The 144,179-nt window shown below is 39.0% G+C and overlaps 1 protein-coding gene across 2 annotated transcripts; it reads right to left on the bottom strand.

Annotated features, from left to right (window-relative positions):
* Positions 1 to 91,539: 91,539 nt before the first annotated feature.
* On the bottom strand, positions 91,540 to 133,591 carry VRK1 (VRK serine/threonine kinase 1). Of its 2 annotated transcripts, XM_075103871.1 has the most exons (14): positions 133,469 to 133,591; positions 129,410 to 129,441; positions 126,778 to 126,938; positions 125,276 to 125,331; positions 120,889 to 120,958; positions 120,412 to 120,499; positions 118,906 to 119,014; positions 118,677 to 118,769; positions 116,978 to 117,110; positions 115,561 to 115,681; positions 114,446 to 114,504; positions 113,081 to 113,259; positions 104,023 to 104,122; positions 91,540 to 92,874 (listed from the first exon to the last, which is right to left on the bottom strand). In XM_075103871.1, exons 1-14 carry the CDS (start codon positions 133,574 to 133,576, stop codon positions 92,792 to 92,794), a joined length of 1,392 nt encoding a protein of 463 aa, XP_074959972.1. In that variant the 5' UTR covers positions 133,577 to 133,591; the 3' UTR covers positions 91,540 to 92,791. The 2 variants fall into 2 exon arrangements, with proteins under 2 accessions (XP_074959972.1, XP_074959971.1); XM_075103870.1 differs by lacking the exon at positions 129,410 to 129,441 and having other exon boundaries at positions 133,469 to 133,574.
* Between the last annotated feature and the right edge of the window lie 10,588 nt (positions 133,592 to 144,179).

Genomic DNA, 144,179 nt, shown 5'->3' with positions numbered 1-144,179 from the left:
TTCTAAAACAAGTCTCATGTAGCCATTCATGTGAACCTCAATTCCTTAATGGAAGCTTTTCCCCCATCCCAGGCTGATCCTACTGAGAATTAGAGAGTAAACAAACCTGTGAGCTTTCAGGGCTTGAAAAGTACAGAGAAATCACCTATAAAATAAAACTAATTAATTTTCTTTCAGAATATACTGCTCATGCCACTATTGTTAATCTCATTATGTCTCCTACACAGGACAAGTGTGGGCTTTTTCAAACTGCCTCATGATTACCTGCTCCATTTTGTTGTATTTTATCCTGAACCAATGTGTGGCAATATAAGGAGCATGTTTAGCTGATCTCAGAATCAGAAGGCTGGTTTTGCACAGTCTGCATCTCATATGCAGAATGTCAAGGTTTCTTTCATGATTGCTTTCCTTTGCTGTTCATAGCAGATCTAGGGGCCTTGAAAAACACAGCTTTCAGTCAAAAAGTAATTAGTAAGGCAGAGCTGGTGTATAGTCATGCTAAAACTTGCTCATTTTACCTCTTAAATAGACTGTCAATTGCATGTAGTAATTTATCCTTTTAGCCCAACATCACTGCCCATATCCCAGGGACATCGGTTGCTCTGAAATACCAGCTCTACCTACTCGCATTGATACACAAAGCAAATTTATCCATTGCTTGCTACAACTCTGTGAAAGCAAAGCTACACAAGAAATTCCAGTTTAGAGCACTGGCCCTTCTTCACATTTTGAACAAGCTTTCACCTGCTAAAAAGAAGTAAAAAGGTGATCTTAGAAAGTTCTGCTACGGTAGTGCACTGTATTGAGAGCATATCTATTTACAGAAAAAAGGAACTTCAACCCCCTGTTTCACAGCAGGGAGATGAGATCTGTGAAAAAAGTCAGGCTGGAGATTTGTGGTGATGAGGAACAGAGCCCCCATATATGGCATCCTCCTCTTTCCACAAAACAATTCCTATGTTAAGGAAAAACATGTATTCTGCATTTCTAATGGAGTTAGGGTTTTTTATTAAAAAAAAAAACAAAACAAACAACCACCAAGAATTAATTTTTAAAGGATGGGGAGTTTCAGAAAATTCATAGTCAGGAATGGACTCAGTCTGTAGAAACAGAAATTTTCACCTTAAGGGTGTTTAGGATCTGATTGGAAACATGCTGAAAGTTTGAGCTGAGGTTAGAAGAAAGGCACTCTCAAGAGAGAGTTGCATGTCTTCTTTAGAGTTTATTTAAACTTCTCTTATTTCAGAAGTAATTTTACCTCGCACAGAAGATCCTTGATCCACATTAGAGTGCAGATATATTCCTCCTCCACCACCTTTTTGATGAATTTCAAATTCAAATAACTTAACGGCTAACAGCCCGCAATTGTTCTTTATATTAATAGAAATACATGGTGTCTTTTGAAGTTCAGGTAGTAATTCAGCTCTTAAAATTCTTCTGCTGTTTATAAATGATCTGAGCAGGGATGTCATAGCTTTTGATGCATCATTACAACCCATGTTCAGCTACATTCTCTTATTCAACTGGAAGCAACTTTTATATGCTTAGGAATCAAATTAAATGTTGCGCTAACTTGAACCACTGAGTTGTCAATTTCATTTGTCTTGGACCACAGTTCCAGGTATTAATTACATCATGTGTCCACCTCAGGTAATTAGTGAGAGTGATTGTGAGAAAAAAGCTTTTTGACTTAAAAACATTCAGGGAAATTTTTGTGTGTGCTAGAAGATATGAGGCTATTAAGGTAGTTCTTAGCTCTTCAACGCTCTCCAAATTTCAGTTCATTGGAACAGCTGCAACAAATCAGTAGAGTGGGAAATTTTAGTTGGGAAAAAAAAAGAAATCCAAACATAATTTCAAATAATCAAAAATATTACATAGAGGGAAAGTACTTTTGCAATGAGATGCAGTTCTACAAATCATTTGTTGACAGACTACTTCTGACATAAAAGCTCCCTTCCACTACAGATGGAGGTGATGTACTACCATACCTTAGAGTGCCTTGATTCTCCTGCTGTAGTAATAAGGTAAGTCAAAGTGACTTGACTGAAATGCATCACTGTGGCTAGAACTGAAGGGGAAGGGGGATCACTTATTTCATTAGCTAATATTGGGGGAAACTGCAATCTCTGCTTGGGCTGAATGCGAAAATTTCTTAACTCTGTCTGTTTCGTGAGGATGAAAAACTATAGGTTGTTCAGATGCTCCTCTCAACAACCATCTCAGTCATGCAGGCTATGAGGGGCAGCTACCCCATGTCACCGCATCATACAAACAGGGCTGACAAAGATGAGCCAAAACCTGATTCTATTTTTCAGAACAGTTTACAAGAACCCCAGAGAATGAAATATGGTCAACAGGAGGATATTAATAAAGACAGAAAAATAGAGGGAGATGAATTAAGCTGTTCACTAACAATTTGCAAACAAAAAGAGGAGCTAATTTACAAACAGTCATTTTAAACAGTCCATACAACCTAGCTCAGAATAGTGATATTTCTTAAAAACAGCACAGCCACTTGGTAAGGCAAACCCTGTGTTTCTCTGAGGATACTGTTGTGGGTGTGGGCAGGAGGAGAGAGGATAGCAATAATACTTAAAGAATGTTTCTTTCCCTTTGAAGAAGAGAAAATGTCTCCAGTAAAGGAATATCTCTTCATCTTATCAGCTCTCTAGCCATTTCTTGTCACCAGATGAATACTGGAGAGTCTACTCCAAAAGACAAAAAAGAAATATGCATGCTTTAAGTACAATAACTCATTTAAAAAATAGAAAAAGATGCCTAGATTTTTTTTTCTCTAGGATTAAAGGAGTCTACTAGTTTTTAAATCAAAACTGGAAGAGAAGGAAATTAAGAAAAAAAGCCAGAGGGAAAAACCAACAGGATTAATATTGATGCAGCTATGGCAAAAGCAAACAGACAGGCAGGGACAAGATTGCATCCAACCTCCAAAACACATGTAAAGTTGGAGCTAAAATGTCATATGCATATGCAGTTTATGTGCAAAACTCTTTTACATAAAGCTACTAACTGCCAAGTCTTCTTTCACAACTTTTTCGAGGCTTACAGTAACTCTGGGATTTCATATTCTCCCTCCACCACTTTACCAAAGGCACGACTGTCTGTGAAGAACACGGAAACTTTCTTAAGGCCATGGTATTAAATTCTTCCTTACATTGCTGGGCTGGTGGCTCAGCAGGAAGACCTATTTTTTGCTTGTATTCAAGCAACTTCCCTGGCAGTTATTGCCTGCAACAGACTGTAGGGAAGTTGCCAACATTTAGAAGCTCTGATGATGTGAGCCAACCTTAAACTAATAATTTTTTTATCTCAATATAAGTGGAAGAATTACATAAAAATAGATAATTTTTAACAGTATGGTATTCTGTTATGAGAGAAGGCTAAATAACACGGGTGCCATATGAACATCTTTCTCCTATCTACAGCACCTAACTTTAGCATAGTCCATATGTCTATTTGTCTGATAGCTGAACTTATTGAAATAACATGAGGTTACAAAAGAGGGTTCTAAAGCTCGGCACCTCCAAACCTTTTGAAGTTAAACACCTATCAGTCATAAACTTTTTTTTGCATAACCCTCAAAATCAAAACCAAATAGCAAGTGTACTGGAATATTATGTGGGAAACCCATACACAGAGTCCAGAAATCAGGATGAATACTGTAGTCAGACATTTACTACTGTCTTGTGCCTCTATCTTCACACATGAAAAGAGCTTCTGCCATCATCTCTTAAGAATCTGCAGGACAACAGCGTAGGCTGGAGAAACAAGCCCCAGAAAACAGCCTGTACATGCAAGTGAGTCAGTGGCCAGCACTCGCGATGGCATATAGTGGAAGTGGAAACAGTTTAGTTTCCAAATTATTTTAAACTCAGCCAGAGCAGTTTCCTTCAGACAGGAAAGATGGGCAAGCCACCAGGAGACAAGCAGACAATAGTTTTACAAACATTTTGCTTTCACTTCTTGTCTCTGTGGCTATTGTACATTGTCAGACTGTTTAGTGAGCGCACATGAGCATTTCCAGAGCAGAGGCTCTGACATCTCTGCTCCCAGCAAACAGTTTAAATGTTGGCTTTAAATTCCTTAACAGATTCCAGGCCATCATCTTTTTTAATTAAATGCAAAAAAACTATGTTAATGCAACATTAATGTTGAGATTGTCATTGGACAGATGTCAAGAAATTCAAAGTTATGGTTCCCACAGCAACCATAATTTAGCGACCCCCTCCCCCACTTCCACAACCACCCTCCTGAAACATATTGGGCTCAAATTGTACAATAGGCACCGAAGTGAGAGGAGGCTGTGAGTGGCAGAAATTGTCTGTGGGACCTCTTGGAGCTGCTGCAGATGGGGTGGACTTTGCCTCAGTCCTCTCTGGAGGAGAAGGTACTACTAGTGGCAGCACTGGGACAGAACTGTCCCTGCCTAAAGAGAAGCACGGACAGACACTGACTACACTTTTGTGTTGTGGGGGTAAACTGGGAACTGATTTCAGGCCCTTCAGCAGTGCATCCACCAGCATAACCTGACCTAGCACAAACCAGCTGTATGGCGTAGTTACAAAAATGACCTCTCTAGTCCATGGGTGAGTATTAAGCCAAGTGGTGAAAGGAACCAGTCTGCACCACAGCACAGCCAGAAATGCAAACATATCTCTGCAGCCACCACAGTCAATATTGCACAACAGAACTATCCTTTACTTATCTCAGGATGTAGTACACTTCATCACTGTACACTAGAGTGAACAATGAAACACAACATACAAAGGACAGAAACAGTAATTTCGAGTGAGCGAACATTTTTCACAGTACAGCTTTTTAGACCCTGATCTCTCAGACTTTGTATGTAAAGGAAACCTACAAATTACTTCTAAAAAGAAGAGCTTGGAAACTTAAAATATGACCTATTACAGTGCTAAAAATCATAGGCCTGGTAGCAATACAGGTTTTCTGACACTTTATAATTTTTCTTATATGCCAGTCCAACTAACTTCTCAAAATTTAATACATTATAAATTAAAAGTCCATTCAGCCAATAATCTCATCACCTCTCTCCTGCTAATATCTCCCAATGCTCCAGAGGTCCCAACTGCCCTTCTTTCAAATTGTCTAATCGGAGTTAACCTAATTAAGTTAGCCAAACAGTTACCCTCAATATGTACTTTGAAGTTTGCTGCTTAACCTTCAGACATGTAAAAGCACTTACATTCATGAAAGTGTATCTACCTTTTCCAATTTTATCAGTATTCCTACACCTCCCCCTTGGACGTATTTTGGAGGACTATGACAGCTACAACACTGGGGTTGTGTCGTTTTGCACATGCCCTTTTTGAAGATCTGGAGTCTTTGAATGATTCTACATTTAAACCCAAATGCAACGAATTACATCAACCCAGCACTAAAGTGGTTACTACATCCTCCATAGCCAGGTCGTCATCTGAGTGGAAGTGACAAATTCTGATGTATAATACCATGAGGAAAAAAAAACAACTTTTACTACTGATGTGTCCTGACCATATAAGCCAATGCTGGAGTCAAGCAGAATTTGGTTTACATCATTTTGCAAATCAGGACCAATGCTGTTGGTGAACAGGGCAAGGGGACTGACTGCATTAGCCTTTGCATACACATCACTGTCACCCAGGGCTGGCTCAGCTGTGCCCAGCTAAATGTAGACCAACTTTTTTTTTTCACCAGGTTTAAGACTGACATGAAAGATGAAGTATACTTACAAGGGACTGTAATGATTATTTACAGCTACTCTCTATGTGCCTTACACAACTATTTCACTAGTCTGGGCTTTAGGAAGCTTGCTTAGAGCTTTCACAATGGATCCTTTCCCTAAGAAGCACTTGACCTGCATATGGAATTGGAGGAGAAGGTGACAGAGAGAGAGGAGAAGGAAATCGTAACCTGTAGGATGTCCATCAAGTGGTTTAAGTCTATACATATGACTGTAATTTTGCCTTTGAAAGATGAATCAAGTAATGCTGCCGACACTTACTGTTTCCTGTCAGACACTTCTTTTACTCTCAAGCCTGTCGATAGCTTAAAAGTTACATTATATCTTCTCCAGTGTTAGTGCAGCAGTTTCCCATTTGATTTCATATTCAATTCATATTTGTGGAAGCAGGAGGGGCTCTTTACTTTACTTGATAAATGGTAACATCTGGGTTTGTGATGGGCCATCACAAGCATGTTTAAAGAGCTGCTGATGCTTCAGGGAAAACTTGGTAAAACATTTCATTTAGAGGCAATTCTAGATATTTATTCTATTTTCTGTGTTCTTCATCCTCTGTTTTATACTAGGGACATTTGCATCAAAACAGACGGCAGCTCCTGAAAAGTTCATCTTCACGTAATATTTTTTCATCTGAAGTCCTAATCTCTAACCATGTTTGTGTCACAGCAATCATATCCACAGAAACCACTTATGATGTCATCAAAAATGAGTTTCTGGGAAGGGTAATGAATAGGCCATAATGGTATTAAAGGGCCAAACTCCATATTACACTATGGCAGCATAAATTTGTTAGAAGACTGTAGCAGAAAACAGAACTGTGTTATCACTCTTCTATAACCACACACAGGACTTGACCTTTTCTTTTGATTACAGAAATACAATGACCTAAACATTTCTGAAAAACAGAATATTTATATAACTGCTTTAACTTGTCTGTATAGATACCTTTAGCAATTGAAAAAATGAATAGGCAGTTTCAAAATTACATTCCTGCACATTCTCATGGGAGGCTTCTTTCCTTGAAGTAACAGCAGGTCAAATACAGCCAGAGGTGTAGACACTGTACAAACAAGACTTTACAAAAGCCAAAATAAATTTTTGACTCTTACATAGATTCTTTAAGTTTTGTGCAGTTTTTTGCTGAATATTTGTAAGCAAATAAGTATTCCCCACTTCTTAAGCGTGTGTTCAGTGGCTTAGCCATAGCTGGAAATCATAAATAATTAGCAGGAATACAACATGAGGATGGAGATCTGGTCCAAGCTTTAGAATGGTGATTTATTTATTTACCGTGTGTAAATGCTAAAATATTCTTTTTTCATTCATGAAGCAAAATGAAGCAAAGCTCTGGATCTTTATGATGTTAATTCCATACTTAATCCATCAAAAAGGTGTGAAGCACAAATTCTTCTCTTAGGTCACTGCTAGAGAACATCAGTTGCAGGAAGTCCACTTCTGGGGATTGCATTAACATATCGAGGGATACTAGGGCAGGTGAACTAAGGTTCTTCATGGTGGAATAACTAAGTTATGAACTTTTAGGTACTTCCCAGGAACTGCTGTATGGGTAGCAAAGTTGTTAATGAGTCCTGCACTCTGAGCAGTCATTCCTCATCCCATCATTGCACAGGTAACAGAGTCTGTGCAGATTACGGTACGTGCAGTTCTTGCCTGACTTTTATATTCTACAGCCTCACCCAGAGAAAGAAAACACAACTTCAGCCATGGGAGACCACTCTTGTCACCATTTTCCTAGAAGCAAATGCTGCTGCAGCTGAGCTTTGCCTGAAGTTTGATATATACTGGAGCTCTTTTCATCTCTGCTCCCAACTGCACTGTCTGGAAATGCCCATTTATGCATTTATATATGTTATTATAATGTGCAAAAACTTGGAATTGAAAAGAAGGTAAATAGAGTATCTTTATGCTATGTTACATTTTCTAGAAGTGCAATTGAAATATCAATCATTCCATTCTGGCTGCATTGATCGGTAATTTTCATTTTGTAATTTCAAATAAAGCTTCTCTCCACAGCAGCAACGACAGCACTTTCCAGCATATAACTTCAGTTCATTTGAGCTTCATGACTTAAAGATCTTCTCTCCCCATCATTCTTGCACAACTTTTAAGTGGTAATTCCACTTTTCCAATTAGATTACTGGAACATGCCAAGTAAACAGGCACCTTTTCCTAGAGCCACAACATCTAACTAATGAGCAAAGTTAGTGCAAACAACAGCCTGGGCTCTGTCCCTACACTCCCATTGTAGCTCCCACATTGAGAGAGAGAGAGAGAGAGAGAGAGAGAGAGAGAGAGAGAGAGAGAGAGAATATATGTGTGTGTGTGTATATATATAAAAATATATGTATCTATCTAAAGAGAGAGATATCTACGAAAAATAATAGCAAACCTTAAATACACAGTACTAATGAAAGTGGTTGTTCAGTTTACATCCATTTTCAAGAAAAGAGACTTGTGAAAGAATAAAAATGTTAGGGAAATAAGACAAAAAAAAAACCACCAAAACCAAAAAAACCCCAACAACAAACCACCAAGAGAATATTGTATGTGGCTGAAACCAGAAGCCAGGCATGTTCAAATCCTGGTTTACCACATAGCCCCAGGCAAGTCACTTCTCTCTGTCCCTCAGTTTGCTCATCAGTAAAATGGGGGTCATAATTACTTAATTCAACAGGCTGTTGCAATGACATATAAATTCACTGCTCTTTCAAGAGCTGTGAGCTCTCCTAATGAAGGGATCCTTTGAGATACAAGAATTCATAATGGGAAATTATTAAAGTAGGAGTAAGGCTCATTTTGATTAGTTCTGACCAACAGCTTCCTGTGATAGCACGTTCGTTTCAGACATAAAAACAGAAAATTCTTACAAAACTGACTAGAAGACTGACTGAAAGAGAAGGAGCAAGAGTGACATTGTCAGGATCAGTATTCTGCTTTTTAAATTTATTCCAATTGTATTTAAATACCATGTACCAAAATACTTCAGGCACATTAGAAATATTCAAAACAAAGAAGCTTCAGAGAAGCTTTACAAATGACAGTAAAGCTAAATTGAGAAACAAAGACAATATCACCTAAAAGCTCCATGAATCCTGCATAAGAGACCACATTACTAAATTAATTATGATACACATGCAACATTTTACATATTATATATGTCACAGCAGCACTTTGGGATGCAGCTATGATTCAGGCCACGTAAGGCTGGGTGCTATACTTAGCATACAGAGTGAAGAAAACATTGCTGAAGAGGGATGTTTGAGGTGGACAAAGGGAAGGAAGAGGAAAGGCACAGAGGGATTTGGAGTGGCTTGTGACACCATAGCAGAAGCCAGGCATTTTGGTTTTCCAACCCAAATTTGGTTAGTAGGCCATATAAGCACATATGCACACCCTTTAAACAAGTGCTGTGACAATGGTTGCACACCCTCTTAAATTCATTTTTGACAAATATTAACAAAATAAAAGTTCAGTGCTAAAAAACCTACCAAAACCCAAAAAGTTACAAGCTATACATTTGTGGAAAAAATACTCCAAACAGAAATCATCAGCTTACATGTTTTGTACGACCTGAATTAATACATGGACCATAGTGTTTTCACAAAGCAAATCCACATAAACAATGATAAATCTTGTCCTTTGAGGCCAGAGTTCAGCACCTGCTGACAAGGGAGACAATGTACCATCTGGGAGGGTGGCAGCCCAGATTTTACAACAAAGTTTTCCCACTGAGGCAAGGGAACATGGGAACAGAACTCCAGTCCCAACTCTGCCAGCCACCATCCTGGTGAGTTTGGTCACATCACTTCATGATACCACTCCCTCCCCAGCCTTTGAGCCTGTGCAATCTATTCAGGTTATATACTGCATAGGTTATGGGATTACTGGGACTTCCCAGCATCAATCTGATGCCACCACTACCACCATTTGCTACCAGTGCATGAGATGAGGAGCAATGCCAACCAGAGACAGACTCCCAATCATTAATATTTGGATTGGCCTGACTTCCAGTCACATTTGTACAGCCTCAGCCATAGACACACATTTCTCTTTCCAGCCTGCTTCAAGAAGAGATGCCCAGATTATTTTGCCTAGTTAGCAAGAAAGATCGCATACAAACAGCCTTACAATAGAAACTGCAGTGGAATGACGATGAGACTTACAGGGATTATCGCTGCATACATATACACATACACTAAAAAAAGGGTTTGGCCTCATTAATAGTGGCTGAAATAGGAATTTCCAAGTTCCAGGATTCATCTTCCTGCCAGCTTACATGAAAAATGTCTGGTGCATATGTTTGAATAAATGTCAGTTCACTGCCTGGGTCAGTTGTGTCACATCAGGCTGGGGTGGCCAGAACCTCAGCTTACAGGGTCTCTCCTCAGACTGTGCACAGCATCCCTGAAGAGAGAGGTACCACCTGAGGCTGTGACAGCAAAAACATCCCAAATATGTAATTGCATTATGATAAAAGATGACAACAGGATTCTGGTGGTGTAAAACTCTCCACCTCTTCTTCTCCTCAAGGACTTTCCTATACTCAGAAACTCTGATGTGATTTTGCACAGGACCATTTCCTTGGGAACATCAGCCGAGGACAAGGGTGCAAGCCAAACTACATGTCAATCCTCCCATTTTTCTTCATGCATTAGAGGACTTGCTACCCCACAATTCCCTAACAGAATCCAGTGGCTCCCACTGATCTCGATCCCTACCCACTCCCCTCCTCTCCCCAAACTCTTCTACTCCTCTGTTCCTTGCTAAAGGTACTGCTGGGCAGCAATGACAGGAACTGCAGCAGATACACCATGCAAGTCAGGAATGGCCCAGAGGCCAGTGAACGGTGGCAGCCTGGCCTGGGTTCACTGCAGGTAGGATCATAGGTTACAGAGGCAGCAGGGGTCCTGAGCAGGGTTTGTATGCTGCTGGCCAGCCTGAAGGGTCCCTGTGCCACCAGCAGCCCTCAAACATGAGTTTCAAGCTAAAAAACAGCAAGTACAAAACCCCCTGCCTTCCTGTAAGAAGCTGTCACCTGCCATTGAAATTTTCCTCAAAGTAAGGACATGCTACTATTAAGCCACTTTGAAAAGTATGATAATAGAGAAGAGTATGATAACAGACTTAATGAGAGTTTAAATTACTATTTTTATAAGACAACTGGAATAAGGAGGAGGACCTTTACACTGCAGCAGGAGTTTCTTCACCGTCACGTGCATGAGAGGAGGCCAAAACAAGTCATTCAACTCTTTTGAAGACACCTAGAGGAAAATTTTAACTTTAATATTAGTGCTGGCACCTCCTGCCTTACCACCAGTGTGAGGGACAAGGCCTGCAGGGCAGAGGTCCCTTTGCTTTCCCTACAGGGCACAGCAGGGCAGCTGGGGGGTGGGCACGGACAGGAGTGGTGGACGTTTTGTCCCCTGCCATGGCTGAGGCAGCAGCAGCTGACAGGAATGGAGGGGTAGTGACTCAGGCCCGAGCCAATCCTTTGTGCCACTGTTGCCACTGAGAACTGATGTTCAAACGCCCCCCACAGAGCCTACTAGCACTGCAAGCCTAAGAGCCTAAGCATGCAACAACCTGTTCCGGCTGTGCTTGCTGGCTGCTGTGGCACCTGTCTGACTTTTCAGCTGAGGAGCTTCTGCTCCAGGCTCTGTGGTCTGATCACAGCCTCTCAACAGACAACAGCAAATAACTGAAGTAAGACAACAGAAACTTGACCCATTTTATGGGGTTTTCCTATGCACGCTGAACCTAAACGGGTTTGAAAGAAAGCTCAAAACACCTGAGTGAGTAAGGAAAGCACTCTTTCTGCCATCACTCCTGGTCACAGTAGAGTCCAGTCAAGGGCTAAACTCTCCCCACTTCTCCTTCTTCTTTAAAAATTTGGCTTACCCAAAGGTAGACAAATACAAATAGTGGCTTGTACAAACCAGATGGATTCTTTCCTTATTTTGTGCAAAATCTCAGTCAGTTTGGTCATAGCTAGCAGTATCCAAATGATAAAATCTACTGTTTTGCTCAGCTAAAACAAGAATAAATATTTGTTTCCTTAACACATGAAGAAACTAGAAATGTAGAGAAGTTCAGTAGTTTTGCAGACTGCAGCACAATTTTACTGAAAGAACTTAAGAAACAGTTCTTCTGCAACCAAGACTTTTAATGACAAGACTACATACATTCATCAGTTTTTAAACCTAAACTTTGGCATATATGAAATATTGAAATAAACTAAGTGGAGAAACAAACAACAAATATGCCCAGAGCCAAAAATGGGACTTTTTTTGTTTGGTTTTTTTCCTGATATTTTTTCTCCCACTTCTCATCTCTACAGTGTCTGCCTGCAAAGATTAAGTTGACAAATGAAGTTCTGACTACTAATTAGATTGAAAATAGCAGATACACTGCGACAGTGATCTCTCTCCCTCATACATCACCAGTAGCAGTGATTGTGTGTTGCTTTCCCTGCTCTGCTATCTCTAAGCCCAGTGGCATAAAGCACAGCAGCTGACCTACGCCAAGGTGGGAGGGAGTGAGCCAGTGAGTGTCTCCTCTGGCATATCAAGACAGAAAGGAGAATTTAGATGTGTAATTATCCAAGTCTGGAATCGTCACTGTGCTGGTGCAAGTGCAGAGGAGACATCCACTTTAACTTGTCCTGCTTTACCACAGCAGAGGTTGGTTTGCCCTTTAGGACACACCTCGTAGCCCTTGTGACAGGGGTTCCATGTAATGCTGTATACACCTCTATAGGTCTATTTTTCTCATGCCAGCCTCACAAACCTTCTACTGGCCTCCCATGGATTCTAACAGTTCCATATTGGGAAAGAAGTGGTCAGTGCCAGGAGAAGTAATTGCAGGAAACCCACTGGGATAGCAGCATAGGGATCACTTGCCTTTCAAGAGCACAAGGAAGGAAAGATAAGCCTGCGCTGCAGCCATCCCTGCTTCCACCACCTAACCTTTATGGTCCTTTCTAACAATTGTAGCCATTCCTCAGACTCCCTGCTGTCCTAATGATTCTTCTCATTTTGGAATATTTTATTTCTTCTGCCTTGGTGCAGTTCCCTTAATTTACATAAAGAGCAGAAATTTGAAAGCCTCTCTGAATGCTCTAATTTTGAAGAAATTCTTGATGTATATGAGCTCTGAAAATTCTAACCCAAACAACTCTGAAGTTTATGACTTATAGCCAAAGATAAGTTTGTTTAATTGTTCTCACTGTACCGCCTGCTTTATTTGAGTGGTCTACAGATTGTCTTTCAGTATGCTGTGCATGAGATGACTTTCACAGCCAAAAAAAATACAAGTATTCAAAGTAAAAATGTCAGTGTTTGTATTTACCTATGTAGACCGTACACACGTACAAAAATACAAAGATATTTAATGAACGGTAATAATACAATTTGTGTTTCATTTTGGGTCATCTGAGGTTTCCACTTTTTCCTCATTTTGTGTTAGTTCATTTGATTTAATTATTTAAGTACTCTTTTAAAGAATTGTCTTTATAGTTTCCTTCTTAGTCACATTGGGCCACCCATAGACTTCTTTCCTCATGAAACAAAATGCTTCAACAATATTTTCTGGTATTTCTGAAAGGAAGAGAATTATAGCCTGCCCAATCATGCTTTGATGTTAGTAAACTGACAACACCAACAATGACAGAATAAGAAGCTGTTACCAAAAACTCCAGCTATCTCTGTCTGGGTTTAAATTTTGTCTTACAGAATTTCCCTTTGATTTTGGAAAATGTAGGAGTAACAACAATTTATATTTATTTCCAGCAGATCCCATCTAACTGAAGACTTAAGTGAAGCTTTGGAAGTATTTGGGCATTCTTAACAAATCAAAGTGCAGAGTGATTCCTAATCACACTGACTGGAAGCTCTTTGGGTCAACAATTATTTTTTCATTCATTGTTCAACCGAGGCCTCACAACAGGAGCTGTGGTGGGCATCCAAAGCACAACTACAATGGACAACTCAATCCAAGTCCCTTGGGAAAATACCAGCAGAAAGCCAGTTGCTGAACTGTTTGCCTATTTCTCCCCCTTATTTTCAGCCTCACAGGAATGATGGATTCCTTTCACTCCAGATAAACTTTTGGTGATACACAGGATGGAGAGTCGATGAGACAGCCTGACCCACCCATGGAAAGTTAGAGAAGTGACCATACTGTACAATACCCTCAATCTTCCTCACACCTCTTCCTAACCAATTTAGCTTGCCTCACTCCTATGCATAGAAATATACTTTGCCCTTTATTCACCCAATTTCAAGGTTATGCTCAAACACGTACTGGAAGATAAAAGCTTTAAATAATGTACATTCTCTCATTGTCCTTTTCATTGAGATCACAGGTGCATGACCTTGTCCCCCAGCACAAAAAGCTGTTGTCATGGAAACAGCTCAGGATGCCAACTTGACAACAACTGACATTCAAACCAGGAGGGACATCTTGTCTCCTGCCCTCCCCCACCAAAGCAGCGCATTTCAGCAGGGGCCAAATCTGCAGTGTTCCTTCTTTGCCAGGGCTGGGATGCACTCTGCTATGAGGAGGAGGTGCCATTGGCTTCAGCCCCACACACCACATACTGCACCCCAAAAACTGCCTTGGGAAAACAGCATCTGACACTACAGCCTAATCAAGTGAGCTTAGAGTATCCTTTGCTTTCAATGCTTAGCAAGATGTGGTAGGGAAAGAGGAAGCCACCTTTCTTAATGGTTAGGACAGATAATCTCACACCAGGTCTCTCACAGTGCCACTAAATCTTTCTGTTTCTTCCAGAGTGCCAATGGGTCGCTGCTTTCCTGGAAGGAAATCACTTCAGCACTCTGCATTCAGTTTCCTGTCTGTAAAATGTGGATAACTACACCTATGGCAAGCCTCAGATAAAGAGCTGTTAGTAATCAGGATTGTAAACGATTTTTTTTTATTCTATTTCCAGCTGTATCGATACTTTGTGGCAATTATTCACCATCTAGCTCTACTAACTGAATAATAAATAGTCCAGGAAGCAGGCGACAGAGTTTTAAGGAAACAAGTTGAAAATGTGGATGCACATTCCAGGGAGAAATAAATTTGAGGGAAAGGACTCTTATTTATTTACATTTTGTCCCCCAGGAGATTTAATTTGAAAGAACTATAGAGTTAAAACACACTCACACTCCTTGCCTCTTCCATACCTAAGGAATGAAGAATATGTGAAATTGTGATACATGACTTTAAAGGAAAAATTAAATATTTTTGTATATACATATATATCTACACACACACATAAATAAATAAATATATGTATCATTGTGGTTGGGGGAAGGAATCGAAATATGCACAACAGCATTTTCTTTCCTGTAGGCTCGTGCATATACTCGTGGCTGAATGCTGTCTTGTGATCTCTACATAACCTTTGAAACACAAGTGCATATTTCACCCTCGCAGACTAGCACAACCATTTTTTTGTCATTCCAATTTCATTTCCAGTGCGGTGTGGACTGCGGGCTCAGCAGTCACTGGAGTCTGAAGTGACTCTTGGGACCTCCTCACTGTTCTATATGCAAATGGCCCTGCACCTGGGCAGCCGAGCGGGCTTGCCGACAGTTTAGTTATGCAAATCTGATTGATCGAGAGCATATTGCAGAAGAACACACGCAGGCCTGAGACACTGGCAGCTATATTTCACTGGCTAAATTCCCGAAGAAAAAAAAAATTAAATGCCAAGCATTTTGATGCATATTCCTTTCAACCCCTGAAGTGCACTAGCGTTTATTTCAGTCTGTTTTCAACACTTCGCTTAAATGTTCTTAACGTAACTTGTTGTGCTATTGCTGAATTCACGAAAGGGCTTGTTTTCTTTGTTTTAAAAAAAAAAAAAAAAAACAACACACCACCACCAAAACAAAGCCACAAACAAAAACCTGAAACAACAACAAAAAAAAGAGTTACTATGATGTCAGGACATAATAGGTCTGTCAGTTTATTTGAAAGAATTCTCCACACAAATGGAGTAAATGCAGTGTTAAAATATAATTAGGTCCTACAGTACAGAGGAGTGCAAAGAAACTAATGTACTAGCACAAGTTGCCCAGACTTTATTCTTTCTGTAACAAAAGGTAAAACAGTGGGAATGTAGATTACATACTGTCACCCAATGTCAAAAGCACTTCGTTCTATTTACCAAACACTCTGTATAAAAAGGCAGAGAAGGAAAAGAAAAAAGAAGAGAGAAAATAAAAGAATCATCTGGAATAAGGTTAAAATAATAAATTCATTTTCATTTAACAGAAAAAGAAAAACAAAAATAAAAAAGACAACTAATCTACATGTGAGCATGTGGAAACCTCTAATATAGAACACGCTTCAGGCATCAAGTTAATCTCAGTTTATTGCATACAACTGATTTATCTTCATTTATAAATGAGTGGTGAGCCCTGGTTCTAATATTTGCATTTCCTGTAGTTGTGTGTATGTACTTTAATGCCTTGGGGAGCCATTTATGGTGTTGAAATAACATGATTTTTATTTTCTTTTCCTCCAGTTTTTCCAACAGCAGATACAGACTATTTCAATGCTTGGACACTGGTAAAGCCACTGGGAAGAGACATGAAATCAGCCTTTTGAATAACTTATTTTATCTTTTCCAATTCACTTTCGATAGAGGTTTTTAAAAATAACAGTGCTAATCAGTATGGATTCAGGATGTAAATTTTTATTGATTTGAGTTTGGGTTTTTTGTTTGTTTCAGACAAGTTTTGGGGTTGGTATCTCCGTAGCTAAATACTTACAGTTGCACAGATCCCAAAGCAGAGGAGGAGGAAACTGTCTCAGATGGTATACATAAAATGACTAATGCAGCTGAGTCTGATCTCAGTTGGAGCCACAAAGCATTCCATAATACAAATTGTTATAACAGGCCACTAGACAAACACCTATTAGTCTGATCTTACAGAATATGAATTCACAGAAACTCTCACAATAAAATATATTTCCATTGTGAATCAGTGCACAAAGTTCCATACTTGAGAACAAATTCACATAAACAGCAATTAAAATATGTATCATCGGGCTTACCTTGAAAGAAAAAGTATCTGATTTTCAATTTCAGTGTTAAATTTGTCATAATCTCAAGAGGACTGTGCACAGACAAAATTTCTCAGTAACAGAAGATTGTCCAAAAACATTCTTAGAAACCCCCCTGAGAAATACTGTTAAAATTTCTAGAAAGAAGCCCAAGTTATCCAAAGGACTTGAAAAACAAAGCAACCCTGCTATAGCAGTGTTAGAACACAACTTATTGAATAGAAAACATTTCCCTGCACATTAAGTTGTATTGCCTTTGGCACAGGTTCCTCAGCTATAAATTTGTCTAAGGAATGATACAATACAATCAGAAAACATAATGAAGGAAAGAGGTTTAGATGGGCACTCTGCAGCTGACAGGGAGCTGTTATTGAGCCCTGTCTGCTGTATTTAGCAAAAGGAAAAAATAAAAATTAAAAAAACACCAACAAAAAATCACAGGGAGAATATCTTTGTCCCCAACCGCCACTACCCTCTTTTTTAAATAAATAAATAAATAGCCGTCTGACGAGCAAAGCCTAGCCAGAGGGTCAAAAATGAAGATCCTGGGAAAGGTCAAGTTTAATCTCTACCCACGATGCCCTAGTGCATCCCTAACAACAGCTGACTAACAAAAGGGGCTCAGCACTGTGACTGACAGAATTCTTAATTGTATCCACTCATTCATGACAATTTGATTAAAATATTACGCCAAAGTCTCACCCCCTGTTTGCTTCGATCCTCCAAATCTAATTTTGAATTTTCAGAAAGGAGATTACCTCCACAAGCATGACTGGGATGCTATTAACTTCTACTTAATCTTTATTACTGATGTGAATTTAACATATGTATGGCTTCGTCTCGCTCCTGTTGTTTTCTCTCTAAAGTAACGTCTAGGCAATATACAAGTGGCGGACATTAATTTTCACTTTGATATTCTGTCATACCAAAGCTCATACTTTCATATGAAAACTTAAAGATGTGCTGTCTTAATACCATGGCACAATTAGACTACATAAAAAGAAATAAAAACCCCAAACATGCACTAGCTCCCTCCAGCCCCCACCAAAGAACAACACCCTGCTGAAAAGACTTCAAAGTATTATAACTTTTCACTGTTATCTCCAGCGATATCCCCTTCATTATAGGAGCTGCTCCAAGGCCTGACAAGAGCTGGTAAATTCTAGTTAATGTCAACAATGTAATTGTGAAGAAGTCAAGCAGGCAGTTAAAATTTCTAGTCAATTTGGATTATTCCCAAATTTATGAAACTAGTAATTGAATATGGCCATTGTTTCCTGTGCCCTGATTTTCAAAAGACTTGAATAAAAGATGTGATTCCATTTTCAAAGATGCTTACTCCCTCACTCCTTTTCTCCCCACAAGTAACACAGTGAATTAACATACCAGCTGCAATTGTGTTTACAAGAGTATTCACAAATATATTAAACATGAAACCTTACTAGTAAAACAGACTGGGTTGTAAAAAATTCCATTGAAAATTTTATTCTATTTCCCCCCCTCTTCCCCAGAAACTTGCCCAGAGTCTTTTGATTCCTTTTTTGCAAAACCTTTTTCTTTGTTTCTGTCCATGTCTACTAATTGTTATTTTAAGAAGAGATGTAATAAATTAATCTTCCTAAATTCAGACTCAGTGACTTCCTAATTTGCCTGTCTAACTTCTGCTCCTGTCAGCAGGAAAGCATTTGGATTTGGTTCAAACCTGGGGGGGATACCATCTACAGTCGTTTAACATGTATACCAGTTACAAGGAGTTGTAGAACTACCTTAAATCTCTCAAAACCCATACTACTGGGACAATGAATGATAGGCTGATAGTTAGAAGTAATCACTAGAAGAGGCCTCTCAGGATCCTTTTCCATATTTCATACACCATTTTGGTCAAATAAATATTTGCAGTGCTACTCAGAATTTGTTTGTTCCAATCAAGGAAAATAATCTGTATTTCTGTAGTGAAACCTCTCTCATCAGCTCCCCAGGATCCAGATTATACCCACCCTCAAAGTATTTAAGATACTTCTACCACCTCTGTATATGGGAGTATACACATATTTTCTCTAGCCTGTTCTTTCTGTTTCTAGGACTGTAGTGAGGCTCAAGAACCTCAGGTTAGGAAAACAGCAACACAGTAAAGACCTTCCATCTCCTTCAACAACTTTCAAGATTTCCACATTATTCCCTCTGCAGTTGAAGAAGGGCAAAAATTTTCTGAAATTGCATCACAACTGTGATGATAATGTTAATGAACACGAAAAACACGACTCCCGCTGGTCCATCCCAGGTAAATCCCTACTTCAACGAATTTCACCATAGTTTCGTACATAGGTTCATATAGTTCATAGTTTCACCATAGGTTCGTACATAAAGGATCATGTCACAGGAAGCAAAAGAAATACGCAATAGATCTGTCAATGTCATCCTCAGGGAGAACACTCCTCCCTGACTCCAATCTCACAATTTGTTTAACCCTTTAGTATGACAATACAGTATAGTAGATCCCTGAAGACTTCTCAGTACCATTAGGAGTACTGGTGTAACATATCAAGTATGTCAAGATCAGCTCTGTTACCCTCCAGTGACCCAGGAAAGGGTGGATAAAAACTTCAAAAGGTGACAGAGAGCTCTGCTCCTCCTTTGCAAATGAACAGTAGACGAACTTCTGCAGCCCCAGAGCAGGCCAAAAAGCCAGAATTTCTTGTTAGATGTTCAGAAAAGGAAAATGTACATGTGTTTCATTCTCTGAGGACACAGTATTTTCTGGGAGCTCAGAAAAGAGACCAGCAGCTGAGCAACAAAACTGTATTGCAGGGGCGGGCTTTGCAAGATGGCTGTAACAGACAGTAGCTTTGCTTTGTTTAATGTTACATTACTTTGCTTATACACAGATATCACTACAGGTTCCTTTTTCTTTTGCCAGATTTTTAACAATTGCAGAACTCCATCAGTTTTACTAGCTGGCGCTCTCTCAGTTTTCAGTAAATCACTGCTGGAAGATACGTACTAGCTATGCAGGCAGAGGAACACAGGGACCTCTCCTATACCGTGTAAGCAGGGGGACACTCGGCACACTTAATGACACCAACAAATACTCCAGCTTGCTTTGACTCACTCTCTCCAAGAAAATGCATCCCTGGCCTCCCACCTCAGCCTCCTCCACAGCGTGCACAAGTTTTCTACCACACAGAAGTCAACATAGCAGTTCCTCTGTTGCCATGGGATTAAAGTGTCTGGAACTAAGCTCCTAGGTTTGGGCAAATGTGGTTGAACGAGGGCAGGGTGATAAACCCATCAAGCCAGTTTCTGATTCTGTCTCAAGAATTCAGATAGGGGAGAAAAGAAGACCTATTGTCACTAGGAGAAATGAACTCTCACCACACATGGCCCTTGTGGGGCCACAGGGTCTGCCTCAGGACTCCCAGCTGAGATATCCCTCCAATAACAAAATTAAGTCCCTTATAGGGTTTCACTCTAATTTTGACATGGGTGTGGCTATGTCCTTAAGTTAAATCTACACTCAGCTTAAAAATTACTGAGTGGGGAGGAAGGGATGGAGACTAACACCACACCAAACCGCATTTCTCTGACTCTGGTAAATCTCCCTGAAAGGTGGCCACTTTGCAATTAGCTGCCCACACTCCTTGATATCAAACTGGAAGCTACTTCCAACCACTGCAGTCTACTAAATGCCAAATACCTATCCCACATCTGCAACATTTCTCTACAGAGCTGTAGCCAAAGGGTCACAAGATCCGGTTCTTCCCCCATCTCTGACTTCCCTTCATCTCTAAAAACAGAAGGGGGATTTTTCCTAGCTGTAGCCTTTGGAGTTTTATTCCTCATTTTCAAAGTGCAGGGAATATTACCAGACTTGTGGAATTACAGCAACAAAAACCCAGATAAATGCTCAGTCATGCTGAGCCTCACTGCAGCCAGAAACACATTAATACAATGCTTGCTCCAACATGCCCAAGGTCCCACAGGTTTCTACACTGGACAACTAGTGGTGAGAGAAGCAATAGTCAAAAGGCTAATGGGAATATAAATAAATGCATAACGAATAGCAGCTTGAAGAAATTAAGGCCTAAATAAGAAGGTAGAGCACCCTCCTCCTATACAGTCCACAGGAAGAGTGGAAGCTGAATATACCAGGGTTTTAAAGTTTCCATATGAGTGTTTCTAAATAGCCATGCAAGACTTTTGAAAACTAGTTTTCATCACTGTATACACAGAAAAACTGTACTCATTTTCCAGCCTGGAGGGAAACATCACCCCTCCCTTTCCATACCTAGAGGTTACATGCCCCTACAGGAAGACTGTGATGTGTTAACTCAGATGTGGAGTTTACTTGGAACAAGACACTAAAAACCAAACAACCAACCTCCCCCACCCCACACATATCCCTAAATGTCCATTCCCGGTGCAGAGGCAGGGCATTTGTCAGGAGGTTCTGTCTGTTCGAAGCATAATGCTAAGCAGTCATTACTTTTTAAATATAACCGGTATTTTTAAAATTGTTACTCTGGGATCCAGAGAACTGAAATCAAACTGGGAGGAAAGAGAATGGGACAGTGCACAGACAGTCCAAGCCCCAAAACAAATCTGATGGCTGCTTAAGAATTCAACCATCGTTTGAATAAAACCAGCTTGCTTTCTGTTCAGCATATGCCAAATGGTTTATTGTCATTTCCAGTAGGAATTTTTTCCTTTTTTTTTGCCAGTTCACAACTGCCTTCTATTGTCAATGCTGTGAATAGCCAACAACAATTTAAAGTAGTGGGCTCCTATCAGCATTGTTCTCCTGTTCAGAGGCACAGAGAACAAGAATACATCTATGTTTTCCATACAGTGTAGAAAAATGTAATTCTCTGTTTAGTGTCATATCAACAACTCGTGTCCCAATTCACTACCATGGGTGATGAATGACAGACTGAGCTGTCCATCCTGACAATGTGACCAAGTTATCTGTGGTCGAGACTGCTATATCATTTTTCCCCTCCCAAAAAAGATGTTGCCAGAGAAATCTCCTATTTTTACTTCTTTATTTGTTTCTTTATCTACATACAAAGTACAGATAAAAATGAAATTGAGTTCATTAAACAAGCTGCAAATAATGCCTTGATAGCAGAGGAAATGTTACATTCCCTCGCATTGCAGCATGTGCTCTCAATGGAGTACGGATTTCTTTATAATACTAATAAAAAATAGCTGTAGTTCCCTTCTTTCAACAAAGACTTCCCCCTACCCCAGCAATTGGGTAGAATATATCTTATTTTCTAGTATAAAAAGAAGCCTTTTCCTGCTTTATAGGTAGCAGGCACATCACAGTTAACAATATGTAGCTGAAGGGCGATTAACTCCAGGTACCATAGGCCTGGAACTGGCAATAAAGAGGTAGCTTGGAGCTGTGCACTGAAAACAGCATTTATTCAAGGGAAGGGGAGGAATGAAACAAAACTTTGACAATGGTAGAAAAAAGGAAGAAGAATAGGTTAAGGCTGCTATAGCACAGCAATGATTTACATGCCGTTAACATACAGTGGCTGTATGTTGTGTTCAGTACAATATTTAAATAAAAGCAGCATTAGCCTCAGTAGCCTGTGTATTAACACACTGAATTTATGTTGCCTCTGAGGTAAAGTGCATCTTCTTATTGTAACATATAGAGTAATTATGAGTCAGGAGCATTTTTGGTGGTATATTCTACTTTAAGCATAGCTTACTGGATTTGTTTCAGTTTATTTTTATTATGCCATCATTTTTTGAGTGTTTTCATTTGTTCATAATTTGTTGACAATGATAATTTTTTCTTTCTATTGCTTCAGACTTAAAACCTCTCCAGCAGAGGAAAAAAGTCAATTTGAACAGGAGACAAGGGAAAGTGGAGGTTTCAGCTTAACAGACAATTGAAGTTGATGGAGTAGTGTTGTGGTTTAACCCGGCAGGCAGCTAAACACCACACAGCCGTTCACTCACTCCCCCCGCCCAGTGGGATGGGGGAAAAAGTCAGGGAAAAATCCCTAAAATTTGTAGGATGAGATAAAGACAGTTTAATAGGACAGAAAAAGAAGGGAAGTTGAATAAGAATAAGAATAAGAATAAGAATAAGAATAAGAATAAGAATAAGAATAAGAATAAGAATAAGAATAAGAATAAGAATAAGAACAAGAATAAGAACAAGAATAAGAACAAGAATAAGAACAAGAATAAGAACATAAGAATAAGAATATAAGAATAAGAATATAAGAATAAGAAAAAGAAAAAGAATAAGAATAAGAATAAGAATAAGAATAAGAATAAGAATAAGAATAAGAATAAGAATAAGAAAAAAAGAATAAGAATAAGAATAAGAATAAGAATAAGAATAAGAATAAGAATAAGAATAAGAATAAGGGTGGCAAAAGAATATATAATGTAAGTGATGCACAATGCAATTGCTCACCGCCTGCCGACTGAAGTCCAGCCAGTTCCCAAGCAGCGGTCGCCATTCCCCGGCCAACTGCCCCCAGCTTATATACTGAGCATGACGTTATATAGTATGGAATATCCCTTTGGCCAGTTTGGGTCAGCTGTCCTGGCTGTCCCACCTTCTCAGTTCTCACTGACAGGGCATGGGAAGCTGAAAAGCCCTTGACTAATTAAGCACTACTTAGCAACAACTAAAACATCAGTGTGCTATCAACATTATTCTCATACTAAACCCATTACACAGCATAATGCCAGATACTAAGAAGAAAATTAACTCCATCCCAGCTGAAACCAGTATAAGTAAGGGTATTTGGGCTGCAGACTTGTGGTACAAGAGTTTTCCTATCATGCAATGATTAACTTTATATAAGCTGTGGACTGGTGCTGTGGAGAACAGACAACAGTGATGTCTCCAAACAGGCCTTTTGACACTCTGCCAGCATCAGTGTCATCTCTGTCTTGATCCTCCTTTGCTTCTTACATGGCCCTCCCAAAACTATCTGAGCTGCCAGGTAACGGTGGTCATAGGGGGATCTTAGCAGCTGGCTGTTTTGTGACAAATGAGACAGAATCAACAATAGTACATGACCTTTATGGATTCTGGCTGTCTCTTAGAAGTATGTGAAATATTCACAATGAAATACAAAACCTACTTGAAATTCAAGTTGCTCCTCAGACAATTACTATGGAACCAAAAGACCTAACTGCCCTGTGTTGGTAAGATATTTATATTTCTGCTGCCCTCATAAAGTTCTCTGCCTTGTGCATCATTATAGAAAATAACAAGAAGCCTGAGCTTTTTTAAGTACAAGGCCTGTCCTAGATGACTGTCTGAAGTACAGATGAATGACAGTGAAAAAAATAATCCCACTGGTAGCAATATGATCTGGAGGCATAGCCTTGGAGCTGAGGTGTGAAACCCTTCAGACTCAGCCAAAATAAACCACTGCTGCTGGGGATAAAAAGAAGCACGTAGAATTCAGGCATTAGTGTAGAAAAGCAACTGCAGCATTTGCTACAAACTTCTGAACAAAGCATACTGAATCAGCAATATAAGTAAATCATAACATCCTCTTCTGCCTCCCAGAGAAAAAACGCTAATCATGTTAGGTCCCTCTGAACGTCTGTCATCCTCCGCAGTATATGGAAAAGGGTGAGTTTTAGATCAACAGACTCAAGTTCATTGAGATTGAGTATAAGGAAGTCAGTGTTATACTTCAAGGGCCTCTTCTTTCATGTGTCCTGTCCCCTTCCAATTTAACTGAGGGGTAGGTTTCCCTGCACAAATTCCTTATACTATCATTTAACACCACACTCTAAGGATAAAGTTCTGGGCATTAAAAAGCTGTTGCAGGGAAATTAACAATCCCACTGGGTTTAAAACCTCTCCATGCACTTTAATATGTCTGGTAGGATAACAGGGAAGATAACAATAGGACTGAAGTACCATATTTGTCAATTATAATTCCACAAGACTGTACCCTCTTTTATATAACTTGATAATATGCCACTACAGAAAGTGGTGATTACAGGCCTGGGGCAGATGGATTTTTTATTTAAAGACATGATCAGCAGCATGAAAAAGAAAAATTAAAAACTCTAATGGATAGCTGCCTCTGCAAGAGCAGAACAAATGTCTTCTGCATCTCTGATGGCTGGGAAGCAACCTGGACTGCAATACAGGGTTCCACACATTCCCTCACTTCCCCTTCTTCCAGCAATTAGGACAATATCAAAGACTACACCCTTGCCTTCATAGCCAAAAAAAATGTGATTCTACCGCAAGAAAGCTGACGTACTTCAGCAAAATTCTCATGGAGGCATGGGACAAGTTTCTTATTTAATACACTACCTAGGCAAGATCAACACCAAAGCCAGCATCTGTGGTTCCTCTTTCAATAAAATCTTTACTGCTTTGTTTCCAAAATGATTTTGCAGAAGGAATAATAAATGCATAGGTATTATTTTTTTCTAAAATACCTTGCTCTCATTGGCATTAAAAACATAACCTCTGTTTATATTGGCCTGTAAGCTCCAGTACAGGCCTGAGAGCACTTTGGATGCTGTTGCCTCCTCATCACGGCACTGAAATATCAGCAGCTCCTGCCACCACTTAAACATTTACTCCCTCAAAAACAGTAAGGGCTTTCATACCAAATCAGGCTCAGTCCATCTGACAGAGGCTCCTAGGTGCTTGGAGAAGGTATAAAACCTTACACTAGAAGAACAATCTTTTACGACTCAGCACTGACCTCTGAGGTAAAAACTGTTGCTATTTAATTCCTCTCTAACTATATTTTCTTTCTCTGCAAAAGATAGGTTGTTGTTGCCATATGCAGAATGCTGAAAACGTACTGTAGCTGATCATGTTCTATCCACAGGCCTGCTTCTCCTTTTCTAAAAAGGAAAACAGTCCCCCACAACTACTTAGATTTTTTTTCTAAACCAATTCCACAAGGTTAAAAAAAAAAGAAAGCCACAAAATGAAAAAAAAAAAAAAAAAAAAACCGACTGGTGGATCTCTCTGAGAGTTCCTCACACTGTCAGGAAGAGTATTTTTAAAAGAACAGAGTACAGATTTAAAGAATACAAGAAATAGTTCTGGTAACATGTCTTGGCCAGATTTTTAGAAAGTTGGTAGTTTAAAAGGCTCCAGAAAAGAAGCCCCAAAGCCTGGAAAGCCTGTGTTACTGCCAGAGCTGAAAGATGCAGAGTACTGAGTTTAGCAAGGGGAAGGATAACAGAGAGCTTCAGTCAGATTATAGGCGTGCATATAGAGAAAATACTTCTGATAGTGAAAGCACCCTATATCAGAAGACAAAAAAGGAGTCAGATCCAAGGCAGAATGTGTAGCTACCTTGATAAATGCAAAGCAGAAACAAGATACAAATTTTGAAAGTAATTAAATATTTATAATCTTCCCTCAGGGCAGGTTTTCCCATCACCTGTGTTCCTTAAATCAAGATTAACCAGACAGTTTTGCTAAAAGATATTTTTTGGCTCAGGAATCATCCAAGGAAGTTTGGCACCCAGTGCTATGTGTGACCAGTGCTATGTGGGATGTTAGACTAAGTTGTCACAACAGCCCCTCCTAGACTTACATTCTTTAAGGATACAGAATTATCACAGCAATCATCCTCCATCCTCCTCCCTCCACCTGATAGCTATGAAACAATTTCTGTGGGACAACAATATAGCGTACAGTCCTGTGAGCTACTAAAAACTAATGCCAGGTCACAAAAATCTATGAAAAGGAGTGAGGTCAGGAAGAATTTGTGTAGATAAGGAGCCTCTAGAGTGAAACACAAGAGTTAAGGAAAGTATTTTGAGATAAACAGATGCAAGAGCATACAAAGTTAGTACACAAAGTCCATGCTGATTATAATATGATCTGATTTAAAATATTCCTTGAGGCAAGGTTTTAATAATACTTAAAAAGGCCAGACAGCTCCCTGTCATGGAATGCCCATGTTATTAAGTTGTAACGCAACTGTCTTGCTCATAAAACAATCCAAACTGGAAAACACATGGTGGACAAAGCCAAGGACATCAGTGCTGAGCTTTGGTGTCGAGATGTGCCTCCTAAGAACCTGCATTAGCTTTGACAAGTCACATCTTCACAAAATTCATCTTCAACCTGCTGAAACAAGAAGAAATAAATAGCAGGCAAATGGAAGCTAGGCAAGAAGGAAGTAACACTGACAAGAGCATCACTAGGACAAATTTCCGAAGTCACTCCCAGAGCTGAACACCAGAACTGCAGTAAGCGAGAGACAAGATGACGATCTGTGAAAACCTTCTGTCTCTATGTCAGTGAATGCTGCAGGATCATTTCATGCCTGCATTCTAGCCAGTGTTCAGGGTTTTCTCCAACCTCCTCTGAGGCAGATTCTGGATTCTGCAATTGACTTGCTGTCCTCCTCACTCATACATTATTTACATCCCCTCATCTGATCTTAGCCAGCTACTATTCTTCTACTATTTCCCTTCCAGGAACTTCATCATAGTCATGTTTTTTTTCTTTTTTGCAATCTACAATTCAGTTCTCTTTTCTTCTGTTGATTCTGTTGTTTCACACACCTCCCATCTCATTACTATGCTTCCCAGTCTTCTGATTTTCCTCCTTGCACTTGAGCTCTGCATTATATATATAACTGATTTTGCTTTCATTGTCTTTTCTTAGGATCATTATGATGTTTGTTAAATATATTTACTTTTCCAGCTCAGTGTTTTCAAATATCTTACATTATGCAGTCTTGTATTTTCCCCGTCAAACTGGCCAAGCTTCTTAAGATTTTACTAAATTTGGCCCAGCCAGTCAGAACACAAACCTGGTCTTGCTCCTTCTGTTACCTGAGCTAGTTGCTGGTTCACCTGAATGTAAGAGCTTACATAATTCATTTCATTAGTAGTCCATCAATCTGATCCTTTTCTAAAGTTTCTCACACCTATTCTGATGGGTTAGTGTAATGCTTGAGGCCTAGCAATGTGCTTAGCCTTAAAGTTTTCCTTGAAAATACATCTTGTCCACAAATACCATTTGCACCTGCTTTTGGTCACAAGGAGTTTTATAAAAAAACAAATCCTAAAAACATCCATGCACCTTAAGCTTTACCCCATTTTGAAATGTATCACAGATTGCAGAACACACTGACAGACCTCAAGATAGTTTGAATTAGTCCACTCAGCCCTTTATGCTGCTATGCCCAGATTATATAGGACATGTTTAAACTCAATGTGTTGTATAGCCTGAGAGGGGAATCCCCTAACCTGCCCAAAATACGTGAAGAATCATTTCAGGATTCAAAGTGAATGGAGCATATAATTTTCCCCTCATGTTCCCATTACAGTTTTGTCTTTTTTCGTGAAAATTCAGGAAAGTTTCAACCCCCATTGTACTGGCTGCTCCATAGAGATATGGCATGTGACTCCCTCATGTGATTCAAGGACAACTAGAAGGCAGTAGAAGTCCAGAACTTTTTTGAATCCTATATTAAATGAACAAGACAACTTCTGGGTGCTTTGCCACCTGCAGAGCAATAACTTCTCACTGCAGTACAATGTCACGAGTTCCAGGATGCTTTCTCACATATTTTTATTCTCTCCTTCCCAGGTCCCAGGATGGTACAGAGGAAGATGTTGGGTACTGTTGAGAACTAAGGAGGCGGGGGGGAGTCCAGAGGCATATAGTACTTATACTGCCAACGTCTGCCAGTAGTAATGAGACAGAAAAGAGACCTGAGATGATAAAACTTTCTGCACATAGAATAAGTTACTACTTTTAAAGGTCAACAGCAAAAACATTGACACTAAAGGGATAAAACTAAGAAGATGGATATAAGTCTTCAATAACAAGTGGACTGGCATGACCCTGGCAACGTCAAGCTCCCTACAGTAGCTCTTTCTCTATCATCTTGGATATCACTTATTTTAATAACACATTTACTGAAGAGAGTAAAGCTAATGTAGCATGAAGAGAAGGATGGAATAGAAGGCATCTTATTTGTCAATACATTGTCACTGTCACCCAGCTTTGGTAATGAGGTGCAATATAAATGGCAGTCTGATTTTCAAAAACACCATGTGCCAGCATGTCTCTTTGTTTACATCTGGAAGTGTGGGAGATCAGAACTATTGAAAAAAAGTTGTCATTGTTTGTTGCTTTTTTGTCACCTAACTTGCACATTTATGGTCAATAACTTTATTCATACGAGATGAACTTCAGAATCTATTAGAATAAAAGATTTTTGTAGTAATGTATCCAATTCTCATTATTTTACCATATTTACAATGTTGAGTCCTTTACTTACAGTACAGTCCATGCTAATACCTCTGCTTTCATTTTTACGAAACTATAAACTCTCCAATTGTAGAATTTGAAAATAGACCCTTCCCGTAAAGCTTAAACAAAAGAAGACAGATAAGACAATATTTTGCTTCATGTCTTGAGAGAAAAGGGATTTGATTCATGATTTTTGAAAATCTGAGGTCAGAAACAATTTGCAGATTGTTTTACTAAACCATAAAGTAATAATAATAATCAAAATCTTAGACAAAAGATATTCTGTTTCTGCTACTGAAGAGAGATTTACCTCCATTTCCCAGGGATTACCAATTTAATAGTCTTTAATAACCTGCAATTGTCAGACAAGCATGTTTTATTCCTTCTCTTCAACAATAGCCCAAAAGTGCCAAAAACATTTGCATTTATCTTCAGTCAGTGAAGTAGATGGCAAGAGCAGAAGGAGTTTTATCTAACAATAGCTCTGGTGCATTACAATTATCTAAAATATTTCAACAAAGAGACACCTCAGTGTATTTCCCTGGCTACCAATGAGTTGCCAAAGGTCAATAACTTTAGCTTTAAAAACAGACTGATCTCTAAAGCTTTTCTTGCAGTTGAGAGATTAAGGCAGACTCTTATAAACATATTTATGAAATAAGAGCAAGGGACTTCAGCCTGGCAGTTTGGAATGTAACACCATTCTGTATCTATATTATTTTTGGGATTAGAAACCATTAATTCCTAAAATTGTGCTGTGGAGCATAAGTGGCAACAGCTGCAGCTATCTGTTTGCTGTCTTTCCACATGGGCTATTTTCTGTGCAAGATATGCATGAAGAACACAAATAAATGGGGTGCTACCTCTTTAGACAGGGCCTGGCAAATCTAAAATAAAAAACTAAAAAGCATGAACCATGTTTGCCTTAAAATGATGAACTTAGGTGTTAATAAAAATGGCATCTTAAGGCAAGTCCTTACATACTTCCTCTTTCTGTAATCCATTCTTCTTGCATGCACAAACTAATAAAATGCCTCTTCTTATTATGTCACTACTGTACATGAAACATTTCATGCATAAAATATTAATCCCAGACACAGGTCTTTGAGAGAATGATTGTACTGGCAAAAGGAAGAGAGGGAGGTTTCTGAATATAGCTTCAGTAATGCTTTCCAATTCCAAAGCAAAACTGCAACTATATTCAAGCCCATGGCTTTTCAATGGTACAAAAAAGCAAATCTTTGGACAGTTTAATGATATAGACAAGCTGACTGAGAGAATCAGAATGAGACACACCGTGGGTCCCATACATACATTTGCCTATAAAGACAGAAATAAGCCAAACAAACAAACAAAACTCAGTTTCTTAGGTTTTCTTTGTCCTTTACTTTTCATAAAACTTAATTTTTTAAAGAACTTATTTCAAAGTGAATCTGGGAAGCGTAAAAGTTTTGATTCCTGCCCACTAGGGAAAAAAAGAAAAGAAAGGGGAAAAAAATAAAAGAAAAAAATTAACCTGAATGAACTTAGCCATCAGGCCTTCATAAGACTTTTACTGTTGAGAATTGTCACTGCTTATTTCACAAGTTCAGAATACTGCACTTTTAGTAAACCACTCACTCAAATATGTAATGAAATATCTCAATACAGGTATTTTAATTAGGAGAATCAGGAATGTCTGATCTCCATTCCTGCCATCTTCCATTCCTTCTTGATAGCATTATGGACTGCATGTTGACTGTTCCCTACACAAGGGCCCTGTTGTACAGATCAGGAACTTGGCTGGACCGTGCTGCTTTTCTCCTGTGGTCCACATTTCTTTGACAACAGAAGGAAGATACAAAACAGAGCAGGAAAAAAGGTACAATCATTTTTTACTGTGATACTGAGTCAGAACATGGCTGGGGTTTTACAGGAGTTGGACAATTCCAGCTCCTTCAATTTAGTCCTAACCTCAGATCTACTGTTTGGTAAACAGACTCATGGAAGTCTTCTGCCCTCCACAGGAGGACCATCCTCCAGAGTTAATTACACAGGTCTTTGCCCAGCCCACTTCTAAATGTCTTCCCTTCTGGAACCCCATTTTCTTTTCTCACAAGAGTATTTTAGAGTTTAAGAAGCCTGAAAACTCATATAAAGAAAGCTTTTCAAAGAAGTAGTCCATCTGCTGCCAGTGGGATAGCTCACCTGAGTAAAGGGTTATAGCATTAAGCATAATAGAGTTCAACACCAGAAAAATGTTTTTCAATAGGTATAACATTGCCAGCCTGCAATCATTCCTGATAATCCCTCTTTGGAGTATGCCAGGAAATTTTTCTCTTTTCTCATTGCCTACAGTCTCCAAATCCTTCTGGATATTTATTTTACTCTTTCTTCTTTTTAAGTGATTCTCTCCATCTTCCCCCTTCCATCTCTATTATTCTTTACTTACTGACCTCAGAGGTGATACAGTACAGTCCCAGGATGGTTTGTGGTGTAGTAGCTGTGGTCTCACCTCTGGACTGTGAAGTGATGTTTTGCACACACAGGCCACAAAAGACCACATAATAAATAGAAATTAAAGGCTGCTCTGCAATACAAATAAACTTATATTGAGAAGAGGCATGTGCTGCTGGAACAAAAACAACAACTTGTGCATGTGATTTCTTTGGTATTGGGTGGGAACAATGTCCAATTATAGGCTTTTCTTACAAAATAAATTAGAACTTCAATGGGGGTATCAACTAATTATCTCCTAGGAAAAGGGCTTTAATTTGATGTTAATAGGGCTAAAGGAATATTTAGCTCTGTCGTTTATGTATGAAACAGTGCTATAAGCCCTTCAGTATCAAAATGTTAAAAAGTGCTTAAATAGTAGTCATTGTCCCATATAGTAGCCTTGCTACCTTTTCCCACTTCGAATGATGTACGGAAAATTGCCAAAGCTGCACCACAGGATTAATTACAGACTCATCATGGAATTCTAAAACCACACTACTTAGGCAGCTAAGCAAAAACAGCTCTCTAACAGATTTAATCAACTGCTGGGTAAACCCTCAGACTAGTAGGAGACGTGACGTAAAAAGAGAGATCAATGAATTTGAGTCTGCCACAATGCTATTCACCCGGTTTTTTCCTTGAGAAAAACAGGAGGAAAAAAAAAAGCGCTGACCCATTACATGCGTTCTTCAATAATATTGTAAATAAAGAGTTCAAATAGAACTAAAAATAATATTTAAAAGTGACAGAAGTCACCTTACTTTATATTAGAGACTGAAAATAAGTAGTTTCTTAACCTACTAAAGGTGATCTTCCTTGCCAGAAGGACTCCTACCAGGAAATGTAAGGGTAGCTTATCTGAAGGTTTTGCAACTGTTAGATGCTATAAATGTCATTCCCTACTGTCGGCACCAGGCTGCCATTTAGCTCTCAGTACACAGAACAGGGAGTGCCCTTTCCTAAATTTGTTTAAATGTCTAAGGCTATTACCTCGGTCGCTCACATAGTACATTATTTTATAGCAAATACAAACAAGTGCCCTAGCACAGCCAAACTCTCTTAAAACCAATTAAAAATAAATAGCACCTGAACAAACTCGCTATCAGTTAGCAAGTAGTTGGCTGCTTTGATAATAGCATCACAGAAGGTGTATCCACAGAAATTCAATCACTCCAAAAATCAGTAGTATCCCAAAGGCTGGGCAGACGTAGACAAAGCAGTTCTGGAGTACAGGAAGGTTCATTTTCTTCCCCTCCCAACACTCACTCCCCTTCCTCAATAAAGGGAGGTAGAACCAGGCCATTTTCCCCTCTAAAACACTAAAGCTTTCAAATAGCTCCTAGGCATTTTAGAAGCAGTTGTACAGTGTTTGCTTGCCACTTTCAATTAAACATGGTAGAGCAGTCTGGTGTCACTAGGATCTACTAATAGGAATATTTGGTTTAAGAGAGTGTTCAAACTCCAGACAAAGAACTATTCACAGACGTCTGCATTTTCTGTATAAACAGAGGTAGTTTACAGAGACAAGAACATGGAGAGCAATATAAAGCACTACCTCCCTTGTCTTTAAACTCTCCCAACATTTGCTGAATCCAGATAATTTACTGCATATGGCCAAAATGACTCACTTGTGGGATTCTGTAAAATTGCTGCCAGCTTTGTGCATCTCCTTAGAGGCAGTAGGTATCTGCAGATGCAAAACTATTAGATTTGAGCCTCTAGTGATAGAGGTACCATTGCATTTAACCAAGTGCCTTTCTCCATATGGTAGGTTAAATGGAAGTTTTTCTGGCTAGCCACTTTTAACATTGTGGTTTCAACTGTTTCAGTACACAAAGGCCTGAGGAGAACAAAAGTTGAAAAAAACACCTTTTTCTTGGGTCACTCAAAAGGAGGCAGAATGAGAAGCTTTAAGGTGGCAACAAAGATCAGAGCAAAAGTGGCTAAGAGAGGGAAAGAAAGTAAAACATTCAAGGTCTGATTGGGAAACTAGAATGGAAGGAAGGAGATAGCAGAAAGGGAATGGAAAGGCTTGATAACTAGAAAGAAGCAGTGAGGGGAAAGGGTTCTCAAAAGTCTGTGTTTTTTAAACCAAGGGTGCAGTTAACACTATCATGAGAGACCTGAACTCCAGTTACATACAAACACTTTTTAAAATACCTTAAGGTGCTCACTAGACTCAAATATGTGTACTTAAGAGAGTTGTTACTTTAACTAGTTATTTATTGAGTCTATCCGTAAAGTCTGGCCCAGCACCACATACCTTGATCTATTGGACTCTACTGCTTTGACTTGCAAGATGTGTCAGGATTAACTGAACTGCAATGTTATGCAGACCAAACAGCAAAGCACATCTGGAAGATCTCTACATCTTCTTGCTCAGCCCCAGATAAAAGGCCTGATGAGCTCCTTCCTTTTCCAAATACTGCATCCAACAATTTAAAGAATTGGGGCCTAAAATTATTCTGAATTTCACAAATGCATGAGGAGTAGAAAGTATTTACATGAAAAGTGATGAAAAAATAAAGCCTAGTAATCTTATTTATATAAAAATGGAAAAAGATATTGCACTCAGTTGTATTGAAAAGGCATAGGATTATCACAACAAATTAACATCTCCCCATGTACACAGTTTGTTTGCTTTTCGTATATAACTCAGAGACTGAAAGAAGGGGGAATCAATCTCACTTTTATTGATTGTGTCTGCTTCTAATCAGGTTCCCTTCCTGTTTTTCACACATGAAGATACAGCGATGTTTGAACAAAAAACAATGCAGAGAAATGCTGCTTCTTTAAAATTAAGATTCCCCCAGACATTTTTTTATGTCATGGAAGTTTTTCTATTGCTGCTATCTTTTATACATCATCGATTTACAAAACCTCAGGTTTGATATTAGATTGACTTGACAGTGTCTCACAAAATGAGTAAAATTTAAAAAGCAGCAATAGATTATACTCTTGGCACGCAGATCCAAACTTGACTGGAAGCTGGAAAGAGAAAGTGCCTCTCTTCCACAGAATCGTGGCCCCTCAGGATGTTTAACATGTGGTTCTACTCAGAAAAGTCAGTAAGCACACACTACTCTCTGCATGTAGCTACCATAATTTCTGCTTCATGGAAGTAAAAATCCAGTGTCTTCTGCACTGATTTCTTGGTGACACAGCACTTGCATAGAGGCAACTAAAGCCTGCAGAACTTTTAGATTTTGTGAGGACCACAAAATAACTCAGCTTTGGTCTCAGATGCAGGGGGACAGGCCTGCAGTGCTCTGGGCACCAGAAAAGTCATTGAATTTAGGAAAGTGAGTCTATCTGATGAAAGGCTTTGAGAGACAATAGAAAGGCAGAGTCCAAGAACACATTTATAAAATGTTTAATCAGACTGTTTTGGTTTTTTTTAAAGAATTTTGGGGCTCAGCCTACCACCTCTCTTAGATAAAACTCTCATTTCCTAGAAAATTGCTTCCAATTCCACAGACAGTCAAGAATTATATCTCAGTTCTTTCACTAATACTTCCAAACATCAAATTTTAAACTTAAAATTATTCTAATATTTACCCAGATTCATATTTGTTTAAATACTAAGAAATTACATTAATAGATATGTTATGTAAACCTAGACAAAGAGAACTCTGTGTACAGGACTAAACAGACTCAGTGCAAATAGAAAGATGTCAAGAAAAAAGAATAATTAAGAAGTAGTAAAACTTATAACAGCTTTTCCAAAGATATTCATTGACAATAGAAAGTAACATATGGTGGTGCAACTCAGCAAGAAACTGTCTCTAGTTTCAACTCTATCAAATCTGTCAACTCTATTGCATAAAATACAGCTCCCCTAGGAGTGCAACCCCATCCTGTTCTGCCTCCATGAAAGGGACAATTTCCCTAAGGTCCTTGCTGCTTCTATACACAACTAGGACAATCTCAAAAAGTCAAGAGATACAGCCACACACTACAACTGACTGAGTGCATAAGAATCTCAGAACTCTGACTGTAACTGGTATTTTCTGACATTCCCTATATGCAAGTACACAATTTTTGAATAACCAAAATGTTCTTTGAAAATTATTACATTTTATTACTAATGGGTAGATATTTTACCATGATAGAAACAGAAAATAAGATTCAGCTCCTTACCTTGATTACATTTTTCTCAGGTGTTTTGCCCACACGACTTTCCAGTCAAGCCATGCACCAGTTCTGAATTCTGCAAGAAGCTGAAACAGAGTTAGAACTATTTTTTTTCATCCTTCTACAAAAACACTACAGCAAGTGTGCTCAGCCCTGGGCAATAGCATCACAGAAAATTAAGCTCAGCTGTGAACTCAATATATAGAGCTGATTCGGCCATCACACACCCAAACTGGAATTCTAGCAAGAATCAGAGCAGATGCAGTTTAATGGTGAAATAATTGAAAATATTAAAATTAAACACTTTACTAATTGTAAAGACAATGTTTCTGAAAGTTTTATTTCCCCAAAGCATATAATTTTTTTTATTTTTATCCTAATGTGACATTTGTGAGATCAAAACTCAATTTTTGATCATTTTTGATTTCTAGATACCTTCCTATGCTGAACAGCATTCAACAAAATTAAGCTCATATACAGAATAGCTTGTGCGAAAATGTCTTGTTTCCATCAGCTGCATCAGAACATTTGCCCCAGCTTTTACTTTGAGTTTGTATTACTTCTTTTTTGGTTAACTCTCAAGCTTCCTTTTCTCCAAAGATTAACACATCTCCTGTGAAATGATAGTAGTCCAAAGGAGGCAATTTAATTACCTGTAATTCTGGGGGTTTTTTGAGATTTCATTAACAAGCTTTTCTTTTTTACTCACAGCTCCTCCAAACCAAAAGTGTTTAAGTAGGTAGATTTAGTCATGAAGTTTTGATTCCAGAACTGGTTTTGTAGGGAGTGTAGTGGTTCTGATCAGCTGCCTTTCTTTTAGTATTAATTGTAGATACTCTACTGTGAAAAATTCTCACAATTTATCGCAGTTTCTGTCTGCAGCATTTCCCTTTAACCCAAGGATAAATCTTTCTAACTCTGCCAATTGTCAGGAATGCTCCTGTGATACAGGTGATCCTACAATAATAAAAATCAACAGCTAAAAGCAGACTTTATTGTAGATATTCATTATGATACTTATAACCTGTTATAAATTTTCTTCTCATTCGTATTTTACAAAAGCTATATATTACTATCCTCTATATCACTGTGACCAAAACCAGAAGACTACCTTGAATTATGATATGCCATATACATAATCATTTTTACAGTAAAGATAAATGCAGAAGTTATAATATTGAAATCATATCTAAAACAGTGAAATGGGTGCTAATATTTTTATATCATGGCAAGGATTTGTACCACAGCAAAGACAAAAGAAAGTTAAAGTCTTTAATGATACTTAGATCATTAAATACCAGAATACAACAGTCAATGAACTAAATGTTTGTAAAAATAGCCAAGCAGTCTGCAGGACATCTCACCTTTGCCAGAATCAGAGCCATCGTCTTGACACTGTCCCAATAGCCACCACCAGCAGCGCTGTCTTTTCAGTTTCCCAGGTTACTCACAATGACTTTGTTGAAGTAAAGCATTGACAGTTTTCCAAAGTATAAAGTTAGTCTCTTGTCTGGAACATGCTGAACAAAGCTTCAGCACATATAGACATTACAAGATCACGTAGCAGACATAGTGCCACACTTCTCACCTTTACAGTATCTTAGTGCATTTATTTTCTGGTACTGTTTTTGCTGGGCAGAGATATAATTCATTTTTTGTTTCCTGAAAATTACATTAAAATAGCTGCACCAACACGTTTCTTTGAGTTTCCTGCCCCCACCCCCCACCCCCAAACAGACAAACAAAAAGGTCCAAAACTTTCCTTTGGAAAAAGAGTGCACCATTCCCAAACATGTTTCTCAGGACAATCACCAATCATGTCAAGCATTGTCCTGAAAACCAAGCACGAATTACTTGTTATTTTGTTTCCCATTTTACATTCCTTAGAAAACACTGCCTTTGTCTCTGCATCAAGGAAGCTCTTATTTAGAATTGCAGCTTTGTTGATTTCTCTCATGACAATGTCAAGCCGTATTTATACGAGAGGAGTAGCTGAGCCCACTGCTTTGTCACCAATGCACACTTTTTCAAGAACACAGACTATGGAAACAAAGCTTTTCACAGAAAAGCTTTCTTTGATTTTTGTCATCTTTAAGCCAATGCTTAACCGTCACCACATTTTTAGATGTGTCACTGGCTACTTCTGAAGTAAGGAAATCAACTGTGTTCTCCCACTTGTGTCTGCAATGTGTTGACTCCAGTCTGGAAAGACACCCTGCCAGAACAACTCCAAAGGGAGTATGCAAATCCTTTTTAGTAACACTATTCACCATAAAACATCAAAATGCTATCTGAATACATCTGGGAGATGAACAATAATTTTGTTCTGGTCAGTCTAATCTCTAGTCTTTAGTATAAAATCACAACTACACGAGTGAGATGAGAAATAGAATACACAATGAACAAAACGCACTTGAATGAGATCTTTCAGAAGTGTCTATATTCTGCCATTAAAATCACCATTAACAGACACACAGATTACAGGGAAATTTGGTTTCTTTTTTTTCCCCAGAACATTATTTATCAGAAGGCCACAGTTTATATCAATGCTAACTTTAGAAGCATAGGTTTTATGCTGCTTATTTCACAGCAAAAAAAGGGCATGAGGCCACTGATTTCAGAAATCTTCCCACTTCTGGAGTTCCACCAAAAGCTAGAGAAACTGATGATTGCTTAAAGAAACTACTTTTTTTCAAATATTTCGGGTAGAATTTCTTTAGAATCAGAGTAAGATTAAAATTACAAATGTATTTAAGGCTTTAAGTATGTCAAATAACTTTCCAATTAAGACAAATGGACATTGCACAAAACGCACTGACTCTTTTGAGAACTCAGCTACAAGATTTACCTCGTAGCACATATAGCTTAAGCACATTTCAAGGTTTGATTTGTTTTTTCCCCAGAGCTTTGAGTTTGATGGCACCAACAGAGCATCCTGAAATGCTGTTTGCTTTACCAGTCACTTCAACACTACAAATCCCACCAGAAGTATGCTTTCTTACTAGTTATACCATTGTCCCACCCCAAAAAAATATTAACCCTAAGAGCACTTGGAACCTCTTTGCTCTATTGTTCTTGCACCATTTGCCTTCACAGAAGATGTATACACATCTCTTGCATAGTGACAACACATTAGCTCTTCCCTCCTCCCACAGCATACTTGTTATGGATAAAGCAGTTAGACCTTCATCGGTCCCTTCTGATCATTAAGCAGGAAGCCCCTCATGTTGATTCTCTTTATATTCCAAGTACACAAAGTACAGATTCACTCCCATACCAGCACACACTCTCTACCACCTCAGGAAACAGAATCCTATGGCTGCAAAAGGTTCAGTTCCCAGGATGGCAAGCTGCTTTCTGCATGATCACAAGGAATTAACTTGTTCTAAAAAAGGCCAATGACTCTGAAATGTCAAATCTTGTATTTCTTCAGTGTAGTTATTAGAAACCATTAATTTCATTCAGAAATACAGGTAAGGTCTCTAGCATCTGGGCAGGAGAACAGGGGGACAGTTCCTACTGAAGACGAAAGGTAGAAAGTTCTGGGTACCTCAAGCCAGACCCTCCAAAAAGCAGATATTTTGAGGCCTTGAATCTCTGTCATTCTCCTCAGTCTATAAAATGGAGACAAGAACATTTCCCTTCTGCCCAGGGATTGTGTGGATAAATACATTCCTGTTTGTGAGGCACTTAGATAAGATAGCTAAGGGAGCTATGTAAGTTGATAGATTCCTTGATCTTAAGGAACTGTACTCTTGAAAGGAGCAGCTTGACTGAGTTATAAATGTCCATGTTATTCACAATACAAAACCGCCAAAAGATAAAAAACATTCTAATGATATTTGAGAGCAGGAACTTCCCTTCCCCCCCATACTTTGAGAACTCTGTCCATTTGGAGATGGTATGCTTTTCAGTGAGGAGGATTCCCTATTGTTTTCTTCCCTATTCTTTATAATGTAAATGTAACCTAATTTATTTATTTATTTTGTATCTGAGAGGCCTCTTTTCATCTGGCAAGATGGCGGGGAAGAGGGTGGAGGGAAGAGGAGCTGAAGGAGGGAGGCTATTTAATAATGTCCTATTAATCGCAGTGCACTATCAGCAGGCTTTAACACTGTTCCAATTCTTTGATTGCTTTTTAGGGATTAGAACAAACTTCATTGTCATCCATTGCATTGCAAATGGGTAAATTTGAGTGATATGTACACAAAATATAGATAGGCAGATAGTGCATTGATATATGTGCAGAGTATATACATGCATTTATATAGCTTGTACACACACACACACACACACACACACATATAAAAATAAGCTACGTCTCCCTCTATGCCATATGAGAAAAATCGAATCAAGGCACGGAGAAAGTGAAAAAAACCTACATGTATCATTCACCTGATTTCAATTGTGACTCCCTTTGAACCTCGGCCAAATCATTTTGTACATTAAAAATTGGTCAGGGATGATAAGATTCCATTTTCATGGTTGGTAATGCAGAACCGGTGAAAGAATACAATTACAGACCCCTGAGTAAACTCTGCGAATGTCAACTTGATGTAAATGATCAAGTGTCGACAAAGGGCTGGCGGGAGGGGGGGCAGGCAGAGATGGAGGGGAAAGAGAGAAGCAGAGAGAGAAACAGAAAAAGAGGCTTCAGCTTCTTCAGCAGCCTCTCACCCAGTGACGTGCCAGGACCTTCCAAGGCCCAGCCGTTTGGGACCCAACCTTTCTGAGCCAACACGGTGCCCTGAGTCTCCCACAGATGCCACCAGCATTGCCCTGGGCTGGGATCTCTATGCCATGCCAGGGTTGTGAAACAAGTGACCTGCCCCTGCCTCCAGCAGGCCAACAAAAGCAAGCAGCCAGTAAAAGAATTCCTGCAAAACAATAGCAGGCCTTCACATAAATCCTGCAAGAGCCCATCACCCAGGATTTGCATTGAGGGACTGTCAGACCCCGACCCCTGCACAGAACGCTGGGCGACTGCAGGTGCAAAAGCCCCCAGTGTCACCCCTGAGCCCTCCCGGCTGCCTTCCTGCATTGGCCCCACCATTGCCCGGGCCCCAGGCAGACATGCTTGCTCCTCTCTGACTTCCCTTTGAGCACCAAGTTGATGCCATAGCAACATCTTCTCTTTTTATATCGAGCTGACACAGGAGTCTGAGGAAGGGTGCTGTGACCAAGTGGACATACAGAGGTTCAGGGATTGAAAAGGAGGTAGAGGTACTCATCACTCATTAGGGACATCAATGGTTTATAAGCTCCTAGAACATCATCTCTATATTCCTTACACCCCATGATTCCCTAAGGAATCAGATAAATACCTTCTTTTACAGGCAGGTAAACTGAGGCACAGAGCAATGAAGGGACTTAACTATGTTCCCAAAACAAGTCTTGAGCTAAGGACTGAGTGCTGGGTGCCTGTTTTCTCCATCTTTGTGCTGGCCACTAGCTCATGCTGCCTCTTGGTCATAAGGACAGAGTTCATGTCCAGGTCATGGCCAAATCTCATCTGGTCCCACACGGCAGTGAGGAGAACAAGACTACAGTGAAATTCTGGGAGGAGAACACATATCCAAAAGCCTTTTGCCATTTGTGATCTGAAAACAGGAGCAATATTTCCATGTATTTTAGAATTATCACCTGAGCTGATTAAACCCAGTTATCAACTTCAGTTGTTCTTTACATGTTGTTTTTGTTTCACATTTCCAATGTTTTTCCTGTGTGCACCGCATAAATTATTGAAACATTATTTTATTTATCCATCCCCCTGTGACATAAATAGGTTCTCTGAAAGCAGATCTTGCCCTAATCAGTTTTGTTTGTCTTGGTTTCTCTCCTCAATATTGCCACTGCTTCTAGGTTAGTGAACAAGTAACATTAGTTTGCTTTTGTGGAGAACAAAAAGCACTGTGGGCTGATAAAGACAGGGTGCTAAATTAAAGGTTATTCCAAAATACATCATTGGTGGCTAGGAAACAATAGGCTTGTAAAACTCTTCGCAAGCTGGGTGGGAAAAGAAGATAACATGCTGAAGTTAGATAAGATGGGGATTGTCTAGACCCCAGCAGCCCTGCTTCCCATTGAGCCCTAACCTCAGCACGAAACTTGCTTGGTTCACAACTACCTCCAGAATTGGCCATCAAGAATATGAGACAGAGAAATAAGCAAGCCCCAGGGTGCCAATATATGGGCTTAGGTTTATATCTTACATAAAAATGGCATAATAGTATTGTCCGTTCCTAGCCTGTACTCAATTCTTTTTATACACTAATACATCAATAAAAGCCAATCACCATACCAAAGCACTGTTACAGAAGTACCTACTTAAAATGTTGCCATTTTTTCTCCTTTTGAGTGCTGTGCATGCCATCCTAATTATAAGCAAAATAAAATTAGGCGACAGTATGCACACGATATCCTACTAAAAGCAAATAGCATAATCAAGTTTGATGGTAACGTGACACAACTTGCTTGGTTGGTGAGGGGTCTAAACTCTAGCTAACTACCTGTACTTTAAAATTAGCTCTGCTCAAAATATCTCGAGCAATATTATTAAAGAGCCAAGTGACGTTCAGAATGTTAGCAGGACTGTTCTGGTTTTGAAGCACAGTTTCAAATAAAATGAATTTTAAACAGTTCAAAACGTAGCAATTTCTCACCTGCACATATGGCTTATGACAAATTTGAATACTGAGTGTTATCTGAATCTTAAACTCTGAACCAGTATACACAAATACAGTTAGGGGGGTTGGGCACTGCAGTCAAATCTATTTGCTTCTCAGGCTAAAATTATTTGAACAGTTATTATTTTTCTCCCTTTCCCTTCCTTGATTCTACATTCATGGTTCCCTTAAACGACACAAAATTATATATCAAATTTTTCCTCCCATGTTGTAAAAAAATAAACTGGACTGAACCCATTAACTAGGAGAGTTAAGTCAATGTACATCCTTTTGACAAACTTTACTGCGTGTTGCCAGTTTTGCAGATCATTACAGAAATTTAAATATAGTTTGTCTTTACTAAATGTAAGAAAATAAAAGCATTTTTATTATGTTCTACTCATATAATGAGAAAGATCACAGTTACCATGGATTAAATCTACATGACACTCTTATAAAATACAGCACAATCTGAGCAAATGCAGAAATGACCATTTTTATCTAACATTGCTGAAGCATTCTAGATTTGACATAAAAAAGCTGCAGCTCTAATATTAGATTTAAATAGTGCAAATTACAGCACATGTTAAATAACTATTCCCTTGCGTATTTATAGCTTTAGGTTCTGAACTTGCTGTCTTGCATATTTTTCACAGTATTTTTAAAAACTTTTCAGACCCTTCACTGATGTTTTATTATTAATAAAGATTAACATACAGTTATTGTCACACTGAAGATGATTTACAAATATTTTTTGTTAATAAACATGGTGGAAGGTTTTGTTCTGTTAAAACACTCTTATGGCAAATATTTTTTCAACTACATGGTTTCTTTTTGCATTTCAAATCCAGATTTTTCCTTTTTTAGGTTTTTCAAAATACATACGCTGAATTTGGAAAGCAAAAAAGTAAATTAAAACTCACTGCATCAAAATGAGGAAAGATATCTTCACAATCTGATTTGCCAATTACACCTTACCACAAGTTTGTAAGCAGTTGAAATTCCTTTTATTTGAACAATTCTGAGACATGTTTTTTTAGGGAATACTAATATTTAATGGAGATAAATGGTACACCTAGCAGCACAAACATGCAGCAGCACAAAGTAGTAGCCAGTACTTCCAAAGCTAAGCCAGGGAAATTTATCCAAGTCCACATAAAAAAGGGTAGCCTACCTTACACGAATTATAGTCTCTTGTTTGCAAGGTGGATATAGCTCCAGACCCAACAGTTGGCCACCACTGGCATAGGCAGCAGAGGAGAGCAGAGGGAAACCCCATTGCAGATGTTGTGTCTAAGCCCTGGCTGGCTGGGCTTAGCAACCTTCTCCAGTTCACCTTCAGATATCACTTTACAGACTTGGTAGTGATTTTTCAGAGATGTTTTTGTTTGTCCTTTACATATTCTAAACCACAAAGATACAAAGGCACTTTTAAAGAAAAGAAAAGAAAAAAAAAAACAAACCAAAAAAAACCACAACACAAGGTTTCAGTTTAGCCTATTTCTGCGCATTGAGCAAACTGATTGATCTAATTACCGAAGCCCTAGAGAATGATCTCTTGGGAAAGTCTGCATATCCATTTGCTGGCATATAGTACCTCATGGTCACTGCTGAAAAGGAAATAAGGAGTTCTGGAATCACATGAAGTGCTTTCACACTCTTCCATGTGTATTTGCCCAAGTTTGCCTACTGTTGCAGAAGGAGGGAAATTATGTGTGCTGACCCTGCAAGGGAGCTGTGCACCTACTATAGCTAGCAGAACAGCAAGTAAAACCAGTGAATGACAGTTGCATGTGCAAGAGAAAGTAACACGCAGTTCCTCCGGGTTACAGTTTTAAAGATATGGCAATACCTGGGAAATCATGTACAAAGTTTTGTTTCTTTGGGCAAAGACTGTCTGAAATGTCACTGGCTTGTGGGTATTCTGACTTCAGGAAGGGTATAATAAATTTGAGATTGTCTACAGCAATGAAAAAGCCTTTTTTTCCCCTCATCCACATTTCCGTTTGAGAAAGAGCTTTTAAAATCTAAATTAATTAATTAGTAATTATAAAATAGTTTAAAAATTGTCCTAAAGAAGTAGTATTGTTGTAGTTATAGAAGTGCCTTTGTGCATCAAGTTTTCAGTAGTTTATTTCCATATCCTGCAGTAGTGAATACATGATCTTCTACTTTTCATATTGTAGGGACAAGTTTCTCTAGCTGGTTGTAGTAGGGGAGCAATATTTATACGCACACCACTGGAGGTGAATACAGGAGCAATATAATGAAGACTGAATGGATGGGTTACACATCCTGCTGACCTTTTTTATTAGCAATTCTGGAGTTAGAGTCAGTTTTAACTGCAAAATCATTCTACATCTTTTTATACATGAATGGTGTACAGATATATTTTTTCCCACGGTAAAATATTCACTGCTATTAAGAAAACTTAGCAGATAAGTAGCAGATGAGCTGCATGAAAGGATACACAAAGACCCTTTCTAGCTGCTCACAAGCCAGCAGCCCTGGTGTCCCGGAGTTTGTATTCTCTCTAGTATGAACCCCTCAAAAGTACCGCACTTCTGAAGTGCAATACAAAATCTTGAAGGAAGAAACACTACCAGAAAAATCTCTGTCACCTCTCAAATAAAGGGAATGTATAAAGGGAACATAATGTATTTAACTTTTACAAAAAGGCTGGCTTATTTGGAACACCTACAGTAAGCCACACAGTGAAGCATTTGTAATACTCAAACACAGAGGCTTAAGGTGTTGGGAAAGGAAATGGTCCATGAAAGAGTGGTCTACAAAGTTAAGTCCTTAAACTAGGTTCACCTTGCAGCCAATTTTGAAAACAGATTTCAGGTCAGGAAATAGTAGGCAATGAGTTTAAGTGAATGTCAAACCCGCTAACCCTTCTCCACAAGAGGAGAAAAAGTAATTCATTAAATCAGCAAAGGATTAAGGCAACTCGGGTACCTCTGAACAGCTAAAGAAAAGCAGGTCAGAGTGTGCCCCTGGGCACTGGATCCACAATAGTCCACAGTGCTTGATGATTATCTCACCTTAGGATTTCATTTTAGACCTTCAGCTCACTTTCCCCAGAACCATGGCCAGGCTCTGAGGATAACCCCCTAGATGGACCACTCCCAAAGGCTGATATGTATGAGGCTATCCCAGGTTCGGCATTCCCTATCCTACAAAGTCCTCCAGAACCATTCCACCAAGCTTCATGCCTCAAAAGCCTCTTCATATGGTTATTCCTACTATTCCTCCTCCTCCACAAGCACATGGAGACCTCTCCTTGCCAGTCCACCACTCTCTTCTGAAGGCACTCAAGTGAAAAGAAATCATGACCCCTCTCACTAAGGCTAGAGGTCACTCCATATGTGTGCAGGTGCCTCCTCTGCAGACCAGAATATCCCAGGCCTTTCCGAGTCTCCCCGGGTTAACCTCTACTGCAGCTGCTGAAACAACCAAGCACTGCAGTTAACAGTGGAAGTTCATTACTTCCACCCTGTGACACAGGACAGATACACAGTCCCCATTAGAAAGTTTCTACTCTCCAAATGAAGAAGGTGAACGAGGCTGCCTTTAAATTGCTATGCTGTCTTAAAAGGCCATTTCTTCTAAGGTTATGTCTTCAGTCAAGTATTAAAACTTTTAAAATTGTAATTATTTTTCTTGAGTCACCCACGCTCACCCACCAGCACTGCCATACTGCAACGTTACAGCCAAGTTCATTTATGCACTAGTTCAACAGACAAGTGCTATTGCTACTTTTTCCTTATGAAATCAGTACAGGTCTTAAAAGGGAAAGGGTATTTCCCAGATAGGATCTGCACCTTCAAATAGACTTGATTTTTGGTTCAAAACAGCCTTCAGGTGTCAGTGAAAAACCAGTCTTTTCTGTATAGCTCATTGGCAAAAGATGAGCAAAGATGTGGTTGGAAGGAACTCTGGTGGTGATTTGTTAGTGATTTTGATTAAATTTAGTGTAGTCACATGGTTGCTGTTGCATTTTTATCCATGGATAATTATGGAGTCTGCTCATTTTATGAGATGTATTTTTAAGAGTTTATCAGCGGCTTGGGATGAGTGCTCTTTTGTTTAGTAATGTATAAATTTGAATAATAATAAATAACAAAGTGAAGGAGAACGAGGGAAGGGAGGAGTCTGAAGCCTGGGAAGACGTCTCACTACGTATGTCTGCTGCATTTGATCACAGCATAGATGATACAGCAGTGGGCATTATAGAAAGCCCTAATATAAATCAGATTAGATAAATATTAATTGCCACGTACCAACTGTGCACTTTACTGTGGTGTATTGATGCTTTCAGTCAAAGGCTCATGTTATTAGCGTACACTTAGTGATCAGTCTCTTCCCTTTAAGCGGTTCTGTTTTGTTGCACAGACACCAGAAAACAAGACTGTGACGGTGTACCATGATGTGGCATTACAGCAACATACAGGTTCACTTCAGCTCTCCACAGTGTTGCACTGTGTTAGCCTCGCACTGTGGGGCACCACTGTGCTTCTCTATGTGACACCCCAAGCTACAGACACCCTTCAGAGTGACACTTCCCAGGCAAAGAGTATGGGGGGGGTCTCATTATTGCAGATGTACCAAATCATCTCAGTAACATCACAGCAGCAACCCATTAGGCATCCTGTCCTTGCTGCACTAATTGTGGTGTTGAGGAACTTTATGACTTTTTTGGATTACTGGTAGCATCACCTAGGCACTTGCAGGGTTTTGCACTTGCCTTCACAAACAGACAGAGACAGGGCTTCCTCTCTTGCATATTAAAAAAGGTATTCATAAAAAATTGTTCCTATTCAGAATCAAACAACTGCCTTCGCCACAAAGTTAAATTAGGGGGGAAATTTGAGGTTAACCATCATTATTAAAATAACATTGACTTGATTATTAAAATAACATTAACTTGGACAATTTTTACGTATTAAAAAACTACTTAATCATACAAAAATTCAAAGCAAAGAAGGCATGCAAAAATAAAAAAAGACTAAATGGAGTAGTTAACATTTAAGAAAGCACAAAGAACCAAAGAACCTCCCCCTTTCTGTCAAAATGTCATTAAACCAAGACATTCCTATGGAAAGCCTGATTTTGACAAAGGTGCATTTTCCACTGGTAAAATATCATGTAGGGAGGTTTTCTCGTAATTAATATAAAGCAGTAACAAGGTGGTCTCTTTTAGGTTACTGTGGTACATTTGAGATAAGTTTTATTTCTTTTATGACAGTATGCGGCAAAATGTATTGCGACTGTGCTGTAGTATCACTCAGCACAATTAAATTGTGCAGTAATGAGTGCATATGTCAGGCATTCATTCATGTTTTATTATGGACTTGTGCTGCGGGTCCGTGTTTTGTACCAGAGGAGCACAAGCTGTGTATCGGTGGTGTTGCCTGCGTTTCAGTGTGGTAGTTTGGCTGTAGGTGCTCATGTCTGGTCTGGGGTGGGCGTACAGCTGTGGCGAGCGGCACCAGCACTGCACCGTCTGTGCAGCTGAGTCCAGCCTGCTTCCACTTTTGTGTATAAACATGCAACATGCCACCACACTTTTTGGCTGTGCTGAATGGCTTTAATATATGTTATGACAATGCTGTATTGTGCTCAGTATTATTGCTGCTTGCTCCGTACTGTAGGCATGAATTTAGCTGTGTGATTATGCTATAATATCACTGCGCTCCGCTTTGCCCAGTTGTGCCAGGCTTACATTGTGTGCTGTGTATTATAATAATGTTGACAGCGCTGAATGGCAGCATTCGGCACTTTGTGGTTCTGCTGTATTCATGTAAGGTGGTGTCAGGGCTTTGTGCGGTGCATTGCCAGTCTGGGCAAGGGTAGCAAGGGTAGTGTGGAAGGCTCCTCGCTTGCCTTACGGGGATGTGCAGAATTAATGTTATGTAATCTGCAGTTTGTGGTTGGTTTGCATTAGTGCTCTGTGCTCTCTGCTGCTTGATTGTGGGGTATTAATGTCAAAATCCTCCATGATCTACTGCCATGTGGTTGTGGTGTAGCCTCCTATAAAATCATGGCTTGGTTTCTTAATAATGCAGAATTTTAAGAGACAACACAATGTATAAGAATTCTTCTATATTAAAAATGCAGCATAATTGTATAATTACAGTATTTGCATCATGCTAAACAGATTGGCTGGGTTATTTCAGATTCTTTAAAGTCGGGATGGCATCAGGCCTACAGTATTTCTAAACTGTTTTGCCCGTCTGCAGTGGTGTAATGAAACACCACAAATTTTACCCAGCAATACTTGTGCTTTCTAAGTGCTGCATTATGAGCATAAAATTACCAAATGTACTGAACACACTTACCAACACTGAACTAAAATCCCTTATCTCTCACCCACAAATTAAGTCTCCACAGATCCTTTTTTACAATGCTGAAGTAATAAATACATATATATTTATTTCTACAACCATTTTAAGAAATTAGAAGGAAACCCACACAGTAGTTTAGCAGTTAATTTACAACTGCACAGCCTCTCGAGTAAGTATGTAAAACAAACACACATCATTTATTTCCCTCATTTGAAATCCCTGCTTCCCGACACACAGACAGACAGACTCATACACACAGATCACTACAGCCCAAATTGGACATCAGAGAAGAAACTAGGACTTCTTTGCCATCATCCGTGATTGCCCTGAGGGTTGAGGAGTGGCCAATTTACAGCACGAATATAGTCTGGGGATACATGAATCACGAATCATGTTTGATGTATGGAAAGGCACAGTCATTCTGAAAGGCTGCAAATGCAGTCATCTGCTTTTTAAGTTAAAAAAAAAAAATGCTTGCAAAACAACAACAACAACAAAAACGGAGAGATGCAATACCTGGGAAATATTATTTAAAAGACACCATCTTTGCTTTTTTTTTTTTTTTAATTGGGTTGGAAGGGGTTACTTCATTATGCAGCAAATTAGAAAATTCATAATTTATCATTGCACCCAGTCGAAATGCCACCCAACTGAGTCGCACCCCTGTGAAAACCATCACATAGTAACAAACTGTCAAAGCCTGCTGCAGCCGACGGGCAAAATTAATATGCAAATGTATGCAAGAAATTAAAAAGCAGAATTACCCAGGCAAATGAGGTAGCTATACTTGAATTGTTAGAATTATGAATAATTACTGCGAATTTTCTGCTCCTAATATAACTTGTTTTTTGATAAACAAAGACTTAATTATCGAGATGCGCTGGAGAATTTCCGTGGCGCTCATTAATCTTGCAAAAAAAACAAGTCCCTGGTGCCCAAACCGTAATGAAGAGCGCGTGCCCTGAATCTTCAGAAAGATCAGAGGCACCAGGGTGCCAGGGCTGGAGAAAAAAAATGACAGTGCCAATGTCCCCTCCTGTACCCTGGAGTGTCATAACGTCTTCCACTAACTATCAAAGGGACTTATTTATGCCAGCAGCTGAGCTATAAGTCCAATTTACGATGCCTTAAGCAGTGGTGAAATGATCTGTTGATGTGCTATGGAAATGCCATCTTGCAGTAGCTCGATTTCGTCCCAGTGATACCAACACTATGAGGACCCTCCGCTCCTCTGCTAATGGATGCAGCATGACAGACCATAATACACAAGAGGGACAATCTTTTAGGACCAGTCTCAATGGTCCTCCATTAATCTTGGTTCTGCAGCTCTGTGGTGTCCATGGGAACAAGGGCATTATCATAAGCACTGGTTTTAAATGTTCCCATTAGGGATTGCAATACAGAGGAGAGATGCATGGGGTGAGAGGGTTAGGAGAGACAGTCCACTATCAGCTTACATTTTTTTTTATGACCTGGATTCGAACCATAATGGGTGGCTCGGAGAATTTTCTCTTCCTAAATAACATAAAGAAAACAACAAAAGAGGAAACAGCTAAGTGTAAAGCACAGTGCGGTGCTGCATGTTCATCTTCTCTGTTTTTACAGCTAGAAAATCAGCTTGGCCCTGGTGGGCTGAGATAATTTACCATGAGAAAGCAAAGGGAAAATAACCCCAGGTACTCTCAGCACAGACCAAATCGAACCCGCTGTGAGCTTATTATTACTTAAAAACTGGCATCTAAGTGGAAATGACTGACTCTCTGTCATTATCCCTATTACCACCATGATAAACCCAAGCAGATGATAAGGCAAAATTACAAAACATCAGTTCTGGAGCTCAGAGGCTACTTCAGAAGCTCAAGGCAGACTGCATTTTCAAATGCTTCCTTCTCTGCATTCAAGTCCCCAAATTTCCTGATGCCTTGACAGAACCATTTCACTGCATAGGCAAATTGTCACCTTTTAAACCAGGGCATCTGTCAGTTTTGTTACAAGGGTCTACCACTCAGTCACTCTCGCTCTTAATCCTCCAATTTCTCTACATACACAGAGGCTACAGTACCATAACGTTTGAAATTTCACTCTCACAGCCTGCATTACACCCAGAAAGGGGAAGGATGGGGCGACAACTGCCTCATAACTGACAGAAGGGACACCCCTCCTGACCACTGGGCTTTATTTTTTTAATTAGCAGGAGGAACAGCTTCCCTGGGGAGGAACAGTAGTTCACGGTGAGAAGAGGGGAGCGAATAGAGAGTACAAAAAGGTGCTTCCAAGATCTTCCACCCGCCTCTCACCTTTCACATTACCATGGCCAGGAGAAGTGCATTTCCCCCATGTATCCCTTCTGTCTCCTGGCCCTACCTCTCCCTGCAGAGGGGTGATGGGCACTGTGGCATGGCATGCTGCAGATTCTTCTCCAGCAGCTTCTCCCTCGTGCAACAGAGCTGGAGGGGACCCAGAAAGCAAAGCGTTGCCTAGGTCTGAGTGCATTACATCTGGCTTAGCAGGTTGATAATTCACTTCACCAGTTGTCTGGAAAAAGGGGGTTATTATAAAAGAAGCAGTAATTGTGTCTGATATGGTTGCCTACCTCCATGCTATCAGCGAGCAGGACGGCTGTTAAAGTTCTACGGATATAAACTTTCCTTTTCCTCCTAGGGATGAGAGAGTTTAATTTTCCAGTCCTGCTACTGCCAACGCAAATTTCATACAAAGTGTTCATGCAGTGGTGTCACGGTCCTCTTAATGACTGTTAACCACCCTGGGCTGAGTCACGACATGACCCAATGGTGTGGTGCTACCAAAGCAGCTGCCATCTCCCTCTACTTCAGAGTGTGAGATAGGCAGGATCTTGCACTTGTTGACACTAAAACCTTTTTCTCAGCTAATGGCCACAGTGTCAGGCTCAACATTTTATGGTGATGAAACCTCAGGACGGACGATCCCACATGGAATGAGCTTGTGAAAAAGCCTCCAAGAAACACAATTTCCTTCAAGACAGGTTTCTTGTTTTACAAGAACACTTCAGTACAAATCACTGAGTCTTTCCTCCGCCTCCTTCATGCGCATGCATTCAATCATTTATAACAGAAGAAAAAGATGAGGTTTGAAATTAAATTTCTTTTTATCTTAGCAAAGAGTTGGGAAAACCCACACAAAAACTGCTGAGCATGTTGGGAGAGCCAATTTACCTGTCCAAGAAGTTAGGAAACAGCTTCAGGAAAGAAAAACAATTTGCACATAGCGGAGCACCTGTGACAATGTGAAAATCTCCCTTACTGCACAATTCATCCAGCAGCTGCAGGGGAATGGTGCTGGAGTGTGGAGAATGGACTGGCCAACAGCTACTATGACAAGAAACACAATAAATCCTAGTTCAAACTCCACCTAGGCCTAGTAATACTTTGCATTTGCAATTGTTTATTACTTTTAGCCAAATTTTGCTCAACAGAAAATAACACAAGGAAAGGCTTCAGCAGTTCACTTAAAGTCACCAACACAAAAATTTTTTGGCCCTTTATTAGAGGTTTGAGCCTCAGGCTGACTCTGTCCCAGGCATCAGTCCAAAAAGGGGCAGAGAACCAAGAGTGCAAGATGGAAATAATTATTACCTGTGGCCAAAGACTGTGTGGTTTAGATTTTTCACAACTAGTCTCTTCTCTTAGTATAATGGAATCAGGATATAAGCATATCCTCTGCAAAGGCCTGGGACACCAGTTGCAAAAAGAAACCCCCTCTTCTTGCCCATAATTACCACATCTAGGCAACACACCCAGAAAAAGATCTACATGTATATGTATATGTGTGTTTATTCATATAAATATATATAAATGTATGTATGTATGATCCTGACAGAAATATGTGCATAAGGGGAGAGTGAGCATGGAAGACAGAAGAGGGCTTCTCAAAATGCTTGTGTCATGTTCACAAGCTGTTGCAACAGCACCTGGCTGACAAATCAGATGGATTACTTTCCCGTAGAAGAGACTGAGATCATGAAAAGGTAAGCAAAGATTTCAGGTCCATATGAACACGTTACCGTTTGGGTTTATGCAACTCCAAGCCTCTCTCAAACAAACGTAAATGTTTTCAATCCAGGTCAGCGTGCTACCATGGCAGAGCAGCACACACACCATGTGCACTGTTCTAACACAACAGTTGTTCAGCTTGCTACAGAAATCCCAAAGGAGACTAACAATTTACTGTATTTAAATAACGAATAGTTTTGGGGTAGAAGAGCTGTGCTTCTAGTTGTCAGTTTGAGGGTCTTCACAGTGCTGAAAAGGGGAAAAAAAAGACTTAGATTATTCCTAGTGACCCACATACCGCAAAACATCTGCTGACAACATGGTTGGCTTCATGCCTGAGTTCAACTATAAGCTGTCTCCAGCTGATCATCTTTGCCCTCACCATAATCCAGAGAGTCCACAGCAAGCAAAGGTGATAGTCAGGGATGCAAAAAGCAATTTGACCAGTTGACTAGGCACAAACTTGCACAAACATGCACACACATACCTCTAACATAAATCTGACCTTAAAAAAAAACAAAAAAGTGCTACAATAAAATAGGAATCTTTAGATTAAGATTCCTCAGGTTAGAAGTAAGAACCCACTTGTGTTTAGCATGATCCTTTGTGTTTGCAAAACTTGGGTTGTTTAAAATTTTAGGTCTTGGAGATATGCATGCACAATATGATTAGACAAAGCACTGGAAACAAATAAAAAGCCCCGAGAAATACCTTTTGTACTGTCAAGTTTCACCATTGTATTAAGTACAGTATTATTCTGTTTGTAGAGACAGAAACAATATTTCTAGAAGCATTTGTGTTCCGTCCTTTTTACATCTGAAATGGTGTTACCCTGTCATGCAAACACATTGATGTACCTTGACTGTCAACCTCCCCTTTCATTGTTTGTAGTTATTACTTTTCTGTTATTATTTTTATTCAAATAAGTAATTACTAACTTCCAAGTTCCTTGTGCTTTCTTTGTTCCTGCATTTAGGTACTCATTCTCCTTTTTAAATGTATCTGACTGCTAAGAACACAGCCATAATCATACCTGATATTGTTCAAATTAATAGTCACTCTTTTGTGATCACAAGGTTTTTTTGCACCTTGTGTTACAGATGTAAGAAACCTTGCCATGCAATTCAAAAAGCCATACAGCAGTCTCTCATTTTAGTGTTACCAACAGAGAGTACTTGTTATTCTGTTGTACTTTTTATTAGTATCAGTATGATTATTGTTTCTGCTCAGTAAAGGCCAAAGGATACTGTGATTCAAGGGGAGGAGAGGGTGCTCAGCCACCTCTCATTACAGTCTCCTCTGGCCCAGCAGAAAGCCTTGAACATTCCCCTGAAATTTCTGAACAGACAGTGCCTGTGCTTGGGTGAGGGCTTGTTACACACAAACTGTTTGGATGATTTAAAATACAACTATATAGAAATGTAACAGAAAAGTGTAACAGCAAGCGACAGAAAACATGATCCCTTAGGTGCCGTAGCTGGAGGCTTAGTGACAGATGATGCTGCAAAATGGCTTCAAGATGGGATATTTACAAAATTGCTTTATGAGAATTTTACACTGCTAATCACACAGCTCTAATAATAAGTCTTCCTTTATTAATTGAAATCTGAGTACTAGCTCGCATTTTCAGACATTGTCTTTGTTACAGCGTGTTAGAAACTTCTAATATTCCTTTTCTATTTCCAACCCTGACTTCGTATCTGACAGCTTCAGGATTGCCTTAGCCCTTCTGAATATAGCAGACACAACACTCCTCATTTGATTAATTCTAATAATTTTTAGTCATTATTACTCTTTAACATATATTTCTATTGCAGATTAAATATTATTTATAGCTTTAATTTGTGTCCTGTTTGGATTGTACAATCACAGGGCTAACTTGGCTATCATTATCATCATATTGTTTTATACTGCTCCTAAAATTAAAATCCATTCTTGTCTTTAAATGTTTTATTGTACTTGTCTTTCTTGTTTTGCATTGCATAGTCCATGATTAATTCTGTTAGCCAAGTGCATATGGCCTGCTTGGCTATCATCCATTATCTTCATCATTGTTGCCTCAAAATGAGCACTTTATTATTACCTTTTTCATCTTTCCAATTACCAGATGTGCTTTTGCATTCCCATACTTTTCCTACTAGACTGAGAGCTATATTTACAGTAAAAGTCCCACCTCATTAGTCATTGAAGATTAAGTGAATTTTCCCTGGCTAGATACAGAAAATCTGAGGGTCAGCTCCAGTGTTAGAGAAGTAGGTAACTTTTATAAAACAGAATCAAGAATGGCTACTTCTTCCTCCAGAAAGAAAGCTTCATTTATTGTCAGAAAGTTGGTAGTCTGGTAGAGGATCAGATTTAGATATAAGAAAAATTCCATCTGAAAATTCTGTAACTACATTTGATTCAAGTATCTTTCTGAAGTCTCAGAAGTCTTAGCTGAGATTTGCCCTTCCCTGCCTGTCCTATAACTGTGATTTCCTGGAATGGTACCCACCCCTGCCACCCACCCCCTCAAAAAAAGGAAAAATAGAAAAAGAAACAGAAACTTAATAGGTTGAGAAAAAAAAAGTTGTGCTAAATCTCTACAAAGGGCTGGCAGCATCATCTCTCAGTGTGAAAAGCCTCTTACATGGTTTCATCCTAATTTTTCAGGTTCAGGGAACATAGTCTGGTTCAGTGTGCCAACACCTGAACACTTCTCTGACTGCACTCAAACTCCTAACTGTGCAATATTCACTTAGCCACAAGGTTAGCTGAGCTAAATGTGGCATACAATAAAAAACCTTGAAAAAGTAAGGAAAATATTTTTTCTTCTTCCTTTCATTCATGTAGTTTAAAGAAAAATACCTCCCTAGCCATCTAACACTTCGTCCACTCCAGTATTATTTCTCTAAGTGTTTTCAATACAGATAGGCTATTAATTGGTTTTGTTGATATTTTTATAGACCTATTATTGAACATTTAAAAAAATTACTAAAGAAACATTTCATATAATGCCACAAACTCTTCTTATGACATAGATATTTCTAAATGTCCATTAATTCTTTCTATATAATGTCCTTTGATTAAAAAAAAGAAATTAAATAAGGGAATATCTCTCTCTTTCTCAAACCTTTGTACTGTAAATATGTTTCAAGGCAAGAACCTACTCATTGCCCCACAAAGCAATGATGGAACTAGACCTGTGCATAACCCGGGGATACATAAGGGAAATGTTATATGGTAAGTAAGGGAGGAAGCTGGCAGACAAAAACATGCTAGCTTCTGTTTTCTGACCTAAGTATGCTGCTTTGGGCATTTTAGAAAAATCTGTTAATAATCACTGTGGAGGAGGAAGAAAACTTTACAACAGGGAAAACTCCCATAAAGGGTTGGGAGAATGTAGGCTGAAATGTTCAGAAGTAACTAGGGTGACCAGTTTAAAACCTCCCCCAACATTCTGGTTTTCAAGAGACAAGTGTCTGTTTCCCAAAGCTCAGGCGTCTCAATAATGGCAAGAAGAGCACCAAAAACAGAGGTCCTCTGGGTCACCTTTTAAAGTTGTATAGTCCAGGAAAGGTCAGAGAAACTGTTGAAGTGCTGCCACTTACAAGAAAACTTGCGAGGCTCTTTAGTGCTCTGGCACTTAGCTCAAGCTTTTAAAAGTATTTTTGGGGATTTAATTGCTCAGGTAACACATTATAATTATCCCTGCTTGTGCTGACCACAGCCTCTGAAAACCAGATTCTTTAAATTGTCCCTTTTTGAGTTTCTCAGAATTGAGGCTCCCTTTTTCCCCTAAAGAAAAAGATTTGCTCCTCAGGCAAATTCTTGTCCTTGATCTCTCTAGATCTGATGTTTATACCTTTATGCCTCTCTGTAGCCTCTTACTTCAGGCATAGTGACATTTACTTCAACAGAGCTCTGCCCAAGTGTTGTGCCGTAGTGACATATCCAGACTTGGTTCTTCTGTGCCTGCAGAAGTAAAAGATGTCCCATATGTATCAAGATGACAGGGCAATGTGTTGAGAAGTTTTACATATGAAGAGTCTTAAGATACCAGATCAAAAGAGATTGCAGAAGTGATAAATGTCATTTATACACTGGCAGATTAATATTATGGCAGTGTCTGGATTTTCATCTAAACATCACCGGGAAAAGTTTGACAAGTCTGGGATAGTATGGCATGGCTATTTCTCTCATTTGGGCTGATATTTGCTTGATCTGCTCATATCTTAATAAGTTTTCTCTGAGCAGAAAAGCAAGTCTGCATCTTCCCTCCTGGCAAAATATACACAAAATACCTTTTCATCTCAATGAACAGTTTGTATTCTTCTGCAGGAATTCAGAAACTTACTATTGCTAATATATCCTCTCTATCTTTTGGCAGTGTGGTTGCATTAGCAATGGCTTTGGTACTCCTTTGTTCTGAAGTTTTAGTAACGAAGTGTCTGGATACAAAACTTTGTCATATTATGTTTTGAAGGTTTTGCAGCAGCAGAAAGCAGTGTGCGTCTATGAGCATTTATAATGGAGAAAAGCTAAGTGATAAAGTGCACCTTTAACATAATGACAGTAATTCAGTCTCAGACAGTGAATGCTATTATACCTTCTTTTAAAGACTAAAATCAGTCAGTTGAAATGACAATTATGATAATCCTTATGTAATGAAGATTATTTTGAAACAAAAATCTTTTTTTGTGTGTGTGCTTGTGAATGTGTGTGTATTTACTGTACCTAAGTAGAATCTCTACATTCCGTTTGTCTGGAATTCTATACAAATATACCAGCATTTTCTCACCATTCTGCTGGTTTCAGCTGATACTTAGTGTAAATTGATTTCTTTAAAAAATGAAAACAAAAAACCTCCCAAAAACAAGCTTTATATATGTTTTGGTGAAACACTCTGAGCATATAGCTTGGAGAAATAGGCAGTCTTTTAAAAGAGGTTAGCTTGATCAGTCTTAGAATCTAACATGATAAATCCTCCCCGAAGCACCCAGTGCATTTACTCTGTGTTTTATCTTAACTTTCTAAAGGAAGCTACTGTGAGCTTCCAACAAACCACATGTATAGTTAATAGTGAGCAACAGTTCCAACAAACGTTATTCTAACTAGGAATCAGTCTATGATAGGTGGCCTGTCACAGTTATCTCAGTTGAAAGAGACTATACTGATCATCTGAATTTAGTTCTTATGTCAGCTAAGATTTTCAAAGAAGTCTAAGGGAGCTAGGCACCTAATCCTACAAAACTACAGCCAAAGTTATAATTTTTCTTGGGCTCCTTTGAAAAACTCCTCCTGTTTTAACAAATCAAGGCACTCACAAACATTAAACAGCAGAAGTAAAATGCCACAAAAGCCACAACAAAGCTGCACATACAGGGAGTTCAAATGAAAAGGAAGATAAGGAAAAGATTTGCTGGGGGAAAGGAGGTGGTAAAGCAGGTAATAAGTACAAGATGACCACAGGCAACTTGCCTCCATGGTCTGACATGAATGTTACATAGAGGTCCTGCCCTATGAAACAGTCCTGACCTATTAGCATTAAGATTACAAAACACATTGGAGAGCTATAGGGGCACTTTAGTCAAACAAGGAAGATGCTTGTTAACAAAATGTAGTTACGCATTTTATATGTTACTGGTTGCCTCAGTTGTTCTAAGTCTCATAACAATACTCCTTACCCACCTCTGCAAAACACTTTTTAGGAAAATTGATATGTAAATATTGCTAAGTTTGTACCTTCCATTGCTCAGTTGATTCAAAGTAGAGAACTAATGATGAACCTCAGAGAAGATCCCCAAGAGATTTCCTTAGGCCAGGTGGCAGTTTACCTGTAGCGTTTAACAATCATATAGGATGCATTCCTCTTTTGTTGCAGGTTGGTAATTAGGATCAGGTGAATTTGTATTTTGCTTGGAGAGATTTATTAGTGTGAACTACCCTAAAAGCGGTAGTTCACATTAACAAGGCTGGTTATTTCTGGTTAATAAAGATGGTTATTTCTTCTTAAACCTGCCCTAGTTCTAACAATTTGCCATTCAAAAGATGTAGAACTTAGATCTTTGCAGGAAGTTGTTAAAATTCACTGTGAACGGTGGCCTAAAAGGGTTGCTGTATGCAGTCAAATATATGGGCACAGTAGGGAAACGTGATCTTTTCTAAGGCTATTATTCTAATCATTTCATCTAGTCCCTTGTCCAAATATAATATGCACTGGCACAAAGTTAATTTAATTTTTTTTAATCCCTGCAACAGTACAAAAACCCATGACAAAGCAGGGTGTTGAATATGTGCTTTTAGGAAGTCCTTCATTGCTTGTTAATTGTACAATGCAACTGTGTCAAAGTGGTCTAGATGACATTGCTCTGCTGACTGTTTTGTGGCGATGCTTAATAACTGGAAGGACAAATACAGTAGCTGGCATTCATTTTCAATAAGTCTTAGTTACTAAGTATGGTTTCACATGTACACATTTTAGCCAGGAATAGCTGACTGTACCCTTCCACATACTCTTGTTTCTTGGTTTCTTAAATTGTTTTGGCCCTGATTTTGTCAGCAAACTTCACCTGGCTCTGCATGAGTCCCTAATGTAATAGTGAGGAGTTCAGCTGGAAAGTTTGCCAAGGTGCCTTCTCAGGCTTGTATCCACTTCAGCACAATGGCCCCGGAACTAGCTAATGAAATTTTTGGGCAGATTTTAATAGTGGTGTCTAAATCTTACAGGCTAAACTCTGCCCTGGTCTTATGTCAGCAATCACACAAGAGAACCCAGCTGGCTGTCCTTCTCCTCCTCCTCCCTCCACTGTTCATGAAGAAAAAGAACAAAATATTAGTCTTTTTGCCGCTCCAGAAAGCTGCGTCATACCTGAAGGTCTGACATAAGAGATCCACAGGAGCAGACTGAATCACGTCTTTTCTTTTTTCCACCCTTAGCTGGTGACTAATATTAATACTGAGAGCCCTAGCGACATACACACGCTCAGCAGTTGCTTCAGTGGGAGTCAGGCACTAAATCTCACCAGTAACCCAGGCCCATGTACTCGTCCAGCATTTTGTCTTCAAGGCTCCTTAATCGTCATAACAGATATCCCTACCCCTGAAAGGGGTATCCCTACCCCTATTGTCCTGAAGGAAGAACTGCAGGAGATAATTAAAGCCTTGTAATGAAGTAAAGCCTGACGACCTGGAGCCCAATCTACTATCTGGGTCAACAGATAGATTATGTCCTTGGACTGACTAATTGTAGCATCTAATTGTATTAACACACAAAAGCAGCAATTCACGCCCTGGCAAAGAAATGATCAGCCCCAGCAGTCCTTCCCTCTTGGAAAATTACGTCACCTCAGGGCTTTGATTCATGATCCCTGTCAAATTTAGCTGTGGCAACTAAAGAAACTGTGGCCTCGGCTCTTCTCACAGCTCTGTCTGAACACCCCTACTCAGGAACGAGACAGTAAATATTCTCCCTGATTAAGGATAAAACATAGCGTTGCATATTATCTTAGAAAAACACCATAAGCCCAGGATTGAAAGTGGATAATATCTTCCCTTCAGCATGTGCAAGATGGAACAAGTCATTACCCATTTTGCCTCAGTTTCTCTCTTTATATTTGCTGCTGATAAAGTACAAACTTCCCCTAATTCATATGCTTAAATTTTGCCTTCATTAACATTATGAAGAAATTGTTAGGACAGGACTCTAATGAGCAACTAACTGTTCAACTCTATCCTGTGTTGGTGGACTGAACCCTGGCTGATCACTCAGAGCAGCTTTGAAATTCCAGCCATGAAGTCAGGAAATTTGGGGGGAAAAAAAGGAAGCACCTCTGTCATGCTTAAGACTTACTACTGCTAGATCTGGTCTAAATGATTTCAACCAAGATAAGTGGATTGTAATTTAGGGATTCTGGCAGAGTTTATTTTTTGCTGATATTTTTGACTTTAAAAAGTCTAGTTTTTCAATTGAAAAGCTGTAATATTTCCATGGCAAATGTACACAAATTTAAATTTTGAGCAAAATAGAATGCTCTGAAATTAAATTCTGCAGAAATGTATGTTTTGATTTTTTTGAATCATTGTGTTGCATGTAGAAAGATTGCAGTTGCCTGAAGGACTAAAATTCACCAAATAGTTCTTATCAATAACTAAATGCATTTTCCTATAGGGAATATTTGTGCCATTATTATACATTTACTGTTGGAAACTTTTCAGCCTCAAGTGTTTAGGATTGGTTTTTATAATTATTTCCCTCTCCTGCCCCCCATATTACTGCTCTTCCAGAAGTTCATGTGTATTTTACTGACTTTGAAACAATGTTTGGGGACCCTCCAAATGAAAAAATAAAGCCAAACTCGGATGTTACTACCTGTCTCATATGCTGAAATGCAAAGCAATTGCATTTCATCAGAAATGCATGCTTTCCCTCCCTCTATTACAGGCATTCCTCAGTATAAAAGTTCTATTTGAAAATTTAGACAAGCGCTACATTCTGTAGTCCTGAGATTTAACAGAGTAGCACGACGAATTTCAGAAACATCAGCATAAACATGAGTGCAGATTGCTGGGGTTTGTATGCAGCTACATCCATCCTTCAAACTTTTTTTTTTAACCTACCTTGTGGCTAATGACCTCAGGTGGGAATATGAGAGTATTGCATTTAAAAAGCAGGAAACTTACAGACAGAAGCCAAATGTAGATTTTCTGCTGTTCTACATACTCTAAAGAGACAGACCAAAATCAGGACACCTTCAATTTACTTTTGTTAGAGTTGGACTCAGCAAAACAACAACTGCTTTTTGATTTTGCCTCACAGAAGTCTGACAAAAGCAAAATACAGTGCTGGACACTAACTTCTAAAACACTGTAAAGACATAGCATTCTGTGACTGATCTGTGCTCTTTAAGAGAGGGTTTTTCTTTGTCGTTCAGCTTGACACCACAGCCCTGAAGGATAAGACTGGAGAGGGATCATCACTCGCTGCTCTAGCAGCACCTCTCAATCCAGAGGCCAGCAATCACACCAACCTCAGGGGCCCCAAGGCCTCTAAAGAATATGAGCTCCCACCGGAAAGCTCGAGGCCAGTGTCTGCTAACGCCCAGCTTCACCTGCTTTTCTTCTGCTAAACTTTGCCAACTCAAGAAACTGTGGTTTTCACGTTGTTCTGAGACCAGATGGCTTTCAGGCACTAGGAAATAATTCCCTGATTGAGAATTGCCATTAAAGATGGTAAATTGATATTGTATTAAAAATAGTAGTAAAAGCCACTTACATAATTTTGCATTTTCATACACTTAAATAATGTCAATTTATTGAAAAAAATAATGGTCCACTTTCCTCCAGCAGACTGAGCCAATAATAATGATGTATTTTACAATGTATGAACTTTGCCATGTGCTGTAGAGGTATCAAAAATCAATACAACTAAATTGACAAGTTTGTCAATGATTGAAATTAATTTCCTTTTTTCTGGTACTTCACTAAACTGAATTCCATAGTGTCATATTAATTAACATCCCACTTGGATGATCTGCGTAGCTGGAAAACAATTAGGTTATCTATGGGCGTATTCAGGGAAAAGGTTGCATTATAAGCAGATCAAGACAGTGGAAGGTATTAATATGTAGCCACAAATTATTTACTTACTGATTTAACTGCAAAGATTCTTTGAAGTTACCAAGGTTAAAATTTCCAAAAACCACCAGTGTTCTTGGAAAATGTGTATCTACAGCATTCCAGAAAATCTGGGTTTATCTGATGCAGAATTGCAGTACTTGACCAGAAGCAGGCCATAAGACCCAGCAACTCACTTAGAAAGTAATTAGCACACTGACTAAACTGGGTAGATGTGTCTTATGGAATTCAGAGAATCCAAAAAACAGGAACAAGACCTTTGTAGTTTCTGACCATAAACTTGTGGAGATGCTCCATTATCATTAAACAGACTTAAGAGGAAGCTTAGATGGCTGGACTGCAAGTGTTACGAAATGCTTCTTCTTACAAAGGTGAAAGGGATCAGGACTTCCAGCTATGATATGCAGCTATCTTGTCTTTCTAGTCTTGTTTTGGGGGTTTCAGTGAATTTAATTTGAAAGACCCTTCAGTTTTGTTTTGTTTTCCTATTTACACTCCAGACTACAAGAAGTATGGGGTTTTTTGAGTAAATATTTTGTTATTTGCAATTATGTTTCTGCAGCTGAAATCAAGCAGCTGGACCAGAGGGATCCTCTGGGACAGGTGCTAAGGACCATGTTTTTCACCTTGGTCTTTTGGGCCATGCCCTTAATTGGAGCTTAGCGTCCCATTAATGATTGTGCCTCCTGGGATTTATATGACCCTTTCAGAATGGCAGTTTCTGCTAATGTACTACCGAACAACAAAGAGTCCTTGTAGTCATATCCCAAAGGCCCCCCTATTAAATATACAGCAGTTCTCAATTAACCTGATGTTTAAAAACCACAATAACTCTAAAGGCTATCTGCTTAGGAAAGTCCCTGGTCTAAACTGATATCATTTAATTGTCCCCTAATGCAATTCTGTCCATATGCAAAGACCAGCTTGCATGTGACACTAATAGTTGTCTTTGAGCTCTGCTGTGACCAAGCTAACAGATTTCTGTACCCATAAGAATCAGTTTCAAAGCATTAGGACACTGAAATTAACCATGATTGTATCTCAGAGTTCAAAATATCTTCCAGTTTAAAGAGTATGTACATGAGTTCCAATGAAGTTTAAGCCATTGCAGGAACAATATGTCACAGTTCTTTCTGTGAGATGAGAAGTTTGGATATGAAAAAAGGATGATAAATTCACTAGTCTCAACAGCAGTGTGGAAAGACGGTGCTGACATGTTTCCATGCTCAGGAAAGTGAATTCCACCACCTTCCTGAAACACCTGTGACAAACCAAATCTTAAAAAAGAAGATTAATTTTTTAACCATGAAAATACACAGACAACTATACTACAAAGTCAACTTGTCAAGGCGAAATTAGGTTTCCAGCAAGGAAACTTATGCAAGCTGTTATTATTTTCACATGCTCAAAAAAGAGATTTCCTGACCTTCCTAGTACATTTGTTCCAGCCTCAGTTTAAAAAGGGGCTGGTGACATATCCACAAAGAAGGGTATTTAGGTGCTGATCCTCTGAATTTACACAAGTGAGTAGAGAGAAAATATGTAAGGTCTGCAGAAGTTCAAAGAAAATGGCTCAGCGCTGGATATATGTTCGCATGCGTCTAGTAGAGGAAATTAAAAGCTTTCCGTGTTGCTTACCTGAATTTCTGAGTTTTAGGCTTCTAGCATGCTCTTAGAATGCCTTCCTTGCTGGCAGATTCTCCAGGCTTTCCCATTTCAATGGGAAAAATGTATCAGTGGGAAGAAAAATTTTATTCCCTGCAAAAAGCAGTACAGAGCAGTGTTTGCAAAGTTATGGGAGGGGGGGAAAAAACACTAAGAAAAACAAAAGATATGAAAGCAAACAACAGGGTGTCGATGCTTTACCCACAACCCCAGCATTCACTGGCACCTGGGATTTCTCTTTCTACCCAGTGCTGAAAAACTTCCTCCGAGGTTTCAAAGATCAAAGCAAAATTTTAAAAATTGTGGAAGTTTTAGTAAAACCAAACCAAACAAAAAAAACACCTGAAAATTATCCTGTGGGAACACAATTTTTTTTTTAGAAAGGAGGTTTTTAGCAAAAGAAAAACAACAACTACCAAGTATTCTGTCAAGGTAGAAACAGGCCTAGTGGCCAGGGCACTGTAATAAGTCTCTGGAGATCCCAGTTCAGAGCCATAGATTTCTTGTGTGAGCCCAATGCCAGAAACACCAGATGCTAGAAGAACATGAGGATAAGAATCATTGATTTCCTTAAAAATATAAATTTAGCTCTTTTTAGTAAAGTAGAAGTTTGAAGACTTATGCTAAGAGAAGCAGATATTGGGGGCGGGGGTGAGAGGGAGCAGAAATGACATGACTTCTGAGCTGTGATCTGGTACATTTCTATGAATAGATTAACTTTGAAATTCATTCCCCTAAATAATTTCTTCCGGCCAATGGCTTTGGAGCTCTTATTCATCGTCCCAAATCTTTAACAAATAATAAGGCTAATGTGAGGTTCTTTCCCATAAATAAGGTCCAGCTGAGCTCAGAGAGGTATAATTTGTTCTGGAGAAGGAAAGACCAAGGCTGACCTTAGAGACTGGGAAGTTACTTATCACTGATGGCTAGAGAGTGCCTCTTAATGAGAAGGGGAGTCCAGGTAAAGGTTATTGGAGGAATTTCCTAGGATATCTCCAGAATCTCAAGAATGCTTTGATCTGGCACCTAAACTGTTCTTTAAGTCCCTCTCAAAAAAAAAAAAAAAAAAAAAGAAACATCACTAATATTCAGGAGTTAAGAGGGGAAGGCACATGGGATCACTGGTGTGGTCTCCTCAGGGGACATCAGGCAATTGGGGGAGTGCATTTCTGCTCTGCTCTCACCCCATTTCCCTCCACTGCCCTCTTTCTTTTCTTCTTTTGCTCCTCCTTCTGCTACAACTCATCTAACATTTTCTTATCTGTTTACAGCTTGCTGATCCAATTCATCAACCTGGCAAGGAGATATCTACCTCTTTTTGCTGAAAAGTTTTTAATTTTCTGATGTTTTACTTATTGAATCTCCTTCCCATATAATCAAAGGAGGTGAAGAGCAGAGGCATATAGCCAGGAGGCGGGAAGGGATTTCCAAATATCAGCCATGATAAACAGTTAATCTAGCCTACAATGACACACAAAACTATGCCTAACAGCTTGTCCCTATTGAAAGGAGGTGGACTTGCTTCCTCTCTTGAGTCAGTTGCTCTGGTGTCAGTATGGGTCAATTATAACTCAGCAGAGAAATATCTACTCTTTGTTGTTATCATTGTTCTTTCCTGGTCCAGTTTCTGTAGATAAATGAGTTAAATTGAGTAACCGAAGCACCTAACAGGAGCCAGACAACTCGCAAGATAAACACCATATCTCCAGAGCTGGGACTGGCTAGGAGATAGGGTATAGGAGACTTAAACTCCATTCCTTGACAGTTATGATCTGGTATATTGGCTCAGATGGTCCTGGAAAAATGCCTTGGGACACAGAAAACTGAAATGACTCAGAGTTAATTTCAGAGAAAATTTTGATGAAGTTATAGCTCACCATTACCAAAAGAAGGAGGTCCCATTAAAGCAACTATCTTGCTGAATCAACAGGAAACAAACCATGGGGGGAAAAATGTTTTTAACTGGCTTAAAGATATGACTTAGCTCAACAAAGCATTCAGTAATTGCCAAGTTAGTCTACAGGAGAGGACCAGAGTGCACAGCTCAGCATGAAAAGAACAGGGGATGAAAAAGGCAAAAGAAGTTGGTCATGGTTTACAGCTTCACCTGGTGCTTTGCGTGTTCACCCACCTCTTATCTGAATGCTTGCAGCCATTTCAGTGCATTTCCATTAACTTCTCTGTAAGGTAGCTAAGGTTACCCATATCTTACAAATGGGGAATCGAAACAAAGAGTGCTCAAATAATTCACATTAGTCTCAGAGAAAATAAGGGTCTGTCTGGAGTCTGAACCCAAGATTTACCAAGTTCTCTGGTGTTAACAAAGGACAAGTTGCTCCTGTTTCTGAAGACCCCAATGAAGGCAATGAATGAAGAAGACAAATGATAGAACTTACATCAAAAATCCACCCTTACCACACTCCTCACAGAAGCCTTGATTATTCAATATGTACTGTCTTCCTTCACAATGTTTGCATTATCAAAAATATTTTTATTGTTAAAGATTTTAAATAAAGAAACTTCAGCAAGTACATTGAGAAAGCAGCAAATGCACTTAAAGCAGAAAGCTGCCTTTATCATTATAATAATAGCATGGAAGAGCTGTATAAAAAAAAAAAAAATCAAGTGTACAAATTATCCAACATTCATTGCATGACATTCTGACAGCTATGTTAGTCCTGTTAAAAATATCCAGGACGGCACATTGCAGATGGTACTTCATAATGCGTTCACTTAAAAGCAGTTATTCTCTACCTCAGAGAGAGCGCAGCTTGATGAAGGCCATAGGACACTTGGTTCAGCCAGTAAAAGCTGCTTGATGAGGGCATCTTTATTTAGTTAGTTAGTAACATATTCATTCATTCATTTTATGCAGGAAAATTCTCTGAAACTCGAAGGAAAAATCATAGCCTTGCACCTTCTTTGTGCAATCCAGAATCCAGAATCTAGTTCAAATAATGTCTGCTTCTCTGAGAATTACAAGTGTGAAAAATGGGTTAAAATGCCCTAGACTTTCACCTCTGGAAACATGAGCTCAAACCTGACTTCCTATAGGTTACCAGTGAAATGATTGACTATTTGTCAGTGCCACAAAGCCAATAAATTACTGGGCAACCTGATAGGATTGATTGTCAGAAGATGCCCAGGAGTTGAATATCCTGCCCGGATGAAGTGTTGATGGAGAACCCTACAAGTGACCTTCAGGAACAGTCCATCTCACAGCCCATCCCGCTCTCACCCCCATTCTGCTTTGCAACAGAAAAAAACAGGTTTGCCTAGAATATCATACAGGAGAATATTTTAATAAATACCAAGTAGAGAAATATAATTTTCTTAGCAAACAAGATATCAATTCGACAGTACAAATGTCATATTTACATTCATCTTATTAAGATTTATACCATTTAGTGTTGGGCTTTAAGAATTACACTATAAATGGAATATAATTTTCATATAAAAGGGATGGTATATTTTTAAATCAAGCCTGTAGAAACTCACTCATCAGTGGTTTATGAAACTTGAGTACACTGATGCTTCAGTACTCAATTAATGTCAGGCAATATGGATTTCAATCTGGCTTGAAATATATTTAAACAAATGAAGTAGATACAAATGTTGGCTCTTTGGCCAGCCAGAGCTAAAAATCCATTTTCTACCCCATTTATAATAAGAAGTAATCTGAATGTAATTTATCTAAAGCACAATATGTTTCCCTAATTTTTACATGTAACCATTACTTATAGTTTAAGTAATAGTTATATCCATGGATCTTAGTGCACTTAATTGAAAATGCATGATATTAAAATGTAAGACTCCATCCTTCAAAAATAAAAGCATTATCCTAAGGAATAATTGAACTGGGGGAATGGGGGCTGGGAAAAGGCAAAGGAAGGGAACCTTAACAGAAATCCTTAAATGCAAACATTTCTTCCCCTTTATGTTATATTAGGATTTTTTTTGAATAAAATTAGTCTCTCTCAGCCCCATATTTCAGTTCAGATTACAAAATTCTCTCATCTGATTGTCACATTTTGCACTGAAGTCAAATCCTTCTGCAGCAGAGTGACATGTCAAGGGTGACAGTGACAAATTGTCACTAAGTAAGGAATAACACATGACAGGGCATTCGGCCATAATGAGATATATGCATGCCTCGAGAGCGTTTGCAGGCATGAGGCTGAAGGGCGATTGCTCCCAGCACTCATAATGTTGCTAGGTCTCATTAAGACTTTACATGCACTGGAATAGATTTCTAGTGATTAAAAGAAAAAAAGAAGATTTATGAATGAGTAAATCATGGCAGCAAGTTTTATTTTTATTCATACTTACCTAGAAGTTTGCATAGCTTATAAGGCTAGGGCAGAAAAGGAGAAAGGGTCTTCTATCCCTCTTTTACATTTTTTATGCTACTGTCCATCACGGCAATGTACAAGTTCCATCCCCTCTAAATGAATAGCATCAGTGAAATCTTTGGCCTAATGGACTTGATGATGTTCCCTGACACGTATTCATTTGTAGCCATAAACTCTACATGGGCAAGGTGTTACTCTTCAAATATATAATGATTTTATTAATGTCCCTTTTTGTTGATGTGGGTTTAGAGGTAGTAACAGGGGCGTGTCAAAGTTCACAGAAAGGTTTTTAACTTATCCTTTGTGATTTGATTTCTAATTACTTTTTAAACTTAGTACCTCTTAATTAATTGTAAGCACAACCGCTAAATCCTGACAACATTATCGTAACATAGGGACTTTTATGAAGAAGGTCAGGCCTGTGGTTAAAGGGACAGAGGAAGTCATATATTCAGCTCAGCCAGTATCTCTCATCACCAAGGAAGGAAGAAGAGATGATGTTGTTACGGAGTTTATTGCAGTTCTCATACTATAGAGCTGACTAGCTCAGATTCAGGGCAAGATATAAGACAGTTGCTCGTGCCAAGGAAAACTTGAAGTCAGATAAAGAGAAGTGGGTAGTAGCAAGAGCATGTTGACTGACCTTTCCATGCCTTGATTATGAAAGACTGCCATGAAATTTAGTTTCTCCACCATCTGTAGAGCACACAGAGCTTTTGGGGCTAAGAATAGTCCCAACTGAGAGTGCAAAGCTTCTTGGTGTTAATTTCAATGTACAAGAAGTTCGCCACCATAAGCAATAGCAGTCAGTGACTTTCTCCCATTCAAGAGAAAAAAACCTTACATTTTTTGTCTAAATTTAAAAGCCAAAGTCTCATCCCATTTTCCCCTACAATACATGTACTGTCTTATTTTTGCTTTAAAAAATTAAGAGGTACCAGCAACATTGTGGTTGGTCATCAGTGTCCCAATATTTAGGAAACTGCAATGATATTTCCAGAAGATTTTACCGCTGAAGAGAGCTAGTATGTTATATCTCTTGTCTAATCCATGGAGCATTAGGACCATCTTCTACTAAACTGAACTCTCTCATCTCTCTGAAAGAGGGAGAGAACTATTATGACACAGGGTGAAAGGGAAGAAAGGATGGGTGTTTTGGAAAAGAGAGGAAAACAAAAACAGCCCCAGAGTCCAGAGGCCAAGACTGTCCCTGCTTGGATGTCTGACACAAGAGCACCTGCTTGTTAAAGCAAACCTTAGGGACAAATTATTTTGTTAGTTATAGTAATACTTACTATTTCTATAGCATCTGTCATTTAAGAGCTTCATGGACCCTCCACAGAAAAAGCTCTTTCCTTTTTGCTATCAGATATGTGTCTTCATAAGCTACAGGAAAGTTACGGACTCAGCTCAATCTGTGACAGAGCAGAAATAGGGAAAACAGATCCCCCAGATGTAAGGAATTTTTCCAGCATTATATTCCTCTGGATATCCCGAACTCATTTCCCAAATCTCAATCATAATAATGCATAAAGACAGAACTGGTCATTAAAATATTTCCATTTGGATCTCAAATAAAAAAGAATTTGTGGGTGCTACCACATTGCTAGGAATGGGGCAAATCAGAGATACTTTCCATTATAGAAAATAATTAGACCCTATCAGATTAGCCTGAGGCCTCAGATTCAGACCTTACTCAAGTAAATGACTCCTACTAAGGTATTTTTCTTCCTGCCAAGGAAGGCAGTTTGTGCCCTTACCTCTCATCCAGCAGGTCCCCAGCCATTCATCCCAGCCTCTAAACAGCAGTGCCAATCACCAGCCTCAGCTCTCACATTCAAACAATAAAGTCACAGGCCTTTTGGATCAGGGAACAACCCCTATGGCTGGAGCTGACAACCTTGGATTCGTCGCTCTCCCGGCAATAAATGAGTTATGCAAGTACATAAATTTCAATTACTCACTGCTTTGGAAAGGGATTTCTGGATTGTATTGTCTGCAGTTATATCCTTGGCAGTGAGGCCACCCCAGCATTTTTCAAACAAGAGCGACACCTGGGTTGTGGCATTCACTCAACTGGGCTGGTTTATGCTTGCAACCCTTAACTGTCCCACAGAAATATGTTTCACAGATGGGATGGTCATTGAAACAAACTGGGAAGTGAACACAATGATGGCAGTTTTATGCATTGGCAAGTTGTCTGTTTTAATTTTAGACTTTCTTGATGGCTGTGTTGGCCCTTGACAGCCATGGCCCCCAGATATTGCAGGAAAGGATTTTTTTTTTTTTTGATAGTACCATTTATACTTATTATATCATAGGCTTTTACAAAGTAACACTTTTGCTGCTGCTGTTTATGGAGGAAAATTGTGACAATGAGCCTAATTATCAATTCACACCCATGCACTCTACTCTGCTTTAATACATTGTCTTTGTTGTTTGCATTATGCCTGTCCTGGTGCAAACATACAAGGGGCAGTCCACATGGAGTGGAACAGAGTATAGAGACATGCCCCAAAGACTCACAGAGACTCCTAAGCTCAAGGGTCTCCTACCGTCCTGACCCAAGCACCTCGCACCCTGAGGAGATGATGCCTTCCTGTGGATTACGGGGAGCATATCAGCCTCTAGGGATTGCCCAGGTCTCTTGAGAAGTCACATAAACAGTCAAGAGAAAGGTTGTAAGCAGAAGTCAATATAGGGAGCATGCCCTAATTTGTTTATATGCAGATCCAGGGTCAGGTCATCTTGGGCCCAGAAATGAAGTGAAGGCAAGTCCAGGATCTCCCCAGAACTTTCCAATTTCAAGAGTGTTAGAGCTGGTGGAGAAACATTAACACTGGACGTGGGAAGCCAAGTGCTTGTGGGGATTTAGTCTGCTCACTGTCTATCCCAAAGACCAAGAACACTACTTAAGGCCCCAGGGAGCTAACTGGACGCAAATAAACGAAGCTGCAAGAACCAGAGAATTTTGAAACCAAGGAGTCTCTGGATCCATTCTCAAAGTAATGAGCAGAGAGGAAAGTGTGTGGAACAAAGCAAACTGAAAGGACGACAGGAATGTGCATGGAGGACCTCAAAGTGTGTACAGATTAGTGTATTCTGAATACATTTTGATACCAAAACATACTGAACAAATGTTGTTTGGTTTTGATTACAGAACATTCCTTTATGTTGCCAAGTCAAATGGAAGCTTTATTCCTGTTCAGGTAGGGAATACAGAGATGGGTCGTAGTTAAGGTAAGCATTATAAACAGTTAAACAAAAACAAGGTGGAAAAGACCAACATTCTGAAATGAAAATGTTTTGTTTTTGCTGAGTAACTTTAAAACATGGCTAAAAAGTAGATCCTAACCTCTTTCCACCTGGTGTCATAGTTTTCCATTTTTACAGTCTATGGTAATTGTATAAAGCTTATACTGAGGTGAGAAAAGGCTCACAGAAATGTTCAACAAGTTCCTAAAGCCTCTTCTCCAAGGAATATTTCTCCAAGTGGTACTGCTGCATTCACTCCATCCCCATTCCCAGACATGGATACAGCTGCCTGGGAAGGGAGGATAAGGAAAAGGCCAGTCTGTATAGCTGACATTTCCAGGAGATTTACCAGTCTTGAATCTGAAGGTTGAAGTTAAAAAATTTGAGTTGTGCAGGGGAGAGACTGGTCAAATAGAGTGCAGTGCACTCTGGATCTCTAAAGAAGAAGCAGGTGTGCAGGGCCATGTTATGCAATATCCATCACCTGCACAGTACTTGTCTGCCTGCCAGATCTCACCCGTCACTCTGCCTGGTGTTTGCTAGCTCAGCACTGTGAAGCAGGCAGCAAGGGGAGAAAGGAGCATAGCAAAGGACGCAGCAGACTAGACAGTGCCACATTTCAGCCTTGAAGTTCAGCAGTACTCAGGGATCTACAGCATTCCTCATGACAGAAGGAAGCCCCCAGGCTTTTTACAACACTGGTTTCAGCCAGACCAAGTCCAGGGGACAGGAAAAATGGTATGAAGTGACTTTCCCACCACCTCCAGCCAAGCTTAAAAATCTGTTCAAATGGGAATTGAGTCCTGAGCCTTTAGACAGAAATCTCTTCGAGCTGAGAGTAAACCAGAAACAGTTCTAGGGTTGTCTCTTTTTTTAGTTTGGATGTGTTACTAACACAGTATAACGCTACAGTCAGCTACACATCATCCCAACTGTAAAAATTAAAAAGAGCTGTTGAATGTCAAGTGATGAAGCACTAAGTGTCACAACTTCAAAAGTCCTGTTTTTCTGGCAATATTTACTTATTCACATGACACATTAACATATGTAATAAGTACATAAAAGAACAAATGTCATATGGAGAAGTCAATGTGTACCCATAATATAGTGAACAGTATCAGAAAAACCTTAGATTCTTTTAATTTCTTGACTCATATACCTGAAACACAATCCCTATGCTGCAATAACACTTCTTCTTCTGTGACTGTACAGCACCTCACACCGTCACAGTTCATGACTATTGCTCCTATCTTCTGCCTCAACACACCTAACAGAGAAGAGTTTCCTTTTCACTGAATTTCTTCTAGAGGACATTATGGGGAAAAAAAAAAAAAAGAGCTATGAAGAAGAGCTGTTCTCTAGGAAGATATTTTGAGCATCTTTAGCTCTAACTTTGCCAACAACGGCTCATCCCATCAGTCCTTAACTCATTTAAGCAGCACACATTATTAAGCCATGTGGCTGCTACAGGATTATTGTGTAAGATTATGACCAGATCTTGAAAGTTCGTTTTGTCTCAGCTTTTCAACTGGCATACGCTTAACTACTTTGCTTGCTTCCAAATTATGTCTAATGTCCATTGCATGTGTCATATGGCAAACATCAGCCAGTTCTGCGAAAGCTGTTTCTAAACATGTTTGGTTAGATTTCTTTTAAGGCAAGTTCATTTCCACTGCCAAATTTAAAGAATAGACAGCTTGACATGTATGCAGTATTTCAGCTTCACGGTCAATGGTCTTCATTCATTATTTGGGTGCGAAAATGAAGTGTAAGAAATGAAATGCTGCTACAGCCTTCCCTACATCTGATACTAGTAATCGGTTCCTCCAATGAGAATATTATGGGTTTGGTACATATGCAAAGAAAATAGAAACACAAAGCTGAATAATGAAAATGTATGAGCCAGATACAAAAAATCAAAAAATTGCATTATATTTTCAGCTGGTACATACTGGACCTAAACTCTTTGATTCTTCAAAAGAATTAAGATTGCATTGATACTCAGCTACTAAGTTAGAACAGTTATATGTTGCCATTTTAGCCTTCTAAAGAGTGTGGAGATCTGTGGCTAAATAAATCTCCCAATTTTTAAACTAGCAGAACAGTAGCAAAGATGCTGACTTTGTGCTATTCATTATTTAAACTAATACATTTGACAGCTGAACTGAGACTCTCACTGTTACCTTCAAACTTGAACTTCGACTTGACCTAATCCCATATCAAATGATAACAGTTTACCATCTGTCCTTGGTCAGCCCAGTGGAAGACTTCAAAGGATAGATTTAATAGCATATAGTTTGGCCTTGACATACAGACTGTATCTGTTCTTACTTAAAGAACAATAAAACCTTGTATTTCATTTCTTTCTTTTTTTTTTTTTTTTTAACAGATGGAGGGCTGGTGTCTTATTCCATTCTGTCACCCCATCTGGACGCCTTAAATGTGATACTAAGGGAAGCATGGGGTGAGCCCACCAAAAGCTCAGTTCAAGCTGAGATACAGTGAGAAAGGAAAGAAAATAGCCTGATACCTATCTTGTGTCATGGAAAATTAAAGGCATTTAAGGCTGCCATAGGGGAATGTGGAGAAGAAATCAGCACTGACTTCTGAAATAACAATGGCAGAACATAACAATGCAGCATTGGAGTGCCCTGCAAGCTCTCAAAGAAGTATCGATGTTTCATTAGTGACACCTAATTGAAAATAAACATTTTTATCAATCAGTTTATGTGGCACTTTGCAAAGCAGTAAACTGTAAGTCTAAACATCACAGGAATCACTTTCTGCTTACTGTTCCTCCTGAGATCTCACCTGGCTGAGATTATCACAGGAAAATCTTCTCTGGGGAGGTCAGAGAATGTGCTTTACTCTCACTGCAAAATTACTTATTTTGCTCTCTCTGAATAAGCTCTTCATTATAACCAAGAGTTCAAAACTTTTTTTGTGAAACACCCCAGTGCTTTAATACAGCAATGGCACTTTTTTAACTCAGAGTAGTAGATTCAGTTAACATTTTTAAGGGATGAAGGACCACTAAAATAATTTAGTCTGAGCTGTTATCTGTTTAACCCTCAGCAAACGATTGCCCAGTAATTCCTAAAGGAGAATATATTTTCCTTACTATGAAGAGTAGTAGTATGATTATAACAAATATCATACCAGTGCATGCTAACTCCTTTGTCTGCAAATGCTCTGCAAAGACAACTAAGGATTAGGTCTTCTCTTTTCACATGTCTGAAGTAACTAGCATATTCAGCAGTGCTATAAAATAATAATTAGCAAATGGGCTTGTTTTTAGTGGTCATTCAGAGTTTACTCTGGTCATTTACACATGTGGCCTTCAAAGTTACCTTGAATTGCAGAACAGTGAAGCAAAACCCTACCAATGGTGGATGCCTTCATGTTAAGGTGATGCCCCTGATCCTATAAGTAAGAGCTTCAGTTCCCAGTTCCTTTTAACCTAATACTTCCAACCTAGTGAGTCCTGACATTAAGAAACTTGGGGGAAGAAATGAAGGATGGCAAGATAATGCAAGGCAAATGATTAATGAATATTAGGAATTTATCCCTATCCCTTCCTGATGACTGTATCCCTCTGTAGACATGAAAAAGCAATTAAATTCCCTTCCCTCCTAGCAAAAGGATGTTGGATCAGCCACCATATATAAAAACGAATCATAATGTTGTCATGTCAACCAAAGCTTTGACAGACAATGCCAAGTCCAGTGACCAAAGCTTTGTAAAAGCTCTGCATAGACCCCTCTAATCATATTTAAAAATATTATTTACCAAGTGAACCAAAATAAAAGAAGAATGGGGAAAAATCAAATAAATTTTTGTGTTTTCTGTGACAAAGATAAAACCCATGCACTTTGTTTGGACTGAAATAAATAATTTTTCTAACTTCTTTTTTTAAACAAACAGAGAAAATGCATGCCTAAATTGTTACAAAACTGCTGATGTCAACTTTCACTGTTTTCACCTCTGACTTTTATTCAGAAATCACAATGCTTAGATAGATCACTTGGAATGGAACAGCCCTGGTTTCAGTCTCCCAGGACAGCACCCCACCCCTGAAGCAATAAAGCCCTTTGAGGTATGAATCTCTCCTATTGACACTGTTCTACTTTGGGAAATAAGCGTTTCCTAGACTGAAACTTGAGTGGATATCTTAAACACAAGACTACATAATTACTTTATATAAAATATATCTAGCTTGAAAGCTCCAATGTATCCTCAGCTTCAAAATGTACTCTGGCTGGGGAGTTATGTACTCTTCTGACACACAGGAGGGCTTGATTTAAATCCCTGTCATCAGTTCCTCTGTGAGAGACTGCAGGACACCTCTTCCATGGAAAGCAGCTCCAAGGAGCCAATTTTTCAGGAAATAATAAATAAACATGTATCTGCATATGTGCTCCAACTTCTGTGCAGTCAAGAACAGGGAAAGGAGGATTTGAACGTGAAAACCTCTGTCCTCTACCAGTACCTCGGGCATTCAGCATGAGGCAGGCCAGCCAGCGTGTAAATACCCAAATCCCCAGTCCCCTCCTGAACCATGAGGGAATGGCACCTGCCAGTGTCACAAAGCAGAAATCTTCAGAAATGTCTTTGTTCAGTGGTAAGCGTGTTTCTACCTCGTTTCCTCCAATGGACATTTCTCCCACTCACTAGGATACCTTTACTGGTGTTCTTGTGGAGGTAACAAAAGCAGGCCATCTGCTTTGAGATAAACCCTGCGATGATGCTGGGGTCAGCACTAACCTAGAGAAAGGAAGCATTTTAAACCCCTTTGGCAAAGATGTTGGTAGGTTTTGAAGACAGTCTGCAGCAGTTCCAAAGGAGTCAGGCTGGGGCATCCGTTTGAAGGCTCCAATAAGGTAGCAAACCTGTTTTCTTAACAATCTGTCCTTTCTCATCTGCAGAGGGAAAACGAGTCAAGTGTGTCCTTATACACTACTTTAGTAAAATGGATGTGCAGTACACACTTCATTACAACCACCATGGGGATTAAAAGTAACTTGAGCAAATGGCCCCAGCTCCTTGTAATTATCTTTTGCAGACACTCGAAGACAAAAGGAAAAAGAAAGCAGCCTAGCTCAAGGAGAGCAGAGTTTGCTGGGGGACCGGTGAGCAGATAACACAGGCCATGGGCACAGCAGTTCCCCCCACGAGCCTGGCTCTCCCGCACAGTGTCCGGGGCCAATGGCAGGGGCAGTGGGCCACATGAACCGGGGATGTGCAGAGCTGCTCACAGAAGAAGGAGTCCTTCCATGGATGCCTGCAGGACAAGGCTGAAAGTCGTCCGGCTTTGTGTCTGAGCAATGCTGCCCTCCCATGGCATGTCACTCAGCCCACTCGCTTCTGTGCTGACACCCCTCTGTCTCAAATGCTTCAACAGGCCCCTAACCCCACTGAGAAAAGCAAAAGGAGGGGGTACATAACGATCAGTCAGTTACTTTTTCTGACTCAGGTCCTCTGAAATGTATTTCCAGATGACTGATCCAGCTGGCAGAGCCCCATACCCTATCCAGGCCCTTGTACTGGGCCACAGCCCTTCCCAGACTTCAGGTCTTGTTTCCCTCTGAAGTCTCCTGCCTGTGGACCTCACTACCCTGCTAACTCTTTCAGAAGTAATGCAAAAGAAAAGCAAGAAGCTGAGAAGTTTAACTGAGAGCACAAATATTCCTTTAAAACCAAACGTTCAAATCGTGACACGTATGGGTCTGTAAGAAGCTTCTGACTAGAGTCATATGCTCCCTTTACCGTGCCGTCCACGGGGACTGCAACCCAGCCTCTGTCCTTAGGCCAGCCCAGCACTGAGTCTTCTTCCTTCTGACAGAAAAGCAAGACCTGTCTTCCATAAAAGATTATTTTCCTTTTGAAAACAGTTTATAGCTCCTTTCTTACCTACTTACTATCAAAGTTCCTCTTGCTTGCACAAAGTGGTTGCAAGTGGCTGTGGAGTTGCCTCTGCCAGACTCTGCTCACAGCACATCTCTACAGCTTTGTGTGGACTCCCTTCAGGCACAACCACTCAGCCCTGATGGCTGCCTTTGGAGTTTTCTCAGCTTACTAAAACATCTTTCCATTATACCACCAGTCTCCATTCCAGTCAGTCAAGGCCTGCTGTTTATTGGTGTGACTTGGCTTTAAGTCCTGAACACCTGTGAAGATTTATTAAATAAACATACCACTTTTCTGAAATGTGGCACAGAAGACTAAAAGGTCAGCCAGTAGTTCAGCAACAACAGAGGCACCCATGTCTGAAATTACTTTTATGAGGGCAAAACCCCACAGCTACATTTTTGTGAATGCTTTTTGTGGAGAAGAAAGCTTGAAGTAGGTACACCTCATGGGTTTACAAGAAGCTGCAGAATATAAATATATAAGGGAAAAGAAATTATAAACTGAAGTGGTTTAGTATGACAGGAGAAAATGGCATCACCTGAGAAAATGGCTTAGATCCAGCTGGTGCCCTGGATGATAACTGCCTATTTTGTGCACTTAGTGAAGTTGGTGGCATAAGGCACTCATATACATGGAACCACTTTTAGCTAATAAGGAATACTCTTCTGCCTCATCCTCAGATCCCCCAATACCTGTGAAATCGCTTTTCCAACACAGAAATATGTCTGCCTTAAGCCACACCAATCCACTTTCCAAGTTCGCTGTGGTCAGGGCTCTGCAGTTCTGAGGCAAACCTGTAGCTTTTATGCCATAAAAAAGTAATTGATTTCGTGTTTACCACGTGCCTTCTCAGATGTTTCTCAATTCTGGATTGTTACCAGTGTACATATAAAGTTTATATATGTTTATAAGTTTATAAAGTTTTAAAAGCTTTGGCAGTCTCTCAGCCAGAGCTGTGATGTAGGTCTAGTGTGTGTTTATGGGGCCTAAGCTGTGTATCAAAATTCTGGGAAGTTTCAAGTGTCTTTATAGACTTGCAGGTGGAGCTAAGCAGAAGCTGTAACCTAAGTGAAGAGGATTTCTTCTGCATGTTAAAAAACAAAGTTTTCCTACAACAAAAATTCCTGACTGAACCTCACTGTAATCACTTAAATCACCAGATCCCAGGCAGTGCACTCCTCTCAGGGACCTGTCTCTGAGTAGAGACACAGGCTGTCACCTCAGTGCTACCCCAGGTCTCACAACTCCGCGGCCCTTCTGCAGCCCACACTACTTTGCACATGGCAAGCTTCAGGCCCGGCTCACCCTCCACCCTCCAGCATGCCTCATGTGCCATGGTCACAGCCTTCCTTCGTCAGGCAGGAGGGCCCTTTGCATGACTTAACCTGGGCCTCGCTGTGCCTGAATTGCAGCAGTCCTCACTGGGGAGGGTGAGAAGGGAGCGTCAGCAAGTGCCCATCTGCTCTCAGATGCAGAATTTATCTTTAGTCTCAGGCTTTGGTCCCACATCTCAATCCCAAACTTCCCTGGGCTCCTCCTCAGTGGGTCCTCCTGCTCCCAGCCTTGCTCTGCCCTTGAGCAAAGCCAAGGACACTGGAGTGATACACTCCACTCAGTGAATACTTCACAATTGGATCTTAGTAGTCCATTTCTGAAAAAAAAGACTCACCTCGCATGATTGTACAGTAGGACCTATATGGGCTACCACGTACAGTAATATTGGGGCTCTACTGCTGTTACCACCCCACTATGACACACTCTTGAAACCTGATAAACAGCTTTTGATGGTAGGCCATAACTGGCTTCAAGCAGCCAATCCAACAAGCAGTGAAATTTTGCATATAAAGCTATTAAAACACAAGATAACATGAAGGGTCAACATCTTCTGGGCTGATACAGCACGCAGTAAGAAGATAAAGACAGAACACATTTCTGTAATGAGCTAATTGCACTTAATATAAAAGAGCGTGGGATATCTACTCAGAGAGCCTGTATTCAACACTGGTGGATCTAGGAATGCTGGACACTGTAGTCTGCATTCCTTACAATACCTGAGCATCTGTTACAAGCCATTTCCTGATAATCTAATTTCCCCCTTGAAATTTCAGAAGTTGTAGGCACCAGTTGTCTCCCCTCACTACCCTCCGAAAGTGAAGCACAGCTATTTTTACTAGCATTACAAAACACTTTCCATTAAAACCTAACTTGTATAAACACCAGAAGATGTTTATTGCTTTTATACAATATGCTGAACATTGTTATTTCCCTTTTTGAGAAAACACCCTCTCTGAATATATAATCAGAATCCATCCTACAAACTGATGAACTGATTGCAATCATAGAATTACTAGAAAACTGACAAATTGTAAATAATTACTTCAAAAGGTAAATATACCTAGTCTTCTACTAATGATGTACTAGCAGCTTCCTATAAAATAATAGCTATCATTTTGAAAAGACCAGATCCTCAAAATGCAAAGAAAATATATACTAGTTCAATGTTCCTACTTGTATGAAGTGGAAAGTTTCAGGAATGCAATGGGAGAGATTGTGCTAATAGTTGCAAACAATTAAGCAATCAGAATTCATTTTTGCATAGGGTTCTTTGCCTATAAAGTGCAAAGAACTTCTCAGAAGCAGGCTATGAGTTTTCCCCGTTTCTTTAAGAGAGGTAAGAAAGGCTCCAAAATTAATCCAGTCTCAGCAACAGAGGCAGGCACTGAATCCAGCAGCATGCTGACTCCCAGCACCCTGCTGCAAGCATTACAAAGTTTCCCCCAGATAAAGAGGCAGAAATGTGCTAACTTCTGCCCTCCATAACACCAGAGGAGTCCTAGCCTTGTAATTAAGGTGACGACACAACCTAGTCAGTCAACCGTCTCGTGTCCGCCCAGGTAATTACATTTTAACTGTTAAAGAGCTTTGGGAAATTGGCAGTCGCATGAATGCTTGGTTGGTGCAGCACGTACATTTGCCGTCTTAAGGTGATTAATGTAATTCCCAGCCCGGGAGAGGCTAGATGATGAGTTCGGTGCAACCCCTGGTATTTAAAGCAACTGACCAAGAGAAATAATTGAGGATGTACCCACTCTACTTTTCATTTGTGACAGATAGATAAAGAAGTTTAGAGAAGAACCTATATAATTTCCACTACAGATAGTTCCTTAGATTTGACTGGATGGGCTGAGGCTGTTTTACTCCACAAGGCCTCCATAGGACATTAACATTGTACCTAAATAATTTAGCTGGACGGTGAATCGTGAACAAATGCTTTTCAGGGCTTGTATGAAGGACCAGGAGAGGAAGTGACATGTGTTGGCTGGGGATTTTATATGAAGCACCTGACTTAGCATGTGATGCTGAGGAAGCTGAACAGAGTTTCTGGTCTCCTTTTTCCCTGTCTTTAAAAGGAAGAGTGTACCTAGTTCTGAGATATGAGCTCCTCCTACTGAGGATATAAGTCTCAATGTTTGTAAAATAGCTTGGAATCTTTGGAAGAAAGATATATGAAATCATTATTGATCCCAAATGTTTTGTATACTCTGTTGCTGCACTCAACAAAACAATCAAATATAGAACATGTTTCTGCAAAGCCAGCATGTAAAAAATTCTCTATTGTCTCTTTCTACTTTATCAAGCAACCCATGGAAATCTTTAGAGTCCCCAGTCAATACTATTTAAAACCTCGAGACTGATTTTACACTCCACATTCTTTTTAATTTCTTTCTCTTAATCAGGTAGTATACTTGTAGGGAGAATGTCTTCCTTTCTTACAACACACAAAGCTTCAGACATGCACATTTCAGGTGAAGGCCTAAAATTTTGTGTTATCCTTTCAACACAAAGACACTTTCCTGGGGAACACTGCTTTTGTGTGAAAGGATGTGTATTTTGTTTCCTTTCAACATTACAGTGAAAGATAATGTCATGACGACCTCATAGACTTCCTCGTAATGCACTTCGTGTACAATCAAATCCACCTATTGTATAAGCATTGCCTTATTATAACACAAGAACCCATACAGGGTGGCCTAGGAGCAAACTGGTTCCAACTTGTCCTTTCCAATCATTCAGCTTCCACTGCATCTCTCTTGGAGTCATAGGGCTAGCATGTGCATCTTGACACCTCTGGAAATTATTCTAACTCAGTTCATTGTATTCCAGCCCAACACTTCTTCTGGTTACAAAGTTAATAGCTTGAAATGGACAGTCTAGATTTAACTCTGGGGCATGCTTAATTGGCGACAAGAAGAGCAGCAAAGTGTGGTGCAAGTGCCAGGCTGAGAGTGACAACACCTAGTGACGCTCATGGCTCTACTACTAGAAGCAATGCTGGAAAAGGAGGTAACTGTAGGTTTTTCATTTCTCCTTTTGGCCTGCAAAAGTTTGCTTTTCATAATTTACGTTCACATGCTACTTATTATGTGTATTTCTCAATAGGAAAATATCAGTGATGAGGCACAACGATGCAGCTTGAAGAGATACTTGGCTAATTCCCCAAGGAAAGGAGTGTAGGACTCAGAACAGGACAGGTGTTCAGAGCTTCCCAACAACTACTTTTGGCCAGTGGCTGAATGATTTACATCCAGCCTAATAACAGAGGACATTAAAGTATTAAAGGCCGGGGAAAATAATTATTTCTTAGATAAAAAGGGGCTTTAAAATTTCCTTCTGAAAACAAACAAAAAACTCCAACCCCTGTTTTAACAAAACTGTTGTATAGTCAGCAGGTTTAGCTAGCTCACCACAGGCTCGAATGAGCAACATTACTGGCACAGCAAAGGGGACAGGAACACATAACTAGAGAGCAGCAAAAGGAAGCGGGACTGTGCTACTGACCCCATGTACCCATTAGATTGGCTTAGTTGTAATGCGAATTTACTCTCTGACTGATACCCAGCCTATCTATAGAAATGTGTGAGACAACAATCAACTGAATGAGTCTCATTCTCCAAATATAAGAATTGACAGGTCTGAATGTGGGTTTTAAATGCCTGAACAAGGAAGGAAAGAGACTCTGGTGATGCAAAGGTTTTGCAGAACAAAAAAATTCCAAGCTGAATCCACACTGTAAAGCATTAAGGACAGCTTTTTATCTTTGGAAAATATTTTACAGTCAAATGAATAACAACTCCAAAAATAAAGCCTCTTTTTATTCTCTCTCCTTGGATTTGCAATGGGAAGGATCTAAGGAACTGTATTTGATCCATTGGGTCGAGGAACTCGCAGTACTGTACATTGTTTTAGTGTACTAAATTTAGTTGACTTCTGTCTCTTTCAATTACCCTTTTAAAAAGGACAGGTGAAAAATAATGTCTCACTTAGTATCATTTGGTTTGCTGTTGATTAATTCTTCTCTTCTTGTGCTTGCTTATGTTTTGTAGGGTAGGGAGGAGAGAACAGCTTAAGGAGGGGAAAAACTTCAATAAAAAGTTCTTTTTCTGAGTTTGAGCTTGTAGAGTCTTCCCTTTCATATTTATATCTCATCAATAAAATGTCAGGATTGTTGACAAGGACATAAAAGTCAGACAGAGGATGGACTGAATCTTAACTTCGGTAAAATAGGCCAAATGTAAGAAATCCTGAACACCAAAACAAATTCCTACACATGCTAACCTCATTGTTAACATGAAGCAAAACTAAATACAAGTTTTACATAATTAATCCACTTACTTGTCCATTTTTGCCACAGCAAAGAACTGTAGAGGAATAGCATGCCCTAATTCTTAAAAGAACTGTGCTCTGCACCAGAGGTACTCCTAGACATTTCAGAAATAGTTCAAATCCATTTGGTATCACTTATGTGTATGCCCTCTGTAAGCTATGTACAACTCTTAACACCCCTAACCTCTCAAAAGGAGGTAGAAAGTAGGCATGAATTCTGGGGCAGGTCTTGAACTCAGCTTCTTCTTTGCAAAGGATACAACAGTGACAGGCAAAGGGTTTCTGACTGTGATGTCCTCCAACCATCAAATGGTAATCAAATACTTTGATGAGGAGGAAGCAAAAAGATGAATGTATTTTAGTGATCCGTTTAAATTTCTAAAATAGTAATTGCTGAACTTGACTCCTCTCAAAAACCTTGTTCTGAAAACAGAAAGAAGCAGCAATGATTTGGCCTGAGTTTCTGCAAAGCCCAAATGATCAAAGGTATATCGAAGTTTTATTCCCCAAACCTTGTTTCAGTGCTTAGACTGGGTTGATACTCCACAAAGAGCAAAAAAAAAACCAGGCTCCTGGAGAGGAAGGAAGTGCTCCATTCAGGAATTCACTAATTCTTTCCAATCATCCTGCTGGAAATGTTAGAAAAGTCTACCTTACTACATTTGATAGTGCATGATTAATTATCAGGATTAATCTACCACTAAAAACTAATGTAGAAAATTCAGCAGTGAACATGTACATTTCATTGATTCCTCCAGAGAAACATGAAGCAAGAAATCCAGATCCTGTAATAAGGCCTCGAAGAACTTATGACAGGATTTAAAAACTTTCTAGTGCATCCTACAACGTTGCTGCTGACAGTAAATTGGGTAGTAGACTAGTATCAAAGGCAGAGGTGATGATTAGCAAGCCTACACAGAATTGTTGGGAGTTGTGACTTCCTGGAGACAGGTGTCTGTGGAGCAGATATCCTGAAATCCCTCTTTCCCATTCATCCACCAGATTTTCCCTACCATTTCTCTTGATGAATGCCTTCTTCAGACATTGAGATGTCACCAGGGACTGGGGAAGCAGGGATCACATCTGCACCATAGCTGGTACAAACATAAGTAACTGGCAATGCCCGTAAATTCTGCTGTGAGGTATGTAGGTACTCAAGTCTGATAGTCTTTTGTGGGCTGATGGCTTAAATAACTTGCCAGCAGATCATACACTAGAAACATGTCACTGCTTGTGGTACAATAGCAGGTGTGCTCTTGCCCATAATTGCAATGCTCCTATTAGGGAAGAGTTTGAAATTTACCAGTTCAGACAAAGATATCTTCTTCAGGTTGTGACAAAGAAAACAAAATAATGGAAATATCTTAGCAGACATTAATTTTTTCTTTATAAACAATCTATTTAATGAATGATGTTTCTTAGTTAAATCTCCACTTTATGAAAAGGCAGTCATTCTTAAAACAGAAAATGGTGCAAGTCCTTTTGCCACCAGAGATTCAGATCCCTGTTTGGCTGGTGTTCTACTAGACTGATCAACTGTTGGGCACATAATATCCCCTGGCACTTCTCTAAAGAAGTCTTGCAATTCAAAATAAAACTTGCAATTTTAAGAAGTTGGACACTCTCCATTGCTGACCTACATGAGCTATCCATGCATTCAAGCAGGTTTCCACAACAAACAAGCTCCCAGTGAAATGCGACTTGATATACAAAAATCTTTGTTCGCCTTCTAATCTAGATACTTGAGAACTCGTGAGATAATTAGGGGTTTATGGCCTATGCTGTCTCTCCCTTGGGGACCATTAATACATTAAGAAACTCAAACACTCCCAAGAAACCATACCAGGACAATACATACACACAGAAAATTGTCATGTCTATGAAGTAAAGGAATACTCTGGTGGCTGAACATCATACGTCTGGATAAAATTGTTTTCCGGAACAAATCACTTCTTTGGTACAGTTTTTTTATTCCCAGTTTGATTGTCTTCCAGAAAAACTAATAGGATTGTGGAAGGCAACACCATGATGTGGAAACACAGTGAACAGTAAGCTTCTCTGATGAGTCTTGAGATGTGTCTGTGACGGAGAAATAGAGGCAAAATGGATGGAAGGGGAAAAACCATGTCTGTAAATCCTGTAAAGACCTGAGGAGATGCTATGGTGGAAGGGAGGAATAAAAGGAGAGAAATTAGGGAAGAGTGGAGAGCAAACCCTTCTCCACTGTTTGTGTCTCCTTGAAGGCTCCCTGTAATATCACAGTCCCTGCCAAGCTGTGAAACCCAGCTGACCCACAGTGATTTAGTGGGTGCCCCAGTACCCGTGCAGGACTCACCTTCTGGTGCCAGGGCTTTGAACATTGTCTGCGTGGCTCTGATTAGATTAGTGCATCAAATAGCAATTAAAGTTGTCTGCACTTAAAGGGGGAAGAAATCAGACTGGATAGGGCTGAAAGAGACCCAAGGTAGACGGCTCTGCTTCTTCCAGGCAGATATGATGAACAGGAAGCAGCAAGGCAACCACTGTTGTCAGAAAGGCCCACAGCTTGAATCTTCAACCCTAGGCAAGAAGCAGAGAGCCTGTCCAGAGCAGCAATCCCATTTCCTCAGCTATAAGCACAACAGTCTGTTATGCCCTGGCCTGCTCTAATGCCTGCCAGTGCCTCAGGTCTGCTCTGGCTCTCCTTTTTCAATGTTCCTCAGGGCAATGTAAATGTCAATAAGACTAATAATTTGCTTAATGAGGCTAAATAATTAGTCTAATGAAGCTAAACTACCTGTTGGAATAACCCAAAAATTTCCTTGGAAGGCAAAAGGAAGAAGCATAATGACGTGAAGTAAGCAAAGAAACTAAGAAAAGAAAATTCATTTTACCGTAGGAACTCAACATACTACACCAGGTGATATGCAGATGGGTAAGAAGACAACCACCTCTTGAAAGAGCTTAAAACAAAGGCAACATGCAAAAACTGTGAAGAACACAACAAAAACACAAACACAATTCATTTGTTTCTTACTCCTGTGGTTCCTCATTACCTCAGTCACAGTACCCTTAGTTAATCAAGGAATGTCAAGTTCAAGCGTAAATTCTGTGGGTTAGCTTAACAGTTATTATGTTGCAGCATGCAATTTCACTTACGAATTACTCATTCCTTGCTGGGGCCTCTTGCAATTTTGCTTCTATCACTACTTTTAAAGGATAATTCAGCAGTGTGCTAAACAGCCAAAAATATTATTTTCTTTCTTGCAGAAAAAGGGTACATTTTTAGACAACATAAACTTGATTTTCAGAGATACTAGATACCTGCAGCTCCTACTAGCTTCAAGTGATATTCCAGGCACTACCACCTCAGAAAAGTCAGGCTTTCCATATAAACAACTGGAATTTACCCCCAAAGCAGAAGAGTTTCCTTGCAGAGAAAAGTATTCTTATCAGATTTAGAGAAAATCTTGTGCTGCGCTTATACCAGAAAGGGATAATGAGTTTAAAATTGTTTTCAGGAGGGTTTTGACTTGAGGAAGGGAAACAAACGAGCAGTGAGATAACTTACGGCCACACATGGAACCAGGTAATGTATGAAGATAACAGAGGCAAAAAATGTTGCCAGTCTCTAAAGTGGTAAATCAAGTGACACCTGGTCTGAATAAGAGATGAGTTTTAAGTTCCACCTCCTTCCGGCTTTGACAACACTGATTAAAAAAAACCACAAAGCCTATAAATTACTGATGATCAGCTCTGTCAGTGACAGAAGGAACTAGTTGTTAGACCATGTCCAGATATTTTCAACACCATATTGTCTTCTAAATATGGTGCTGTTTACTGTATACCTTCCGCTACGGCTATTGCCAAGCATTATTAGAAGTGAGACAGGGATTGCACATTTGCTAGTGCAGATCCACCCTCACCACTCCAAAGGAAACAGCTCCATAATGACAGATTAGTGAGAATGTAAGAATAAAAGCATTTTTATTTTTTATAGATATATCTGTTTTCAAAAAGGAATTGAGTTTATTAGTAAAACATTTTTTGTTCAGGATTAGCAGCAGATAAACAAAATTAGCTAGAGGGTTACTTACTTTCAAGTAGATCCAGCGTTCCACTCCTCTCCTGGCAGAGAGGGAAATGAAAGTACCTTCAGGTTTTCAAGGCACAGATCGTGTATTTCTTGTGGTATGAAGTAATTTCTTTTAACATTCAGCTGTGCAATTCACCAATTCCCAGAACTGCATGTTATAGTTTGCATTCTGAACAAAGCTAAGTACCTTCCCTTCCAGGGCTCTTTTGTCTTCTAAATGCATCCTCCTTGGTTGTATTTCATGTTATTGTGTTCTCACTGCTTCTGTATAAATGAACATATTAATCCTTAATTTTCTAGGTTTCTTGCTCCATTTGCCAAGGAAGCATTTTTCTTCTCTCAGAAGCTGCAGATGCAGATTACCACTGTGCCAGCTTCTTCCTGTCTGGAGTGGTCTGGCAAAAGGCATTAGTTCAGGTAAGTTCATAAAAATGTATATTTTCTTTTCACTTCTACTGTACTTCACAGCTGTCTCATTGTGTTCTCATCATTTTCTTTCGAGTATAGTTATGAGAACCCCATCACAGCAGCTAAGGTCTGCAGGGTTGGAAAGCTGACCTTCGAAGGCAAGAGATAGAAATACGGGAGGCAATCTTTCTGCCATCAAATGACAGTTCCTCCACAACTCTTCTACACTTTGCGGTATCCTCAATTTTGGCTTGTTGCAGCATTCACAATGGTGAAAAGAAGGCTGTCAGGATTCACTTGTCAGCAGCTTAGGCCGTTGTGGAACTTGAGGTCCATTTGAAAATACTTTACTTATTTCTATGCAGTAGACCTAAATGCAAGGGAATTAAAACCCATGTTTAAAGTCTGGCATGCAAGCCTACATGGGCAGGATATGATCCAGTCTGAAAGAAGACAGGTTTTGGTTGGGATAAGATGAAATACAGATCACTAGATAGAAGTACAAGTGAAATTCTGCTGGTGACTTCATGTTTAAAAACATGGCATGTCAGCGTAGAGAAAACTGGTCCGTAGCATCCAAAGAGAGCTGTTGCGTTTTTCTGAGCTGTCTTGCTTACTCTGCATCCAGGCAAAACTCAGTTCACAGAAACAGTATATTCCCTTTTCTGTATATCCCTTCAGGAGAGAAGGGAAAAAAAAAAACCAAACCCAAAACTTGCCACAGTGGTATCATCCATAGAGATAAAGAAGGCCTAAAATGAAGCAAAGAATTCATGGAATCACCTTTCTAAATCTTCAGCTGCTCAATCTTGAAAATATCAGGGAAGAAAACTGAAATGCATGTGAGTTAGCATGTAGTTGCACAAAGCTCTCCCTGAGATCCCAGCTAGGGCTCTAGGAATTTCCAAAGAAGTTGATCCCACCACACCTGCTTTCTCCCTACCTGTGAAAAAGAATATAATGAAAATCAGTCCTCAGGCAGGTAAAACAGATTCCTTCTCCCTTTGAGCACTGCATCATTGCAAAAAGCCCAACACGCCCAAAACCAGCATGGAACTGGCACTTGTTGCCACAGAGCTTTTCCAATCGGTTTGATGTTGCAGTGCAGCTACAAACAGCAGGATGTGACTCATGTTCAATAAGCACCAGCTCTACGTCTTGTTTAACAATGGAACTGGTGCACTATGGAAACTCTATTTAGATCTCCCACTATATAAACTGGTAAAAGCATATATATCCTGCTTATTCAGACATAATCTGGGGTTTGCCTCACACCTCCTACAAAGAAGCTACTGATACTTATCTATCACCCATACAGGGCACTGCAAACCATCCTTGGAACAACTCATCAGCATCTGGTAGACTCTCTATTAAAACTAGAGTATTAATATCTGACGCCTTCACAACATTAAAGATTTTTTTTTAAAGCAGAAAAGTCTGAGAAAGCCATTACTTGTCACAGAATGATCCAAAGGCTGTTAATCTACTGTCTACACCTCAAGAAAGAAAAGAGGAGAAAAATCTAATTTAAACAAGTAGTACTAGGGATAAAATTTCAGCCTGATGCTACGTTAAATTACTCAGGAGGCTGAAGTATCCAGCCATGGTCTTCAGTAAAAAAGAAAATTATAGGGTCTATCAATTAGAGAAGCGGTGCTCTGAGCCTATGTGCTGGCATGCTTACAGTTTTTTTAATGTCTGGCAGGATGTTTTACCAACTAAACTCAGCAAGATGACAATTCCACCAGAAGGTGCTTCAGATGGTTTTGCTAATAATTTTGATCAGCTGAAATGGAGAAAAACATCACTTCATTTATTTGGCTTTTCCAGAACCTGTCAAATCTGAGCAGAACCATTAATTGCCCCCTTCTGCATCTCCACCATCTTCTTCCAGAAAAGACACACTTCAATTTTTTTTCTTTTTTTCTGAAAGTATTCTGTGCCTTTGTTCCCCAAACAAACTTTGGTCATTCTTTGTGCACTTCCTTTGCTAGAAGGAAGTGCCATTTCTTGCAAATATTCATTGGAGGCTGGTACTGCTACTGCTGCAAACATGTAAGTGCTAACCACCATATATTGGCTTTTGTTTTAATAGCCTTTTAACCAACTTTGTTAATGGACTGAATGCAATTTAGATATGGAACTTGGCTAAAATGTAGCTTCAATTGGCTATTAAAATTTAAGAGCCAACTAAGATAGCTAATTACAAAAAAGCTCCAGTGATAATGCTAAGCAGAATTAGTAATAGCAAATGACAGTCTGTCTAGTCTTATTCCCAAAGGGAAAGAAACTCTTAACTGAGAAGTCAACCAGACAACGTGCAGAAAACCTAATTGCATTACTGGTATTATGGCATCCCAAATCTGGCAGCTCACTGGGACAAAACAGTGAGTAAAGTCTGTCAAACTACTCAGGAAACAACTGACCCCCTTCTTAAGGCTAGCTGCAACAGATATCAGGAATTCTATTATTGTTTTATATGAACTTATTGGGAAATATTCCCATAAAAAATATCAAATCAGTACCATCTAAAAAATACCTTATACCCACCCTGAATTCGATTCTCTCTCCAGATATTTTTGATTAGGGGAAAAAATATAAACAATCTGTCTGCAAAATGTTCAAGCACTAAAAGAAGCATTCTGTGCTTCATTATCAATATCCTCATTACACCATCAGCTGAAGTGCCGACTAGTTCTCCTCTGAAGATTTATCATGTATGGTGGCCACTTTGAAACATAGGTAGCGGAGTCTTTAACATTCCCTACTCAAGTGTCTCCCTGCTGTGCCTGTAAATGTCAGTCCAGTTTTTTCACGGCTGTGCGCACAGATTAGAAACAGCAGGAGAGCTTGGGAGTATGACTACAATACCAGTAAGGACACTTGTCTTCATGGCACCGCTCAAGTGATTCTTGGAATGCAGGACCCTGCTGTTTTCTAATATTTACACACAACTGGAGTCATCAAGAGCAGTAAATGCAGTCTAAAGGCAGCTTGCTTCTTTTGTGTTAGGGGCTTTACTTTCAAATGGGGATGTCAACAAAACCCTACTACGCCCTCGCCTCTTATAAAGCGGTGTATTTCCCTATCACCGTGTTGCAAAACAGCAAAAGCACATGTGTACGAGCACACACCGCGTGCAGTACATCCGGTAGAACTGCAGGTGTTATCACAGCCATCCACGCAGCTCATCCTGACCGTCCCATGCTTTAAACATCGTTGCAGTTTACAGTAAGCCAGAGACATTCTGGCCTGTGAAGACTAGTTTTGCACAGTCTCTTGTGAGCAGAGGGAAGCCCTGAAACAACATTCACCCAGAACAGAGAGCACCCTTTTTCGTCACAGAACACTTGCCAGCACAAACGTTTTCCAGGACATTTTTGGAGTGGGAAAAGGTAGGGGTGACTTATGAAATGCGCACCTCAAAACATTCTTTTCAAATATATGGAAAAGTCTCCTTGAAAACTTGGAAAGTAAAGAAAGGAAGTTTACTAGTAAATAAGTTACTAAAAGAATTAAGATGTTAGACAAGTCAGGTACAGAAGAATGACATTCAGTATGCAAGACAAGCAAGAGAACACAATACACTTTCCTGACAATAGTTCTTCAGAATAGTGTAACGTACTTTTTGAGCAAAATGATTAAATGAAGTCATTAAGATTAGTTTGATTTGAGGAGTTTTTAATATGAGATAGGCTTTAGCAGTCCTATTTTTACATCTGAAACAAAGAGAATGCTGTGCTTGAAGTCGTCAGCCACACTTTGCTAGTTCCCAGGAAGATGAGTCTGTATAGCAGTCAGAACAGAAATGAGAAAGCACAAGATCTTTTAAGTATGTTATTCCAGTTTTATTTCAAAACGACAGGTTCCCTTGTTTTCAAAACATAACCTCATCATTTATTCAACATTTTATGCTACAATGTATTTATTTCAGTGAACTCAGACATTACACAATCAAGCAAGCAAAGCACTGGACATCCACACAAATACACTACCCATTGGCTCATACGGATTCCTGTTGGGTTTCCAAACTTCATAAAGCAGTCTCCCTGATAAGAACGATGTTCATGCCTTCATTAGATGTATTTTTGCAGGATCTAAATGAAAAGTCGTGGTATTTCACACCAAAATTAAACACTGCATTTTTTGACATACAGCTCTGAAGACTCAAAGCCAAGCAAGGAAGTAGCTTTACAAAAGGTTACATGTTTCTCAACTATTAAAAAAAGGTAAACCATTATGTTGTTACGAGAAGCACATGCGAGTCAAGCTTTCACTGGAACTAGATACTTTACCAAGCTATCCATAATTACAACTTTTCTAGCATTTTCACTAATATAAAAAGAAAACCTGAGCAAGGGGTTGAGAATGGGCATTGGTTTCTGGCTGGTTCTTTTCTTTGCCCTGGGCCCTATATCTAAAATTCTGGTCTCTTTCTTTCCAGGGAAATTCTGAATAATTGGAAAAGTGACAGAAACACAAATACTACGCAAAAAAAAACCAACTAAAACTCACTACCTCCAAAGAATTGTTTAAACACATTTTATAACTAACTAGAATGGAAGGATGTGATTTTTGTCTTATGTCCTCTTTTTTAAATTCAAACACTTGAGAAATCTTTAAAAGACATCTCTACCATTTTTTTCAGACTTCATCTCTGTGTACATCTAGGTGACTTCCAATAGGACTTTACTCAAAATCTGAAGAAATGAGATGCAACAACATTGTTCCTTATAAAGTACGCATAACGATACTAAAAAGGCTTTATTTCGACATTATAAAGCAGAAAAAAAGCATTTTATTTTAGTTTGCCTTTAAGAAATTAATTTGTGTATATAAGAATAAAAATGCATCCTCACTTCAAAGCTGGCAAAATTTTGCAGTAGTATTAAGGTACACATAAATTATGCAAATATCTTAATAAAACATTTCTTCTTCAAAACTAGGTACAAAGAGCAGCCCATGTTTTTACAGGGTTCATCATTTAAAAAAGAAAGAAAAATATTCCAGTGCTACAGTAACTGAAAAAACGTATTGATGAGCCAAAGAGCAACTTAATTTGTTGCTCCATCTAGTATTTACATTTGGGCTCTCTTTCTGGTTGCTGTGCCTTTCCTGGGTTTTGGTGAGGTCATCTTCCGGGTTCTGGTAGCTACTGCATCTGCAATTCAAACCAAAAAAAGATAAGACTTTCTATAAAATAAAATAAAATAAATAAAATAAAATAAAATAATAAAAGAAAATAAAATAAAAATAGTCACAAGACAACACTTGGGCCCTCTTTAAGAAGACAGATCAACTCAAATCATTCATTTAGTTTTGGCGGGGGGATGGGGGACACGACGTGGACTCAGAAGAATTTACCACAATTTCTGGGCACGGATTTTCTCCTGAATGACACATTGTACCATGCAACTTCTCAAACAGTAGCATTACATACAGTGGAGCCAATTTAACAGCTCGTGTCCACCAAAGCACAAAGCCTCAGATCCTCTCCAAATCCTAAACCCCTCCCCCTCCTCCCCATGCACCAACTTTCAGTTCTGTTATCCCTCCCAGTATGAAGCCATTTTTGGTGCCCTCCCAGTATGAAGCCTCGCACTAAGCTGTTGCAGATCCACAACCTGACAAAGAACTTCTTTTTGCTCTACTATTCTCATAGTTTAGTGAGCGGCAGCATCTTGGAGCATTCTGAATGGAGCTTACACAAGGGGAGATGGAAGGCATGCAGGTAGAAGGAAAGCGGAAGATTTTTGTTTAGCAGTGTCAAGCCATTAAATGGGCTCAGCTGTCAGTGCAACTTTACCTACAGGTTTCAAGCTATTATTTGACAATATTTTGTTAACAAAGGTAAAAAACAGTGCCATCTAAATAAGATTCCTAACAAACCTGGCAGGCACGTTGTTCAGAGACCACATTTAAATGCAATAATAAAAAAACTCCCTGCACTTTGATTCTTTCATGCCCACTAGCAGAAAAAAGGGGGAAAAAACCCACAAACCACCAAACACTACAGCTAATTTCTGTGAACCACATTCAACTGCAGTCACTTTGAGAAAAAAATATTACTTATAATAAATATTGCTACCATTTTCACAAATGCAGTAGCAATGAAATGTTTTTCATCTCCTCATCACAGTATTTTTTTTATCCTGATTTCCTCCTTGAAGTCAGTATGCCTAACTAGGTAAGTTCTTGCTTGCAAAACTATCTATAACTCTATAGTTCCTGTCAACTTCTTAATCTGCATTACTGACAAAGAAAAAGAAGTAAAACTGAGTTTCACGGAAGTCCTTAAGAAGCTGCTTGCATAAAACAACAGCCTTTGAGCGGTATGAGTCATTGATTGCTCAAGCTCAGTGAGTAAATTTGGGGGAAAGCAAGGAGGCAGAGAACAATGCAAAACAAACCGAAATAATCTTGAGTCTAACCAAATCCAAAACCATACCAAGAAACGCAATGAACTATCGCAGTTTTGCTTTCACGGTTGTTTAATTTTACATAACTTCATTTGCTCTTAAAACGTTGATTTCAAATTAAAAATACCAAAATTAACATTGAGGAATTTTTCCATTCTTGAAAGTGAAACGGAGAATGAAAAAATATTCTTTTTCCTTTTGTCCAAAAGCATTTGCTACATTCAACATAAAACTACAAAAATATTTTTGTCAGCCAATACATCTTTGATTAATAAATCACTTTAAAACAAACCAAAACCAACAGACAGCTCTGGTGATAGTCTCTTGTTGCACAGAGCAGTTTTATCAGTGAATGACCTGTTCTGGCAAAAAACACACACACACACTCCCCAACTACTATGTAAAAACCAAATCTATTCCGGTACCTTACAAGCATCGGTAGCTAAACGCAATACAAGCAGGTATCATAAATTAAAATAGTGACTTAACTATGTAAATCATTCCTTCTCCCAGCTAAATTCTGGTTTATCTTCAAGAATTAGTTTATACTTTTCAACATCACAAAATATTTCAGCTACTATAATTGCAAATTCTAGCACCAGACATGCCTGCTGACTTTTCAAGTTGAGTAGTCTTAGTGGTAGGTAGGCCACTTTATCCTATCAACTGCATGAACTGTACTGGTTCCATCCCTCCTGAGATTTTTCCCTCTGGATTCATGGTATTGCAACAGAAAGCAGAGAACAACCAAAGTTTTCTCTTCAAGAAAAAACAATAACCTGATCTTTTTCCCTTTCATCAATGATCAATGGCTTTGACTGAAGTAACTGTGACTTTTCTTCTCATCCCTTCATAGACTGCATAAGCAAATGCTGCAAAGACAGGTCAAAATCATCTGTTGTCAGAAAGACTGTCAATATGAAAATTATGACAGGTGTTTGTCTATAGAGAAAAAAGACGAGTGATCAGATTTTCACGTTTGTATTTCAGAAGTGTAGTTTTTCATGATAGTCACAGACAATACAAGCAATTTAAGCTTACTAATTCCTGCTTCAGTAAGAGCTTATCCATTTCTAATTGCCCATGATGGAACACCAAAAAGGAGAAGAGAGCTACCCTGCCTCTGATTTTTTCCTTTATCTTTATTGCATTAATGTGTTCTTTTCAAGACTTTTCTAAACAAACCAAGATCACGGAGAATCTCTAAGTGAATCATAACAAAAAGGAAAAAAAATCCTTGTCGTGTTTCTTTTATTCATTATTTCAAACTTAAGCAGCAGAAATATTCTCTTAAACTAAGTCAATTGTGTAAAACTCAGAATGACTGCTCCCAACCCATGCTTAGCTTCAAAGTTTGCAGCTATTTCAGAACAGAAGGAAGGTCTTCTTTACCAAAAAGCTTGTCTGCATTTTCAAAATTAGTTAGCCTGATAACTTATATTGCCCCCTCCCCACAACCTTTTCTTGTAGGAGAAATGGCAATTCTGTTTCAGAAAACAGGAGAAGTCCTACGTGGGCAGCACCAAATGAGGACACAAACAAAGCTATTACAAGCAAAGGAGAGGGTCTTTGTAAATCAGATTAAACTGAATTAGGTTGAAACAGCAATTTAAATGAGGAAGAATTATATAGGCAAAAATAAACCAGATGGTGTCACTGCACAGCTTGTTTTGAGACTGGAACAAAGTTCAGCAGAGGCATAAAGAGTCCCAGAGGCTCTAGAGGAATTGTTAGACAAGTTGACTGTGATACCTGATCCTCTCCATGTAAACAGTATTATAAAGCAATTTTTCAAAAGAAACCCAGCAGTACTGTGTATAGTTTTGGACTTCAAGAAAGTTCTGAGGAAAAAAAAAAAAAAACAAAACATTCATGAATGGTGATAATAATTTCTAGCTCTCTAACAAAAAAAACCAAACAACAACAAAAAAATGTAACTAGTTTCTCTGATGAAGGAAAAAAATGGGAGAGAGGTGTGATGGTGCAGCCTTTTGTACTCATTAAATGCTTGCTGCATTACATGAGAGCAATTTTCATGTCCACAGCGGATAGGACAACTAATAAGCTTAAGGGAAATTTATATTAGGTACTAAAAATATGGAAATAAAATACTCCACCTTATCAAACCCTTTTTAGTAGTAAGGAGAGTTAAGTATTACAAGCAGTGTTGACCAGGGATGTTTTAGGATCTTCATCATAGAGGTTTTAAGAGAAAATATTGGTATGGACCAAGATTAACACAGATGTCAATAGATAAGCCTGTCCTTAGGCTGGTGTATAGTGCAGATCACCTCTTGATGTCCCTTCTCATCCTGTTTTCCAATTCTACATACACTGTTTTAGAAATGCATGAGTCTTACAAGTAAGAGAAATAAAACTGTACTTGTGACAAAAAAAAAATGAAAATTTCTATAAAATGACAGAGGCTCCTTTGGTAAAAATAAGCAGACACCAGAGTCCCAAGTTTCCCACTTAATTGCCTGCTTTGATGGAAATGAGGACAATGAGAGATTCTGAGTATGAAAACACAGCTATTGAGCAGATGAAATCAGGTATGATTTAGGTGTTAATAGTGACTTCTAGGTTACATCATAGGCTGGAATATCCAAAAACAGAACGACATACAGTTTTGAGACTCTAGGCAAACATCAGTAAGTGAAAAACATCTAGCAGCAGGCATGCTGGATGTTAGCAACTGCATCACTTGCATATGGGGAATTTACACTTGGCAAAGACTGAGTACATGCCAGTCTCAGTATAATGGCTGAAGAGTTCCAGCAATTTTAGTCTGCAAGCTCTTGAACTAGACTTGTAGTAATCATAATTAAACAACACAGCTAACATCTTTCACCCTCAAAAGCAGCAGATGCAGTCAAGTACATTGATCAGACACAGCAAGGTTTCCTTTCTTAAAAAACAAACCAAAACCTAATGTGTGTGCATGTGTGCATAATCTCACATACACACTTTGCCATATGTTTGCCTCTCTAACAAACGTGAATAAATCTGGAGAGTTGGACCATGTGGTGGAGAGTTCTCGAGCAGTTTCTGGAAGAGACATCCTCAGACTAGTGTCCACATAGATGGAGCTTGATCATCATTTCTGTATTGACACCCAATGTGCCACAGCAGGAACTGACATTGCTTTAATGCTGGCAACTTAATGCTACGTATACTGAACTGCCACAGTTAAGCTTGGAAGAGAAGTTGACTCCCCAGCCAACTAGATATGATCTTGCATGTGTTACTACATAAGATCTCAGTGAAATAAATCAATTCAAGAACGTTTTGTTACGATTTAAGCAATTAACTGTGGACTTGTAATTTCCAAAGGAGACAAATTTAGGACTGTCAGTTCTTCAAAATTCTTCCACTGGCCACAGTATCACTTTTGTCTTGTATGTGCTTCAGTCATATTTCAGCTGTCTTTCCTCATATCATATAACCAACTCATTTTGCTGGATGGCTCTCTAGGAGACCTTTTTCCTTCATCTGCCCCTAAAAAGGTTCTACAGTCATCAAACTGAAAAGGGAAAACAAGAGAATGGAACCCATAATTGCTCTTAAATTAAAAAAAAAAAATTAAAAACCAGCATTGGAAGCTGAAAGACTACACTCAGCATCCAGCTGCAAACATCAAATGGGAACTGAAACCAGGCTGTGCAGCATTTCGTGACAGTTAAGCATCACACTAGTCTACTGCTCTCAAATCAGTTTGGGCAGTTTGAATATGGTGCCAAGGAAGAGCTACTTTTCTTTCGAGAGGATGAAATAAGGCAGAGTATGTAGTCCTCTGACAAGCCTTTTCCCAACTCTGCCAACGAACTCTGGACAGCAGATAAAAACTTGTAACACTTCTCAAGCAAGAATTTTTCAGCACTTTGAAGGCTGTTGAAGCAACTCCAAGGGTGACAATGAGTATTTTTGGTTAGTTGGCTTCTTCTCTTTTCTCCACAGTTCTTTCCTCTACAAAAATTAAGAAAAAAACCCAGAGAAACCAGAAGAATGGAAATATGGAGTTGAATCCCAGGAAACATATGAAGGCTGTAGAGTTATGGGATGGGGTTTGGCTTTAGATACTTCTGTTCTTCCAAGTCCTCTGTTTCCTACAACAAATGAAGCCAATACATTTCCATATGACAATATGGAAAAACATCAGGATGCAAGAACGTATTATTCGATGACTTTATGCCCATGTATTTCCTAAAGATAACACCAAATGTATGACTGTGCTTTTAAAAATTCCAACACAAAATTGTTCCAGATAAACTGATTTAGTTCTATTTGTAAAAAATTGCTTTACCAAAGACATTCCAATAGAAACCAGTAGTCACATGCAGCATGTGTTTAAAAATAGCCCTCCTCTCCACCACACAGCAATTTGCAGGAATTTTAACTCAGATACATTACTTGACACCTTGAAAAACCTTAGTTCCATGTAAAAATCTCAGTCAAAGCACTACATGGGTTTTCTTATTTCCTGTAGAAATATTTCACTTGAAAATTTTATATCTGAGTTTGAATTGGAACACTTCTTCAGCCTACTGCAATACATCTTCAGGTAACAAAAACAACAATAAAGCAAACATTTTTATTCTTAATTATTTAGTTCTCCGTGTAAGGTCATTATACAAAATATTACCCCATGGAAAAAATTTCCTCTGAAGGTTTTTTGTTTTGTTTTGTTTTAATTTAATACTTTTTATTAGCAGCAAACAAGAAAGTTCCGTGAAGTGTAACAAGGAACTTAAAACACATTTAAAATGTGAATGTTTAAGGACTACAGTGGTCTGAAAAGACTATACAGAAATAAGCTTAAAATCTAAAGGAAGACTAAGTAGAAAACTGTGTTTCAAGCAGACACAGGAGTAAACAGTACTTTTTAACTTGGACATTAATTTTGTCTCTTTGTTATTATAAGTGGCACATATTCAAGGTGCTTCTCAGTGAATTTGTCACTTGCAAATTGTCAAAGAAAACTATTATTTGGGAAGAACCACAGAAATATATTTGTTTTATACCTGATTTATTTTAGTCTTCCTACTCATAATATTTCAGGATTTTTATACTTAAAAATCACCTCCTACGACACCTCTCATAATTTAAATAGCTTTTTGAATATCCTCAATTTTGGTGCAGGCCATTAAAAAAAAAAATCACTTCATGTCATGTTTAAAGATATTTAATGCAAAATACAGAAGCAAGTTTGTCAATATTTCTGACAACAGAGAGCAGCATTTCTCTGCTCTAAAACCTGAATCTTCCTGTTAATTTCTAGATACAACATAGCAGCACATGCTTTTAACTTCTAAAACCAGATCACATAACTCTCATACAAGAACATTTAAATGGCAACATTCCCAAGAATGGTGCAAGAAAGGATAGACCTGGTGACTAGTCACAGAGCCAGATTTGCTGTTTTAAGACTAATACCCACTTACTCCTGGAGTCTGTTACAGATACTAGTCAATATCAAATCCTTCACGAGAGAACAGATGAGTAACAGGCAATTAGAACTACTGTACAGTACAGGTTTTGTTGAAAATGTTTCTATGAGGGTGATTTTAAGAGGTAAAAATCTACCTGCAACATGGGCATTGGTGCAGAGTAGAAAGATAAGTAACATGTGGTGCCACAAACCAGCTCAAAAAAACAAAAAGTATGATTTGCTTTCTCCTAAAACTTGATGACAAGGCCAATAATTCTCTAAATATAAAAATGAGCCTAAGTGTAGATTTAATCCAACATCAAGTAATAAATCCTGCTTGAATGAAGAAAAAAAATATTTCTAAGACAATAACCCAGATACTGATTTATGCAAAGCCATGTAATGTAAATAAACATAAAGCTAACTCCCAATTAATTGAGAGATACTATTAAACCTCCATTGTGGACTGCCTTCTAACCAATCCATCAGTACGACTCTTTTCATACTGGAGCTATTCACATAGTTCTTCATTTATACTGCAAGAGCAACCAAAGACCCCAGTTAAGGCCTTACCATGCTAGATCCTATCCAGCAATACAGACATGCACAATCCCTGCCCCTAGCAGTACTGACTATTAAAAAATACAGTACTTTCATTATGACGTCTGCTTCAGTATTTCTCCCTATACTGTCCCAATCAATAAACCTCAAAATTGTTTTAAAAAAAAGAAAATAAAAAAGGATGGTGTAAAAATATTCTGTTCTAAACGATTTCTGTATTTCTATAACCCAATCTTCATCAACCCCAGGATTAAAGAAAGCTGCCAGTGGTAGAGGTTTTATGTCTATTGGTAGCTTTGAACCTAGGATTATTTACAAGTTCTAATTAAATTTCTATTTTTCCAGCTTTTATGCCATTTTCCAAGTTCCCTATACTAGCTGCCTATTCCATACAAACTGATTAAAAATAAGCCTATTAGTCCTATTAATATTATGCAGTACACCCCTGCAGAAGCGTCGGTGGATACATACAGTGCATGTCAAAATTTGGTATTCTCCTTTAACAGTATCATCACTTATAAGCTTGTATATTTTATGATCGTACACGAAGACAGTGAATAATGAAAATGGAGCTGTAACAGAGTGTGAAAAAAACTTTTTGTTTAAGTAGAAAACATCTCTTCTGATGACATTTTTCCTGGTGGAGAGACAATGACTAATGTAATATACAACATCATCCATATTACCTTAAAAAGGATAGGTCTTAATTCCAGCTTTCAGGAAAGCATATGGGTTCCAGTTATCACAGGAAAGAAAGATGAAACTGATAACATGCTAATTTAAATAAAAAACAGTTTAAGAATTCCACAAAATTTTGTGCATCTTATTTCGGCAGTACAACACGGCTTGTTTCTTGAGGGCTTTCTGAAATTCTGTTTCTAAAAAGAAGGGTAACACTCTTGTTTGACAACTCCAGAAACACTGATGGCAGACATGATTGAAAGGGATGGCTTTTACTGAACTCATCTGCAGTGGCCACTCTTACACTGAAAACAACCAGAGACAGCAGACAGATGAAGCAAGAATATCAAGATGCCTGTGCTTTCTCTGTGCCATTCTTTCTTCCTCCTCCACCAAGCCTGGGAGCTCCCCAGCCACAGCAGCAGATTTCATTACTGGCAGATTCCCTGTAGCCACTGAGCACCCTGGTGTACTCAAAACTGCACACCTGATCAGGATCTTTTTGAGCCGACTAATCTTTTGGACTGGATTAGACCAACTGCAGATTCAGATGTGCTTAATGATGACTTGCTGAACTGCAAGAGGCTGCAGGGCCCTTCTTGCAACTGTTTTAAGTCCAAATACTCATGAGATGTTGTTTGAACACCTGAAGAGTAACCCCTGTCCAGGCATATTTATCCCCTTTTAGGAACCAATAAAATAGTATTTCAATAACTTTTAAAAAGTTGCTGTATGACCAAACTTCAACTTCTACAATTAGGAGGTATCAATAAATTATCTATTTTACAGGACAGTAAACTTCAGGATTATTTTTTTAGTTACAGGACTAATCACATAACAGAGAAACAAGTCCATGGTAACATAAAACTAGTCAGATTTGGAAACACAGTTTTAAGTATTCCTAAAATAATCAGCTATTTTCAGTTTATCGAAAGCACGAAAATCATAAGATTATGAAACAGTTGCCCTTTCCTTTGACACAGATTTATGAATCATATAAGTGGTAAAGTTTTTGATTCCAGATTTGGAGAACAAAATGAGTAAGTACATGTCTAGCTTTTCACCTGAAACCATTTGATATACTTCCTCTACCCAGTATTCATTAAATTGGGTAGTTGTGCTGGTTTTGGCTGAGAAAGAGTTAATAAAAAGGTGAAGTTAGAACCATTTCACCTGTAACTCTATTGAATTGGCAAGAGGAGGTTTAAAATTAAGCTTATGTCCATCACTCATTTTAACCGCTGGATGCTTGAAATACCCAAATACCTCTATTTAGTCTAAAATGCTGGAACTATGAATAAACATCAGCATCTTATAAAATAATGTCATTATACTTTCTTTCAAGGAAATACAATTAACAATTTTTCAGCCACTTACAGACTAGAAAATTCATTATAAATTGAAGTCAACAATCCAAAAAGCATTCAAGTAGGAGAAATAATCACTGATTTTAGTGATCAGAATTCTATAATGTGAGCAGTGTGAAAATGAACAAAGGAGTGTCATGTTCTAGAATAACATTAGATCAATTACCTGTACTTTGTACCATCCTGTTTGAGTAAGTATACTAGGGTAAATCCATAACATTTCAAAGACAGCAATATTATTGGTAAGATACATTTTCCCATTCTGCCATACTCCTCCATCAAACCTTTTTTAAAACAAGCAGATTTATTCTGGGGTAGACTACAGTGCTACTGTTTTATTATGTTTAGACTACTTGACCACAGACAACATCTGGTCTTTTACTTAAAAGTATGAATCAAAAATTCTTTAGGAAAAATATCATTTTAATTACTTAAATTCAGTTCACATCTGCATGATGGAGTTAGGAGGTCAGATCCAGAAAACAGTTTGGCAGGACACTTACCATAAGCTTACCCTACACAGATCTACACAGATCTACCGTGACTTTTTCCAGACAACACTGAAACTATGCCAAATTATCTGAAGTGTAGCTTCAGCATTTTCTACCCTTATAGCTGATCCTTTCCTTGACTTTAAACACAGTCACTTTTGGAAGCTGCTGCTGCTAGCCCCTGGCTTTAACAGACTGTGATGAAGTCCTGAGGAGTCAGCATATTCTGACAGTGAACTGGACAAGGCACAAGGACAAAAATGAGACTGGAGAAGAGAATGAACGACGGCGAAAGAACAGGGTGGAAGCACCGATTTTTATCACCTAGCATTTCTACCAGCTTTAGGCAGCATAAAATTGGAGAGTATGTATTTCTTACACAGAAAGTTTAAATACTTCTATTTTATTATCATTAATCTAAAAAGAAATTATGAAAGATAAAAAACACTTGAACTGCTAAAGGTAAACTGTTGTATTGGGTATATGTGGCCATGTGGCAGGGCTTTGGTAAGCTGGGGTCGGCTACAGGGGTGGCCTCCATGGGAAAAGGCCAGGTGCTGTCCTGAGGCTGACACAGTCCACCCAAGCTGGCTCCAAAACAAACCCACCATAGGCCAAAGTTGAGCCCAACTTGTTTGTGGCACCTCTGTGAAAACACTGAGGAGAGGGCAACAAACACTGGATGAGTGGGGGTAGGGGCGCCACCAGGGGGAGAGCGAAAAACAGCAGAGGGGACACCAAGGTCAGAGGAGGAGGTGATGCTCCATAGCACAGCAGCAGATATCCCCTGTAGCTCACAGAGGACCTAGGGTGGAGCAGATATCCCCTGCAATTCGTGGGAGAGCCCACACTGGACCAGATGGATATTTCCTGAAGGAACCAGAGCACATTTTTTTCCCCTGAAGGACTGCAGCCCAAGAAAGAGAGCCCACGCCTGAGCAGGGGAAAAATGTGAGGACGAAGGAGCAGCAGAGAGAAAATGCTATGTACCGACCATAACACATTTCCACTCCATACTCCCTGCACTGCTCAGGGAGTGGGATAGAGGAATCTAGAGTGAAGAAGTCGAGCTTGGGAGAAGGTGAAGAAAATATGTTGCTCTAATGTTTGCCTTTGTCACTACCCAAATTTATTTTAATTGGCAATAAATTACATTCATTTTCCCCGAGTCTGTTTTGCGTGCACCACTAAGTGGTAAGCAATCTCCCTGTCTTGTATCAACCCATGAGTTTTTTTATCCTATTTTCTCCTTCTGTCCCACTGAGGAGGGGAGTGAGTGGCTAGGTGGGAGTTTGGCCCTTAGCCAGGGTTAACCTACCACACACCAGTGCATGTGACTGTGAGAACAACTTTTCAACTTACTAGAAGAACGATGTTGCTTTTTTTCTGGACTTCCTGTATCTTCCACTTCTGCTTCAGTGCTCTCACTGGTTGCAGCTGCTGCCTTTCTTTTTTTCTGGGGCTAAAAACAAAACAAAAAAAAAAAAAAGAGGGGGTGCAACTGACCTCAAGAGCAGAAAAGACCACACAAAGTAGAAAATATCTTATCCTCACATGGTACTCCCAAATTTTAAGCACTATTTCTTAATATATTATAAAACATCTCCAGTTGTAAAGAAATTTTATTCATATATTAATGCAAGAATACTAGTACTAGGCAATAGACAATTTAAAAAGTTCAATTCCCCTATGTGCAGATCACATTAGGAGTTAAAATTTTAATGTATGAAAACACAAGTTTTTATGATCAAAATCCACTTTTTTATTTACATTGAGTGACTGTTCAAAAGGTGCAATCTGAAAAATCTTACAGAACACAGAAAAACATTTTACCCAAAGTTGATGTTAAAAGAAATTACACCTCATTAAATTCAAGTTTGTCTGGATCCTTCCTTCTTAAGGCTTTCTTTGCACAGCTTAGAAGTAGCTAACACCCACTGACAGTACACTATTATATTTTTCCAATAGCAACCATGGGTTCTGTTCCAAAGAGAGGTACTTAGGAAATCTGAACTCTATTCAAGGTACATTATCTTAAAACCTCTAAATGGATAGAGCTGTTATTATCTGTATATTGCAATTAATCTTACAATTGCAAAGTATTCTTACGGTGGTTATGGAAAGACTATTTTTTTTAAAGCCACATGATTTTTGCAAAGGATGAGTTGACCCATATCTGTGTCAGACATAGATGATAACTTTGTTGAATACTGGAAGAGTTTATCTTTCCCTTTTTCATTTTTTTCAATTGTGTGAGACTAGAGCTTTACTAATACAGCTTTAAAGGTGGCTACAACTTCACATAGCTCATGAGAGAAGGGGAGAGTGCATTACATCTTTCCTTTCCAAAGTGTTGCTTCATGATTACCATCTAAACCCTGCTGGGCTGAACAGATTGGTTCGATAATTACATACAATAACTGCAGTGGGCAGGTAACCCTCAGCTGGCACAGGGCAGCTCCCCTGTGAGAACTTCCATATGCAAACTGCACTGATGGAGTGCATTAGGTACATCTTTCCTGCCGGTGCACAGGCCTGATTACCGCCAGCCAAGACTCCAAGGTTAGCATGTCAGCAGATTTGTGATGCATTAGGCAGGAATAAACACAGACACTTTTGTTCATTCTGACCAAAATTAAGGAGGACTATTTCAGCGCTGTACTGCTTTTATATGAGAGATAATGCATTCCTCCCAATTGTACTAGAAAACATTTTAAACGCTCATCAGAAACACAGATATCCAATACATGCTACACAAAAGCGAAATACATTTATCTTGTTTCCAAGCTTATTTAATAAAAAATGGTTTCTTAATCTTGATGCAGGTGAATTACATAGCAGTAGAAATCAAGCAGCATTCATCTGACAAAAGTAACACCTGCGCATCTGAAGCTGAACATTAGAGGGAACCACAAATCACTAAGATCCATATTTTTCCACTTTAGTTTACTGCCAATATCTCCCAGCAACTTTTCAGCACTGAACAAAAGTAAGATGTGGTCCTTGCCCTAAATAATTTAGTCAAGAGCTTCAGATACTTTCCTTCAACACATGGTACTGTTAGCTTCTTGTTTTGCTAGAACTACTACAAAATATCACACACACAAACCAATATGCATTTACTAACTCACTAAAAAAACCCCAACAAAAAAAAACCCAACCTTCCGCAGAACTGTGGACTGTCTTTCATTTACTTATACATCTGGGGAAGCTTGAGTCATGATATAGAAAATAAAATGTTAACCTTTAATATAGCAGTCATCTGTGAGTTTTAGCCAAATACCAATACTGGAGAATGACCGAGATTCCAAAACAACCATGCCTATATGCAACATATAAACGCACATCATGGCTCAATTAGCGATATGGGCTGAAAGCACAGGAGAATCCTACATTCTAAGAATTTATTTACACAGAAGCTAGAAATATTGTCTCCTAGCTATGAAATACCATAACTTCAGGACACCAAATAACAGTTTTATGGAAATACTATAGTAGATTGCCCCAAAGGAACTGAAGAGTAGGTGTCATAAGACCTATTGTGATTAAAAGACCAGTACAGCCAAAATGCCATAAATACTCTATATTAGAGGTCACCATCTTCTCATGGGTGGGTGTCAGACTGCATTTTTCTTTTCCAAATTAGATATTAAGCACACCAAAAGAAATTCAGCATGTGCTAGAAGATACTGGCTTTCAGAGACAAGATGCTACTGATCAGTGATAAGTTAGCATTATGGAAAGCAGTTTCTAACAGAGTTTGGAATTTGGAGCTTATCTTTAAAACACTCAGTCATCGAGCTGAGCTTCCTGTCACAGCTGAAAATACATATCATTTTAACTAGCATTCTGTGTTCTTCTTTTCTTCCTCTGTTTATCTAAGTGTCCAGCTATTCTCAACTAGCACAGATCATCTTCCAGTTCTCCTAGCCTCTCATTAATGTCTGATACCCCTTGGAAGAAAAGCCTAGTAGCATGAGTTCCCAAACATACTCTGGGAAGGAAGACATCCTGCTGAAGGCCCTCTTTCCATTCATTCTTGAAGAAAAGTGCAAAATATGACCTTGGAAGGAGGACTAGCACAATCTATTCTTCTACCCTACACCACAGCTGTTACAAGGCTTAGAAAATCCAACATGGAAGAGTCATCTGTGCTGGTATTTGGTCAAAAGCATGCAGGCTCTGTCAACCTGATTTCAAGCAAACAATCTTATTCTGTCTGGACACTAGCAGTAGCTGGCATGAAGTCCACTGCAATATGAAGTGGACAGCTGAAAACCTTCAAACAGGCCAGTAACACTCATTGTTTTATATAAGTGCTTGAATATATTTGTGACAACTGAGCAAGCTGACCATTCATCATTCATCTGGTTCCTCAAAGTAAAAAAAAAAAAAAAAACACCAAAAAAAACAAAAACCAAGCACCCAGCCGCACCCTCCCCAAACCCCACCAAAACCCAATATAAAAGCTAACTCCTAATTGATGCTAGTAGCTAAGAACCTATCAAAAAGTATTATCCCACCCTTTGTGAATGGTCTTGACTGCTATAGGAAATTTGATATTGGATTTGATATTGGACTGATATCGGACTGATTTTTGTAGTTTTATTCCATTGGAAATGTGCACCAGCCATCTCTGCTGGACAAGGACACTAAAGGTCACAGATGCTGGCTCTGCAGCAGGCCAACTTATTCAGCAAAGAAACCAGCCAACCATTAAAAACGATTTTTTTCCCCCCAAAACACAGGTCTCAAACCATGTCGATCCACAGGGGGAACAGAAGAATTTATGCTAATGAACTCTCCTTTTGGACAGATCTTTACATTCAGTTCAGCAGAAAACATTAGTAAGATGACCATGGCTGTATAATTTTAGCCAAAGTATTATTTACTGGGCAAAGTAAGTGACAAAAGCTGGACGTATATCTCCAAAAGACTTAAAAATCCTACAGCTTTTTTTCTTTTTTGCTTTTGCCCATCTTTAACATACTGCTGATCATGCCAGTAAGCAGGCAGAATTCTTGTACTATTATCCTGTATTATAATTTTCAGTTCCCTGGTTCACACTAAAGAAATCAATAAACTGCCCACCTGTTTATTTGCATTTTTTAATAACAAGTAATAAATGCATTTTTAAGTATTGGATAATAATAACAGGCTTGATCTGACAGGACAAGGGGAGACAGTTTTAAACAAAAATAGGGTAGATTTAGACTGGATATAAGGAAGAAGTCTTTTACGATGTTGGTTGTAAAACACTGGAACAAGTTGCCCAGAGAGGTGGTAGATGTCCCATCTCTAGAAACTTTCATGTTCAGGTTGGACAGGGCTCTGAACAACCTGATCGAGTTGAAGATGTCCCTGCTCACTGCAGGGTGTTGGCCTAGATGACCTCTAAAGGTCCCTTCCAACCCAAACCATTCGATCATCTATTGTTCTGTTATTTGACCATTTTTTATAGTTACTACAAACCATTTTGACATATGATTTCCCTAAGGTTTAAAAAGTTCTTACACTGTATTCAAATGGGAGTCCAAATCTAGAGTTTAAGCCTTCTTAAACAAGGAATAAAATACCCCTAGCCTACCACTATAATTATGACTCATAAGTAACATACTAGAACACACTGAATTCAAAATGTGAATTCCAGAATCAAATACTTGGCATAAAGATGTACACTTAAAACTAAGCTTTGAACTAATCACAAAAAGAAAACTAATATGAAACAAAAACGGCTTATTTTACCTTACACGTATTTTGACCCATCTGGAGTTTTACCAATTTAAGGAAAATAAGTAGATAAACTGAATGATCATCTGTTCAAATGTCATTTCAACTATACATACACATTCTGTTATCCAAGATATTATCATAGAATCTTTAAGGTTGGAAAAGACCCTTAAAATCATCAAGTCCAACCGCTAACCTATCACTGCCAAGTCCACCACTAAACCATATCCTCAAGCACCACATCTACCCTTCTTCTAAATACCTCCAGGGATGGAGACTTAACCACCTCCCTGGGCAGCCTGTTCCAACGCCTGACAACCCTTTTGGTGAAGAAGTTTTTCCTAATGTCTAACCTAAACTTCCCCTGGTACAGCTTGAGGCCATTTCCTCTCATCCTATCACTTGTTACTAGAGAGAAGAGACCAACACCCACCTCGCTGCAACCTCCTTTCAGGCAGTTGTAGAGCGCGATAAGGTCTCCCCTCAGACTCCTCTTCTCCAGGCTAAACAACCCCAGCTCCCTCAACCTCTCCTCATAAGACCTGCTCTCCAGAACCTTCAACAGCTTCGTTGCCCTTCTCTGGACATGCTCCAGCACCTCGATGTCCTTCCTGTACTGAGGGGCCCAAAACTGAACACAGTACTCGAGGTGGGGCCTCACCAGTGCCGAGTACAGGGGCACGATCACCTCCCTGCTCCTGCTGGCCACACTACTCCTGATACAAGCCAGGATGCCATTGGCCTTCTTGGCCACCTGAGCACACTGCCGGCTCATGTTCAGCTGGCTGTCAACCAACACCCTCAGGTCCTTTTCCTCCAGGCAGCTCTCCAGCCACTCCTCCCCAAGCCTGTAGCGTTGCATGGGATCGTTGCAACCCAAGTGCAGGACCTGGCACTTGGCATTGTTGAATCTCATACTGTTGGCTCCGGCCCAGCGATCCAGCCTGTCCAGGTCCCTCTGTAGGGCCTTCCTGCCCTCCAGCAGATCGACACTTCCACCCAGCTTGGTGTCATCTGCAAACTTACTGAGGGTGCACTCCATCCCCTCATCCAGATCATCAATGAAGATATTAAACAAGACTGGCCCCAATGCTGAGCCCTGGCTTGTGACCGGGTGCCAACTGGATTTAGCTCCATTCACCATAACTCTTTGGGCCTGGCCATCCAGCCAGTTTTTAACCCAGCGCAGAGTGCACTTGTCCAAGCCGTGAGCAGCCAGCTTCTCCAGGAGAATGCTGTGGGACACAGTGTCAAAGGCCTTACTAAAGTCCAAGTAGACAACATCTACAGCCTTCCCCTTCATCCACTAAGCGAGTCACATTATCATAGAAGGTGACGAGGTTAGTGAGGCAGGACCTCCCTTTCATAAACCCATGCTGGTTGACCCTGATCCCCTGGTTGTCCCGCACATGCCACGTAATGGCATTCAAGATGATCTGCTCCATGACCTTTCCCGGCACCGAGATCAGGCTGACAGGCCTGTAGTTCCCCGGATCCTCCTTCTGACCCTTCTTGTAGAGGGGCATCACATTCGCCAGTTTCCAGTCATCTGGGACCTCCGCGGTTGACCAGGACTGCTGATAAATGATGGAGAATGGCTTGGCGAGCTCCTCTGCCAGCTCCCTCAGTATCCTTGGGTGGATCCCATCTGGCCCCATGGACTTGTGAACATCCAGTTGAAGGAGCAGGTCGGTGACTGCCACCTCTTCAACAACTGGGACTTCATTCTGCATACTAGCTCCATCTCTCAGCACAAGGGCCTGACAACACTGCAGATGACCAGTTTGACTATTAAAGACTGAGGCAAAGAAAGCATTAAGCACCTCAGCCTTCTCTTCATCTTTCCTGGCAAGGTTACCTTCCACATCCAACAAAGGAGGGAGATTCTCCCTGGCCCTCCTTTTGTCACTGTTGTATTCATAAAAATATTTTTTATCTTTAACGGTGGCAGCCAGTTTAAGTTCCAGCTGGGCCTTCGCCTTCCTAATCTTTTCCCTGCATAACCTCACAACATCCCTGTAGTCCTCCTGAGTCACCTGCCCCTTCTTCCAAAGGCAGTAAGCACTCCTTTTTTTCCTTGAGTTCCAGCCAGAGCTCCCTATTCAGCCAAGCCAGTCTTCTCCCCCACCTGCTCGACTTACTGCACATGGGGACTGCCTGCTCCTGTGCCTTTGAGACTTCCTTCTTTAGTAACATCCAGCCTTCCTGGACTCCTCTGCCCTTCAGAACTGCCTCCCAAGGGACTCTGTTAACCAGACTCCTTAACAATCCGAAGTCTGCCCTTCTGAAGTCCAGGGTAGTGGTTTGGCTGACCCTCTTCCTTACTTCTCCAAGAATCAAAAACTCTTATGTCATGGTTGCTGAGCCCAAGACAGCCTCCGACCACCACATCACCCACCAGGCCTTTTCTGTTCATAAACAGCAGGTCCAGCGGGGCACCTCCCCTGGTTGGCTCACTCACCAGCTGCATCAGGAAGTTCTCCCACACACTCCAGGAACCTCTGAGACTGCTTTCTCTCTGCTGTGTTGTATTTCCAGCAGATATCTGGTAAGTTGAAGTCTCCCACTAGAGCTAGGGCTAGAGATCGTGAGACTTCAGCCAATTGCTTGTAGAGTACTTACTTCATCTGTCTCCTCATCCTGTTTGGGTGGTCTATAACAGACTCCCACCAGGATATCTCCCTTATTGGCCTTCCCCCTGACCCTTACCCATAAGCACTCAACCTTATTACCGTCATTGAGTTCTAGACAGTAAAAACACTCTCTAACATACGAGGCTACCCCTTCACCTCTCCTTCCTTGCCTGTCCCTTCTAAAGAGCTTGTAGCCATCCACTGCAGTGCTTCAGTTGTGTGAGTCATCCCACCATGTTTCCGTGATGGCAACCACATCATAGTTTCCCTGGCACGCAATGGCGTCCAGCTCCTCCTGTTTATGGCCCATGCTGCATGCATTGGTATAAATGCACTTCAGTTGAACTATTGATCTCTTTTCCAACACAGGCATGCCACCCCTAGGCTCATTCCTAGCAAGCCTGGTTTTATCCCCTTCCCCCTTCGCATCTAGTTTAAAGCCCTCTCAACGAGGCCTGCTAACTCCTAAGCTAGAATCTTTTTTCCCCCTTTGCGACAGGTGAACCCCATCTATCTCCAACAGACCTGGGGCCATGTAAACTGCCCCATGATCAAAAAAACCAAAACCCCACCGCTGGCGCCAGCCTCTGAGCCACGTGTTAATGAGATGGGATTTCCTGTTCCTTTCCGTATGTTTTCCTCCATCCCATCGGTAGCCGGGAGACACTACCTGCGCTCCTGATCCTTCAAGCAATCGCCCCAGTTCTCTAAAGTCCCTTTTGATTGCCTTTGCGCCCCTCTCAGCTACCTCATCACTGCCAACCTGAACAACCACTAGCGGATAATAATTGGATCCTTTTACTAGCCTAGGGAGCTTCCTGGTAATGTCTTACCCTTGCCCCAGGGAGGCAGCAGACTTCCTTATGGGATGGGTCCGGTCGGCATACCGGACCCTCTGTTCCCCTCAGAAGGGAGTCCCCTACAACAATTACCCTTCTTTTTTTCTTACCAGCGGCCATTGTAACGCATGGGGCTGACTGGTTCCCTCTAGTCAACCCCTTGGGTGGATCACTGTCTGTATCTTTGTCCTCCTGGCCCTCGGGTTCCAGAGCCCCATACCTATTGTGTAAGGGCACCTGGGGGGGGGCGAAGTTGGCTGGGAGAGGATTTGCCCACTGCACCAAGCAGGGATCTGAATCCATCCTCCGTCTCTTGGGTCCCCTCCCTCTGCCTGGTGGCACAAGGGCAGGGGGGCCACTCCTTCTCTTGATGCTTCCATCTGGTGTGCTTGTCTCAGGGATGGTAGACTGGTGGAGCCACTCCCTATCCCCCTCTCACATTCCCTGATACTCCTCAGTCTCACAACTTCTTCTTTCAGCTCTGCCACCATGCTGAGCAGATCCTCCACCTGCTCGCACCTCACACGGGTCCTGTCTCGGGAGCCCTCCATGACTGGAGCAAGGCTCTGGCACTCCCTGCAGCCAGACACCTGGGTGGCTGCGTGTTTTAGTGGGAGTTCTGTCTGCATCGCCACATGCCTCCTGGTGATATCTCTTGTCCGAACAGAGACCATGGCTAAGTCTTTTCCAGGAGAGTGCAGACCACGAGGAGAGCTCGCCAGCTGCCTGCTCGCCCTGCCTGCGCGAACGCGCCATGCCCTGTTTGCCGCACTCCTGGTCGCTCGTGCTCCCTAGGGACCTGTTTAAATCTCCCGCTGTTGCCCCAGCAACGCCCAAGCCCCGTCTGCCTTGCTCTCAAGAGCAGCCAGTTGTTTTTGGCACAAGGGCCCCACGGGCTCTCTACCAGGTTCCCTGGCACAGGAAACCCCTGTTTCTACCCCAATCTAACGCCCAGTCACAGGACTTACCGTTGCTGCCGCCGCATGCCTCACCGACTGACTTTATGAAAGAATACCTATAAACACCATTCTGTATTAAGTTTAATAACAATTAGTGAAGTTAGAGAAATAATGCAAAAGAGGAGGACTTAAACATTTCACTATTTGCTTATTTCCTACTGGATGCAGTTATGACACCTACTTCCAATACCACTTTAATTCTTATTTGGCTCAAAAAAACCCCACACATTAAGAGATGACAAATTTTTAGAGTAAAAACCTTTTGCATGGGATTTGTTTGCAAGTCTCCATTCTCTGACAAGCCAAAGTCAAGTACTCCATCATCTTTTTGCCCAATGGCCTTAAGACCTTGCAGAAGTATTTCTCGGAAATGCTGATAAACAGGTTTCTCTTCATAGCTCAGTAGCTTCACCTTTTCCATATATTTGGCGATTTCATCTAAAGAAATGGTACCTCCAGTTAATTTCTATTTGAAAACATTTTAATCATTCATTTTTACCACAGAAGAGTCAGAAATTATGCATGCACTACTTATGCCATTTTTTGAAATGGTTATTTATAAACTCATAATTATGACTTTACTACAACACATTTTAGAAAAAAATTATACCGAGGTTCATTAACCAGTGATGACAGCATCACTGTTTTTTACACACTCGTTGCAATGAAGAAAACAGTCAGTCGTAAAAAATGTAATAGGCCAATCTTCACCAATGAATGCTTGTTTACATGATATTTCTTATGTCTATATTTAAAAATACTGACAGGAACCTCAATGTTATCCCAGACTTCTTCAGTTCAAGACTGAAACATATTAAAAAAAACAGATGAAACATCTGACCACTGAAAAACCAAACAAGTCACACTTTACATAGAAAATACTCTTCTGATCACCAGCAGTAGCTGGAAATAACTAAATATTTAAGTTTAAGATCCTCAGAAAGTGTGTTTCTAATAGTCAGGGTTTTTTTTAAAAAATAAATCTACTCAGCAAATCACCAATGCCAAATAGAAACAATCTAGGACTTTCAGTTCTCATTACTTTATTATTTTGGATCTCTAAAATTCAGCTGTGGAAAACCAATTTACACATTTCATGTTTGCAAATACTTAATACTGTCATTAGTTAGAAGCACAGTGTCTGCAGTTCATACAACTGCAGCCAAGAGTCTAGAACTTCTCCAAATCAACAATCTAATTCATCCCACTTTGTTGCTGCTGATAAAAGTAAGAATAGGTACAAAACTTAAGTAAACAAGGAGGACTTAAAGAAGCAACAAATTAGAGTACAATGCCTGAGACACACCTCTCTGGAAAAAAGCTGCTGACAGTCTGACAACTCCTCACCTTTTGCAGCAACTGAACTGATCTGTTTTTATTTGTATACAGAGTAGCACAGCCTACCCTATGTAAACACGAATTTCAGAGCTTCTATCCATTGTGTAAAGTTGTCTACAATTTGATGATGGCACCCAAACAGATTGATAGCTTTGTTTTGGGGTTGGGGGTTTTGTGTTTTTTTGTTTGTTTTGTTTTTTAAAGAAAAAGGACATTAAAACAAATTATTAGCCAATGCTTACCACATGGTACAAACCAAAGTATTTTAATTTAAAATAGCTCTTACCTGGTTTATTTTTCCCAGGAAAGCATTTGTCCATCAAAACTGAAATATTATCTCTACATCTGAAAAACAGAATTATTCAAAACTATTGTTTCTTTCAAACTTTGAATCTTGTCCTGTTTTGATAGACTTCCTAAATACCTAGCTTGGGCCACTGTCAGAGACAGGAAAAACTACTAGATAAACCTTTGGTATGACTTAGTGAAGCAATTTTCAGTAGTGCAGTACATTTGAGAACCTGATGAATGCCAGACAGGCTACCTGAGATATTGTAAGTTTTCGTTCAACAGTTTTCAATTCCTATAAAAGCAAGCAAGTAGAAGACTGAAGGAAAAGAACTAGTCCATTTTAAATCCTCACATACCAATGTTCTCACCTCTTCCTGCTAAAGGACTCCTTCTCTAGCTGATATTATTCAGAGCAGATCACCTGCCAAAATAATAACTGGGAGGAAGCAGGGGTAGCTTTGCTAACATCAATGGAGGCCAAAGCATTAAAAGTAGAGATAAGGAAGCCAGGTAACAATTACTTCTTAATGAGACAGAAACTGCTGTGCTGGGACAGCTTTCTTCATATTAAATACCTGACAACAGAGGGTTCAACAAGGGTGGGGGAAGACAAAGGTATGTAACAGTGAGTGAGGGACAAAAAAAAAAAAATGTTTTTAATCCCACATTAGCAGCCCTCTAGCTGGAATGATGCTCAAAGACATTTAAGATCCACCTTTCACTCTCATCTCTGCCACTGACTTCAGAGCATGGTGTTATAATGCGTACTCGTACTCCATGCTTCAGCTCTCTTTCTGTGAAGCAGGACTAATGGTTTCCTGCATTCTGATTAGAATACTGCTCTGGTTAAGCCAAAAAGCACTCTTAAGGACAATACTGTGGTGGGTAAACCAGCATCTCACATACGCAAAAAGACAGAGTAGAATAGTACAAGTAAAATTTAATTACAAACCAAGGATACATGAGACACAATGAAGGGAAACAGGGGGACATACAAAACAATAGGCTACTCACCAAAAAGGAACATCGAAAATACAAAGCTTTTCTACATAAAGACATTTTACTCCTATTTTCAGTTTCAAAGGAGAAAGAAAACAAGTAGTTTCTCACCTCATTTTTGAGTCTTTGACAAAATTTGGATCTTTCAAATTATCCTCCCATGGTAGATGGCCACTAAGCCAATGAATCATACAGTAACCCAAAATCTCCAGGTCACCACGTCTGGATGGCGCTAAATATATATGCACGCATATGAAAAGAACTGTAAGAGCAGCTAATAAAGCACGCATAGTTTAACAACAGCTAAAATTTGCAAATATGTTAAGACAATAGAAAGCCAATGCAAACAATGTAACACTACAGTATCTGTTACTTATTTCTTTATTTTGGTGTGAAAGCAAGGAAGAAAAAAATATTGTTCCTACATCTGGAAGGATAACTTAATTTTCAAGTCCTTTATCAATCTTTCTTCTACTCAAGGATATGACATGCCCAGTTTGGGAAGCTTTTTAAGTACTGCAATTGTGGAAAAAATAGAGCAAATTAGTGAAGTGACTCACTTTCTGTTTGAAAGAGTTTTTAGTTCCCTTCTTCTGTAAAAAGGTAACAGTGCTAAAACCCCAGCTCCTGAAAAAAAAAAATTCCATAATGCTGGCCTTAAACGGCCACAGTGTGGCCTGAAAACTGAACAGAGGACAATAATAGATCAGATCCCTAAAAGCCTTGCCAAAAAACCCCAGAAACCACGCACATGTACATTGGTCACAGACTACAAGAGAAGTACAAAGGGGCAAGTCAAGTCATCTTTGTTCGTGTTCAGTTTTAAGCATAGGTGCAACAGCTCATCCTGAAGTAAATAATAAATTTCAACAACTGAATTTTTGCAGGACACACTTTTATGCTAATAAAAAAAAAGAATGAAGAAAATAAAATTGATATTCACTATAAATGCTGAATGTTTCATCAGACATAGACCTGTCCTTTTCATGTTCAACCTTTTCTCACTTCTCGACTTTTGATATTTGGTGACTACAGGCATAATTATGAAATAATATTTCATAATTAAATGAAGTTTCATTTTAAAAAATCTTATAAATATTAAGCCATAATCAAGATAAAGAATACTGTGCATCTTTGCCAAATATGATGGAACTATGCTCACACTGATAACAAACTATCTCCTGAAAACAGGGCCTGTTTTTCTATCAAGATCTCATAAGCACTATTCCATTTCTACTTAGTTAATAAAAAGCAATACACTAAACATTTTAACATTCTTTATAAATTAAGGTAATCTATTTAAGAAAGTTACATTAAAATACAGTAAATTAATATCAAAGTAAAAGTTAGCAAATGGAAAAAAGAAAAATGCCTGCATAGTCCATAGAGAAAAATAATTTAAAAAAAAAATGTTATAGATTCAGAAACCTGGTCGTTAACACAACTCAATGTGGCAAATTAAGTCTTTTGTGTTTATAAAAAGGATGCAAAAATGCCTATTGCTGAGGAAGAAGTTTTACATCCTTACCCACACCCTTGTGTGCATCAATGCTGGTATACTCAATAGTTCCATCGTGACACCTTTTAGGATCTTCTTTATATACTTTGTGAACTCCGTCAGGACAGTATCGGTAAGCAAGTCCATAATCCACCAAGTACACCTAGTAATTTCCACAAAGAATTCTAAGATTAAAGAACTATAAATACAAAAATTATACAAATAATAAATGTAACTCCCAACCATTCTCAGAAATTCCTAAAAATTATTAAAAATGGTACGGTTTTTTACTTTAAATTATCCTTTCCTTATTGCTTTATTGAGATTACTACATACGATTTGAAAACGTGACAGACAGGTTTTCCATATAGCGGCCTGATCTCGAAGTCATTTCTTGTTGATGCAGAGAAGTACAGTAAAAGAGTCTGTTATTACCAGTAAAAAAAAAAAAGTCTTATTTATAACTCCATGAACATTACACCTACTGTGCTACTCTCTTTAAAGTCAGCTGTCCCATTTGAACACTACTACATAGTATTACCTCTCAGTAACTCCACAGCTTCTTTAATGGAACTGAGATTATTTTACTTATTTCATGAGCTAAAACATTTGGATAAGACGACATACATAATTCTGAAACTCTAGTATGCATTGTTTGAGTAGTAAAGAGAGTTAAAAATGCAGAAAAATGAAAGAGTTCCATAAATGAAGTGGAACAATCAACACTCTAAAGACCGATTTTTCCAAGTAACAGAACACTTATTTGATGGATTTTTTGAACAAAGGAATGAGGTAACAATGCAGACAGGCAAACATAATTTACTGGTATGCTATATAATTTGAAGCTCCCACCTGCAAATACCTGTTTGTGAGTCAATTTTTTAATCTTGAGAATTTCTCTAGAATATTAGTTAGGGCAAATAGTCAATTTGATAACTGTCCAGCAAAATGCATAAAACACCCATAGAATATTGTCATGGTTTTAGCTGGGATAGAGTTAATTTTCTTCACTCTAGCTGGTATAGTGCTGTGCTTTGAAATTAGCATGGGAAAAAAACCTGTTGAGATAACACACAGATGTTTGGGCTGTTGCTGGGCAGTGCCTGTACTAGTCCAGGACATTTCTAGCTTCCTATGCTCTGCCGGGTGCACAAGAAGCCAGGAGGGGAGGGGGCGCAGCTAAGAGAGCGGATTCAAACTGACCAAAGGGATATTCCATATAATGTGACGTCATGCCCAGTATGTTACCTGGGACGGGCTGGCCGGGGGAGGAGGAAGCAATCGCGGCTCGGGGAGGGGCAGCGTCAGTCAGTGGGTGGTGAGCGGTTGTATCATTTCTGTGGTTTTTTTTCCTGTTTTCCCTTTCCCTTCCTTTTCCCTTTTATTATATTAACGTTATTGTCATTATTATCATAATCATTTATCATTATAATTTTATTGTAATCATTAAACTGTGCTTATCTCAACCCACAAGTTCTTTTGCTCGTCCGATTCTCTTCCCCATCCCACAGGGGTGGGGGGGGAGTGAGCGAGCGGCTGCGTGGTGTTCAGTTGCCAGCTGAGGCTGAACCACAACAAATATTAACTAGATATAAATGTCAAGCAGAAATAATGTTACCATATACATTCTTAAAAATGAGCTTCTGGTAGATTTCACAGGTTCAAAGCTCTTCGATGTGTTGTCAAATAGAAGGTTTAAACCATTAGGAATAAAATGCATCAGAAATACCTGATGAGGGTTCTTGTAACTCACAAGAAGGTTTGAGGCCTTGATGTCTCCATGCACATATTCATGCTCATGGACGTATTCCAGAATATCAAGCTAACAAAAAAAAAAAGTCATATAAATGCAGTACCCAGCTCCACCCAGCAGAGGACCAGTAGTCAGCACAAAAGTGTGATTTAGCTGAGACTTACACAGGGAAGCCAGATAGTAAAAATATATTTTTTAAACTTACTATTCTCAGGCCTAACTGGAGTACAGTTTTATGGGAAAATCGCTTTGCATTCTCTTCACACATCTTCTGAAGATCCCTGCCAAATCGATCCATTATCATAAATCGGTAACTAAATTCAAGGAAAAAAACCCAACAGTGAAGTTATTGAATTGTACTTAGCAAAGTATTTTACCTACATTTTAATTGTACAAATTACTGATTGAAAAAAACTGCAGGTACACAGGAAACAAGTATATGGGAAATACTTGACTTCTTTTAATATTGTACATCAATTCTTTAACTTCTTTACATCAGCTAGTCAAAACTTTGTTCATCAAAAGAACTGTTCTTTATTCCTGGATAGTTATGCAATACAATAACAAGTACCCACAGAGGAAAATCTCTGTATTATAATTCACTATAGGTAAAACCAAGCATCAATCACTTATAGAGACACATTTTTTACTTTACAAATGACTAGGTGATTTAACATGGTTACTTAAAAAAGTTAGTTTCTTGAAACGTATTACAACCTTTTATTAAAAAGAAAAATCTCCCAGTTGCCAAAGGTGCTTTGATATTCATTGCTATAGCCAAGCTGGTTCTATTACAGTAAGAGCTCTTAGAAGCTATATTTAAGAATCTCATGCATTAAATACTGAATGCAAAGAAAAGTTGATTTGGGAAAAAGTTATATCTACTTTTGCCTCTCAAAATTAATGTTGTTTTTACATTACATTTGTTTTGAAGTTTACGAACTACTGAAACAATGACAATTCTGACATATTAAACATACACACCAACTGCTCTAGGTAGTGGCTCACACAAAGACACCTGACCTACTATAAGCTGCCAGAGAGCTACTAAAACTTCTTGCAGCACAGCTGTACAGAGAAAGCCCACTAGGAAACAAGGACTGCTACATAAACAGGCATAGCATTCAAGACCAAGTAACTAAAACCCTTCATGACACGCAACAATACTAAAAACTACTGCTAGACTTAAGACAAATTTAACATCAGACTAGAAATTATTCTAGCTCACAAAGTAAGTCAAAAAACCCCAAACTTATCCCTATGGAAAATAAAATAGATCAAGAGAAAGCACTAAGTCCTTTAGATGTGTGAGTGAAAATTCCCTTTAAGTGCACACGACACCAGAAGAAAAACTTTAAAAGTAGTCATATTATTCAAGGACTTATACATTAGAAGTCGACTTTATTTTAATTCAGATATGAAAAGCTTCTAAACCACATAGGTATAGCATCACTGTATTACAGCAATGTTCTAAACAAATGAAAACTAAATCACTAAGAATGTAATAGACACAAATACAAGTATCACACAGAATACAGATAACGTGTTTCTGTTCCTTAAACGTAGGCTGTTATGAACACGAACCTTTACAGCAGAAATGAACAACATGAAGATAGCTGGAAAACACATCTGATAGAGTAAATTAGGCTAAAAGGGATACTGGTTGTGGATAAAATAAATCCCAGTGTATGTCAACAAAAGATATATTCACCTGTTTCCATTTTTTTCATGCAAGCCAGAACCCCAGTATCTTGGTACACCTAAATATTTCAATTTATGGGACTTAGTCCACTTCTGAACTGTAAATACAAATAAAGATACGTTCATGAATTCGCATCAGTAGAGACTTACATAAAGAGTATTCACATCACTTACAGTTTCTGCATACATGTGAGCTGCTTATTTCATGGAAATTTGAATGCAAAGTATACTGCAAAGTTAATGACACATCTGTTGTAGGGACAGAGATGCAACTAAAGTTTTGATTTTGACAATACCATCAACACAACTATAGAGAATATCTTACCAAAAAATCCTATTTTTACTGTATGTCTGAATCAGATTTCAATCATTCAAAAAAATTTTTTAATTACCTAAAAAGATTCTTTTAAAGTTTGACCTTACTCCTGTAGGCTCTACTTTCCTAAATGCTTGTAGTTCATTAAAAACATTTTAATAGACTGCTTACTTTCATCTGGCTTAGCAGCTCGCATGTAGAACTTTAATTCAGTAAAAAGAGGTCCATTCTGGCTGGGTTCCTTTAAGACAATTTAAGATTAGTTAAAAACTGCTGTGTTAGTACCTAATAATTATTCAAAGCTCACAAAATGTAACAGTCACCCTATAAAAGCATATTGTCCCTCAAATGCTCTACCCAGTGCTGATAAATTCAATAGAATATGTTCTTTTTATAAAAGAAGGTTGGCTCTAAAATGTTATTTTAATTACAGATGGCTTAACATCAAGGGTATCAAAGAATCCTTTCCCATAAGAAAAAAATGAAAGAATAACAAATTAACTGAACTGTATAGAATTACCATGAATAATTGGCAGCAAAAGTTTAGCAGAGAACATTAAACAACATTCATTATCTCAGATTTTCCAGATTAAGGCTGGATTGCATCAGTTGCAATAGTCATTAGTGAGCCTAAAATAACACCTGAAATGTTTTGATGGGAAAATCTTAAAAAAGTTTGAATTCTTACTGAACATAAGGTATTTTGTTCCCTTCCTACATTAGTTGATCAAGGTAAAAAAATTACAGAGGATTTCACAATTTCTCTTAAACTACATTCTAAGAACTATGCCTATTTTGACTTCAGAGTCTACCTTCTATTTAAGCTAACATAAGGTATCTCAGTTCCATTTTCTAGAGACAAATCTCTGGTAACCACATATTACAAGTAAAGTGCAAGAGAGAAATTAGTTTGAAAACACCAAAGCTTTGAAATACTGCAAGAATTGCAAATGGCCAAGTAACTGTACTCTACATTTCCCGAACTTAGGGGAGGGGAAAAAAAAAGTGATCTCATGTCTTGCAGTTTTTCAGTGATTGATTTTGAGGTAAGTTTAAGCAAATTTATTTCAGCCTAGTTACTCTCATATGTCCAAACCCATTCTAGCTCAGTGAAAATACCCATTTTGGAATATTCTACACTTAAAAATCTAACCAGAAACAATTGCATGATTACTGGCAAAGAAACCCAGAAAGAATAAAATCACATATTAGCCAAAATTCCAAGATATGTAACATCAATCTTAAATGGTTCTAATTGTAACTCTTAAATGCAGATGTAGAAATCCAGAAAACTGCTAAAGTCCGGACTGTACGACTCAGCTAATAGAGGTTTCCTGCTGTCCGACATTAACGAAGCAACGTAAAGAGACCAAACACACTGATGAACGTGGGCTTTCATGTGCATGTGATGCACTGGCTCAGAGTAGAATGACCAGTCAGAATGGGAGCAGGTATCAGCTGAGGCACCACTCCTAGGCCTGGACACTCGATTACAAAGCTACTGCCTATCTCCTCCTCACTTCCTCCAGCAGCATTGCCCTGGTAAACAATGGAGCCAAGACAACAGTTTTCTGGCCCCTTATTGTGGGGCCAACGTTCAGACTTAAGCCATGAATTGGAAGAAAAACAAACCCAACTAGACTGACTGATCAATGCACATAAACTTTGGTACATGCATATTTACTCTGTTTATTTATCCTCTATGGACAACAAATTAGTGATACAGAGATTATCTATAAAGAGAAAGGTTAAACAGCTGAATTCTTATACTGCAGTTATCTTGAACAAACGATATTTGACCTATTCACTTGTTTCTGTGTAGCAAAATCCATTAATACTCTAACTTAATTAGAATATAAACAATTCATATTCATTTGATTCAATTTACATAGGTTTGAAGAAAGTTATTTTCTTACTAAAGTACAGCTAAAAACTGTAGGTGTTCAAGATTCTTAAAATATTTATCTTTAAATAAATTATTCCACAAAAATATGTCTCAGTGCTTAAAAAAAGATATATCTCTCTATAGTCAGAGCAAATGCTGAAAATCTGGTATCTTTCCATACTTGGGGGATGGATAAATGATTTAAGCATAAAACAGATCTTCATGTTGGTTATAAAGCTGTTTCCCCATAATACCATTAATTCTACATACAGATAAACAAACTCATAAGCTATGTTAAAAAGGCTCATGTAATGATGTCCAATATTTGCCACACTAGTCATCTTGCAATACACTAAAACCAGAAAGACTTCAAACACAAATTTCTACAACTTTATGCCCAGGGTCATTATAAACACGATTTGCAAAACTGAAATTAAGTCTAATTAGAAAAGATATCATAATGAAAGAGATTATGGAGTACATGTTGAAACCCAGCAAATTTCTTCAAGTAATATTTTAACAATTCTAATCTTTTACTGTCAGCAATTTAATGAAGTGTTATTAAACTCTGCATCCACTCCTGAACAATGACATCTGAAAGGTCCACATGTTAAAAAGCATTTCTTTTTTTAATAAAAACTGTGATTCATTTTGTACCGCTCAGACATCAATACTATGAGGATATGTCAAAGACTAAGCCAATTTCCATCCCGCTTTAATAGCTTAATTTGGAGAACATTACTATAGAAGCACATATTTTGTTAAACACTTATAATTGTTCAAAGCTGTTAACCACTTTGCTTCAGCTGATAGTTCAACTAGGAATCACTCAGGCATTAGAAACCAGGCCCTCATCCGTAGCTGAGTTATACTAGACTGTAGAGGCATAATATGTTATGGGTCATTTGCGAGGGCAGCACAAAGACTGGGGCTACTCTTTATTGCCATAAAGACAAAATTATAAAAGACAAATTAAAAGTAAGTAGTCATTGGAGAGATTAGCAATGGGGGTATTTACAAATTGCTGCAACAAAGCGAATCTAGCACAAAAGCAACCCAAATGTTACAAGTCTTCTAATATTTAGAGCCCAAAGTGGAGGAGAAGAGATGCAGATGGACAGGTTTCAACCTCGGAAGGGCAAGGAGAGCAATTACGCACAGTATAAAATAATGCATATCTGACAATTCTCCAAGCAAGTCAAACTGGATTCTCCCATGGAAGTTAAATGGCACTCTGCTTCCTGATCAGTCCAAACTCAGCAGGAGCCAGTAATTAGGAGCCAATGCCTCCCATAGGTGAGCCACTGCTGGTAACATGAAAATCCATCATCTGCCTCTAAAACAGCCCACAGCTCCATCATAATGGACACCCGCTGCCCTTGATGGCACAGGTTGGGCATGTAAAAGCAGGTTGCCACCACACAACAGCTGCAGGCTGGAGCTCAGGTCTATATGGAATTCCTGCCCACAAAAACCGAAGGTGGTGGCAGCAGCACACTGACGTTGAAAGTGTGGTAGTTTGGCATTTGCATTGTAAGCAGTGCTTTTTTTAGCAAGTGAAAACGTTTTGGAAAAAGGGTCATCACCAAGAGTATCTTGAGGTGTCTGAACAGTATTAAAACCAGTACTGTAGAATTTCTCTGTAGTCAACAGATATAAATATCAAGATTAAAGGCACATACTAACTAAAATGTATTCTATTCTAAATTAACCTGATCTTTTAGTTTCAGTAACAAATGTTATAAGTATTAACATATTTACATAAGGGGCCAGCTATTGCAGTAAAGCATTTCAGTATCCCCATATAGTTAAATAAATAAAAGATTAAAACCCTGCAGTTCTGAACTGTGCTGAAGAACTGATTTTTAACATTGTGAAGCTCTTGTACAGTTTTCTGGTATTTGCTTTTGTCACAGGACCAAGAGTACCACCAAGGTAATGACTGGTCTGGATCGACTGTGGTTATTCCCATATTCCCAGGTTTTTCACTAAGACTTTACCAGGGAATCATATATAATAGTAGAATCTACACAAAATAATCTAGCAAAATTTAAAGAAAAATAGTTTATACCTTAGGAAGAGAATATTATAGCCAAATCAAGTTAAACAATTCTTTTTTAAGACTGAAAACATAAGAAAATTTCAACTAATAGAAAGAATTTGCTTTTGTTAAAAATTATGTGCCAATGCCATCTTAATTCAATAGAAATCAGAATATATATGTGTTTTATGATAAAATATTTAAAGGACTTTATATCTGTGGCGACCTCAGGAATCAAAGTTTTGCTGTTTCTTCTCCCAAGCCATCTGTCAGCTTACCAACATCCAGTGGTGAGCAACAGTTCACAGACTCACCACTGATTCACAGAAATTCTCCAAAAGCTAGCCAGATGTAATTAATTTTGTGATATTTGGGCTGTTTACAGGAAGCAGCAAATGAAACAGAATCTGATCAATTTCATGAACCTTTTTCAACTCCACTGATGTTCCATTATCTACCCTCATACATAGGTGTCCCAATTCTCAGCAGCATTCCTCTGTATCAGCACACTTTTGTTTTAAACAGCACTATGGAATTGTATTTTTTTCAGTCAGAAGATGTTTTAAATTACACATGCTACTCTACAACAAACATTTTCAAGTTGTGAAGTAAAGATTCAAATGCTCTCTTACCACTTTTGCAACATAAGGTGCGTCACTGCCAACTGGTTTTGAAGAATTAACATCAGCTGTTAAAAAAGAAGCATTTATTAGTAGTAGGAGAGGAAACAGTCATAAAACATACTTATCTGCTATGCAGCATAGACAAACAAATGACAAAGCAATTAAGTACTGACGTGAACATGTATCGGTACCTTAGACTTCGGTAAGAGACCTTCTCTATTTGGCAAGGATACTCTGTCTACATGGATGTAGGTCTTGCATTCTCCCTTCTGTTTGAGAACAGGCAGCTTACTATAAGGAATTCTTTTTTATTATTTAGTAATTTTTTCCTAGTCAATATAATTTGTTCCCTTTCTAGGACTGCGATGAATGTACAAAGCTGTGAACATAAGGATGAAAAACGTATTTTGCCACGTCATGTATTCAGAGTGACTTTCTGTAGCTACTAAGCTTTTGGTATTTGTGACAGGAGATACAGGTATGAAGGACATCAAGTTAGGCAAGCACAAATTACAGGAACAGTCAGGGGCACAGCTTTGTGCAAATGATGGGGAACCAAAGGGCAAGCTTTGGCTTGAACAACATAGGAATTCTTAACACAAAGAACTACACAATTTGAGTGAGCTGGAACTCCAGTCTCAGTAAATTTAGTAGCTCATTGAGCAAGGCTGAGTAACTAGTAGAGAGCTTCTTTGGCAAGAAGCCACCTGCTCGTCCTGTTTTTCTTCTTAATCCACTTATGCTGCAGTCTGTTCATTTTGAAAGCAGGATGGATTCTTTTTTTTCCTCCAACTCTGTATGAATTCAGTGCAATTTTTTCACCATGAGGAGGAAGATCATAAACGCGTAGCAAAAGAAAACCTTATTATCATGATCACATAAGCTTTCATCCCTTCAAAATTGTTTGGAAAATTACTAGGAGCAATCAAGGTTTTTTTTTTTAATTCCCTGAGGTATCCTCAATACCTCTCTTATCTGTTCATTTGTTCAAATAACAGAGAGAGCAAGTGTGGAACACTACCCACGAAAAGAAGTCTTCCTTGAATTCAATAAACAGCATTGCAAAACAAGAAAACATCAAAAGCAGCACCAAAGTTACAACCAGCCAAAATACTGGCTGGTCAGCTGCCTCCATAGAGTATGCTTAGACAGTTTCAGTTCCAAATTTGTGATATAAAGACACTTATGTAAAAAACCCTTCTTTCAGCCAGACCGAAAAATCAAAATTAAATAAACACTAAACTATCCTTCACTGCTAAAAAGCAATAAAGATTTTGGTTTTTAAAAAATGAATGAACTACCACCAGAATCTCATACAACTAGAGTGCTTACAATGACCGTTTGTCCACTCCTGTCATTTTTTGCCCCACACCATGACCAAGCTAAGGTTCTAGTGAAAAAAAAAAAATCACTTGAAGACACTCTTCATTTATAACTTAGGGTCAATTTTTCATTGCTTTGAGTAAACATCTCACTCTCCACTTTAAAGCATCAAAGATAACTACACTTACCAAGGTATAGGCGTCCAAAGCCTCCTTGCCCTATAGGGACACCTAATTTCCATTCTTTTCTTGATGTATCTGCTAGAACCTCCCCCAGAGTAAATGCCTCAGCAAGTTTCCTTTTTGCAGGGGCTCTTTTTCCAGTAGTCCTCTTATTATACGGCATTTTCCTTGGAGGGAGAGGAGGGAAGGGAAGGAAAGAGGAAAAAAAAGAATATCATAGGTTACATGCTGACCAGGCTTATTTTACATAGAAATCTGGTGGAAGCATGAAAAAGTATGAATTGTTTAAGTTTTAATTCGTTACTACAAAGATACTTTAAAGGAAATATAGTAAGTAGTTACACTGGCATGAATTCTAAGTGAAAACCAAGTAATTTTTCCAGGCATGACAAAAAAACTTGACAGCAAAAATCTTCACCAGATAAACCTATTAGAAGACCTTGCCGATATAAAACATGCTAGAAAAATCTCCAAATCTATCATACTCAACCAATCACAATGAATCATAGGTCTAAACTTAGAAACAAGTAAACTAATGAAATAAACCTCATCAGTTTTCTTGGAGTGAAACTTACTGAAGAAGTGTCATATAGTCCAAGTCCTCAGTAATACTGAGGAATTCCTCTTAGCTGTAAAAAAAAACACCCAAAAAATCAAGCCATTCAAGCAGTTAATTATTTTTTCTCCTATATAACTGTAAGCAACAAAAATGGAAGTCTGCTTATTGTTCACTGGGCAGCATTTAGTAGATCATCAACAAACTAGTATATAACTACCTATTTTGAGATCATAAATGGAAAAGTATTACCGTTGCCTTCTCCCAACCTCAGGCACAGTATTTCTGGAAATACTGCTTAATGGCCCACTGGAACCAAGCAAGTGCATCTTTCTGAAGAACAGGCCTCGTTTTGAGCAAATAAATGTTTTGAGTTTTTAGCAGAGACAGATTTTGATTCAGTAGAAGAACTTACTGAATATGCAGCCATGATATGGCAAAGAGTGCACTAGATCTCTTTACATTTAAGACCTCCATGATTTGTTTTACAAAGAACTGATCCTTCCCTCTACCTTATGAGGATAAAGGCATACAGAGCCACAGTCATTTTCTAAAGGATATCTTTCTGACTGGTGGGATTTTATTATTTTGCTTGGGGAAGCAGAAAGGAATATTAATACCCAATTCAGGAAGTTTCTGAATAGCAAAATATCTTTTTCCCATTCATCTAGATACTCAATACAATAACCCTAAGCCAAATGCAGTTAGTTAACATCAGTTTTCCTCTTTTAGTTCTGATGCTCCTCTAGGACTTTTTCTGACTTCCCAAATAGAAAACCACATAACTATGACAGCTGTTCCAAAAGCACTCCCCCCTCTACAAGCCTCTTTTCTGACTGAGTAGTATCTTCAGGAAATTTTCTTCCCCAAACGTCTGTCACCCAGCTAACATCTGAAGAAAGCAGCCCATACCCATTTCTCCACTTACTAAATGCAAGAATAACTGTCAAGTTTCATGTCAGCTAACACCCAAGTCTGCAGCTGCGAACAACCAAACCCCTAGGGCGCAGAATGTGACAGAACATAGCCCAACAATGGATGGAGCAGGGCAACGATGTCTGGGCATGTCATGCCCAAGGAGCGGGGCGGAATGAATACAAGGGTCAGCCCAACATAAGAGTATAAAAACTAAACGGATAGCAAAAGAATTTTGAAGAGAGCAATGGGCTTGAGCTGGTTTCAACTCAGGTATTCATTCCCGGTGGCTGGGGCCATCAGCATCGTGACGGTGAGCATATTATATACACTGGTAATGAGAATCACATCGGCATTGCAACTAAACTGTGTATTGCAATTGCTGTAATTTGCCACGTGTTACCGACACTTGTATTGTTTTCAGTATGTTTTATATCACTCTCCTAAATCAGAAATCCCATATAGCATCAACTACCTCCGAATAAGTAAATTTGATATTAAATATTATGCCCTCCATATGTGGCAGATCTAAAAGAATGTGGTCAGAGAGTATAAGCACCAAGCAGTCTGCAGACACCAGTCATTCAATATAGGAATAAATGCAGAAGAGAAGGTGTATGACTCATGCCAAAGAAAAGTTCTGCTTTCTCAGGGTCCTTATTAAACTGAGAAGTATCTCTGTGTCATAGAACCGCACCTGAACAGCTACTGTGGTTAAATGAGTAACTTCAACAAAACAGTATTATGAAATACTCACATCACAAGAAGATGGTTTGAAAAAAGGAATGAACTACCACCAGAATCTCATAGAACCACAGTGCTTACAATGACCATTTGTCCACTCCTGTCATCTTTCTCCAACACCATGAACCGAGCTAAGGTTCTAATAATAAAAAAAAAAACAACACACCACTGGTATTTATCAATACTTATATTGTGCAAGCTTCGTCATTATTACAAAAATAGGATTTTTAACTCTGCATTACTTTCCCATATTTCCACTTATTTCTCTATCACAACATTCTTCCCTATAATTAAGATACATGATGTCACACTTAAAATTTAATGCTAACTTTACCCAGACCTTTATCCATACCCTGCTCTCAAGAAACTCCTCTCTTTTCAATTCTTTTTTTTCCTTAATCTTCAAGGTGATACATACTGTACTGTCTTAGAGGAAGGTTCTTCCTCCAGATTTTCTACAGGAAAAGAATTAGACTTCCAAGCACCAAATGCAATTGCAGCTCACTCAGCTAAGCCCATACCAATGAGAACATAATGGTGTCAGAGCGCCAGAAGGAACAGAGGGTGGTGGGAATGGCTATGTGTTGATATCACTTACAAGATCAGGCCAAAAAGATCACAGCAGACCTTTAAGCAGCTCCTCAGGACACCCAGATCAGGAAAAGGATTAAAACAAAGGACAGACTGAAACCACTAGAAGTGATAATGGAAAATAAGCCAGAAGTCTGAAGCCCCAGGACTGACTCACATAAGGAGAAAAACGAAGTGCAAATATCAGCAGTGGCCTAATGACTCAATGTGGGACAAGACCACACTCACTGTCATGTATATGTTTTTGTATCCTTTACAAAATGAGCATACTGTCCTCAAGCTAAGAACAATATAAGAGACATGAAGAGGGCATGAAGGACTGCATCCCTTGACCTCCGCATTGCTACGAATAATTCCAGCGAGACTTGGACAGATGCACTTAGATGCCTGAATGCTGGACAGACTGCTGTCCAGTAAAATAAAAATTTGTAGCCTCTTTTTCAATAAAGCTAGCAAGCCAGTGAAATAAAACTATTGATATGCTTTACATCTTGACATTCACAGCGAGTCTCTTAATAGTAGCCTCGCTTAAAGGGGAATTAAGTTTTCTTAAAATAGCTCTTCAGGAGTATTGAACAAGCTGGTGTTTCCCTTTTTCTTTTTTTGTTTGTTTTTGTTTTGTTTAATATGGTCAGTAAATGTATGCCTGAAGGTATTTAGCTGAAAAAAAAATTAGTGACAACTTCCCTTTACCCATAAAAGCAAAAATTCAAAATGGACATAAGTTTGAACATCCCCAGCTGGGAACCTGCCCTTAACAAATACACTAGATACACATACATGGTTTCTTGGCTGTCTATATTCATATCCATCTGTTAAGATGGCACCGTGCCTACTTACAAGTTGGTCAAACTATCAGTAGGCCATAGGTGCCAAACACTGATCGCTTTCAATGGGCGGCATGCACAATACCGAGCACTCGCTCTTTTGCAAAAAAGCTGTTATCCATGGAAATATTTAAGCAATGGCTGCACATGCTTTCACATTTATTTGGATAAACCCATTCAATGACCTTCTATTGACTGAAACCAGAAACACCTGGAGACTGCAAAAAATTTCTACATGAGAACATAGAACTGGGAAAAAACAAAAACAGACAAAAATAACAAAAACAGATAATAACATTTTAGTGTAAGTTCCACCATTCTATGTGCTTGTCCACTCACAATACAGCAAACATGAGGGGTTTGTCGGGAAACTTATGAACTAGCAAACATGATGTAGAGCTGCCTACTGTACATTGCACAACTGGAATAAAGTCATCTACTTCTCCCTAAAACCACCTTTAAAAATTCACGCACACACAAAAAAATCACCTTTAACCTTCCTGCATCTCTATTACCTCCCCCCATCAGTATATGGAAATATTTTCTATCCCACAGGTACTGTGAAGCTTAATTCATTAGTGTCTGCCACCACGCTGAAGTCCTTGGAAACAGAGTCCCATAGATGTCAAGTACTATACTAACATTCAAGTATCAAACAGACCTGACCCTACTTAGCTAAGTTATCTGACAAGAGCCATTTTCAAGGTGCATGACTGTAAACAGCAGCATTTTATGTGGCTACAATATGCTCAAAACAAAGACTTTGCTACTAACAAGTATGAATAACAGAAGTCTATTTGTCTAAACTCTCTCCAAAAGCCTCTTAGTACTACAGAGGCTATTTCTCCTGCTTCTCCCTAATAAAACATCTTGGAAGAAACTGAGTGCACTATACTTGGGATATGCAGACAATTTTGCATCAGTAGTGCTATTAGTGATGTTGTCTTTACAAATGTTGTCTGCAATGGTTGCTACTCTAGCGATACTTGAACTCGTAGAATAAATATGAATAGCCACTTCTCAATTTTTGTTGGCATCCATTCTCAATAAAACTCTGAAATGAATACAAATTAAATTTATTTTGAAGTAAGTATTTCTGCTGACTGGCAAGGCAGACTGGTTTCTTCCTGATCGTCATCTTTTATTCTCTGGAAATTGTCATTTTTACGGATGTTTATCCCAATACGACCTATTTTCATTCTCAACACAGAGAAGGCATGCTGGTGACCTGTGCTCCTCTTTGCAAACAGATAGCACCAGCAAGACCTGAAGTCTATACATCATTAATACTGTTCATCAGTCATAGCAAGACATCTAGGTCTGCCTGCAAAAAAGGAAATAAAGAGAAGCAAAAAAAACCCAAAATTAAGTTTTTGCTCAAGGAGTGGGAGAGAAAGAACATTAAACTTTAAGACTTCTGAATACTGTAGAACTGCTTCATAGGAGGGACCACAAAAAAGAGTACCTGAAGTTATCAGTGGCTTATAATTCCAAGTGAGGTAGATAGTAAACAAAGACTTTCCTGAATAAGTTGGACATTCTAATACTGATCTATCATTGTGTTACATTTTTGAGTACCGCTATAATCTCATTTCCTGGCAATTTAGACATCTGACAAATAATGGTACTTACGGAGGAAGAGGTGCTAGGGTTCTTTCCCCAAGAAATAAGAAAAAGTCTTTTTAGACAAAATGAATAAATGTATATTGGTGGACCACAACTAACAAGAACCATTTCATCACAATAGCGCCATACTAGGAAAACTGAACACTTTTTTTTTCCCTCATAGAGGGGTAGAGAGTCATAGAGGTGACTTTTTAGAATTTGTTCAGAGATAGGAAACATTTACAAGAGGAATGACTGTGTTCCTAACTAATTTTAAATTGCCTTCTCAAGAATACATTTTCTTCTTTTGAAGAGTATTTAAGGTTCTCCCAAAAACCCTAAGCATCACTCAGTTATTGCAATAATGACCACAGTAAGCTCTATACAGTGCCAAATCATCTGTCACTCCAAATCACCTCACCACCAAACCAACAGCAAGTACCCATGCATATGAGACACTCAAAGGCTTTTTGATAGTTTGGCACAGTGTATAAAAACGAACAGCTCTGAAATTCATTAGGAATCCTACCTTATTTGGGGATTATGCCCAAGAATTAAGTGGACAGGTTATTCCTACAGAGGAAGGCACAAGTCTTTTGACACAGTAATACCTAAAGGAAGCTTCACAACAACTTTTTTTTTTTTTGCTAAGTAAAAAACGGGTCCATAGCTTCCCTATGAATTAAAAGGCTTAAGCACAAATAGAAAACCAAAGAAAACAACAGGGTGCACCTTGCCTGCAATTGCAAAAGAAGGTAAATGGCGAGAAATAGGAAACAAAAATAACCCACAACCATTGATAACTGGGCTGAGCTGGGTCCTGTCTCTTACACAACAGGCCTCTCCCAATCCTAAAATTGCAAATTTTTATTTGGAGTTGTAGGTTTGCATTTAAAAGAAAAATATTATGTTTACTTCAAAGCAAAACTCAGGAATGCCTCCCAACCAAAGTGATATAGTGATATTTTGCTTGTTAGCCACACCAGGATGCTTCTGAAGGTGACAAACCTCTAAGTGGCACTGAGTATAGCTCTTACTCCGCCTCCCCCACCGCACCTTAGTGCCAGAAAGAAAAAAAAAAAAAAAAAAAAAAAGCGCGAAGTAAAGCAACTTAGGTTGCTATCACCAAAGGCAGCCCACGAAGGCGGGAGAAGCGGTGAAACAGAGGGAGCTCTTACCCACCGGTTCTCTGTCTCCCTGCGGCCCAGGAAGATGCCACGGGCCGGGACGAGGGGCAGCAGGGAAGGTGCCTTCCCTACCCCCGGCAGCAGGCGAAAGGCAGGAACGGGGCCCGCTCCCACCAACCGCCTCATCGAGGGAAGCCGGAAAACCCGGCCACGTTCCACCAAAAAGGCCGGAGATGCCCGACAAGCCGAAGGGGAAGCGAAACAACACCCAAAACTCACCTCCCTAAAAAAAAACGCACTACACCCCAAAAGCAGACACCAGTTTCAAATACCTCCTCCGCGCCCAGGCCCCGCCGCCGCTCCTTCCGCCCTGTCCGAAATTCCCGCACTGCGAGGAGCCCTGAGGCAGCCCGCCCGCCGCGGCGCTCACCTCCCACCATCGCCAGCGCTCATTGGGCCGCCGCGCCACGGTCCCCCGCCCTCGCCCCGCCTCTTCCGCGGTGCCTGATGGGAAGTGTAGTCCGTAGCCTCGCCGGGCCAGCGGCGGTCACGGACTACACTTCCCATCAGACACAGCGGCCGCGATGGGCCAAGAGCTGAAGTATTTTACGGTGTAGCAGCACGAAATTTCGGCGCTTTAAGACAAAATAAGTTTGGAAAGGCCTCCGTCAGGCTGATGCAGTGTGGTTCTCTGGCCCAGAAAGAGGGCAAGACAGAGGCTACTGGGTGTCTGGGGAACAAGGTTATGCATCAGTTCTCCATCTTGCATGACTGATGCCCAGGCCAAAACCAACTCCTCCAGCCACCTCAGCGCCACAGCGTGCGTTTGCACATTACTTCATTACATACCACTACATACCTCATGATTTTACCTACTTTCCTCCTTAGCTGTCAGAACTTTTCTCATTTTACCTACTATGGTCTCGCACAGTTGTGCAATGGAGCTTCTTCCTACTCCAAAGAAGCTTTTTATCTATGCTTTGGCAAAGCCTGTGTTTAGTCCTGACTGATTTTTTTTTTTTAACATGTCTGTGGTACTCAAATTGTTTTGAGTGCAGAACATTTTGCATAATTAAAAATAATTGCAAAGTTTTATGAAAAAGAGCCCATGCCTTTGAAGGGTCAGCATGGATTCTGACTTTTTCCTCTTCTGATTCTCTTTCCTCCCCATTCCAATCTCCTTTTCTTCAGGTCCAAGTCAAATCATACAACATCAGTTCACATAGCAAATCTGATCCATTTGGCATCCGGTATCACTACATCTCCTTTTGTTGTTGGGTACAAATGCATGCACACTCACACTTGCTTCTTGCAAGCTATGAAGTGGGAGACAGGCATGGAAGATTAAAGATATGCCGAAACAGAGGATTTAGAAGATGAGGCAGGAAAATAAAAGGGCTGTTACTATTTCTGGTCTGTTACTTTGCTGAGGGTTTCAAACCTTTAAAAAAAGCATTATGTTTTCACAGCCAATATCTTCACCATGCTGCAATTTTAGAAGTACTGAATAGCTTAAAACAAACTAAGAACAATCATTCCATAGTGTGTTCATCATTATAGTACTTATACAGAATATTTCGTTGAAAACTTGGGCTACATTAGGAATAATGGAAATACATATACACTAGGAATCCTGCAGATGTTAAAAAATCTGAGCTGTTCTGAATGTTATACGGTGTTGCGGCTCTTAGGAAAGACCAAAGGTTTGTTTGAAAGAAGCGGAGGACGCTACCACACATGATAGCATTTCACTTTCTCTTTAATATTATTCTCTTTAATATACTATTCTCTTTAATATTGGATTCCTGGCATCGTGAAAACATTTTAAGATGCTGATATAGAAAATAAAATTAAAAATTTAATAGATATTCCATTCATTCCTTTAGTGAAAAGCTAATCTTTAGGATGTCAGTCTGAAAACAATCTTAACAATGAGGCCATAGAGATCTAAAGCAAATTCTGCTATCCCATCTAAAAGTTTGGCCAAAAAATATTCTCTTTCCTGCAGGAAGGGAGAAACCAGGACATCATTGTGCCTCTAATTTTTTTTTCCATTGATCCAGAATAATCAATTCAGTTTTAAGCAAAAGGCATAGTTTCAATATACCAGTCCTACTTCTTATTAATAAAAATATAAGATTCTGCCAATAAGCTATCAGGGCAGAGACTTTAATATATTATGTTTCCATACACTAAAGGGCTGGATTTTTGTTTAGCCAGTCTGGATGTGTTTGCTTTAATACTGCTACAACTGGAGATTCTTCAAGTTTTAACCAAATCTGAAGTGGCCACAGCTTTTCTCAGTTGCTCCCTATATACTGTCAGTGGTTTGACTAGATCTCAGAAACACAAGTATTGACCGAACAATCAAAAGCGTAGGATGGGTATCTCATTATCATCCTTCACTGTAATGTGTAGTAAGAGCATTCCTGGAAAGTGCTGACTAAAACTTTCAAATATGCTTTAAGAATTGTTTTAGGTTTTATAATTGTGTTTAATTCTTCTCCAGAGAGAGAACTTTATAACTTTTCCTTAAAAGATCACTAATATTAGATGAAATGGTCAATCCAGTCTATGTGTGCACTACAGATAGAACTGTTAAGAAGAGTTCAGATGGTACTGTTAAATAGTAATAAATATGCATTATAAACTGTACAGAGGCAAATAGGCAGTTACCTCCTTTTAATTTAGCAATGGGATAAAAAGTGTCACATTTTGAGTATGGCTTGACAAGAACATCCGAAGAGATAGTGATCAAACTGCAGTATAAATTCTTCTAAACCAGCATATCATAAAATAACCTAGATTGATTAACCTTGAAAGTTTCCAGAAGACTGGTGAATCTCCAGAATAAATGGAGAATAACCATTTCACAAATGGCTAATCTTTCAGGAGAGCTACATGTACTCATCAATTCCAGAAGACATGCAAGTTACATCCTCATTACCAGGAGAATATTAAGAATGTTCCTCAAAAGACTTAAAATAGCACAAAGAACATTTGAATCCTCCTACCTCACCCAAAAAAAAAGAAAAAAGAAAGAAATAAAGTGAAATGTTCTGAACTATTTAGCCTCACAATTTCATTCTACAGTAAGAAAACTGAGGCATAGATTGATTAAAATATTTCCTTAAGGTCTCCAGAGATTATTAGGCAAGGTCAGAAATGTAGACCAAATCTAAGTGGGTTCAGTTCTTTCTCACAAGGCTGGGTAGAGTGCAACAGAGGAATGCATTAATACGAAGGTTCCAGTAAAAATACCAAATAAGAGAATGCCAGATCTGCAAATAGTGAGATAGTATGTTATACTTCAGTTAGGCTCATGTCTAAAGACGAAAGGTCTGCAAGATATCAGAAGGGAATACTGGAGCAAAAGCTGCACAAGTGCATTTCCACATACAGATGCAAGTAAGCAAGCAACAATCTAGAAAATTAAAAGTAATACAACATTTCCCTTAAATTTTGTTCTTGAAAATTATTGCCATAAAACCTCACGAGATTGTTGTTTATTTCTTTAGAGAAAGATTAAATGACCTTTGATTTTAAAAAGTTATTAAAGGCCTCGGTGATAATTTTACATTATGTTCTTCACATTTCCACTCTTCCAAAAATTATAGAATTAAATGGCTCAGACTTCTAGCATGTGGTCCCTTTCTGCAAACCTTTTATTATTCTTTGCAAAATGAGAGAAGTCCATATACATTTCACAAACACCTTGCCATACTACACAAAATGCTTTAAAAAAGCAAACCTTTTTTTTAAAAAAAAAGTTAAAATGAACAAACATTCCAAAATGAATGGGGAGACTGTGTCACTACAGATGCTTGATAAAAGAGTACATATGCACTGCACTCAGCTGTCCTAACTGGGGTTTGAGGAACACAAACAGGAGTAGAGACTAGAGTTTAGTATTCCTAAAAATCACCACAGTATTTGCTTCAAATTACAGTCCCCTTGAAGTGCTAGACCAAAAAATTTTGCCAAAAACCTGGTGGTCAGAGGCCATAAATAGTTTGAGAAGAAGCAGTTGTACAATCACATTCCAAGAAGCAGTTCTTGACTGAGTAGTGTTGTGTTACCGCCCGCCCACATTGTACCTACTGTGGTGTGCAAAGATTTATGCTTCCCATCATATCTATGTGTTATCCTGCAGTGTGAGTACACTGACACTAGGGGAAAAATGTGATTACTGCAAGCTTGCTTTCTTTCTTTCTTATTTACCTCTCATTCACATTTCACACTGTTTTCCTAAGTGGAAAGATGTGTATAAATTAAATGAAGGGTGTGGGTTTTTTCCTCTAATGTACTTCTATTAAACTTTAAAAGGGTAATCTCTATTCTCTAAGAATAGCAGTGTGGTGCTCCAGAGTTGTCTTTGTTCATCCATTAATATACGTTCTAAGAGTATTTAAGATGATCTGTCTTGTAACCTCAGAGCTTGTGTGTATTTTAGGAGACCAATACAACATCCTATTGTGTCTGAGGGCTGTTAAAAGGTAGCTAGGAACAAAATATGTTTTGCCATGTGTTTAAGATCTTTCCAGGTGTCTTTAGAAGTTAGACTAATTTTTGTATTTGATTAGATAGATATTTTAATTTTTGTTTATTAATTCCTTCAGAATGCAGTGAATAAGAAGCCAGAGAGAATCAACTATTATTTTGAATATTCAATCTATTTGATGAAACAACTTTTTTGCTCAATCAAGTTATTACACATCTGTCTAGAAAATTACACATGAGATAAAGCTGTCACCTAAGTTCTCCTCACCAAAGAAAGGTGCAATCTTGTTTCATAATAGGATCAAGTTCTTATAGGACTTAGTAAAAAATCACTTCAGCAAATAAATACTTACATCTACTTACAAATGAAGAATCAGGCACAGAGATGCTGAGTGAATGTTTAGCTTGACGTGACGAAGGAAATTTGTAATAACTGTTCAAGTGAGACCTATATTTCTTGACTCTTTTTTCTATATTATGAATTACAAAACCATTATTAATTGTACTGTTCAAAACGTTAAATTCAAAATTAAGATGCTGAGGCATCTTAATGTATTCATTCCCCAAGTTAAGTAGTTATATAGTTAGATGAAGGAACGGAATATGGGGAAGAAGACATCCAAACTCTACAGAGAACCCAATAATTCAATGAAAAGGGGATGGAGTATTAGACAATGTAATGAAAATGCTGTGGAAGCAAAGCTACAGAGTCAGATCCATTGGAACATTGGAAGTTTCACTTTTTCTGGAAGTTTTGTGATCCTAACAGACATGTGATTTGAAGCTGTTAAAGGGAATAATTTTAAATAACTTGAAGCTTCTAAGACTAGAATTTGTTTGAAGTGCATTAAATTAATCCAATTTAAAGGACTTTCATGAGTTTCTAAAGGGTTTGTATGTTTTCTTTGGTCAAGGTCCAAACTCATATGCATGGGCAGTTTTTGCTACTTAAAAATAAACAACTGGACTGTCTTGGATGTGAAGTGTCTTCACCCATCTCAGTTAGAAGCTATATTTATAGGTATGCATACATTTTATCTGGGGAGCACTGTATATCCTACACTGTAGATACAGTCACATGCACACAAACAACAGTACATGGAGCCTAACTATAACGATACAAAGAACTTCTGTTTATCATCAAAGATTTCATATATCCCATTACATGTGAAAGAATTATTATCTGTCCTGTTGCAGTGCAATGCTTTTTCCTATAATGGAATTTTACTCTGCAATTTTATTTTGGTATTAAAAGGTTCCACTTTATAATGTCTATGGTTCAATCAGTGATCTAAAAGGCACTTAAATGCTTTGAACAAGATACATAAAACGCTTTTATTGCAAAAGCTTTGCTGTATCTACCAATTTTACCATTGATCTCTTTCCATGTAAGGCATTTCTGGAAGCTGCCCATGCTGTATAAAATCACATGGTGGCTTTTGATCTCCAGCTGGTGATTAAAGCACATTATGGAGGTTTGAAATTTTCTTGTGGTCATTAGCATACCTCCAAACACTTCTCTGCTAAACAGTAGTGGTGTTCTCACCTCGCGCTATTTAAATAAAAAGCCAGGAATCTATAACCTTATTTCCTATCCTTTGTAGCTCAGAGGATAGAGATCTCTTGAATGAGGTGACCTTACCCTTAGCAATAGACTTACTGATCAAATAGTCGTTTCTTAAGGTGCTTAGGCTCTACCAAAATGCAAGGAAGAATGAGGTTGTATGTTTTTAAACCCCCTTTTGTTACAGAGATCCATGCTTTGCAAAAACTTGTATAGTTACTCCCTATCTACAATTCCATATTTCCCGCTGCTAAAACATGTCACTATCACTTCCAGTATCACCAGGCTGTTGTAGGTTTTCCACAGAGGATTTTTAAACAATACAACATTAACTCTGTTGCTTGTAAATAACAAAAAATGCATCTTTCCTCCCACTTTTTGAAACTGTATTTATGTGGTAGGAAAAATAAAGAATCACCATGTATTCGTTACTTTCTCTAGCAATCTCTTTGGGGTTTCCTTTTGCAGAAAATAAATGAGTATGTCAGCTTTATATATTTATGTTCCACTTTATTATATTATGCTGCATTTTATTTATGTATTTTTACCATCTATATCTTGCTAGCAAGCAAAGTTTACTGAGTGTTACCCAGATACAGAGGAAAACATAACATTTGTTGAAAGAGATTACAGTCACTAAATATCAAATAAATTCCAGAGCTTTCTGTTAGTTGTTCTACCCTGTCCCCTCACTCCCAAAAATAGAATGAATATAGGTAACCTGGTTTCTGACAAGCCAGCAGTTACACGCCTTTAAAAGGGAATAAATCTGGGTCAGAGGAAGAGTACTGGCCTGGAATGGATGTTCCAGTTGTAAGGGAGACATCTGAGAGGGTGGTAAAACTTGTGGAAGAGATGGGCAAGGAGAATATCAAGGTTAGCAGATATCAGCAGACCAGTGAAGGAGCACAGTTTTGAATCTATGATTCAAAAGCACCTTGAATTATTTGAGTCTAGGAAATAACAGATTCCCATGTCTGCTTTTATCCAGCAGTTTGGCTAATGCTTGGAGGGAGAACAGAACTACAGAAAGTGTACTAAAAATTTATCATATAGGTAACATTTTTCTTTTCTTTCCAAGCAACACCCTAAAATACCTAAGATCTTTTATGAGATTGGACACAGAAGTTTTTATCCAAGGAGCTTATTGTTCAGAGAAAAAAAACACCCTAATGAAAAGCAGAACACATTGAATCCTTTTTCATATCAAAAGTTAATCCATGTTCATATAAATAGGTATTTGGTGGATTAATTGTCTTGTACAAACTTTCTTTGAGGAAGTAGAAGGGCAGAAGTCATTGACTATTTCCTCGGGAGAAGATACCATACAATGAAAATTAAAAGTAAACCACTGCATTTCATTATAATCCACAATTTTCTTTCTTCTAGCTGTCTGGAGAAGAAAATATCCTTACTGCTGCTCTTCTGTACTCGAACATAGCATGGAATCCTTCCCGTCATGCTGGTTTACTGCAGTTTTGGTGTTCATGACCAAGCCAATCTACATAAAATTTACACATGACATGTAACAAAAATACATGATTTGCATAAGAACTGGTTTTCTCCAGTCCCAAATGGCACTAAGAAACTCTAAAAAAATGCTACCACTAGGTGTCTCATTAGTTTCAATATACTCCAACCTAGGAGCAAGAAATGCTCAATAAAATTTAACAAAAATGCAGTTAATTATCACTGACATTCCATCCTTCGTTACATCAGCACACCCTAAATTTAATCACATGCATTATTGTAATCAAGCTGTCAATCAGATTTTGAAATATTTCATTTTTTGACATAATTATAGCAGAATCCCTATAGCCTGTCTAGAACATGTATATGGCAAGATTGATATTGTGTTACAAAATGTGATCTGACAAAATAAAATTGATGCTTCTATGCAAAAATTAAAGAAACACCAAACTGCTAATGCGTTTACCCTGCAACTATGTTGTATCAGGTAGAATGTCAAGAGTTAAAATAATTGCCTGCCCAATCACTGAGCAATAGACTCATTCTTGTTGTGCTTTGAATGCTTAAATGTTGTCCCTGTCTTTTTATTTTTGTTTAAAAATCTATAGCTTTCATTTGGTTAATTGGAACCAACTGTATGGAGGACTTTTTTGCTTTTAGGCTTACAGCAAAAGATTTAGAGAAACAATCAGCAGAGAAACAGGATGCCAAGGAGAGAGTTGGGCTCATGTTGAAACTCCTCTGGGAAAATCCCATCTATGGAAAGGCACAAAACTAGCAGGCTCTTTGATTAGCGTTTGCAAACAGCTCATGATGAGACATCTGTAGTACGTATTGGTATCTTTTTCAAAAATTTCATGTTTCTGCTTTTTGGTGTATGGTGGGGACCATATTTTTTATGTCAACACTTCAAAACATTCAAGATGCATGTAGAGGTGGAAGGATCTTTAGATGAAACCCATCTGTCAGCAATTACAGGGGTTCCCCTGAATACATATAATACAAACGTCAGCCTGGCTCAGGTGAGCGTTAGTCAGATACAGCCTCTCTCATTTTTGAGACCCTAGTTTGTCTTTTAACCAAGAAGGTAATTTTTACCATCTGATGACTATTTCATGGCCTCTGTGAATGAGTTTGCAGACCCCAGCCTGTTTTTATGTAGACAGATGTCCCCCTTCACAGAAACAACTGTCACAATTGGCAATAGTTGTCATATGTGCTGGCAGCAGCACAGGCTCAGGATGAATGGACGGGAGGCAGGAGAGTGTCCTCCTCACTATGAGGAGGCAGGTGAAGAGAGGGGACATTTCCAATGCAACCGACAGTGCTGCATTTTCAGTGTGCAATATCATTAATTCAGGCATCTTTTATGTGACCAGTGCTCTCCGCTGTAAAAGCCACTTGTTTGGTTATTTCTAGACAGGCATTACACTAGAAAAACTTGATCTAAATGTGTTTGGATAACTTAAGGCAATCTCTTGTCCAATAGGAAATTAACTTATTCCTTTCCAATAATGGGTAAGGAATACTGCAAATACATTTTTCACTGGAGAGATATGCAAGGCTTTTAATAAGTTACAGAAACACACATGTAGCTTCATACACAATCCCAGAACTTTTCCACCCTTGACCTGAGAAGACGCACTGTAACTGTGCTCCTTCTCTCCATCTTCATTCTGTCCTCAGGGTCTCATTTGCTTATTTTCCATATCGCTGGTACTGGCCCTGTTATTCAGAGAACTACTGTTTTACTTGAGTATTATCTCAGCTCCTAAGACCCCTGTTTATAAGATCTGTTTTTGCTAGTTGAGTTGCCGCATTTTCATGCGGACATCTGTTGAAAGCATTGAATTAATTAATGTAGTAGTAGCAACTAAGAAAACACGATTAATCAGCTTTGTCCTCCGCCACAATGAACTTATGAGGGCATGTATAGAATCTGATGAGCGCTCTATTTTATGATTTGTTCTTGGGGAATACGTTAAATTTCTTGCTTTTCCTTTCATGCCACCACCTCCTACTCTCCCTTCACAGACTTGAACCCAGCTCCATCCACACATGCGAAAGACGACCTTGCATGGCAGAGGTGATGATTTCTGCATTCCCTGCAGACTGTCTGCTTTTCGACAGGAGGTGCCAAGCTTTGTCCCTCCCCAGTTGCCTATAGCTCATATTCAAGGGAAACATGCTAGGAGGAAAGTGTTTATTGTCTATTGTTGAAACAGCTAATTTTTTTCAGTAAAGACATGGCTTTGAAGATATTTAAATGGTATTAAACCTACCTCAGTGATATAAATAAAGAAGCGAATTCAGCAGTTTTTATGACACCATATTCTGACAATATTCTAAACTGTCCACTAAACATTTTTCATTCTCCATGGAATATCAGCATACTGACTGCAATATTTCTATCTGTGTTCTTTTACTTGCTAATAATCAAATTGCAGCCATCAACCTTTTCATTTAGAACTACTTGCTCCAAAAAGTAAGCACAGCCATTTGAAACAATTTTGTAGCTATCTCAGATGGAATGTAAGTTTTAAATTGTTGAATTGTAAGACTGCCACCTCGTAAACATATTATAATGTATATTGGTCTATTTTGGTGAACAGCTGAATAATAATGTACTTTAAAAACAGTTTGAAATGCATCTTCTAAGATATAAAGCAGGGAGGATGACTAATATGAGAATATGGCATTTCACAGCAAACCTAATGAAAGCTTGTGAAAACCACAGTATCTCATCACCACACTGGCTATGTTGGCTGCAATACAGTCAATAGTATATTGACTGCTAGAAAGGCTATAAGTACAAAGCATTCCATCTCTCCTGATGAAAGTAACTGAGCTGGGCCAAAATTGATGGGTAAAAGAGTAAATCTTCCAGTTTCATGAATTTTGCGTAGCTTATTCTTGAAAATTTCTTAGAATTGTGTCCCGTCTCCTTGACCAATGTAAACTTTGCTTTTCCTCGTTTTCAGAGCCTTTTGAGAATGATCATTAAAGTAATAGCATATTTTGAATGCATAATTTATCTGCAGAGCCCCAAAATAGAGCCTGCTTTGCCTGCATTTCTAGTCCAGATAATTCGAGAGGGTACAACTACTTTTAAAAGGATTAGATTGCCTGATCAGGTGTTCTACACTTTTTATTAAGTTATTTCTTTAAAGCAGAAAATGTTTCCTACTTGTTTGCTGTTTACTTGGATTTACGTAGTTTGTGCATGAGACAGCCTTCTAAGCAGAGGGACTGGTCTGCCTGGCTCAGGCATGAAATCGTCAATCCTGTTTGCTCAACCCTGCATGCAGAGAGAGCTGAACTAGCTCAAAGTGCACAGGCCATCTCTCTCGCCTGCTCGTATAGACTGTTATTCAAGCATTCATTCTGGCACGAAAAGCTCCTTCCCTGTAGTCAGCGATCACTACGTGCCTATTCAATGTAGATGCTACATTACCTCTAATTCTTAATCAAGGCACCGTGACATGGTACTCAGCACAGAGGACGAGCAC

The sequence above is a fragment of the Phalacrocorax aristotelis genome, chromosome 9 (assembly GCF_949628215.1).
Source record: "Phalacrocorax aristotelis chromosome 9, bGulAri2.1, whole genome shotgun sequence".
Lineage (NCBI taxonomy): Eukaryota > Metazoa > Chordata > Aves > Suliformes > Phalacrocoracidae > Phalacrocorax > Phalacrocorax aristotelis.
The sequence above is the reverse complement of the archived record's forward strand: the minus strand, read 5'-3'. Positions and strand labels throughout refer to the sequence as shown.

Coding starts and splice junctions, on each gene's coding strand:
- VRK1 (XM_075103871.1), bottom strand. CDS start 133,576: ATGGTGGGAGGTGAGCGCCGCGGCGGGCGGGCTGCCTCAGGGCTCCTC. Junction 120,959..125,275: donor CACCTTATGTTGCAAAAGTG/GTAAGAGAGCAT, acceptor ATTGTCTTAAAG/GAACCCAGCCAGAATGGACC. Junction 115,682..116,977: donor TGATGCACACAAGGGTGTGG/GTAAGGATGTAA, acceptor ATATATATTTAG/CGCCATCCAGACGTGGTGAC.